The following is a 144,179-nucleotide window of genomic DNA, read 5'->3' as shown; positions in this document are numbered from 1 at the left end:
TTGAATTACAAGCATATTCTAGATCGGAACATAAATCCTAAAGCTTTACCCTTTTTGGATAAAACTAGTTTGATAAAGTATGGGATTATGGACCACTTAAAAACATATGTGTCATCTTTGCAAAATTTATTCCAATCAGTAGACTTGTTGCAATATATGATGGTTTTTCAGCCTTTCCATAGGAATCCCAATTTTAAACTAAATAATCAGTTGATTGATCTTAGTAAATTACCATTAATAGTTAATTTGACTCTGATTGATGTTTTTAATAAATTTTATTTATCGGCTTCGCAAGTTAGGCAGGAATTGAATCTTCCTAAGAGTTATATGGTTGTCATGAGACAAATCAGAGAACTTGCTCTGAGTCATTTTGAAAACTTTAAACCGGTAGTTGGAATTGTGGATAAATGCTCTGAATTGTGGCAGGCTCTCCAACAGGAGGTCAAATTTATAACAACAACAAATAAATTAATTAAAGATTTAAAATTCCAGGATAAAATTCTGTTGTCAGGGTATTGGGTAAACAAAATGACAGTAGCAGATAATCAGGCATTAAAAGCAATTGATTTAACAATAAAATCGGTCTCTTTTCAAAAGTTGATGTATACGCAGTTGATGATTTGGAATAATGGTTATTATACTCGTCTTAGGTTACATAAATTTAATCCTAGGAATTCTCCAACTTGTCCATATTGCACAAATCAAACGGGATCTTCTTCATATGTTCTGGAGCTGCAAGTGTATATATAAACTTTGGAACTCTCTTAGAACACAACTACAAAAGATGGGTTATCAAAGTTCAGCGTTATCATGGGAATTTATGATTCTACATGTTCCTCCAAGAGAGCTCTCTAGGTCACAAACTATAATATGTATGAATATTTTTTTGCTGATGAAGTTATATATAGCTACAAATTGGTTAGAACCAGATAAGACATCATGGGATAATTTCAAGCTTGTGGCTATAAAGCATATATTAGCACATAAATTACTCCTGAAGCAAAGTAACAAAAATATTAATAACCCGAAAATATGGGAAAATGTTTTTAACATTATATTAGCATAATACTGTTATTAGGAATATATTAAAGTTTGGATATTTATGTGGAGGAAACAATGTTTTGAAAATATGTATGATATGTATGGACGCAAAGTACTTCTACAAATGTTTTGGCTTTGTTTTTCTTCCCTGGTGTCTTCTTTTTTGGAATAATGATGATTTTTATATGGAAGCATTTCATGTAGATATTGTATATAGTTTTGATAGTAATAGTAATGAATTATGTGTGTGATTTTATTGTATTTTGAAAATATATATCAATAAAAATTTATTATGGAAAAAAAAAAAACAAATGAAGGGTTGACCCGCCAATAGCTGGTACACTTCTGGATTACCCTTTAAAATATTCTACTTCTCAATAAAAATATTTTTTACATCCTTTAAATGTAGGCCAATTTCTAATATTAAAGCTCTTTTGTAATTCTTAATGTCTTTTCTGTCATTATTTTGCTCGAGACCCAGGACCAACTACCTAACACCCCACTGTGATATAACATAATCTTTCACATCATCAGTTAACTGTGAGGTGTATCCCCTCTGTTTAAACATATTACCTATTAAATCAAGCTCATTTGAACACTGTCCATCTGGGATGTCATCCTTGCTGCCCTTATGTACTGCCCTTTAATTAATCTTCTTTTCTGATTAAAAGGATGACAGCTAGAGTATTTTAAGTAAGAATTACTTAACATTGGCTTCCTATATACATTACATTTGAAGCCATGTTCAGTATGGGAAATTGTTGTATCCAAGTAATGGATACTCACCCTACTATAATAATGTATAAACTTTAAAAAAGAAGATGTTTGATTTAAATAATTCATAAAATCATTAATTTGTTCTTCTGACCCTTTCCACAAAATAAATGTAATCTAAAAATTTGACATATAATTTAATGTTTTTTAAAAAAAATTGTCTCGAATATAAAAAATAGATTCCCATTCAAGCAGTACTAAATTTGCATGTATGGGGGCACTAAAGGCCCTCATAGCTACTCCCTTGATTTGTATATAATATTCAACTTCAAAAAAAATAAAATTGTTTTGTAGAACTAAGACCATTAGCTCATTTATTAAGTTCAACTTATCAACATCTAAAATAGAATATTTCATCATGCTACTATGAAAAACTCTAAACCTCTCTCTCTCTCTCAGTATAGAGGTGAGTAAATCAATGACATCAACAGTAAAAAAAAAAAAAAATCTTTTGACCATACCTCTTTCTTTAAACATCCTAAAAAAATCCCAAGACTCCACCACTAAATGCTCTACTTTAGAGTAGATAGGTGTTAACCTTCTATCAGCTATCATACCCAAGGGGTATGTCTTAGACCCACTTCTAGAGACAGTAGGATGAAATGCTGGCTTTTCAACACTCTTGTGGATCTTGGGAGATAATAGCTACTACTGGTTTCTTAACAACTATATAGTTGTAAACATAAGTTAATCTTTGATCTAATAAATACTGTTCTAAATAAGAATCATTTCTTTTATACGTTATATTAATTTAATTTAGTGAGACTGGAACAGAAGTCTCAGTGTCTCCTAATATGTCATACATTAATTTATAATATTCTAAGGAATCAAATAGTACTATCCCCTACCTTTATCATGTTTCATTTTTCAAGTAGAATTATCAGTCCTGAGCTTCTGGAATAAAGCCCATTATTCCTTAGTTAAATTATCCCAGTTCATACTTTTCTTATTCTATCTTGCTTGTAAATTATAAATATCATCTATTAGTGCATTCTCTAAAACTAATAAGGTGGGATGTAGAGGACAGTTAAAAGTACTTCTTTTCTTTAGATCAAATGAGTTAGTATTCTTTCCTTCATTTTTCTTTATCTTTAAAATATATAGCCAAATTCAGTGCCCTAACAAATTAGTTTCAATGAGAGTATCTACCAGATTAAATTTCTTTGCAGGTATACATTTTAACCCCTTCAAAAATAATGGAAAATGCTCTTTAACAATTTCCTGCTTTGTATAATTATAAATCTGAAAATCGTTGTAGGTATAAATATGGTCATTAGTTATTTGTATCAGTGGTAATGCCAATTCCCTTTCTGCTCTTCCCACTTGTGTGGGATTTGAAATTTCCTCTGACCTGAGTCAAAATGGTTCAGGTTGTCGTACCTGAATCCCTGCCTCTTGTGGGGGTAAAAATTTAAAGTGTCACCATTATACTTAATATCCATTCTTATTTTATTCTTAGAAGGTCCCTTTACTGACTCCTTTCTATCAAAATTAGTCCTGTAAATTTTATTCCAAGAATACGCCTGTCTATAACAATACTTATTCAGGTCCCTATCTGTCTTCTTATTTTTCTTGTCGTATATTCTAGAACATTTATTTTCCACAATAGTAAATTGTTTATTGTAAAATTCTTCCCATTGTTTAAAAATCAAGTTGTTTTAATATCACACTTTTTCAACTTCATTTAGCAAAGAACTTTATTTAGCATCATTATGCTTAATAGTAACTTCATAAATTCAAAACCAAAACTATCAAATAAGGTAGAAAATTCATCACACATCTCATCATTCAAATCAAATCCTAAAGGCACATTAAAAATGATTAAGCCCTGGGGTGCAATTTTTAATTCAGTACATTTAATTAGATAAGGGTTGTCCATTTGCAACTGTTTCACTTTAAATAATTTCCTCTCAGACAACAAAATACAGTTCTTCAAAGATTCACAAGAATTACGGTCTTTCTCTCCAGCTATCCAGTCCACATAACCACAATCCGTATTGAAATTTAAGTCATTACTAATAAAATGCTCATAGTTAGCCAGCCCCTTTACAGTTTGTATGTTAACAGCTGAAAATGTCTCTTTTTGCAAAATGCAGTCTTTCTCACTCATACCAGCTTTTGCAGCAACAGTCATAATTTTAATACCTTTATTAGGTTGAGAAGTCACCATGGCAACATATGTTTTTTTTAGCACTGTCTTCTTTGGTCTGGCACCGCATCACAAATATTCCTCACTTAATGAGCTTAATATCCCTTCTATGTTCGAGTTTAAGCCCTCCTGCAAGCCTAAACCACCATTATTTGTGCCAGAAACATTTTCGCAATCAGAGACATTACTGTGTTAGTGTTCTCCATTTGGGGCTAACACTGATGATGTAATCTGCTTCCACTTCTGGGGTAAGGTGCTTTCTGATTCAGATGTACTATCTGAATCTCCGAGTTCATCTTATTAAATTCCTCTCTGTGGCCAGAGAAAATTGTGATGGAATTTCATCCAAAGAAACCATACTGATGACTGCCCACCAAAAATACAACCAATACAATAAAAAAATGGGTAAAGCAACACTAACTCCACAGCCAGGAAGTAAAACATAAAAAACTGATAGTATAGCAGCAGTCAGTCCAGTCGGAACACAACAGACTTAAACATATATCACTTTATTACAATATGATTAAGCGTTTACGTCCAAAAGAAATATGGACTTCATCAAAATGACAGCACATCTAAAAGGGAGGAACTTACATATAAAAAAATAACCTTATTTAAGAACCATTCAAACAGTAAAAACACAGCACTTAATATTTAAAGAGACCATGCTCTAAAAAAATAAAACATGTACTTAAAAACATACTTCCCTTAAAAAACATAACTAACGTAGAAATATAAAAACATCTTTGCAATTCACATTACTTTAGACCTTGAATATAAAATAAGCTGAAGGGAAATATTTTCATTAATACCTGGGAAGTGTAAAGCATTCAGTTTAAGCTGCCATCTGATTTCCTTTTCTCCCAAAGGATCTTATCATCCCCACCTCTGGGGTTATGGTTAATTTGTTCCAAAATAGCAAACTTAAATGTACTACAATTAGTGCTACTCATAAGATATTTAGAGAGGGCATTATTACTATTCTGCTTAGCTGATCCAAGTGTTCATAACTTCTGTTTCTAAGGGCTTTGTCTGTCTTGCCCACATAAAATGTTGGGCACCCCAATAATTTTCCAAATATACCACTCTTTTAGACAAACGATTGCCCTTCTTAAAAATAACTTTGCCCTAATAATATTGTCCAAAGTAAGTTGCTCTGAATCAATTATATAAGGACATTTTTTGCAGAATCAAAAATTAATTAAAAAGAAGCAGTATATTTTCCTCCATTTTGGTTCAGCCGTAAGACTACTACCATTAGTAGAAGTTCATTTTGGATGGCCACAGGATTGCAGATGCGGTTTAAACAGAGGTATAGCCATCTTATTTTGTTCTTGGTGCAGTTCCCTAATCTGCCCTGAACTCTGAGTTGAGGAGGGGAAAAAAAACAAAATGTACTTCTTTGTAATCTATAAATACTACACACAGAAGACTGACATGCTTCAGTTCTGACCCCAAATGCATTATCAGTATTCATTTCTGAATACCAGTATTGCAATACCCCCTGACTGGATCTTCCAAATGCACCCCTGATACATTGTGCCCAGTGTATCCAAGCAAATGCCTCCTTCACACCACCCTGGCTACACCTGTGGTTTAGGCAATAACAAGGAGCCAGCAATTTTAAATTATGTTGTGCATCAGAGAAAGGAGAAGCATTGCTAAATTAATTTGTATGCCCTGCCTATGCAAATTAGGTCTCTTGAATACATGTTAAGGTTATGGTAACTATTTAGATGAGCACAATTTCCCTTATATCCCAAGTAAGATTGTTTACATATGTTGATTAGCCAGAGAAGTCCAAAACTCTTGAACATAGCAGGTGAAGTACTTTTCATAGACTACCTATATTTGCAAATTTGTATCTCAGCAACATGCCATGTTAGATTATGTGCATATTCTACCTGTGCAGGTGAGCCCATGGAGGTCATTTCAAACGTCCACCTGAAAACTGCAGACATTTCCCCAAATCTAGCCACTGTGGAGACTAATCTTTACAATAACTGCAATATGGGTGCTGCATGTTTATCACTGTATGATTTCATGGCATGCAGGTAATGCAGAAGGCAGTATTATGTACTCTGTATCCCTTAGAGCCCACCCCCACTGTGCTTAGGTGTAAAATAGGCAAATTTTGCTGTGGATCATCTAGCTAGCTGTTTTGCTGTGGTAGCATGTGATAACGTAAAAGGTGTAGAATGCAGGAGAAAGGACTATCAAGTTATGTGGTTTGTGATAGAGTGTACAATGCAAGTCTTTTGTGGTCATCAGCTGTAGTGGACACAGCCATTTCATACATGTATTTAATTTTCAGAAAATACTAATGGAGGGGTTTGAATAACTATTTAGGCATTCCAGTATAAATGTGCAGTTTGTGCCCCCCATGCAGAACTGGGTTTCCAATATAAGCCCCATAATGGGCATTAGAGTGGTTATTTGTTTTTGAGCCTGTCAGTTTATTGCTTCTACAGTGGCATGTCAGGGAGTGAGGCTGCAGATGGTCCCACTGCAGTGACATACAGTAGCCTATACTGCACCCATTGTTCCTATCTGAACAGGTATCATCTGACATTGCATGTACCTACCCCAAAAGCGTAGAGATGAAAGAATGTCCATGTGTCATTTTTTTTTTTTGTCAAAACATACTGCTGCATCAGTAATCAAAAATGCAATTTGTTTTACGTAGCTGAATGGTTTTATGGATTTCTGAAATAAACTTCTGATAATATTTTATCTATCTGTCTATATGGGTGTGTGTGTGTGTGTGTGTGTGTGTGTGTGTGTATGTATATATATATATATATATATATATATATATATATATATAGTGTGTGTGTGTATATTTATATATATATATATATATATATACACATACATATATATATATATATATATATATATATATATATATATATATATATATATATACATACATGCACACGTATGTATGTTTTGTTAAGGAATGAATACAGGTGTGTTCTGTCTGTGTGTGTAAGAGCTTGTTAGTTATTTCCTCCGTTTTCCTGTGTTCTTTGCACACAGTGAACTGTGTGGATGTACTATGCAAGCAAAATCAGGATTCACTACCTGCAAAACTTGCCTAAAACATCCTAGTTTTTAAATAAATAATCAGGAGATGCCCATATATATGACACAGCCTCTTGCTTATATCTCAGTTTATTCCAACTTTTAAGGTCAAAGCACCTTTAGTCTCCTGCTCTGAGCTGCTAATGAGCGTTACTGGGCAGTTCTAGCGGCTGATTCCCATTTATCTAACTACCAAGGAAGTTATATAATCAGCCACTTCTCCTGGGTTGCCTGTGAGAAAATGCACTTGTTCCAACTGGAGTTCCTGATTAACACTTTAATGTACAATAAACACATAGTACCTCAAGAAATGTTGTACTTAACTGCGAGTTAGTGTAGTTCCCCAGGGGAATTTGCAGTTCTGTTGGCAGTCTCTGCCATACACAACCTTTCATCATTAACGTTCTTAGACATGAAGGGCATTTGAAAAATGTGTTTTGGACTTCATATACTTCACTACCTTGACTTTATACAATCACAGATCAGAACAACATGGTGATTCAAACTGACTGCTTGTACTGTGCCCTCCTAATTCAGCTCTAACCTTTATTCTGCCATAATAATCTGTCAGACTTTCCTGCTTTCTTGTTGAAATTATTGGCCCAGAACATAAACCCAATCACTGGTGAGTGGCAGTGTTTCCCTACCACTCTGTGATAATCCTTTTATCTAAGACCATAAAGTATCTTGAATGACATGCAACATTCTGCTTTCTGAAACACTTAAATTGCAGAAGTTGCGGAGGACCCTTTTTAGTCCCATCTCTGGCTGATAAACTCTGCAGGAACCATCTGGCCTTAAGGCTAGTGCATGGAAGGTTGACATGCCACACTAGCAAGTTAACTGTAGGAAGAGAAGTTCAAGAGATAAAAAAAAGTTTGATTTGCATGTATATGGACACGCTCATGTAGTGGGATATGAACTTTAATGTTAGCTAAACTGAGTTATTCTTATTTGGAAATTCACTGACCCAGGGCTGTTTGCAGATTCCTATATACTGACAGTGTGCCATCTATTCATGTGTAATTTATGTATGTCCACACCAACTCTAACTGCTACAAGTTGTGCAGGATTGGACAGTGCAGTGGTGCAGCAGTTTGCGTTGTTGCCTTACAGCAAGAGGTTCTCCTGTTTGATTCTTGGATGGGGTGCCTTCTGTGAGGAGCCTGCCTGTCCTCCCTGCGGTCATGTGGGTTTCCTCTGGGTGCTCCAGTTTCCTCCCACATTCCAGAGGCATGCATCTGTAGCATTTCTTCCTGGGCCTCCGCTGAAAATTGGCTGTGTCCAAGTTGGACTTTCCCAGTAAACAGATGTTAAATAAATAAAAAAATAAAATCCATTATATCTGTTCTATACACTGTGGTCTGAGTGTTGCCTGAAAAAGGGGTCACTGTTAACTAGAGCACTTATACAGTTATCACAAATAAGTCAGTAAATATATTCTGTGCTGCTGGTTCTCAGGTCTCCTGTACAGCTGTTGTAGCTTGTTGCCTCATAGTTTACATGGAGGTCATGAGATCCCTTTTTAAACGTATAATGTGTCGACATACCTGAACCTTTTGTTGGCTAAATGTGAGGAACTGAAAGGAATATGGAATTTTATACCATTTCATGGACTTTTGTTATTTTAGAGCCTTTGGGGAGTCACCAATTTCTATAGTTATTTTATAACTGGTTCCTAGTTTTCTTTAGAGAAGCACTTTGATTTACAGAGTTCTGTAACAAATTGTTCAGAGTGCTTTTCAGGTACTAAAAGAGGTTCATAATATTGCATGGAAATTCTATACCTGGCATTTGTTTACCTAGAATTTTTTTCCTCAGGCAGCTTGTAAGACTTTTATACTTTTAAAAGTGTGGCTAGAATGCGGAAATACTTTGAAAGGTTTGTCAGATTGTGGGCAAACAGATACTAGCGTACATATTAAGGGCAGAATATGAGATCAGGAAAGCTTAAGCCACAAAATATTTGTCATTTTGAAATGAATAATGAGACAGTTCACTGTAGAAGTGATTCAAAAACTTAAAAGACAGCTGACTTGCTATTTCAGTAGCACTACTGTCTTGCTACGCAGTCTCTGTGATATTATGCCTCGTGTTCTGAATATGTGATATTTTTCCAAGGCAGGATTTCTGAATGTACATTAGACATGAGACTGCTTCTGTCTTACAGAAGGAACATTATCCATACATTTCATACCAAGGGTCTGCTGACATGAGGATGCTGCCACAAACAGAAAAGAGAGGTCGCTTGTGTCATCATGCACTTTGTCAAAGTATGTAATACTGATGTCCAGCATTCCCAAAGCACTGTATTTCGACAGCTGATAAGGAACCCATTCATGAAAGACATTTATCCATCAGATCAACTTGACCTGCCACGTTTACCATTTTCTTGTTCTCTTATGTCAGGCTTTTATTATGAAAAATACTTTTCAGAGTTTGAACTTCCACTTAAGATTCTGTTTCAGGTAAACTTTACAGTCTTTTGTTTAAGGATTAGAAGTATGTATGAGCGGAGAATGAAGGCCATCCCTAAGGTTCTGTTGTTGATTCTTAAGTCACAGCATGTATCACAACAAAGGTACAAAGCATACATAAATAAAAAGTACAGTATGGTATGGGATTAGCCAGTAGTTGGAGGGAATTTTGTTCCCATGTCTATATTTTGAGTTTGGGAACAAGCTTGTAATTCAGCCTTCAGGGTGGCTGCATATGGAAAACTGTTTGAGATACCAGAGGTAAGATCATTGAAAGATCTTGTGCAAATCCCCAAACTTCAAGTTCAAGCAGACATTAATTCAAAGGAGAGAGGCTTACTCACCAACAATGGAAAATGCTAATAATAATCTGATGATAAAATCACAAAACAATTTTGCAATAAAATTAAACTATTACTTTTGTTTTCCTGCATATACATCTGCATGCCTTAGCCATTCTGCATGAAAGATTTTAATGTCACAGGACTGGACAAAGCAATGATATGATCAGCTATTCCATCATGCGTACACAAAAATATGTAAAGAATATACTCACCTCACCTGACTGCAATATTCTGGTTAATGCTTTTCTTAAAATTTATGGTATGTATTTAAGTGTAACACACTGCACTCTTGCACAATACCTGAATTGTAGCATGAATCCTAGAGGTGCAGCAGTAACAATGGCACAATAATTGACTAAGTTGCAAACTTGAGTTTTTGTGTAACGTAACTGACAGCTGGTATGGTACTGCCTGCATAAAGTATGTGCAAGAACTTGCTGGCCATATATCCAAGCAAGCAAAAGAGAAGAGAAGTAGCTGGAGGCCCACCAAAGTATGTCACAAAAAGGGAGGAAGTCACCACATATGGAAAAAGAAATGTCAGGCATGCATAAGGACACCAGTCTTTGTAGCAGTTTTTTTAAATCTGTTTTTGTATAATTATATTTATTGAGAAGCACGGGCACCTGCAGACTGCAACGGGAAAAAAGGATTAAAGATGTATAATTGTTTTTTCATATATTGGTATCTTTAGTCTTTAAGTGGGGTGGCATTTTCAGTCCCTTTAAGAACATTTTGGAAGTGTTCTCTATGTTGCTAGGTAAAATGTAATTTAGTAATTCTGTAACAAATCTGGTGTGTCACAAGGTGACTGAAAATTTAGCAGAGCAGCAGAGAAGCCTAGATGAATAGAAGTAAACCACAGGCTGATACACAAATATGCTTATTTTGTGAGCATGGGTGAATTACTCTGGTCAGTGTACTTTTCCCTGAAGTCTTGTTAGTCAATAGACTATAAGCACAACTAAATAAACTGTAGCTACTTGGTTTTTGGATTGCTTACAAAGAGATCGGTGATTACAGCCTATAAAACAGGTATTCAATGTTGCAATGGCATTTCCTAATATACACCTTGATTCTTAGGTTCATAGGTAAGTACTAGGCTAGTTGCCCTTGCAGGCCATTTTAAGCCTAGCCAATTTCCCTTTTTGTGCTCAAAATAACCTATTCCAGTTGGTTAGAAATTGTCCTTACCCATCCAATAGTCAATAATTATGTATTACCCCTAATGCAAATAATTGGGATCATACCATAGATAATTTGAGGGGACTCATGCATGGGATAAAGTATTTAATTGCTGCCTCTATCCATTGTTAGTACAGGGTGCAGTCCTGGGGGGAGGGTACATTTTCTGTTTCTCATCCGTAGATGTAAGTTGCTGTTGAAAATGGACAGGGATGAACTTTGTTTTGTGTGGATGGGAAGTCTTTTCCATAGCAGCAGTATCCTTTACGAGATACACCTGTCCCTCCAAACCATTCTGTTGATATAGCAGATGAAGTTTAGATCTCTAGACCAAGTATTTCTGATGTCATTTGACTTACTGATGTGCAGTAAATCTATCAGTAATGGGTTGAAGGATGTCTTGTATGCCAGACACAGGTTACCTCTTAGCAGTCTGTAGGATACCGAGTATAGTGACGGGGCTTTGAGTTAGTCCATGTAGGACATGATTTTTTAGGACTTATATCATTTTAGTAAGGTATCTGTGTGTGCATTCCAGTTGTTGCATGTGTCTGAAAAGATAGGGGCATTATATTCAATGATTAGCCTAATGAGGGCTGATTAAAGGGGACAATGACATCCCTAAATCTAGACACAATCCCTTTGCTTATAAGCTGTGCAATATAGAATTCTGAACTTTCTTACAATAAACACTTTTTTTCCCTCCAAATATCTTTATTAAATTTTCACATATGACAAAGGCAGTCTTACACTTACATAAATGAAAAACATACAGAATAATACCACTTTATTTGCAAACGGTTTACATCACAGGCACCATTGAAACAACTGTAGTTACAAACATTATACATCACTTATAAACCATCCAGTCATTGTCAGTTAAGCATTATGTGGCTCATTCAAATCCTGCCAACAATAAACACATGTTGGTCAAAAGTTAGGTCACTGTCAATATAAGTTTCCAAATACTGAAAATTCTTTGGGGGCGTATTGTGAATGTGATAATTTTCTAGGGTAGATGACTTTCCAAAGGCTACAGTACTGCATTTTTGGCATTTAATTTCAGACCATGATTTTGACATCAGTTGTTTATTTGAGAAAAACCTTCCAGCAGAATGAGTAAGCCATTTGGGGATTCAAGAACAACTGCTTCTAGCTTTCAGTCATCTACAAACGTAGTCAACCAAAGCCCTTTGGTATTGAGTTTTACTTCAGAAAAGTAGATGCTAAACAGGAGAGGTCCCAGCATAGAACCATGGGGACATATACATAATAGGCTGTTCATGTAGGGACATTTGGTATGTAGGACAAACTAAAAGGATGATCATAACTAGGATCCTAGAACATCTTAAGGATATAAGAAACTTGAATGTCACAAGTCCTGTTGCTAAGCATTTTTTGGACGTTCATGATGGTTGCAGTAATAGTCTAAGATTTAGTGTACTGGGGAAACCTTTTATTCGCAAGGGAGATGATATAGTAGCTAAACTTTTAGAATTGGAAACAAGGATGATAATGAAATATAAAACTTTGAAACCATTTGGTCTCAATCAGGAGCTGGGTCTTTAATTATACTTTGGGAGAGCAATTTTGCACATATTATGCATATTGTTATTTAATTTTAGTAACTTTGGGAATAATAAACAGATATATTATGTTATTATTTCGTATTCATTTATATGGATACAATTTGTTATGATAGGAAATTTATATAGGACAATAACTATTGTATTTCGTATATAATTATGTTTTTGGTATCATTTTTGTACATTTATACCAATGAATTTACATGTGCTTGTTGATCTACTGAAAGTGAATTATTTGGTTGAAAATAGTTTATATTGACTATAATAATATGTTATTATTTATTTATTTATTCATTTTGATGTAAAAATTATTTAAGATTTGTATTTCATTGATTATAAAAGGAAGAAAAATTATAAAATTATAGAATAATATAGAAAGGTTTTTTGATAACAGTTTATATAAACTAATATAAGTATTTGTCATGATTTATTTAATTTTATTGCAAAGATCACTTTAAATTTTGATACTCAATTAAACTAATTGTTAATTTATCAATTAGTTATGATATATAAAGAGCTCATATTGAAAGTTGTAATGTGATCCTTTGAAGGCGAATGGCCGAGGTACCAGATCGTTGAATAAAGAGCGTTGGTGGAATTTGACTGTTGGTGTGTTGCTGAATAGAACTTCTTGGCTTTGTATGTTTCTGTTGTTAGAACCATGGGGACCTCCACTGGTGACTGATCTGTTTGTGGAGGTAACTTCCCGTTTTGATTATCTGCATCCTATCTGTGAGTCAGTTGGCAATCCAGCAAGTGACATAGGATTTGTTTCCCATTTATTTAGCTTTTCTAGTATGCCTGAGTGAGGAACTGCGTCAGAAGTATTGGCTAAGTCGAGGTATGTGACTTTTTTTTAATTTATGTATTTATTTATAGGCATTTGTTTACTGGGATAGTCCACTGGGCCAAGTAGAGACCATTTTCACTGGAGGCCTGGGGAGAAAAGCTCAGCAAATAAGACTGATACAGTATAATTACAGTATAACCACACAATATTTAAAATATTTAAATACAAGAAATAAAAATAAAATTTTAAGTAGTACAAAACAGATATATAGAGCAATAGATAAGTTTGAAAGTGGATATAACATGTAACATAATGGAAGAGGATGCATTATTGCATCTGTTTCACTTGTACTGTGTGGCTGAAGAGAGCAAATGAGCTGCAAGTATGGGTGTGCTACAGAGGAACTTCAGACAAACATTACTAGCTCTGTGTAGGAAGTGTATGTATGGTCTGTGTATCCTTCTGTCACAGCTTAGTTTTAGGTATCGTCTCATCAGAGTAAGAACATTTATTGCACTTCATCATCTCATAGGTCTTCTCTGTGTGTGTGTGTGTGTGTGTGTGTGTGTGTGTGTGTGTGTGTGTGAAGCAAAACCTTTATTTTTTTACATTTATTACAAATGTAGCATACCTCATTAATATCTTGAATTTCGTCATAAGGCATGACTCTCAACCTTCTCTCTCCAAAATATGAAACATAACCTATCATAATGTGGAACATGGGCAATATGTAGAACGCTTCTAAGAGATTACTAACAACTTCAGCTAGGAAACTTAACAGGATGGTTAATATGTGTTACTTTGCACTTACAAGATGTTCTTTTGAAGGATTAATACAATTTAGTATTCTTTGCCATGGATGTCAGTTAAAAAATTCTTAACACTAAATGTATGACAGACCCTTTCAATGTGGAACAGTGAGAAACAGGGACTTTTTAAGATTCAGAATGAGGAATGTTCCTTATAATGAGGTACATGAGAGGTATATCATAAAGTATTCCATTTTTAAGTGGTTTCTGTATTTGTCACCATATGGCAGTTTTAATTTCTCACACTACTTGACTTTTATTAGGGAATAACAATTTGACCTCCAGCAGTTATCTCTTTATCTAAACAGTTTGAAGAGCCATTTTGTACATTCATTTACGTGTGTTGTTAAGGAAATGTTTGTTTTTTCTAGCTCTTTTTTTTATTATTATTTCCCTCAACTCATAACCTTGAAGTGGGTCCTAATTCCTAATTCTAAAGGGCACCATGTAAAACTTCTGATATTAACACATTTCTCCCTGGACCACAATAGCCAGGAGGGTCTATATTATGTCCGCGAAAAATGAATTTGCTAAACTGCATCTACATCGAAAATGCAGTTCAGCGAATTGATAGTGAAATCACGGAACAGTGAGTATCGGAAAATTTGCCCTTCCTTGGAGTTGGTATATATAATTAGTGGGTGGCACAGCCCCCCACAAGAGTGAATTTGCTGAACTGCATTTTTGATGTAGATGCAGTTCAGCGAATTCATTTTTCGCGAACATAATATAGACCTTAGCTAGGATCATAGCACTATTTTGCTGACAGTATCCTTTTTCTGGCATCAGTCTTAGATGAACTTCCCTTGTGGATCATGTTACTGGCCAAAGAAGCTATGTGGAGGTGGATCACTGGGGTCTGTCATTCAGGGTCTAGACAGGGGCAAAAGGATTTTACCTTCCAGTGTTCACACTGTCTAAGCATAGATCTGCATTTATATTCACCCGGTTTTTACATGCTTCTTTGTGCAACATAATGACATCTGTGAATGCACAATCCTTCTTATATAATACCCTTGACTGAGTTCTCTTGTGTTTCTGCAGTTCTTTAGATCCATTTTCATGAAAAGGGGACTGTTAAAGATATGCCCTGATATCTCTCTCTCCAGCTGATTTTGAGGTTTTCCATGCTTGTTTTATGGTAAAGGATATTGCATGAACAGACAGGTGTTCCTAGTCAACATTTCTTGCATGGAGTTTATGCGATGTGATTGGCATCAAGGAATAAATCCTTGACTATGAACCTAGTGATTACAATTCAATTAGCTACTTGGGCAGTTGACAGTGCAGACTGGGAGAAAGAGTGCATCCATTCTGGGTAGGTGATTCCAGTCAGGCGTAAGCTGCATCTTCTGAGCTGATCTGTTCCAGAAGGTAGTAACAATATCAAAAGGACATGCCTGTTGCAGGGTTAATACAGACGTGACCACTCAAGCTGGAGATAGTCCTTGTTGGCCATATGCAGTAGCATGCATAAGTTGCTATAAGGGCAAAGCTCTTCTGAACTAAGTACTAGGCAGACTGTTGTAGCCCAGCACAATGCATTTCACACACCTGTGTGCCTGCAAAAAACATGTTAAATTAAAAATATATTCTTACATTCAAATTCCAAAGCACTGTTTTGTCAAGCGACTTGCTCAGTCACACACATCAGGTAAATGGAGGAAAGATTCAAACCCTGAACCCTTACCACAAGAAGTAGCTTATTAACAAGAAAGAGCTTTACGAGAGTAATAGTTTTTAACTAAATGAAGAAATCTTTTACAATATGACCTTACAGAGAAGACTGCATCACAGTAATATGCAATAATGACTACATAATGGATGCTTACCTCCACACCTGGAAATGTGTTGCATTCTTCTACAGTACAGGAGAGTATTCTCTGCAATAGTCTCCTGAGCTGAGAAAAAAATCAGATGTAATTAATAAATATTAACTAATGGTAAGATGGGGGAAATGTACAGTTTAAAGTCATACTTTAAATACATTTTGGATACTCTCACCCTGAAAGAAGATCTGGATGGCAGCTTTGCAGGTCACTGTAGTGGTGCTTGCCCTGCTCACCAAAGTGAGTTATGCCTGTGGCATCACTAACAGTCCTACTGAGACACTGACAGGCATCCATTTTATACTGGGGATATCAAATGAGTCCTCAAGCAGATGCTCCCAGTGGTCCCAATGTAACATGTACATGACGATCTTGCACTCCTTAGAGCACCACCAGGTCATCTTATCAGAAAGAATGCCATTGGAAGTCATAGCCATACTGTAAGTCTCATACAAGATAAAGATGGCTGGCATCTCAATGTCATGCCCATTTCATGTTGTGAGAATTGTAATGCAACATCAGGCAACTCAGTACTGTGAACTGTGATGTGGTGCGGCATGGCTTGTTTATTATGATTATGCTGTAAGATGAGTCATGGCAGAAAACATGCACTGTGTTAGCATGCTATTCAACATTTTGACCAGCTTTGTTCTTTAGTACTTCCATTGCTTGCATGATCTTGTTGTTCTCCTTGACCTACCTATGCATGTTCAATATCTACTACAGGTGCACATGTGGGGACATGGCACTATGTAAGCATGTGCATGAGGCTTTGCCTTCAGTTATGACACATTAATTGAGACATTCAGAAATATTCATGGGCTGCATCCTAATCTGTATACTCATTGCACTAAGAGGCCAAAATCTGCATGAAATAAACACTGTCAACTGCATAGATGTGCATTGTGCTACAGAAGAAAGCATATAATACTAAATGGAAACCTGCTACATCTTTGTGAATCAGATTGTGAAGGAGGAAAGCAGCAGTACTAACTGCGTAAGGTAGGTTCAGACTTCTAGTTATGATACCCTAGCTACACAAGTAACAGCAAACTTTGCTGTGCTTCCTAGTCTAGTAAGCTGAATGTTTTATAGTGGGGAGAGTGTTGTGGAGACAGAAGCAATCAGACAGCTGCATTTCCATAACTGAACATACCCTGCTTTTCAGGCCATGGTGCAAAATGGCAGACAGTTTACAGTTACTGCCTGCAGTGAGAGCTAGTTTGTGCCTGGATAGTTGTGATTCTGCACATGTGAAGTGCAGCAGGTACATGGTTGAGCATTACCTGCTTGATTGTTTTTGTTGCACTGTATAGTAGTTTTATGCCTATGACTGCCATGTAGTCAGGTAGTACAATCCGGCAGTCTGTTATGGGTATATATTAGAATGACAACAATGAAACTCCAAGTAGTCCAGTAGAAATAATTATCATTTGACAGGCACTCCTTAGTGTCAATTTCACACAGTGTATTCTTTCTCCACACAAAAGGAAGGCATAAAAATGAAAGTTCTCCCATACAAAGAATGCAATCTTGTTGCAGGTTTTCCATCTCCAGGGCCTATGGCTATTCAGCCAAGAGAATGTTGACCAGCCCTATTGTGACCATGCTTGGCAGGATGTTGTGTCAGATATTAATGCTGTCACTAGTCAGGACCAAGACTATGAGCATATCACACACAGGGCCACTTAAATAATTTGATTTGGGAAGTCATCTACCCCAGGGAGTAACCACATTGGCAATATGCCCTGAATAGTTGACCCAGTTGTTCAGAATTTGGGAACTTATGTGGAAAGTGACCCAACTTTTGACCAACATGTTTTCATTGTTGTAAGAAAGTCCTTTTTTATTGCACAGCTTATAAACAAAGGGATTGTGTCTAGCTCTAGGGATGTTTTTGCCCCATTACTCGGGCTTAATTAGGTCAGTCATTGAATATCATCCCTCTTTGACATGTATTTGTCCAGTCACATGCAACAACTGGAATGCCCTCAGAAATACCTTTATTAAAAGGCTACAAGGCTTAAACAACATGTTCTACATTGACTGACTCAAAGCCCTGTCACTATACTATGTATCCATTATGGATGGGTATATCTCGCAGAGGATACTGCTGCTCTGAAACAGATTCCCCATCCAGATTCAGCAAAGTTCAGCCATGTCTATATTGAAGTGCAGTTTGGATCTATGGACGGGAAACAAAACATTTACCCCAGGGCTGCACCCTCTTCTATTAATGGACAGAGGCAGCAACTAAATGCTTTGCCCATGCATGAGGTCCTTTAAATTATCTGTGGTATGATCCCGGTTATTCTCATTAGGGCTAATATATAATTATTGACCATGGGATGGGTAAGGCCAAACTCTAATCAAATGAGATAGCCTAATTCAAGCATAAAAATGAAAACTGGCTTAGGCTTAAAATGGCCCATAATGGCAGCTAGTCCAGTACTTAACCTGTGATCCTATGAGATGCACAAAATTGTGCTGTTTGCCTTGCATGGTAGGATGGGACAATGGGAAATGGGCCATCCGCTGGACAACTGTTGACCGAGATAGAGGAGTTTCTTGTTGTTCTATGTGGGGATGAGACTTATCACTTTCCCACTGTTGTGTGTTGGACCATAGAGCTGAATTGCAGAGTGTCATTAGAGTGTCCACTGAGGGTGCTCTAGGTGTGTTTTGATATTGTATTAGGATATTTATTTATTTTCATCTCTGTAGTGTTGTGCATTGCAGTGAATTTGTATTTTGCGTGTTTCATAGGTGCATTAGGGATGTAAGGAGTACTTCCAGTAGCTTCTGAATGAAGAAAACCACAAGGAAGCTTTAATACCCCAGACAAAGAAGAGGCGCTCACTGTAGAAGAAGTAAGAACAGCACTTAAGAAAATGAAGTCAGGGAAAGCAGCAGGCTCAGATAAGTTCACAGAAGATATGTAGGAAAATTGGCCCCAGAGGGTATTCATAGTAGTATGGAGAGAGAGCTGTATCCAAGATAACTGGAGAACAAATGTAGTAGTGCCAGTATACAAGAACAAAGGGGACTTTCAGAACTGAGGGAAGTATGGAGGTATCAAACGCCTGTCACTGCATGAAAGTTCTGGACTGGGTGATTAATGAATATAGAGAGCAGTAGAAAGTAAGATGAGAGATGAGCAAGTTGGATTCAGATCAAGATGCAGTACAACCAACCTGATGTTTTCAGTGAGAGAAATAGTTGAGAAGAAGCTAGAGATGGGGAAAGTTGTCAACCTGTCATTCCAAGACTTGGAAAAAGCATATGACAAGGTTCCAAGAAAGCTGATTTGGGCAGTCCTGTGATTACTCAAAGTCCCAGAAATATTGATAGAGTTAGTATAAGCTATGTACAAGAACTCAATAACACAAGTATGAACAGTGTTTGAATTTACGGTGGGGTTCTTAGTGGGAGTGGGTGTGCATCAAGGTTCAGCTTTGAGCCTACAGCTTTTCATACTGGTGATGGCCTACATTAGCAAAGAGGTTGGCAGGAACAGATCAACAAGGTTGCTCTGTGCATACAATATGGCATTACATGCAGGCTCTGAACAAGAACTTCAGAAGATGGTAGGGGAATGGAATGCAAAACTGAAGGCACACAGGATGAAACTGAGTATAGATACGATAATTGTAATGGCAGCAAATGGTTGAAATCAGAAGAAGCTCAAAATTAAGACAGAAGGGGAATAGTGGATCAGGTTAGCAGCTTCAAGTATCTTGCAGGGGTGGTTGAGGAGAAAAGAAGTCTGGAGGAGGTCAAAGCTAGAATCGGAAGGGTTGCAGCCAACTGGTATAGAGTGCCAGGGGTAATGCATGTCAGAGAAAATGCCAAAGAAGCTGAAAAGTAAGGAATATAAAACAGTGGTGCTACCAGTACTACTGTATGGTACAGAACCCAGGGCAGTAAAGGCAGAGCAGTTGAAGCTATAGGTGATGGAGATGGTGCCGGAGACAGACAGTAGGATGCACACTGGGACAGATGAAGAAATTATTACATCATAACAGAAGCCCAAGTAGCTCCTACTGCAGAGAAGGTCAAAGAAAACTGATCGCATTGGTCTGGGCACATACAGGAAAGCAAAAGACAATGTGGTGAAGAAGATTTGGTACAGACAGGAAGAAGGCAAGAGGAACTGATGGCATTCAGAAAAGGGATGGCTGGATGGATTATGTTGAGAGAAGATCTGTGACAGTCAGGGATGACTGTCAAAGAAGGTAGGAGAGAGGCACTGAATTGAGAATGACTGTGGCACTTTAACCTCATGTAGAACAAAAAAAATGGTGAAAAAAGGGGGTTGTTGATGATGATGATGATGATGATAATGATCAGGGATGCAAAGCATATGATCACCTGCACAAGGTAAGGTTGTATTTGTTAATAATGCCACTATTCAACATGTCTGTTATCTCTGCACTGGGAATAAACTAGAAGCGATGTGTGACACTTGTACTGGGTCTTGTGCTTTGCTGTTTTCACAGTTGATGTGCTGTCTGGCTCCACCACCATTGGTATTCTACTGCCTGATGTCAGAAATCAGTCTGACCCTGATTATGATGGCTGTGAACAGGTGACACAGACTGGGTACTCAGTGTCTCCGTGCTGGAAAGAAGGAGTGTGCAAGCAACATCCCCTAGCCAGGCTTTGGGCATGGCCTTTGTGCTTATGGAAATCATGCAAGATGTATAGAATCCAAATGGACAGGTTGGTGCTGACACACACAGGTGATAAGGTGTGTCTTCCATTGTGGCACAGGCCACAATGTCTGTTGCAAGCTCCATAGGATGTGGGGATGACCATCTGGATGTATCTATTGGTAGCTGTAGACACCGTGTGTACTTGGATACTTCCCCCTGGAGCTAGCTATATCAATACGTGCAACCCATTTGAGCTAGCTATATCAATACGTGCAACCCATTTGATGTGCAGGGCCATTGTCGAGGCTCAGGGTAGTAATACATTGGTGTTTATAGAGATGGTCCATGTATTACAGGGTATGCATGATGAGCTATATGAGTGCTACATTCTTGACATGCTCCATCTCCTACTAGTGTAACTTAGACATGAGACGTGCTGTACATGCATCACCTATCCAGTCCATTTCTAGTACTAATGCAGGTGGCCACTGTGGAAGTGAGAAGTCTATGTCATGGTTACACAGCACTGCCACTTCTGCAGAAACCTCTATTGTGGAGGTGTGTACTAACTAAGGAAGGGACATCCCTGAGAGCATAGTGCTTGCACCATTGCCAAGTCTAGTAGGCGGTAGCACTCATAGTCATGCAGCACACCTACCTCTAGCCTAAGGCCTTGTTACTATCTGTGAAATTCCAGGGAGAGGCAGCTCCCATGGATGGTGAAGTGCATGGGATAACTCCATATCTTCTATGGGTACTCTGGATCTGTCCATAACACCCAGCCATAGTGCCACACAACATCTGCTGAGGCTGTGCCAAGCCTACAAACCTCCTCAATCCTAAGTTGCATGGACACACACACACACACACACACACACACACACACACACACACACTCTAGCCCTTCTCAGTGCATTTTTTTCTACAATAATCATACATTTCCCTGTGGAAGATACTGTACACTCATGTTCCCTCCCACACATGTGCAAATGATAACTGTGCGCTGCCCTTTGTATACTGATACTTAAGTTGCTTATGTCTTATGCACAGTGAGATCAGTCTGTGCATGTGTAAGCACATTCTGGTTGTGGGCTTGTGTACATCCAGTTGCCTGAATTGTATATGCTTTATTATGGCCCCAAACTGTGTGTTAGTCACTGCTTCTTGACCAGTGTCATGGTGTACTGTGTCTGCCTACATCTGATATGATTATTCCCTGCTGCTTGGTCATCCAGTGACTCCTGATCTAGCTTACTTTCCCCTAGCTGGTGTGGTGGGGATGTTCCTCCTGTATATGGCCTTTCTGCTGCAACTGAGTCCTCAATATTATGTTGAATAACATTGCATATACTGAGAATACATTAACACATGTGCCAGAGAATTACTGCAGGGCACCACCTGGTACATAAATGCAGCAAAAGTATGCGTTTAGCAGTCTGAACACATGCTCCTCAGTGACCCAGGTTTGTGACAGTATAATTGTATCCATTGTCTGTCATGGTGTATGTACTTCTGATAAGTGTCCTTAAACAGGACTCCAGGTTATATCTGGTATCGCCAATACAGTACCTTTGGGGATAGTTACCCCACACAAACCATGGGAACAAGTTACACACATGCCATATATAAAATAAAGTATCAGCAGGGAAAGACCGCAACCACCAATAAATGACGACCAACAAGTTTATTAACGCAAGCAAACTGCCATAAAACGTTTTCATCAACACAAGCTTTTGACTTCATCAGATACATTAAAAACCACAGCTTTGCTAAATTTGTAGCACAATCAATCATTCAATTACTATTATAAATAGAATCTCTTAAAGAAACATCAAAATAAAACTTCACAAAAAGACATAGAATATAAAATTGTTTAAATACTGTTCTCTAACCATAAGTAAAAAACATAATAACAAGTTTATCATCAAATCCATATGTACATATGATTTAAAAATGTATTTTCAAAAAATGTATACCAATATATAAATATATAATATTCAAAAAGTATTTCATTGGACCACAAGTAAGTTGATAAATTATACCTTGCCAGCTTTTAGTTTAAGCAGAGGCACTATTGATATAAAATCATTGAGACCCGGAGCCCTGTTGGCTTCTAATAAGATCTATATTTTATTCCAGGTTTTTGGACGACATTTGTATCTTTTGGACGGGTTCTAATGATACAATTGTGGACTTTATGGAATATTTAAATTCCAGTACTGACTTCTTGAATTTCACTTATCAAGTACATTTAGGAACGGTACAATATTTAGATGTGTCCCTTAGTGTCCAGCAAGAAGGTTTCAGATTTAACATCTATAGGAAACCTACGTTTTCCAACAGTTATATCCACTAAAATAGTTCACATCCAGGATATCAAAAAAGAGGGATTGTCAAGGGTCAGTTCGTCAGGACATCTCGTATGACCTCTGAAGATTTGGACTATCATTTTGAATGTTCCAGACTTAGTGGGATGTTTCAGGAAAGGGGCTACCCTGTGGACTTCATTAATAAAATTTGTTTGGAAGTCCAAGAGGGTAGATATGATAAATATCGACCAGTCTTAGGTATTGGGCAATTGGAAAAAACTTCAGGGTCTGTTCATTCCCAGACAGAATTTAATCAGGCCTTCATCGCTGATTATAGTGCCAATTCAGGTACTATTCGAAGTATAATTTTGCATGAATGGAATATTTTTAGGGATATCACAGACCTTAGTAATTTACAAGGAAAGAACGTTAAAATGGTATATCGCAAAGGGAACAATATTAAAAATTTGTTGGAACATGAACCCAATATTAATGCCTTTAGTAATAGACGTAGGGGTACATTTATATGTGGCACATGTTCACAATGTAAATATATTTCCCATACAGATCAAATATTTCTTGTAGCTAGAAATAGGGTGATAAAGTCTACACAGTTTTTCAATTGCAATAGTCAGAGAGTCATATATTTTGCAACTTGTTTAGAATGTCCGGCATTTTATGTGGGCAAAACCGAAAGGCATCTTAAAAGGCGAATTTATGAACATCTTTATGAAATACAGAAAGAAAATGTTAAAAATGCCCTTTATAGACATCTTTCGGCATGCCCCACGGCCAGATATGAAATTTCTGTCCTTGAAACAATGACCAAAGACAATCGGGGTGGCCCTTGGGAGACTAAGTTGGAGCATAGGGAAACAAACTGGCAGATGTTATTAGAAGCCAACAGGGCTCCGGGTCTCAATGATTTTATATCTATAGTGCCTCTGCTTAAACTAAAAGCTGGCAAGGTATAATTTATCAACTTACTTGTGGTCCAATGAAATACTTTTTGAATATTATATATTTATATATTGGTATACATTTTTTGAAAATACATTTTTAAATCATATGTACATATGGATTTGATGATAAACTTTTTATTATGTTTTTTACTTATGGTTAGGGAACAGTATTTAAACATTTTTTTATATTCTATGTCTTTTTGTGAAGTTTTATTTTAATGTTTCTTTAAGAGATTCTATTTATAATAGTAATTGAATGATTGATTGTGCTACAAATTTAGCAAAGCTGTGGTTTTTAATGTATCTGATGAAGTCAAAAGCTTGTGTTGACGAAAACGTTTTATGGCAGTTTGCTTGTGTTAATAAACTTGTTGGTCGTCATTTATTGGTGGTTGTGGTCTTTCCCTGCTGATATTTTATTTTGTATCGTTGGTTCCTTATATCAGTTTAGTATCCGTTTTTGTTTTCTGGTTTCTGGTACACATGCCATATATGTTTGCCATGGTAGCTACCTGGGTGGCCTGAAGACACATTGTAGATAGCGCTCTGTGTATTACAGACCACTTGGCAGTTGATGAAGTGGTAACCTTTATGGTTCACATACCATCTCCACAGCTAACTTGGTGGGACATTCATTTCAATGTAGATGTAGTCTGTCTCCCAGAACCTCTGGGAAATGAACTATATGTTAAAAATCCCTCATGGTGTTGGCGGTCTCCTGTGTGGTACAAGGGAATGAGAAATGCAGTCCCCGCATGCTATAACACGACATTGAGGCGCTGGTAGAGTACTCTTGAAGCAGTTGCCTGGGATACTCCCACTGTGCCTCCTTGCTAGTCACTTAAAGGTCTCTGTACTTTTAAGGCCACACATAACTTAGTATTCATTAGGCATTGATGGTTCATTACTTCCACTAGCCTGTAGATGAGGGCATCACATGCTTGCCAGTCCTTGTATGGTGCCTCTATCCACATGGTAGCAGTCAGATAATATAGCACCTCTGAGGGCAACAACATGCACCACTGTGACTACTTGTGGCAATTATAACCTGTCGTTCATACACATTTGCTAAAGCTGTGGCTACCCCTAACATCTTTCTGCCCATCATGCACAATTGCCTATTGCAATGTGATACGTTTCTGAATCTCAAGGAGACTGTTTCACACACACACACACACACACACTCTCTCTTCTGTACTGTTTGCATTGAAATTAATCAAACAAAATAGAACACTTCATTATAAAACACAGTTGTGCCAGGGGTTAAAAAAATAGGATTTTTGCAGGACAGTCACTTTTCCCCATTCTAGGACAGAAACTAAAACAATTCCACTATTGTCGAAGGAAAAAAATGTGTCTATGGTGTGTTTTAATTGCTTGTACATACTTTATAGCTTCCTGTTTACTTACTAGTAAAATCCAAGAATAGCTAAAATAAAGTGCTGCTGTAACATTTGCAAATAATTCACACCAGCTGTATCCACAAAAGGAAAACATACTTAGAAGAGGAACTCCAGAAGTACTTGCCAAAGAGTACAGCAGTTAAACAACTAAAATTATTAGTCTGATGGAGTCTGTTAACCCTAGGTAGCCCTCAGAAAAGGCAAGCATTATTACAGGTAATACAAGATCTGCCTGCTTTTCTGAATAAGCTTGTTGAGTTTCTTTAACAAAACTGTTGAATGCAATGTATAGATTCCTACAAAGTTTGTATCACATCTCCATTTCAGTAAGCCTGCTTCAGCCAAAACCTACTTAAATGTCACAGTCCTCTTTTAATTTTGTTCTTATGTGTGTCTCAATACCTGATAACATATCCTTTTTACAAGTTACTGCAGCTTTACTCATATGACTGCGCATTCACACCATTATTACAGAATACCAGGTCCTACATCCTGTCAGAAATTTTATGGAGAGGATATTTGGAGTCTGTTTATTATTTCATGAGCTACTATACCCGTATTCTCCACTCCTGGCAAACCTGGATGATCAGAACTTAAAGACTGTATTATAGAAGAAAAAAGTGAACGTTTTGCAAACAGGTGCTCTTTAAATGTGTGTTGTCCCAAGTTTATGTTTTTGATGTCTGCTCCCAGCTGGTTGATCCATCTCACAGCCACTAACTGCCCCAAACAAGGACATGGCTTAGGTAAAAGATAAAATAACAATAATAAAATGTGAAGCCGAAAGATGCACTTTTCTTTGGGACTGAAAGTACTAAGCTTTGTTTTGATAAAGCCTTTTCAAAGTACTGGTGGTTTTTAGTTTCACGTCTTGTTTTGTATGTCTTGCAGAGTCCAGGCTTTTTTGGTGCAGTGATAGGTTTTGTGTATGTTGAGATATAAAGGAAAGCATACTTGTAGAAATAACATAACGGTATGACATACTTCTGGATTCAAGTCTAATTGAAATAAGCTCTCTTAATTTGTCCATCCAAAAAGAAAAAGAACACTACCTTGGATTACCAAGGGTTTACCATGAACTGCAGCTAGCATCTCTGAAGAGTATGCCAGTACTGATAGAAGAAAACAGAATTCTTTTGTTTCTGCGGGTTCTTTGTTAAATGAGACTGACAAACTTTTTATGGAACTAATTCAGTGAGCCTGAAGGGAATTGATGTTCTGTATCGTCTTTGCTTGCTGTTATATTCTCAGCTTGCCCCTCATTGTTCCTGAAACAAGAAGTAACATTCTGTACTCTGCCAGTTCTTGGGTAATGGACACCCCTTCAACACTAAAAAGTAAATCAGTCTATGATTAAATGCTGCAAACGTACTTGATTTCATTAGTTAAGCTGCTCTGGACTTGGCAATATTATTTTAGCTGTGATATCTCTCTACATAAATATATATATATATATATATATATATATATATATATATATATATATATATAATCTGCCTCTCCATGTGTGTATGTGTATATATATATATATATATATATATATATATATATATATATATATACTTTTTAAATTTGATAATGTTCATTACTGTTTGCTGTTATCAAGCATGAGTTTGTATATATTTTCTCTAGTACTTCTATGTCCTGTGGTCTTTCATTTATAATATTCACCAGTAATCTAAACAAGTATGTGTTCACCTATATGCTACAGGGCTAGTAGTAAAGTCTGAATATGCATTTTCCATTCTCCATCCCCGAGTTTTGCCTTTGAATGGTAACCATCTAAGGTAGGAATTCTTTATGTATTGTCAAACAGAATCTTAACTGCAGACAGCAAAGCCTTAGGCATAAACATGCTAGTTACAGAATAATACGGAGTGAGGCTAATGAGCTATCAGGTACGTGGCATCTGCATTTTCAGAGGAATGCAAGAGACCTGCACAATTTTGACCTACAATACAGGTAACTCCTTTGGACTCTTCTGTCTCTGTTTTGATACTCAGCAGTGTAGTATCCATGGTCTTGTTACTTATCTGTAAAGTCAAATCATGTGTTTATTGTTTTTGATATGGTACAGCTCTGTTTGAAACTTTCAGAGCAAAAAGCAGACAGAGCCCCTTGTCGTGTTGAGTAGGGTCTAACTTGATGTCTCCAGTGACACAGAGCAAATCTGTGGATAAAGTTGTGGGGGTATCACATTTGATAAAAGGACATAAGACATCCAAAAAAGGAGAACTAAAACAAGAGTTAGTTATTTCCAGCAGCAGAGCATTGTTCCACTGTACTACAAGCTACATTTTACAGATTTTTTTATACACAGTTCATAAAGGCGTGTTTAATTTACCATCAACACTTAATCAAAAAGACATGTTGAAGACTGGCATTTGGATCAGTCAGCTGTGCAAGAAACTTGAGGAAATGTAAAATGCACATAACAGTGTTTGCTGTTCTGGTGATTATGTATTTATTTGCATTTGTATATGCAAGGATTTAAACCTCTGTGATAAATTCACCTCCAGCTTTACTCCCCTTTCCCCCTCAACCTTCCCTCAGGAAATATCATCAAACATAACTCCCCCTGCTATCACTAGGGAACAGGTCCTTAATGCTATCTCTCTAAGGCCAAGAACAGTGCATCAATGGGCCCAGGCAATATCCCAGGATGCCTTCTAAATAGCATGAAACATGACCTATCAGGGCCACTGGAATTACTGTTTAACTGTAGCCTCCAAACAGGCTTCGTGCCTCATGAATGAAGAAAGGCAACAGTTATCCCTTTGCACAAGGGTGGGCCATCTACAGACCATGGAAACTACAGACCCGCAAGTCTCACTAGTCTTATATGTAAAGCCATCATGGAAAGAATTATCTTGGAGATGATCAGTAGAGATATAGTAAACCTCCAGACACTGGACCCAACCCAGTTTGGTTTCATAAAGGGCAGATCATGCCTACTCAAACTGACGGACTTCTTTGAGAAGGTCACTAAAGCAATGGATGAGGGAAAAATCGCTCACACCACTTACCTTGACCTGGCCAAGGCATTTGACACAATACCCCACTCGGGCATTGTTGACAAACTCAAGAGGTTAGGTATAAACTTGTATGTCACCTGGTGGATAGCCAACTGGCTCACAGACAGGACCCAGGAAGTTAGAATTGGGGAGTACAGCTCTACATAGAGGCCAGTCACAAGTGGAATCCCTCAGGGATCAGTTCTTGGACCGCTTCTTTTTGGCATTTACTTCTCAGAAGTCAAGGCCAATGTCAGTGGTCTCTGGCTGACTAAATTTGTAGATGACTGCAAATTAGGAACTGTCATTGAATCTCACACTGACACAAATGTTCTCCAGGAGGGGCTGACACAGACAAACAACTGGTGTCAGAGTCATGGACTAAAACTAAATGGCAAGAAATGCATAATGGTATCCTTTGGGAAGTCATCCATTCCTGGTAACCATCATATTGACAACATACCCCTTAGAGCTGACACAGTAGTCAGGGACTTAGGGACACACATAGATAGTAATCTAGCCTTTGATCATCACGTGTCTACAGTGGTGAGGAAATCATTCTATGTTGAGCAACTTATAAACAAAGGTATGGCACATAAGTCCAAGGAAGACATTGTTCCACTGTATTCAGCACTATCATTGAGTACAGTGCCCCTCTGGTCTGTACCTATCCAGGCATATCCAACAACTGGAGCTTCCACAGAGATTTCTCACTAAAAGAATACAGGACATAAGTAATATGTCCGCTGCAGACTGCCTCAAAGCCCTATCCCTGTATTCTGTCTCCTACAGGCTTTTGAGGGGAGAGCTATGCCTGGCATACATAGGTTCATAGGTTGGTACTAGGCTATCGGCCCTAGGGCCTATACAAGCCTAGCCATAACAATTCCCTGGCTATTTCTTCCCACACTATTTACTTCCCTGGACCCCTGTCTAGCAGGGCGACCGACGTGATCCCTGGGGTGAATTTCCTTTCTCCCATCCAATCATCAAGGTTCCTTTTGAAGAGGGCCAAAGAGGCGCTCTGCTTGACATGTATGGGCAGTCTATTCTAGGGTCTGGGGAGTCTCTTGGTCAGGAACCTATCCCTCCAGCATGTTTTGTTTATTGTGATGACAAGATTTAGATCCCTGGAGCGTGTGGCTCTGAGGGATTGGGAATTCTGTAAGTGCAGCATGTCCAAAAGCTCTGGGTTTGACATGGCCTTGTATGTTAAGCAGAGATCACCTCGGAGTAGACAATATGCGACAGAGTATAGCTGGATTTTTTAAGGGGGTCAGCATAGGGATCTGCATTAGGCCTGTGATTCTTTTAGCGAGGTATTTCTGCGGCCTTTCCAGTTGTTGCAGATGTCTTGAGAGGTACATACCAAATGGAGCGTTGTATTCTATAATGGGTCTAATGAGGGATGAGTACAATGGGACAATGACCTCCTTTTTTCTGGATGAAAAGCCCTTAGCGATGAGGTGTGCCACACGGAAGGATTTCTTGACTGTTGTGGTGATGTGGTTATTGAAGGTGAGACCACTGTCCTCCAGTGTCCCTAAGTCTCTTATCATACTTTCGGTGTTTAGTGTACTGCTACCTATGAGATAATTCATGGGTACATGTTTTTATCAAAGGGGATAACTCTACATTTCTTGGCATTGAGCTTGAGCCCATGGCTCTGGCACCAAGCATTGGTTTCTGTAAGGCCCTTTTGTAGAGTATCCACATCATTTGGGGATTCAATAATGGCTCCCAGTGTGCAGTCATCTGCGAACTTTGTTAGCCAGAGTCCCTTAGTGTTGGCCTGTACTTCAGAGAATTAGATGCCAAACAAGAGAGGTTCCAGGACTGAACCCTGAGGTACTCCACTTGTCACTTGTCTGGAGCTGGATTTGGAGTCAACTTATAAACAGGGCATTGTCAGACACCACTCTGATGGACCTCCTGCATATCCACAAAAAAAGCAGTAACAGAATTACCCAGGAAGGGTATCAGAATTCGTCAGAGATTTGGGATGCATGGCTAGGCTTAAAAAGGCCCTTGTGGTCGTTAGCCTAGTAAACACCTATGAGCCTATGTGTCTCCTTTGAGAATGGAAGATGGGTTGACTGAAACAACCTGGTTAGAAAATTGCAACTAAAATAAACAAAAATAATAAATCCAAATAATATTGCATCAGACAGTGAACATTTTTGTGCACTGAATTAAACAAAGATTCTGTGGGACAGACTGTTTTTTATTAAATTATCATTCATCCTTTTTCACTTAACAAGAAACTTACAGATATGATTCATTTTTATCAACTGCCCATTCCATCCCAAAAAAGGCCAGTTGCCAATAGCAGTTCATGTGGAGGAATGTGTTGCATGTCAGCAGTTTTAAGAACTACATCTGCATCCCTTTAGAAAAGGGCAGTATCTTTGAGTTGCTTATGTGCTTATTTTCATGTAAATGATTTTATGTATATATATATATATATATATATATATATATATATATATATATATATATATACCCCTTTTGAGAAGCTAGCCTGTACTTAAATATTGCTTATATTATATGAATGCATTCCCTGCTATCTGCTGTTAATGAAATCACTTGCCAGCCTTGCTGGAATATTAAATCAGATATACCCTTAAGTGGGGTTTCTGTTCTGCAGATAAACTGTTGCTTGAAGCTAGTATGACATATCAGTTGCTGAAGAAACACACACACACACACACACACACACACACACACACACACACACACACACACACACAAGGGTGCAGTTCAGCATCTGTCAGTTTTGTCTTGGTTCGCTTGTAATATTAAGAATCTATTTTTAGACATAGGCGAGTATGCATTTTTAACCTGAGGTGGCTGGAGAGTGCGTCATTCTGCTGTTACTTCACTCACTGTGCATTGTAATGTGTCTTGCCAGTGATACATTAATTACTGGCTGAGAATTTCTACATGCGCATGCTGTGTGTAAAGTTCCTTTATGATGTGTAAGAAAAATCATCATCTGCTGCTTTGTGTTTGTTTACTGCATCACTGCACCTTTATATCATGGCAGTTTTAAGTATGTTTGAAGGCTGACCAAAAGTCTGTGTAAATACCTGTTTTAATTTGACTGTACAGTAAAAATACTGCTTTGGCAGCCATCTCCTCAACTAGTGTGTATGCAGTGACAGGGATTCTGACAGGCAGACATGTCTCAAAGTTTGTTTCTCAGGAAATCCAGATGTGTTTGTGATAAATACAATGGTTTAGGATATTTGCCCATTCAGTATTCTGTTTCCTGCATTACAATTAAGACATGGTTTGCACTATGCCATGCAAAAAATATTTTTTATACAAAAGTTGATCAGGTGTGATTCTCATCCGTGATTAATACAAGTTTTTTGGAATATTTGGACTTTGGGCTGCAGTGAAGGTGATTGCTGTACCCGTCACAGATTTTCTTCAAACCCACAGCATAAGAGGGTATTTCATACACATGCTCAATCTGCCTGGCCGGTTTCCAGTCTTTGCACTATTTGGTAAGATTTAACTATTGTTTCAAAGAATATATTCTTTATCAATTGAGGTTGTGCATTTTCTATATTGGGAGGAGACATACTCTTACATGGACTCATTCTTGTTGTATACAGGCACTTCTCAGTTTCACCAAATGGCACAGGTCTAGCTTGTCTCTTTGTTTACTGTGAAGTCATATTCTTTGTTTACTTATATAACCTTGAAGGCAGACAGTCAATATCTTCAAAAGGGAATGTTTTTCAAAGTGTGAGAATAACCACATTGCATTTAACAAAGACAAATCACACAGTGACTGCATGCTAAAAATAGAAAATAAATATTAAAACTAATGATGTGTCCATCTTCAAAAATAACATGAGATATTTCAGAAATATGCTTAACTGATGAATACTACCAGTTGAAACATTGTTTCTAATATATATTTTGTGATGGCAATGTGCACTCTATTTTGTCTTGCTTTTAAGAAACAAGCTGAAGCAGCTCTTTGCTGTTTGTGGTTATATTTAATAAAGAACGAAGAACACCTTAATTACTTTTCTAGCAATGATAAGGACACATATTTCTTCAAAGAGTGATTTCTGTACTGCAAGTCCTAAAGGTTCTGGGGGTCTTGTTTTATTTATTTATTTATTTATTTTTTGGGGGGGGGGTGGCTGACCACTTGCCTTCAGCTTGCCAATCCATCAAAGTCAGAACCTTACAACATCTTAGTCCATTTTCACTTACTCCCCAGTTTACCCTCCCAAACTGCAGTTACTGTTTGATGCCCTAACTATTGTTAGTCCTTAATTTTAAAGGCATGGTAGCATACAGTTTGATTATTCCCACCAGAAGGCTTCATTTGTGTGACTGTTGGCATTTCTTGCTTTGTGCAAGGTCGAAGATACACCACTTGCCACTCTCTGTTCCCTGCAGCATGCTGTGAATCTTTAGACTTCACCCTGAGTCTCTAGCATGCTGATAGCTACTCCATTTGTCTCTTCTGGGAAGAAGCGTTGTTTTGGGGGGGACAGTCTTCCCCTTCAGAATCAATTCCACTACAACCAGAGTATTTTTCTGAATCTCACTGATAGTAACCTAAATATTCTTTAAGGTGTGTCTCAGCATTTCAGAGATGACTGTTAACATTACTTAGACATTACAGCTTACTCTGCAATAAAACTTGGATATGACTGAGTTCTATGGCTCAGAAAGACAACCTGGGATTTCAGGAGCAGACAGGGGTTATGGGGAATGAGCAAACAACACTTGGGGGAAGGGAGGCAGTTTGGTTCACTGAACTGCTGACATCTGCTGGGGGGATTTATAACATTGCAGGTAGCACAGAAGGGGCTAAGAGGAGCATACCCACCAAGCAGTTTTACTGTTCTCACAACATGGGAAAGTGCAGGGAAGCAAGCATGGTCCTTGGGCCCAACACTGTGACGGCATCTGCACTTACAATTAAAAAAAAAAACAAAAACGAACTGGGTCCAGCTCTTCTACTATGTGGTTCTCAGCAAGTCACTTACTGATTACTGGTTCTGTGCCATGCCTGAAAACTAAGTAGTTTAATGGGTTTACTATGGTTTGTGCGAACGACAGTCTGCTGGCAGCACTGCTGCCAAAAATCAGAATGTTGTGCACAAAACATAAATGGATGGGATAGTCGAACACATTTATGCGAATGCAGTAGTGCATTTGCATAAGTGTATTTGACTATCTACATGGAGATCGCAGTACAGTGGGGATTGGAAATGAAATTCATCCATATCCCCACTCTAGTGTGATCTCGGAGTTAGAATATATTATTAGGGTGGGTGTGGGGGGGCTTGCCCCCCTGCAAAAACGTGATACGTCATATAGGAGTCTGATTTACATCATCTCCTATACGGCTATCACGTGATGGTTTCGGCCATAATGTCGACTCAAATGTGTTGATCATTTGGGTCGACATTGTGGCTGGTTGGAATGTTTGTGTTCAGGTTTACTTTTCGTTGTTTCGAATGGCAAATCTTTTTGCACCAGTTTAATGTTCTAGGCTTTACCATATTATCAAAGATTATTCATTTATTTTCTTTGTTAACTCATATATCACTTTGAAAATCTGATCACATGTATGTATATTTCTTAACATATTAAGAAAGGTTATTGAATTTTAGTCACATAGGCCTGCTGAGTGTACCGGTCATGATCACACATACACACACACACACACACTGACTGCTAGTGAGATTCAGACTCTGGACTCTTTTGTAGTATAATATCTTAATCACTATTCAAAGCTACCTCTTCAGACAATAAAAATGCTGCTGATACAACACATTTCTTTAAAAGACTGGCTTACTGCCTAGTGATTGCCTTCTAATAACAGTGGCTTGTCTTTATCTGAAGGCCTGAGCAGTACCTTTGTTACATTTTTTTCATGAAAACATCTACTTTTGACCTGGTTAACAATCATTTTATAAGCTTGTTGGACAAGTTTTAGACATTCGGCCTGGCTATACTCATACTGCATCTGCAAACATAATTTGTAACACTGACTTCCTTTAGAAGTATTACATCATAGAAATGCATCTTTTATGTGCCATATCAAGGGAATGCACAGTGCTGCTTTCCTTGTTGTAATGTCTTTCATGAGATGCACTGTTTTAATTATTGGATATGCTTTAAAATCAAACAAAACTAAATTTAAAAAGTTGTTCAAAAACTTGACTTCTTGACCTCTATTGAGTAGTAAGGGTGGAGATCTCAGCCAAGAGTGTAAGATACATTAGAGCCAGCTTCAATGAGGTAATCTATGACAAAGCTTTTTGATTTTTTTAATATCTTTTCATCTGCTCGCCCACGTTACTTGTATACCTGTTTGATCTTTTCAGGTCTATGTTGGTAGTAATTAGTGCTGTGAGGCTTTCAGAAAACATATTGCACATTGGTTGCAACACAGTACAATGCACCCTCCCTAATTTCTAACTCCATCCTTTTGTTAAATCGTAATTCACAGCTACAAGTGCCAAGTTCATTTGTGTTTTGACTGCCCCAAATCACCTTATTGTTCCACATTATTAATTCTGACAGATATCTAAAAGCAGATTTATTTAAAAACTGGGAATCCAGAATAAGGGTGTAGCTAGGCATACTCTTTGTATTCTGCTGAGTACATTTCTTTTTAGAGCATCACAGCAACATGGCTTTTTTTCAGGTCATATTTTGTCTACAACTGTCTAAATGAATACCTTTAACAAGAGGTGCAATTTTGCTAATCTAAAAACGATATTTTTAATAGTTTTAGGTGAAACAGCTGAAAATGTTACTTATATTTATTAAGTGTAGGGGGGCAGCATTTTGAGATACGTGCCCATTTTTAAGTTTTAATTGTCCAAGGGGGGTAGCAGTATCTCGTACATGCAGTAACAGGCCAGTCTTTTTTTCTCTTATTTTTAATGTTAGAACACCTTCAATTCTGACAGAGTTAGTCACAAATCTTGCTTTTGCAAATATAAATGATTTTTCTCTTTTCACTGAACCTTCAAATCTTCAGTTGTAAATTTTTTGTTGTTTATGTCTCAAATTACCTACACTGAAACCAACAATATCTATAAAGCTACATGAATACTCAAAAGGCAAACAGGAAACTCTGATTTAAAGATTCAAGCTGTTTCTTACTACAAGTGGAAAAAACAGAGTGCATTGGTTCTTCATGTCACAGGTAAGAAAACAATTAAGGTATTTAACAGTTTTAACCTTAGAAAGCATAACACTTCTGTCTTGAAAGATGAATGTCAGGCTTACTGGAAAAGAAAGAATTTACCATATCTATGGTGTTTCTCTTTCACTAGAATTTAAAGGGGATGATAGTCGGTGCTTATGTGACTGAAATGAAACACAGAACAAAAGATGTAAGATCGATGACTTGCATTATTCATTGATTATCGATGGAGCTGTGTGTGCAATCAGAAATGATCAGATGACAGACTGGTGGGGAAAGCTGATCTGACACACGACAAAGAGCTTATGTAGGATGGAGATGCTGGATGAGCAAGTTTTAGTGACTAGGGAAATTAATTTTTTGAGCTATGATACAAACTCTGAATTGCCTAGACATAGTAAGGCCTTGCTGAGTCTAATTATGATGGCTGGCAAAAAAAGAAATTGCTAGAAAATGGAAATGAAAGTCTAAACCAACTTTTCTAGTAGTAATAAAGACAGTAACAGAGTCAAAACATCTGGAACTGCAGTGGCAGATTTAAGCCTTGGTGCAGGGGAGCACGCCACCCCCTTTTTTGACAACCTGCCATTCAGCCTATGGGGAAAAAGTTAACAGTTTCAGGTGAAATTGGAAAATATGTGCCTTTATTTTATTTGTTTGCATTTTTGTTACAAGTAACGAGTGACTATATCAACTGCGTCTTCCATCCTGACTAATAAAGCTCTTGAGATTTTCGTTTGCCATAGTTTTAAAGGTGGTAGCACTAGAGATGTCTGTCTTGCGGTTATTTACAAGTTTACTGGATTTGAAACTACTGCAAGCAGAAATCTCAAGAGCTTTATCAGTTTGGTCGCACCTATTGGTAAGTTAATTTACCGATAGAGTTCTTAACTTTTTCCCCAGCTGTTTTCCCTCTGAATAGACCTTCTTTATTACATGCGCAGCCCAGCCCATCAATCAACCACCTAGCCAAAGTGAAGAAGATGCATGAAGGCTAGGAGGATATTCTAGAAAGCACTGAAACTATTGTTAAAATCAGAAACATGGACAAAAGATCCTTAATCTGTTTGAAAAAGCTTGGAAGAAAATTTGCAGTAGTTAGCTGTTTAGAGCTGTGGTGGTTATTTTACACTGAGGAAGCTGACAGGGCTAAGTAAGTGTCCAGCTGGGGCGATAGCTGTTTGAGTACTATTACAAGTAGAATGAAAAGGCATATCAGTAGAAGTAATAAATGAAATGGTGTAAACTAATCGGGTACCACCGGACTTGGTATTTAGACATGTTTATAAATGATTATGAGGAAGGTTTAAAAAAAAAAGTTCAGCTTGTTGGTTGATGGCATACAATTATGTATGCAGCTCAGTATAAAGATGGTATAAAGTGGATTAAAATATATTTAATAAGAACAAAGGAATAGGCTGAAATACAGCAGTTTAAATTCAGTGCAAAAAATGCAAAATAATGTGTCTAGAAAGCAGAATTTCAGGGTATGTGTAACCCACTGGCAGAGGAGTGCTAGCAGGAGCCAGGAGCAAAACAAGAAAGCAGGGCATAGTTATCTGCTACCAGTTCCTGGACACAGTTACTTTAATAGCAAAGTGGAGCATAGACATGATGAGGAAACATTTTTATTATCTTGTTTCATACCTGTCAGCTGTACAGATTTTCGCAGAATATCCAGATTTTCGGTCATATTTTGTGGTCTGTGCCTCATAAAATTTGTGGTTTTATGGCAAATCACTGGGATGATCTGAGGATTGAAGTCGCTAAGTAATGACATACATTTGAGTTTCAGACTTCAAATCCTTCAGAAAATATATATTAAAACAAATCCTGTTACTCTAGCAACTTTCTAAGTTTATAACAGTAATATTCAAAATACGTCCCTATTTTTGGGCCTTTGTCCCCCCATTTTGTCAGTCTTGTTTAGAAACAGTTGATCCTGGAATTTCTCTGGATAGTAGCAGGTAAGTTTTTTTTTTTTTTAATTCTGGCAGGGTCAAACCAGATAATGTGTGGTCTAGGGTGTGTTTGTAGATGAAATGATTGTTACTACTGTGCTGTTTTACTGTTGGCTTTGTAGGACTAATGTGTAGTTCATTGAAGTAAGCTGTAATACAAGCTGTAACTACTGCTTCTATACAATGTAGCTATTATTTCTTTTTACCCTAGTAGGGTCCGTTCACTCCAGAAGCTTCAGGTAGGTAGAGGGTATGCGGGCTGTCTGTGGATGCAATTTGACCCAATTGTTTGCTCTTGTAATTCTGTCTTTATAGAAATAATATGTTATTTTGGATAAAATAAGATATAATGCAAGTGGTGATTACTGTTTGTGTGAAGAAATACATAAATGTAACCATTGTTTTATTTATTTATTGTTTAAATCTGGCATGGTTTGCCCAGATACCATAGGGAGAAATGTGTATGGGGGCTGTCTCTAGGTGGAATAACTAGCCCTGCTGCTTGCTGTTATAATTATTATTTTGTAGGACTAATATACATTTTTGTAAAGCAAAATGGAGTACATGTTGTTGATATATTTGTTGGGGGGGGGGTCAGAGTTGGTATAATACTGTAGGTAAAGTGTTTACCTCACAGACAGAAAGTGCAAGGTTTGATTATCACCTTTAAAAAAAAAACACTAAGCTCAAATAACCCATAAAAACAGTTAACCTAGCATTCAACTATGAGACAAAACACCTTAATCCTACCATTTTTGTTTTGTTTATTTATCCTGTCAGGTTGAAACCACATACTATTGGTAGGCAGTGGGTACAGAGCTGTCTGTGGATGAAAAGATTCATCACACAGCATACTATTCTAATTCTAACTTAATGTGTATTTGGGAGAAACAAGCTAGAATACAAGCTATTACTGCTCCTGTGATGCAAAAAAATACATGAATGTAATTATTTTTATCCTGGCAGGGTCAACATATAACTAAAAGTAAAGTCATTTTTTATCCTGGCAGGGCCAAACCAGATACTGTGGGTAGGCAATGGATATGGGGACTGACTGTGGATGAAATGATTGGCCTTGCTGATTGCTATTGTAATTCTGGCTTTTGCAAGATTCATATGGATTTGTTTGAAGCATTCAAGAGTACATGCTGCAGTTACTGTTCTGTGAAAGAAAAATGCATTAGCGTATTTTTTCTATCCTGTCAGAGTCAAACCAGATACTTTAGGTAGGTTGTGGTTATGAGGGCTGTTTGTGAATGGAGTTACTGGCCTTGCTGTTTTTGTTTTTGTAATTCTGGTTTTGCAGGAATAAGGTGTATTTTGGAGAAATAAAATGGAATACACGCTGTGACATCTGTGTGTATGAAAAAATACATTAATACAACCATTATTTTCTTTATCTTTTAACCTGACAGGGTCAGACCAGATTAGAAAAAAATAGGCAATGGGTATGGGGGCTGTTTGTGGATGAAATGACTGTCTCTGTTGCTGCTGCTGTAATCCTGACTTTGCAGGACTGTGTAATTGGGTGGAGCAAGAAGTACTACAAGCTGTGAATAGTGTTATCTATGAAACAGAACATACATTGATACAATGATTATTATTTTTTTTTACCACGGAAGGGTCACTCCAGATACTTCAGGTGGGCAGTGGGTATGGGGACTGTCTGTTGATGAAATGATTGGCCCTGAACTGTTAGAAGACATTTTTGTGTTCTGCTGAAGAAAATGTTTTATGTTATTTTTTGCATAAATTAAATGGAATCTTTAATAATTCACCCAAAAGCTTGTGCTTCTGGTTTATATTTGATATTACATAATGTCAAAGTAGATTTTGGGTTATATTTCTCTATGATATGCTACATTTGGAAATTAGTATTTGTTTTGCAGATTTTCTTTTTCATAACATGTATTTCCTTAAGTTGTTGAGTTTTCTTAAAATTATTTACAGTTTTCACAGAAAGCATTAAAAAATTGCTTACTTTTACTATGGTGGCAGTTGTGGTGATTTCGCCTTCATTGGGACTCTTTACTAGGTTATGGTAATGCATATGCAAATTATGCTACTAATGGAAGGGGACTGTGACTTTCCATGGGTAACCATATTTCACTCGTTATGCCTTCAAACAGCACCAGATGTTTGAAGGCATAATGATTTTGATGCACTCTCCAGTATGGAGAAAATCGATATATGTGCAGTAACGGAAACCTGGCTTAAGGCTCCATAGAGCACTCCAGCACTACCAGGCTACAACTCATACCATACATTTCGGCCACAGAACCCGGACCGAAATACAAATGGCGGGGGCGTATCCATATTCTTCAAGGATATCCACACCTCCAGGTTGGTGGCACAGCACGATGCTTCATAGATCATCCACGTGCAACTAACAATGGGCAAAACTGCAATTCAAATTGTAGCTTGCTACAGATCACCCACCATGCCCCAGGCCCCCCATTCCACGGTTCTTGAAACACTGGGAAACATAAAGGTCCTACCAAACACTCTAATATTGGGTGATTTCAATTACCCAAACATTAACTGGGAGGACTACTCAAGTATTAACTCCCTTGCCCAGCATTTCCTAGAATTCATAAACTCAAAACGCCCTGGATCAACTGGTCAACACCCCCACCAGAGGTGACAACATGTTGGACCTGGTCATCACCAACATGGGCGACCGGTGTTCCACACCGGAGGTCAACGCCTCTCTGGTTAGATCTGACTATAAACTATTCACTCTGGACATCCACATTCTGCCCCTACCCACGGTCAAGGAAACCACCGTGAAAAACTTTTCAAAAGCAAACTTCACATTACTTAAGACCAGGGTGGAAAGTTTCAAAGCCCCCATGCTAAAGGATAACGCTGTCCAAGCTGCAAAATCCTTTACTAATGCACTCTACGGGAACCTACAAGAATGCATGGATCGTGCTATCCCAAGCAAAACCAAGACTCACTCCAAGAAAAGGAAACCAGTCTGGTTGACCCCTGCCATAAACAAGCTATACAATAGAAGGAGGAATCTAGTACAGAAAAGAGTAAAATCCCAAGAAGGGAAGACATCCCTGATCAGTATCAGCAAGAAACTACGATCCCTCATAAAATCATCCAAGGCTAGCTTCGAAAGAAAAATTGCCAAGGACTCCAAAGATAACCACAAAGCATTCTTTAGCTATGTCAAGAATCTAAGTGGCAATTCTCAGATCTGCTCGGAGTTAGTGTAGAATGGCACAAAATACACTAAACCGACTGATATCTCCAACATCCTGGCAGACAGGTTCAGTGCAAACTTCACCCCCCCAAAAGGGCCCATAACCATACCAGAAGAATGTAGAGCCCCTGAAATCACAGACACTCAGGTTAAAACAGTCCTCTCCATAGCCAAAAACACAGCATCAGTGGGACACGGATGGTGTCCCAGGCTGCGTCCTACACGAGCTGAAAGATGAACTAACCCCTCACCTAAACACACTGTTCAAACTCAGCCTCTCCACAGGCTACATACCCATAGAGTGGCGCACAGCAACGGTTATTCCGCTCCACAAAGGTGGAGCCACAACAGACCCCAAGAACTATCATCCTATAAGCTTGACCAGCTTGGTCTGCAAGGCTATGGAGCGCATCATCATGGAACTTATTAACAGAGACATTGGGAACCTCCAAACACTGGACCCTACCCAGTTCGGCTTTGTTAAGGGCAGATTATGCCTCCTAAACCTGGTGGACTTCTTTGAGACAGTTACCAAGGCTATAGACGAGGGAAAGGTGGTCCACACAGCCTACCTAGACCTCGCAAAGGCCTTCGACACCATTCCCCATTCTGGTATTATAGACAAGCTCACCAGCCTGAACATAAACCGGTATGTCACGAGATGGGTTGCCAACTGGCTCACGGACAGAACCCACATGGTAAGAGTTGCAGGAGCTAGGTCCGACTCTAAACCAGTTACATGTGGCGTTCCCCAGGGCTCAGTCCTAGGACCCCTCCTGTTTGGCTTATACTTCTCAGGAGGACTATGGCTGACCAAGTTCGCAGACAACTGCAAACTAGGGGCTATAACTGACTCTCCGGCTGACACAGACATCCTCCAAAAGGGTCTCACTGAGACAGATACCTGGTGTCAAAATCATGGCCTCAAGCTTAATGCCAAAAAGTGCATAGTCATCACCTTTGGAAGAAACAAAGTAGCCACAAACTATCACATAGGTGGTAGTCCCCTAAATACAGAAGACGTAATAAGGGATCTGGGGACCCAAGTAGATAGTAATCTTTCCTTTGATAATCACATTGCCAGAGTGGTTAGAAAATCCTTCTATGTGGCCCACCTACTCACAAAAGGGTTCGCATCCAGATCAAGAGAGGTCATTGTGCCCCTCTACTCATCACTCATCAGACCCATCATAGAGTACAACGCCCCATTTGGGATGTACCTTACAAGACACCTGCAACAGCTGGAAAGACCTCAGAAGTACCTCACCAAAAGGATCAGTGGCCTCAAAAAGATGCCCTATGCAGCTCGACTGAAGAAACTCCAGCTGTACTCGGTTGCATACCGCCTACTCAGAGGTGATCTCTGCCTGACATACAAGGCCATGTCCAACCCAGAATTGACAGACATGCTCCACCTAAAGAAAACCATATCCCTTCGAGCCACACGCTCTAGGAACCTAAACCTCACCACAACAATAAGTAGGACGTGCTGGAGGGATAGATTCCTGTCCCATAGACTTCCCATGCTTTGGGAACAAGATTCCAATTTACATTAGGCAGAGCTCCTCGCTAACACTCTTCAAGAGAAATCTTGATGAGTGGATGGGAAACAGAAAGTTTACCCTGGGGATCACTTCAGTGGCTCTGCTGGACAGAGGCACAGGGAAATAATCTAAGGGGGCGGCGAAAGCCAACACATTTTGGCTAGGCTTGTAAATGCCTTCGGGCAGATAGCCTAGTACCTACCTATGAACCTATGAATGAAATTTGGTTACAGGCAAACAACATTCTCAGGGTAAGCAGTATGGGTACAGATATAATAAAACTCATTCCAAAGATATTACTTGAGTCTGTTAGTTATGTGGGAATTGCAGCTATTTTGTAGAGAAATGTTAAAGTCAATTTTGGATTGCAAAACATTTCTTGAATTATTCAAGTAAAGGATCAGAATAAGGGAGACATATCTGTGGGTATTGCTGAGTAACATACACAGGATATAATAGTACTATAAGCAGCAACAAATATAAGTTTTGGTCAGACAAGCTGTGGATTAAAGACATAAGGTTTACATTTAAACATAATACTAGTGCAGAATACATCTTGATAAAGGGCAGTTAGTGTGTGTTTCAAGAATGATCCCTGATGATAGGAAAGGTGTCGGGGGACCCAAAAAATGATTTTCATTACCATTATCACAGAAAATTAAATCACCCCCTGCCTTGGAGTCATTGTCATTATGATTCCCCAGTGGGTCCAAAGGGCAGAGTTCAACACGTTCACCATTTTCATTGTTGCTAATGTGTTGCTCCCTAAAATTACCTTGTCTCTTAGGGAGGGGTAAGCCCTTTTACTTTGATAAGACATTTTTTCATGCAGCAATTTCTTTTATTTCCATTTTAAATTATGCTCACATTCAACATCAACTTTTCTAAAAACATTATCATAATTTGTAGAATAAACATCAAGTAATAAATCCTTGACAATTTCATTTTGTATAATATTGAATGTTATTTTGTCCTATCTCACCTTCATTCTTGCTGGTTGGGTCCAGAACCGAGCATCAGTTCTGACTCGGACGCATATTAAAGCTCGAGGCTATACTATATACCATGATGCCTAGCGGCTTTTTCCCAGATCTCATTTGCTGCTTGCAGCTTCAGGATTGCTCTTTGGTGGCTCAGGCTAAGTGACTTTAATTTTTTGGTATTTCATTGTGGTTGTAGTACATTTTCTAACTGCTCTTTCCCTTTACATGACTTAATTCTCCTTCTTTCAGCAAGACTTCTTTCTGTTCCTGGTTATTGACTTAACTTGAACTTCTTCCTTCTTAAGGCCTACTTGGCGCTGTCCAGAGGAATCTGTTTTAGTTAGAGGATTTCCTCTCCCCTTTTCCTCATCCAGTTTTCACCATTTAAATTAGAGGCGTCTCCTCAGTTAGGGGAGTGCATCGTTTAAGTTAGAGACCCTCCTCTAACTTCTTCTTCTTCCCCCCTGTCTTTCTAAAAAATAAATAAATAAAGATATATATATATATATATATATATATATATATATATATATATATATATATATATATGGATTCACTTTATAATTTCGAAATACTGAAATACCGAATTTCAGTATTTCAAAATCATAAAGTTGAGCGTCCATAATCCCGACAGCACACAATCGCGAAACACACAATCACGAACACATACAAACCATACACCACACAACACATACATCGTCCAACCCACACTACAACAAAAAAAACACACACAAAAACACAAACAAACAAACCTACACTATATGTAAGCAGGTGGACAAGACCCCTACACCCCCCCTACTTATATATGCTAACTCCGAGACCACACAGACACAAAAAGGAAACACACACCCACACATTTCCCAGTCCTTCGCAAACACACAAACGTCACACATATACCTACATCCACACATTCAGACACACTCAAACTTCCACACAAAACCCTTACAAAACACTCACTTACCTTCAATTGTACTTACATCCATACATGATACACTCCTAACACCGCACGCCACGTACTGTAAACCATAACCGCAAATTTGAGATATTCGAATTTGCGATTATGCACATTTGCGACTTTCAGTTTTCGACTTTATGATTTCAAAATACTAAAATTCGGTATTTCAGTATTTCGAAATTATAAAGTGAACCTGTATATATATATATATATATATATATATATATATATATATAAATAGAGGCCTCACTATCCTTGCTTATTGTGAAGTGGTGTTTGTTACCAAAGCAGTTACTGCTATTTTTTTTTCTTGATTTAGTACCTTTGTGTCAGGATGTCTAAAGAAGTTAAGCAGTCAGGATTTAAGTGTGACTCGTGCACACAGAAAATGTCCCTTACTGACTGTCGCACCAACTGTGTGTACTGTCTGGATGCCGTTCACCTGCAAGATTCCTGTTCGATCTGTTATGGGTTCAGTTCCAGGGTCCTGCAGGAAAGGAAAAACAAACTTATTCTTAGGGGTTTATTGAAGGGACCCTTTGATACAGTTGGAGGCAGTCAGACTTCAAAAACCATAGACAAAACTCCAAAAACTTCTTCGGCTCCTGGCACGGAGTCATCAAAGAAACCTGATCAGCCTATTTCTTTGGAACCAATACCTAGCGGTTCCAGCAAACAAAAATCTACTTTGGCTCCACCTGTATCTTCGGAGCCGTCAAATAGTAAAAAGAGGAGCTGGTCACCGTCATTGGAACCGATTCGGTCGGTGCCTCAGTCTCCCTTACTTCAATCTGTGGCTGGTAGCCATAAGTCCTCCCGTTCCTCTCAGAGCGTTTCGGATGATGATGTAGACAGAGTGGTGAAAAAGTTGCTTTGTACACCAGCCTTGGCAAAAATTCTTTCCATTCCAGCCCAGAAGGTTGTGGAGCTGACTCCAATAGTGTCTTTACCCATGGTTCCTCCTCTGACTCAGTTGAGTTTAGAGCCAGAGTGCCTGGAAGTTCTTGCGGTGGAACCTTTGGTTCCGAAGTCCGCTCCGGAAGTTTTGGTGCCAGTGTCAGCTCCGACCACTTCGATACCCTCTTCTGTCAAAGGGTCCGGGGGTCGAAACTCCCTCATCGGCTCAGGGGGGGGGGAGTAGGACCAGACCCTTGTCAGATCCGACTCTTGCACTCGGAGCTTCGGCACAGGTCAGTTTGATGTCCACATCTGCCTCGGAGCCCTCGTCCTTGTTTCAGGGGAGATCTCCTGGCTCCTTGGACCGGGAGTCTGTCTCAGCCCTGGATCATGGAGCCTTCAAGGTGATGAAGAGTGTGCTTTCTTCTGAGACTGCTCTACCCTTGGCTACAGCTACTTGTCCCCCCAAGGGCCCAGTGTCATCCTCTACATCACTCCTCCAACTCATGCGTAGAGAACCAATGCCCTAGAATGCCCCAATGGGTGAAACCCTCTCCTCCATAACCTCTCGTGAACATCCCCTGGAAGAAGTCCCATAGAAGAGAATGTGTAAGAGGAAACACACAGACTTCCTTGAGTCTGTCACGTCTGATGCCGACATAGAGGAATCGGAAGGGTCCCCATGGTCACCTTCTGAGGATGTCTCATTTTTAGTCATCTTAGAGATCCTAAAACAGAGAGGTGGCTGGAAAGCCCTTTCCCCTTCTGAGGATGAGTCAATATAGCTGGAGGCTTTTGGTTCTCCACCCTTCATCTCTGCGTTTCGACCAGCTGCTGGGTGTGGTCAGTTGGCCTGGGGCTCTCCGGAGTCTGTGGAGCCATTTCCAAGGAGGCCAAACAAATTGATCACAGCCCCAGGGGACAAACAGTTTCTAACAAAAGGAGTCCCAGTAGATGCTATGGTGGTGTCGGCGGCTACTAAGAAGGAATTTGCTGAAATGTCTGCATCTGTCCACCAGCCGAATAAGGAATTTCATACGATGGAGAGATATGGGAACCGTGTGTTTTCTTCAGCAGCCTTTACCCTTAGGTCGCTGAACTACCTATCCCATTTTACTCGCTTACAGAGGGATCTCCTAAAGGAGTTGGGAGATATCCTACAAGGTGCTACAACTCAGGGGTTGTCTGACAAAATTAACTCTCAGTTTGCGACCTTGCCCTCTATTACTAACTCATCTATGCACCTCATTTCCTATGCAGCTGATGGAGCGGGTAGGGCAGCAGGTACAGGAATAGCTCTGAGGAGACATTCCTGGATGCTTCTTTGTGATTTTGCTGAACCCTTCAAGTCTTTCTTTATTGATGCCCCTTTTGCCAAAAGTGAAAGAGACTCTAACCAGGAGTGAACAGGATGGCAAGACTCTTTCTGCTGTAGGAGTACATTTTTCCACCCCAACAAGGCCCTATTCCAAGGGCCAGAAGAGCGGAAAAATGTTTTCCGGAAATCCAAGGGAGCCTCGCCTGGACACTCGTGGTGATTTTTTCCCCAGGGGCAAAGGGGAAATAACAAGGGAAGGTGCCTCCCATGTGGTAGAGGGGGTCCACAGAACCAGGGTGACAGAGATACATTCTCGGGTCGACCTTTCCAGCACTCCTAAAAGGAGGCCCACCTACCCACCTCTGGAGGCAGTCAGGGGGAGATTATCACTGTACCCAAAAGCCTGGCTAGACTTAACTCAAGACCAATGTGTACAGTCCATCATATCCAGAGGATACAAAATTCCCTTCTCTCGTTCACCTCTCCCATCAAAGTCCATCCCAGACATTCCACCCAGTCAAAGGGATCAAGCAACCCTAGAGATCCAAAGTTGCTAAAAAAAAAGAGCCATCCAAGAAGTCCCCGCAGACCAAGTTGGATCCGGAATTTACTCAAGGTTTTTTTTAGTTCTTAAAAAGACACGGGACTGGGGACAAGTTCTAGACCTCAGCAGACTAAACAAGTCGGTCAAAAAGATGAAGTTCAGGATGGTAACACTGCAGTCTATACTCCCTATTTTGGGACAAGACAATTGGATGTACTCGATAGAACTTCAGGATGCATACAACCATATAAAGATGAACAGGCGATCAAGTAGGTATCTGTGCTTTCGGCTGGGAGCCAGTCATTACCAGTTCAAATCTCTGCCCTTTGGTCTCACTACAGCCCCATAACGTGTTTACCAAGTGCATGGTAGTAGTAACGGCCCATTTGAGGTGTCAAGGATTCTGGGTGTTTCCATATTTAGACGATTGGCTCATGACCTCCACCACCGAAAATCTACTAACTAGAAGAAGAGACTCCACCCTTCATCTGTGCTCTCAGCTGGAAATTACGTTAAACTTAGAAAAAACCTGCCTTGTTGCTATCTCAGCATATTACCTTTATAGGGGCAGACTTAGACACAAGAAATATGGTGGCAAAGCTGCCTCATGAAAGAGTACAGACAGTTCACCACCAAGTCTCCACACTAATCAAGAAGAAAAAAGTACAAGCCAAATTTGTCCTCAAAGTCCTATGTTCAATGGCAGCGACAATTACATTAGTTCCATTGGCACGTGTACACATGAGAATATTACAGTGGCTTCTTTTTGTCCAGTGGTCTATGCAGGAGGTGCCTGTGTCCCACAAAATTCTCATCATAAACATCTGCAGGAAGGACCTACAATGATGGTTTCACTCCGACCAGGTAACTATAGGAAGACCATTTGTACTTCCCCATCCTGTAGCCACAGTGACCATGGACACTTCACAGATAGGGTGGGGGGAGGGTATTATCTGGGACAGATGGTCCAAAGGACTTGCCAGGAACACAAGTACCACTTGCACATAAATGTCCAAGAAATGAGGACGGTGCTTCTGACATTGCAAGCAGTCCAGAGCTCTCTACCAACAGGTACTATTGCAATTCAAACAGACAACATGTCAGTGGTATGGAACAATAACAAGCAAGGGGGAACCAAATCCTACACCCTATGTCGGGAGGCTCAAAGAGTTTGGCAATGGGAAATTTCTTCTCAACGTTTTCTGACTGCAATGCATATCCCAGGGAAATCCAGCGAAATAGCACACAGGTTGAGCAGAGCAGTCCTTATGCCTCACGAGTGGTTTCTGAATCAAAAGATTGCAAACAGAATTTTTTGCAAGTGGCGCCAGCCTTGCTGCGATCTATTTGCTACGTCCATCAACACTAAATGCAGCAGCTACTTTGCCCTCGTCTCCCCTCCAGGGGAGTCATCAAGGGATGCACTTGTGCACGATTGGCCCCCGGGACTTCTGTGTGCCTTTCCTCTGTTTCCATTAATACCCATGGTACTCCAGAAAGCCAATTCGTTGAGTCACAAGCTAATTCTCATTGCCCCTAACTGGCCTCGACAAATTTGGTTTCCCTTCCTATGGCCCCATCTTCTGGAGGAGCCCTGGATTCTGGACCTGGTGCCAGACCTCCTGACTCATCAGTCAGGAATGCTCCACCCCTCTCTTCAAAATCTGAAGCTGACAGCTTGGTTACTCCACTTCCAGTCTTAGCCAGGCTTACAGATTTATTTCCGGCAGTAAAGCATATTCTGGTTTCATCACACAAGAATACAACTAAGAAACTTTATGCAAATAAATGGAAGAGGTTCTCTTATTGGGCAGACAGAAAAACATAGATCCCTTTACAGCTCTTGCATTTGCGATTCTTGAATTCTTAACAGAAATTTTTGATCAAGGTGCAGCAGCTGCCACGTTAAGAGTGCAACTAGCTGCTATTCAAGATTACCATGTAGGAGACATGGGGTTGAACATCATGTCCCATAGATTATGCAAAGCCTTTCTCAGTGGTACTTTTATTCTAAGGCCTCCCTTAAGAGAACCTCCTCCTCCATGGGACCTCAATTTGGTATTATTGTCTTTGACCTCACCTCCCTTTGAATCAGCCTCATCGTGCTCACTAAAGTTCTTATCTTGGAAGACAATCTTTTTAACAGCAATTACCTCTGCTAGAAGAGTATCAGAATTGCTAGCTGTCTATTTATCCTCCCTATTTAATCTTTCATAAAGACAGAGTGTCACTCAGAACGAATCCTTCCTTTCTGTCAAAAGTATGTTCTGAGGCCAGTTTGAACCAGTCTGTTGAGTTACCTGTATTTTTCCCTAATTATGGCAACGAGGCAGAATACAAGCTTCATCAGTTGGATGTGCATAGACGTGTACGTTTTTACATACATAGGACCAAAGAATTTCGAAAATCTGACCAACTCTTTGTGTCTTTTTCAGACAATAGGAAAGGTGTTGCAGTTTCAAAGGTCACCTTATCAAAATGGCTCACAGATACCATTACTTATGTCTATAACCTGCATAACAAACAGCTGACAGGCAAAGTTAAAGGTCATTCTACTAGAGCCATGGCTACTTCTACTGCCTTCCAAGCTAAACTCACTTTGGACTAAATTTGTGCAGTTGCCACATGGGTCAACCCTCATACTTTTATGACTCATTACAAAGTAGATGTGGCCTCCCAGAACAGGGCTTCCTTTGGATCCACAGTTTTGAAGAGTTTATTCCCTTGAGCCACCCAAGATGAAGGTGCTGGGAACGCTGTCCCAACCAGCAAGGATGAAGGCGAGATAGGACAACATAACATAAAGAAGTTATGTACTCACCATAACATTCCATATTTGTTGTCCATGATCTTGCTTTCATTCTTGCGACCCACCCTCCTTTCCCCCTTCTGAGAGGATCGAGAGGAACTATATATTGGCTATAGGTGCCTGACTCACTTCACACCTGTTTCAGAGTAGGGGTAGCGCATCTATTCCATTTTATTCTCATGGGATGAGTTGGTATAGTCTAGTGTTAGTTCTCAAACAGTATCTGGGGAACAGCTGCTAGGCATCATGGGATATACTGTAGCCTCGAGCCAGTGAAAGCCCTTGAGCTTTAGTATGTGGCCGAGTTGGAACTGATGCTTGGTTCCGGACCTATTCAGCAAGAATGAAGGCGAGATCATGGACAACAAACATGGAACATTATGGTGAGTACATAACTTATTTTTTCATTAATTAAGTCAGACATTTTTTTGTTATTGTCTTTAATAAGCTTCATGTACTCTATCCCCATTCTATCAAAAAAATCTGCCAAATCAGCATGTAATACAGATCCCACCACAAGTCCATTAAGATACTTCCAAAATCTTATACCCTTAGGGACCTGACCCAAAGAAATGGATTCCTCAAAAAATAAATTATCCAACTGGAAATTTTTGTAATGCAACAGCAATCTTTCAGAGGCTTTGATTTTATCAGGTAAACAAAGTCTTACCTCAGGAACTGCATGACCAGAGCAATTACCATGTTTAAAAGGAGGTTTTTGCTGAAACCAGTTCAAAAATTTGTCACCGTACAGCTGGAACATTGTGACTTTACAAGCTGTTGTTGCTTAATGAATGCCCTTGATAAGCCATTTTGTCATTATTGCACATGTTATACTACTATTTATCTAATAGTTCTGTATTAATGTTTTTTTTTTATTTGGGTATTTTATTGAACAATTATTTTGGTTGGTTGATTAGATAATTGATGTATATATAAAAGTAATGGGAGTTGCAAGTTACATTTTCTGATGAAGTTCTGTAATAAAACGAATGAAAGCAGTAAAATAATGTATGTGTGAATATCCTTTTGTACTCTTGGTTGGGTTATTCATTGCATTCCTTTGACAAGGCTGTACAGTGTTTCTTATTTTTACAAAGTGGTGTTTATGCTAGTTGGAAAAGTTTTTTTGGTTTGTTTGATTAAAAGGATCTATGCTGTGCAGTTACAGAATCATTCGCTGGCTAATACAGATGGCCGCAAATATAAAGACGGTGGGCTGGAGGAAATCTGATAGGCCTAAAAAGGCATTGTGTCAAAATATGTGAAGTAGCCACCAAGACATCTTATCTAGCCATGCAGTATCTCTTTTCACAGCCAAGAGTACTGATATGGCCAACAGAATTATCAGTAGAGGTACCATTATGGTTGCTTTTATGTGAGTGAAAGATAAGACACATAATTCTCAAAGTTGTTGTTGGTGTTGTGTCTTTCAGCTTTTCCCAGTTAGGGGTCACTACACCGGAACTGGTCCACTAATGACTGGCAGTAGATTTTTACATGCCGAGTTGCTGGCCCTGACGCACAACCTTCAACGAAGATAAGCCCATTCACGCATGTGCCCACACAGAAGACGCTCTAGCTGAGAATCGAACAGGACAACGTCTTACTGTGAGGCGACAATGCTACCGCAGCACCACCACCACAGTCATACACATAATTCTCCAAGTACTGAACTGTATTTCAAGCTGCTGATGATTTATTCTGACTTATTTACTGGTTTAAGTTGTCTGCAAGGGTAGTCATATTAAGATTGTTCTTGGGAAACAGCAGCAAATTAATGGTCTAAGAATAATACCTGTTCCACTCAAAGCTAGAATTGAGCACAACATATAAGTTTGTGGAAGGAATTAAGTCTCAGCAAAATTCAGTCAATTATCAAAGCACATAATATCTCACCTTTAGACAAAGGGTCTCTGTTTCAGTATACCAGATCACTCAACAAACAAAAGTATTTTAGAGATTGGTGACTCCATAATGAGACACACATATTTCTCACTCAAGAGGCTAAACAAAGCAAGGATGACAGTGAGTTGTCTTTCAAGTGTCAGAATTGTATATGTCTCAATGGCATTCAGGACCCTTGCACTAGACAAATATAACTAAGACGTGGTAATTGTACATATGGAGGTGAATGACCTCGGACAAATAGCCATGAGGGAGATGGAGAGAGACATGTCTAAGCTCTATACATTTCACAAATGCTGGCAATACGCTGATACTAAGCAGAATCCTCCCTTCGCCACAAGTGATTCCTAGATACAAAGAAAAGGTGATTGGCTTCAACGGTTGGCTAAATAATTGGTGACATTCTAGGGGGAGTCCTGTATGTTTCAGCATTGAACCAGATGCTTGACAGTCCTAACTGCTTTGCACCTCTCATTCAAGACTTCCACATACTGGATAAAGCCTTTGCTTCCCCATAATGCCTTTTTGGGAGATGTTCAGTTAATGAACATTTTAGCTTAGCAAACATGTTAACATCAAAACAGAATCAAATTAAGGTGGCTGTGCTCAATGCCAGAAGTCTATAAACAACAAGCTGTCTGACCTTGAGTCAATCTTGCAGTTGGAAGGCATCCATGTATGTGTATTCACTGAAACTTGGTTTAAATGCCCAGAAAGCACTAACTCCATGTATGGATTTACTGCATGACATGCCTTCAGAACTAATGGCAACTACAGTGGCATATCCGTATTTGTCAGAGACCATGTGACATCTCAGTAGATTCCTAGGGGCCCACAAATTTAACTTATCAAAACACGAAATTACACTAAACAAAATTAACTATAAGTTTATTACCTGTTACAGGACCAAATCTCTGACCCCCCGAAGTTCATTTAAAATTCCTAAATGCCTTGGATTAACTCCTCATAGATAAGAATTCCATTGTTCTGGTAGACTTTAACTTCTCAATTTGCTGGAAGTTCTACACCAAAAACTAAGGATATGCTAAAAAGATTTTTGATCTAATAAATAAAAATTAAATGGACCAAATTTTGTATAAACCCAACTAGAGGGTAAAATATACTTGGCCTGGTACTTACAAATGGAGTGTCATCATGCACAACTCCTCTAGTAGCTCTCTGTCTGATTAAGTCAGACCATAAGTTAAGTAATCTTTTAGCTCAACCTATCTAAGCCCCATGAAACCGATATATCAGAATTCAAAGAGGTCAAGCACACAACAAATTCCCTCCCATACATTTTTACCCTGTCTGTTAAACCGTCTCTCTGACACACCTCGTCCAACTTACATCATCATGCTTTTCAACTCAATATCCCTGCAGCCATTTTCTGCCATTCTGATGCAATTTACAACTTACTGTTTTATCCTAACCCTACATCTATGTACCACCATTTTGCTGTACTTTACAAAGTCCTCATAGCATCCTTTACCCCACCTTAGCAGCTAAGTCACTCTTTATGAACAGTGTACATACGCCTAACCCTAGAAGCCAATGTTAATAATGTACCCTGTACTGTGGTAACTCTACTTATTTGCGATTGATTGCTCACACATATCTTACTGTCTTCTCCCTTGATGTTGAGTATTTAAGAACTTTAGTCATATCTGTGATATATACAATGCAAATAAGGAATTTCTGTACTGTAAATGCTCCACTTGGTTGTTGTTAATGTTCTGCACATCTTATTTCTTTTCTGTTTTGTTTTACTAGTTAAGACTAGGTACTCGTTTCATGGCAGCATAGTAGTACAGTGGATAGCGTTGTTACCTCACAGCAAGAGGTTGCCTGGTTGGATTCTTCATAGATTCATAGGTATGTACTAGACTAATGGCCCTGGAGCCTTTACAATCCTAGCCCATAGGATTACCCTGGCATCGTGCCACCTGACCTTAGTTCCCAGTGCCTCTGTCGAGTAGAGCCACTGGAGTGATCCCTGGGGTGAATTTTCTATTTCCCATCCACTCATCAAGATTTCTGTTGAAGAGGGCCAGTGAGGTGCTTGGCTTGACATGTATGGAAAGTCTATTCCATATCATGGGCAGTCTCTGGGTTATAAACCTGTCCCTCCAGCATGTTCTGTTGATTGTGGTAATGAGGTTGAGGTCTCTGAACCATGTGGTGTGGAGGACTGGAATGTCTTTAGATGTAGCATTTCTAACAGAGCTGGGTAAGACATGGCTTTATAAGTCAAGCAGAGATCGCCTCTAAGTAGGTGATATGAGACGGAGAATAGTTCAAGTTTTTTGAGTCTGTCCATATAGGACAAGTGTTTAAGGCCTACGTTCCTCTTTGTGAGGTACTTTTGTGGCCTCTCCAGTTGTTGCAGGTGTCTAGTGAGGTACATGCCAAATGGGGCATTGTACTTGATGAGTGGCGTAATGAGGGAAGAGTAGAGGGAGACAATTACCTCTCTTTTCCTGGATGCAAACCTCCTAGTAATGAGATGTGCCACATAGAAGGGCTTTCTGACCACAGTGGCAATGTGCTGGTTAAAAAAGAGGTTGCTGTCAACCTGTGTTCCCAGATCTCTTATAACGCCTTCTGTGTTCAGCAGACTACCATCTATGGGGTAATTCATGGGAACCGGGTTTTCCCCAAAGGGGATGACGACACATTTTTTGGCATTGAGTTTAAGGCCATGGTTCTGACACCAGTCATTGGTCTCAGTGAGGCCTTTCTGTAGGATGTCAGCATCACTTGGGGAGTTAATAATAGCTCCCAACATGCAATCATCTGTGAATTTTGTCAGCCAGAGTCACTTTATGTTGGCCTGGACTTCAGAAAAGTAGATATCAAACAGGAGAGGACCCAGGAAGGAACCCTGTGGACTCCACTCGTGACTGGTCAGCAGTCTGACTTGGAGTCAGCTACTTTCACACTGTGGGTTCTATCTGTGAGCCAGTTTGCAACCCACCTAGTGATATATGTGTTGAGGCCATGGCCAGATCAAGGTAAGGCTGTATGAACCACCTTGCCTTCATCCACAACTCTGGTGACTGACTCAAAGACGTCGACCAGGTTGAGCAGGCATGATCTACCCTTCACAAAACCAAACTGTGTGGGATCAGAGTTTGGAAATTCCCTATATCCTTGTTTATTAGGTCCATGATGATGCTTTCAATAGCTTTACATATTAGACTCGTCAGGCTAATGGGGCGATAGTTCTCAGGGTCTGTAGTCTCTCCCCCTTTGTGGAGAGGGATAACTGTAGCAGTGCACCATTCGGTAGGGACAAAGCCTGAGGTGAGACTGTGATTGAACAGGGCACACAGTTGAGGTTCCAGTTCACTCTGTAGTTAATGTAAAACACAGTCAGGGATATTGTAAGGTCCCATAGAAGCTGTATTCTTGGCCTTGGACAGTGTTGTTTTAACCTGTGCAGCAGTAGTACTGGTTGCCTGGCAATCTGCTGGTATTGTGATTGGTCCTTTTTTGGGGGGGGTAAAGTTGGCACTGAATCTGTCAGCCAGTATATTGGCAATATCTGTTGGCTCGGTATAGGAGGTACCATTGTGCAGTAGCTCAGAGCAAATCTGGGTATTGCCGTGGAAATTCTTTACATAACTATAGAAGGTCTTGTGGTTGTCTTTACTATCTGCTGCAATTCTGTTTTCATAGCTAGCTTTAGAGGATTTGATGAGGGATCAAAACTTTTTGTTGAGGTTGATAAGGGATTTTTTCCAGTCTTGGGACTTCACCTTATTCTGCATTAGTTTCCTCCTTCTGTTGTAGAGTTTGTTTATGGCAGGGGACCACCAGATTGGCTTGCTTTTTTTGGAGGAGAGTGTCTTGGTTCTATTGGGTATGGCGAGATCCATGCATTTGTGTACGTGTTTGTACAGTGCATTGGTGTATGATTCGGCGGTCATGCAACTATTCTTCATTTGTATGGGTGCCACAAAGTTAGCCACCTCTGTTATTAGGAGCCCAGAGTTAGCTTTGGAGAAGTTTTTCATGGTGGTTACCTTTACGGGGGGGGGGATTTCCAAGGTGATTAGTTTGTGGTCGGATCTAACCAGGGAGGAGTTGATTATTGGTGTAGAGCAACGGTCGCCCATGTTAGTAATGACCAGGTCAAGGATGTTGCTACCTTTGGTGGGGGTAAGAGTGAGCTGGTCTAGGGCATTGGAATTAATGAACTCCTGGAAACATTGGGCAAGTGTATTGGTGCATGAGTAGTTTGTCATTTATTTGTTGGTTCCACTGTTTGTGAAGATGTCTTTGGTAGCTGAAACTGCTGGTACTGGTTCCCAACCAGTGAGCAACATGAAAGACCTAACTACTAGTGTTGGGCTACTTACCCAACTTGTTCAGCAACTTACCCAGAAAGTCTCTGTTCTAGCAGCAAAGGTTGGACTTTGCCTTGAAACAGAATCCCAGGCTGCAACTATCCCTCCAGGACAGAGAACTGGCGGTGTTACTACTTTTGTGTCTGACAATGATTTTAGACTTACACCAAGGATTCTTGTAAATAGGCCAGATGAAAGGAATGCTAATAATTTTAATTTTGATGTTTGGTTGAAACAAGGCTGGACTTGTGGCTGATTCCCCCTGCATCGTGAACTGCTTGAACTTTTTGATCAGCAGGGGTGTGAGTTGTTAGAAATATTAATGAAACATAATCACGCCCAGATTGAGGAACTTATGGTAGAAGCTAATACCCTTGCGGGGGTTATTACCAGTGATTTATTGTTTGAACAGTACCAGGGTAAATTCTACAATATATTTTCTTCCATAGACAAATCGATTTCTAGCATTTTGGCTAAGAAAGAAAAGAAATTAGAAAGAAATCCAGTTGATTATTTGACAGGGGTTGCTTACCCAAAACCTAGCAACCAAAATAGTTCCCCCTCTGATACTCACAATGGAAACATTGAGGAAGCAGGAAGTGACGGTGTGTATGAAAGTCCCGCCCCTGCTGTTCAGAATTTTCTGAGACGTTCAGGGAGGATAAGGAATCAATGGAAACAGCGTTTTCAAACCTACTCAACAGAAGAATTGAATTCAACACATCGCAAACAGAATTGGAGGAATTCGAGGCAGTACAGTAACTAGAAAGTGATAATATCAATGGCGACATGCTTTCCAGGGATTGTATGCCAGGTTTAACGATAACCAAAAATACACAAGGTGACTTTTCTTTATTTAACTTCACTACAAATACGTTTGACAGTTCTTTAGTGAATGTGTTGAGCAGAGGGTTTACTTTTGTTCCCTCTTCTAAATCGAAAATGAACAATTTGTTGATTGATTTTAAATTGTTTTTAAGAAAGCTCAATTTTAGAATACTTTTCAAGAATAGGGAAATGAACAATATAGTTTCTACTTTCAGTAGAAAAAGCACTTTTACTCCCCTCCCCCCCTTGCAGCACCATTGCTAATCTTCGAGAAACTGTGAATTTGAATTCAGATTGTTATTACAGAAAAAAACACAATGTGGATTGTGTAGACAATGTCCTTTTATAAAGGTACAGGACATAATTATTGTGAACAAGATGCAAATTCACACCAAGTTTTTTTGTAACTAATTTTGTGGGAATCATTTATTTGGCTCAATATTGCCAGTGTCCCTGTTTTCATGTTGGGAAGACCCAAAGAAAATTTAGAGAGAGAATATATGAACATGTCTTGGACATTAAGAAAGGGAATCTTAGGAATGCCCTGGCCAAGCATGTGTTAGACCACCCTGAGCATAGTTTTGGTTTTCTTGGGTTGGATATAGTTAGAAAAAATATAAGAGGGGGCCCTTGGAATGACCTCATTGTATTAAGGGAACTTAAGTGGCAGATTAGGATAAATGCCTACAACTACCCTGGCCTTAATGAGAATGCATTAATTTCCAGTGTTTCAAAATTGCATTCTTATTCTACATACCATATATGGTTTTTATTGTGTGACTATTTGAATATGTTTTTTAATTTGGTATAGTATGTATTACTTATATAATTAAGTTTTGTCCAGCTTTGATTGGTTATATTGGTCATGTGTTCATGTTTGAAGGGATATTTAAACAGTGTTACTTTACTTGTTAAGTGTTTCTGAAGAAGTCTGTGATACATTCGGATGAAAGCACTTAAACAATAAACTTTTGAGTCTCTTCGCTGCTTCTGTGGTTATCTGTATCCAGCTTGTCGCTTATTTGTTGGTTCCACTGTTTGTGAGCATGAGTAGTTTTCCCAGTTAATGGAGGGGTAGTTGAAGTCACCCAGTATGAAAGTGTTAGGTTGGACCCTAATATTCTCCAGGGTGCTTAGGAACATGGAGTGTGAGTCTTGGGACATGGTTGGGGACCTATAGCAGGCTATGACCTGAACTGCTGTCTTAGCCAATGTTAGCTGCACCTGAAGTATCTCTGATGTGTTATGTTGGGCTACCAGTCTGGAGGTGTGTGCATCCTTTATGAATATGGAAACACCACCGCCTTTCCAAGTTCTGGGGCTGAAAGGTGTGGAATGAGTTATAGCCTGGTAGTGTAGGGGTGCTTTCTGCTGCTTTGAACCATGTCTCTGTTACAGCACAAATGTCGATGTTCTCCATTTTAAGGAGTGCTTCAAGCGAGTGCATTTTGAGATTTAGACTTCTAGTGTTGAGCAGCATGACCCTCAGATTAAATTTGTTTGTAGCTGTTACGGTAGTAATTTACTCTTTGGAACACATCCAAAAAAGGCACTGTAGGGATGGCAAGAGCCGTGGCAAGTATCTGGAAGCCCAGGGGTGACAGATGCAGGCCATCTCTGGCAAAGCATTAAGGTCTGTCAGTCATGTCATCCCAGGCAGACAGATGCTGGATCCCCTTAGAATTACTTGGCTGGGGTGGCTTCTCTTCAGAGTCTGCATGTGTGTTCCCATGGGTTTTCTCCAGGTGCTCCAGTTTCCTCCCACATTCCAAAGACATGCAGCAGGTGGATTGGGCACTCTAAATTGGCCATAGGTGTGTGTGTGTGGTGTGGAAGAACTACAGCGGCAAGGCTAGCCACCCAGTGTTGTATACCTTGGCTCTAGATGATTGTCACTGTTTAAGTGACTCCCTGACCCCAATGGGAAAAAGAGGTTGTGGGTAATGGATGGACTGCATACTCATTTATGTAATATGCAATTTTTGTCTTTTAACCATTAACTGATAATTATTTTTTTTTAGACTTATAAACCTCTATTTTACTGTAACTTTTTGTAAACTCAATATATGTATTTTGTCTGGAGCTTTTCTCCCTGAGCCTCTGATGAAAAGGGACTTAATGCCTAGTCAGACTTTCGTGGTAAACAAATGCTAATAAATAAAATAATAAATAAATCAGTTATATGATGAAGTCTCAAAACTCACTTTTAACAACATTACCCCAGACATTGTCTCAGCAAATAACTATGCCAAGGAGTTTTATGCCCACATAAGTAAATGTATAAAATCAGCAATCTTGTCCACATGCAAACATAATGGGAAATTTTAAAGCGAGTCACTCAAGTGTCCCACCAACATAAATACAATCTATAATAAAAGGGAAAAAAACTCATTAGAGTTACAGCAGATCTAAAGACCCCCAAGACAAGGTAAGTATTAGGAATTTGACAAAGAATTAAAAAAAAGGCTATGAAATCTACTAATGCAACCCATGAACTCGGGTTGGCATCTGAAGCCAATGGCAATTACAAATTCTTTAGTTATGTTAGAAACCTAAGAAACAGCATTCAGCAATGTTCAGAGCTCTTACTAAATGACAAAATCTTCACAGACTTGTTGGACATTGCCAATACCCTAACAAACAGACTTAGTTCAAATTTCACTCCTGAGATAATTATGCAGACCATTATGATCCTTGTAACTGTCATAATAGCCACTCTGGTGTTATAAGTAAGCTCACAATACTAGGCATAAATCCCCACATCACCAGATGGATAGCCAGTTGGCTAACTGACATGACACGTGGTTAAAGTGGATGAATTCAGATCCGGAAAAGGTCATTTACTAGTGGTGAGCAACAGAGCTCAGTGCTGGGACCACTCCTGTTCAGAATATACTTCTCTGAAGTCTAAACTAATGTGGAAGGCATCTGGATGACAAAGTTTGCCAATGACTGCAAGCTGGGGGCAATCAATGAATCCCCCAATGGTGTAGATATCCTTTAGGAGAGTCTAAATCAGGCAGATGATTGGTGCCAGAACCATAGCCTAAAACTAAATGCAAAAAAAAAAAAAAGCATTATCATACCCTTTTGGAAATCAAATACCCATGCAAACTACAACATCAGTAGTACACCCATAAGAGTGGACTCAGAGGTGAGAGTTCTAGGTCCACGGACAAGTAGTATCCTGAACTTGATCACCATGTGTCTACAGTGGTGAGAAAGGCCTTCTATTTGGCACAACGTATAAGTAAAGGTATGGCATCCAGCTCCAAAGAAATTACAGTCCTGCTGTACTTGGCCCTCGTTAGACATTAGACCAATAATCGAGTACAATCCGTCATGTGGCATGTAGTTGACTAGGCACTTACAACAGCTGGAGTGATCTCAGAGGTTCCTTACGAGTGATCTCAGAGGTTCCTTACAAAGAAAATACAGGGCATAAACGTGTCCTGTGTGGATAGACTAAAAGTCCTATCCCTTTACTCTGTCTCCTACTGACTATTAAGGGATGACCTATGCCTGACCTTCAAGGCAGTCACAAATGCAGCCCTGATGGAGCTTCTACACATCCACAAGTCAGACAGTGTGAGGGTCACCCAATCTAGGATTTTAAAGTTAGTCAATTACTCAAACAAAACATGCTGGAGAGACAGATATGTGTCTTGGAGATTGCCCCTTCTTTGGAACAGGCTGCCTATTCACATTAAGCAGTGACCCTCCCAGGCCATCTTTAAACAAATTGCAAATTCACACCTGGGATAGCACCTGTGTCCTTTATGGAAAGGGGCAGTCTGTAAGATATTCAAGGCATAGGCACAAATCTATTTCATTCTTTTTCCCCCAGGGACCATATATTGGGTAAAATCAGGTTGTACTGGCTAGGCTTGTAAGAGTTCATAAGCCTTTAGCCTAGTAATCTCTTTACTAAAAAACACGTGCCAATGTGCTGTTGAAGACTAAGAACACTTCCTCCATAGGTCCAGATAACATACCTGTCTGTTTAATAAATAGTGCCAAGCACACTTTAGTAAAAGCTGTACATACTCATTAACCCGAGCTTGTCTACAGGCTCACTCCCAAAAATGTGGCATACAGCATTGGTGATGCCCTTCTGTAAAGATGGCCCTACTACTGACCCTGGAAACAGTAGGCCCATCAGTTTGATGAGCCCCAATTGTAAGGCCATGGAATACATTGTAACAAACTTGATTAACATCGACATTAAAAATCTCATCAGAGTAGATGTACAGAAGTTTGGTTATGTAAAAGGTGGATCTTGTCTAACGATCTTAGTTAACTTCTTTGAGAAGGTAACACAAGCTGTTAACAGCAGTCACACTGCATCCAGCCAAGACATGTGGCACAATCACCCATGCTAGCATAATTAATAAGTTTATTATATATAGATCCCTGTGTGAAAAGATGGATAGAAAATTGACTAAAAGACAGAACCCACAAGCTGCAGGTGATGGGCAGCATCAGAGAACATTTAGGTGACCAGTGGTGTCTTGCAGGGTTCAGTGCTAGGTCAGCAGATTAAAAATTAAGACCTATAGCTAACCATGTTGTGGATGACTGCAAACTGGGAGTCATTGTCAAATCCCTCTGACGCAGAAGCTCTCCACCAGGAACTTAGACTGCTGGTGTATCGAAAATGGTGCTAAATTAAATGTTAAAAATGCAACATGAGCACATCTGGCAGACAAACCATTGCCCCAGTCTGTAGCATTAGCAATACTCCACTTCAAAAAGAAAATGTAGTCAGAAACCTGGGAACCTGTGTGGATAATTCCTCCCCTTTGACAACCATGTATCAACAGTTGTCAGGAAATCCTTTAACTTCCCACATCTGATTACCAAGAGGATATAACTGATATCTAAATATGTTATTGTTCCCTTGTATTCAGCACTGATATGATCAGTTATAGAATTCCATGCTACTTATGGGATGTACCTCACCAGACATATCAAACAGTTGGAAAGACTCCAGTAGTTCCTTACAAAGAGGATCACAGGCTACAAATCCCTAAGCTACCTTTAAAGAATAGAAGCACTGTCTCCCCCCCTTTTTTTTGGTGTCAGACTCCTTAGAGGAGACCTAGGGCCAAGTAGCACAGTATCTCTTGTACATTCAAAAATCATAAAAATCCCACAAATACCAGAACAAGGTTCTAAACCTGCTTAAGAAGATCAGTAAACAAAATGGAGAGACATATGTGTACTCATCACCTCCATTACAGTGGAATAGACCCTCCAAAGGTAAAGCAGAGTAACCAGTGCCAGATGCTAAGTGTAGCACACAGTTCAAGCCTCAAGAAGGAAAGGCAGTTGTAACAAAGTCCATTTCACAGGACAGCCTCCATTAAAGTCGCAGGCCCTAAGATAAAGATCCTTCGTAACCTCATATAGGCTGCAGTTCATTTCTGGTTGGACAGCAGCATTTCCTTTGCCTTGTCTAACAGCGATCATCTGTCCCTCCACCTGTCAGTTTGGAAGTTCATCACCAAGGACAAGTAGATAAGGACATTCATGTCTAAAGGATACAAGATCTTTGTTCCTACTCACCCAGGACTGCCCTTCCTACACTTACCTGACACCTTACCCTATCACGAAAATCTGCAAGCCAGGAGGTATTTGATCTCCTATCAAAAACAGCCATTCAAGATGTCTCACCAGGGAAAGAGAGAAAGACAGTATTAATCCAGATCCTATCTGGTGCCCAAACGTACACCTCAACCCATCATTTTTTCCACTTAATCATTTTGTTATTATCTCTTTTTTCACTGTTGTTTGAAATGCATTTACAAAGTAGATTTACACTGAAATCTTGATCTGTATTTTGTAAATATATTTTGTATATACTGAGTGATTTGCTGTTGTGACCCTGGTCGTGGCTGAATAGGGTCCTACATGGTTAACAAATAGAAAAATAAAAAAAAAAAAATTAAGTAGCCTAAACACATTAATTCCCAAAATAAGCCTTTCACATGGTCATGGTTCAGTCAAGTATTTCTTTGCCTGTCAGAAGGAGGCTAGGTGTGTTGCGTGGATCTCCAGAATACCAATTTGCGCATCAAAATCACCAACAGGTCAAGGAGGTTGCTTTACTTTATGATAGGAACAAGTGTGTACCAGTAGACTCAGCTGTTCTCCCATGGTGTATTCCAGATGTTCTCCACAGTTGCAGCCTATCAGAAGCTGCAGAGAACCAAGAGCTTCTCATACCTGGATGACTGGCTGTTAACTGCTCCATAGGTTTAAGTTATGACTGCTTCCAGGAAATAACTAGTCATAAGTTTCTACTCTCTGGGTATCAGAGTGACTGTTGTAAAGTCACACTTAGCTCCATCTCAGGTGCTGACCTTAATTTCTTGCCATCTGGACACCATATGTTGCCAAGCACATCTACCTCAAGAAGGAATAATTTCTGTGCAATCCAGATAATAATCTATCACCAGTGGAAATAGTTTCTCTGTATTCCAATGGAATAAAGAGTTTGTTTGTGTCTTTCGGCTTTTCCCGGTTAGGGGTCGCCACACCGGAACTCTGATCCGCTAATGATTGGCAGTGGATTTTTACATGCGGAGTTGCCAGCCCTGACGCACAACCTTCAACGAAGGTACGCCCATTTACACATGTCTCCACGCAGAAGACGCTCTAGCTGAGAATCAAACCGGACAGCGTCTTACTGTGAGGTGACAATGCTACCACAGCACCACCACTGCAGTATCCAATGGAATAAAGAGTATATGTTCAAAAAGAGTCTTCAGCTGTGTCTGAAGGCCCTAGAGTTAATATCAGCCACCATTCCCATGGTACTGTATGCCAGGATTTACATAGATTCATAGACTGTTATTAGGCTAATGACACAGGGGGCCTTTCTAAGCCTAGATGAGTTTTCCTGAAAGAATATTGATGTCCTGCATCCAAATTAGACATTGAGGGCCAGGCATTTATAAGCTACCTCTATCCATAAGGGACATGGGTGTCAGGCCAGGTGTAAATTTCCTATTCCCCATCCACTTGTCTAGGTTGTGCTTAAATTGGGTAATAGACAAACTCTGCTTCACATGGATGGGAATCCTGTTCCATAAGAGGGGCAGTCTCTGGGACACATATCTGTCTTCAGCAAGTTCTGTTTAAGTCACAGACAAAATTCAGGTCCTTAAACCTTGTATTTCTGGTACTGTTTGACTTACAAATATGTAGGATATTCATACGTGTGGGGCTTGTGGATCTCTTGTAAGCCAGGCATAGATCAACCCTCAGCAGTCTATAAGAGACTGAGTAGAAGGAAAGGGCTTTAAGGCACTATTCTTAAGGCAGGTTTGTTATACCTTGTATTCTTATTTTATTTATTTTACATTTGTTAACTGGGCTACTCCAACTGGATATATTTCCATTTTCAGCAGAGGCCCGGGGAGAAAAGCTCTAAACATAACATAAATAAATTCACATTACAATTATGAAAGAAAATTATGTTAAAAATAACAGAGTATTTGCTAGTTAAAAAGAATTAATTCTTATTTGAGCAACACAACATAAAGGATTTTCTACATTAATATAAATGAAATTATGTTAAAATAATCAGAGAGCATTAACTAAAGAGATACTATTTATGAAACTAATACCTAAAAGGATAAGACACACATTCATAAAGATATGTGAGGTAGCTTACTACATACACAATTTCATTCATCTCAGTTCCTAGTTGTAAGAATAAATTAAGACAGTTATCACTTCCCAAGGAGGGGCAGCCGCGGTGGTGCAGCGGTTAGCGTTGCCGCCTCACAGCAAGAGGTTCTCCGGTTCGATCCTCGGCTGGGGTGCCTTCTGTGCAGAGTCTGCATGTTCTCCCTGTGGTCGCCTGGGTTTCCTCCGGGTGCTCCGGTTTCCTCCCACATCCCAAAGACATACTGTAGATGGATTGGACACTCTAAATTGGCCCTATGTGTGAGTGTGTGTGTGCGTGTGTGTGCCTTCTGTGGAAGGTTGGGCACCGGGCTGGCAATTCGACACCGTAAAACTCCACTGCCAATCATGAGCGGACAGGTGATCCGCTGTGGCGACCCCTGACCGGGAAAAGCTGAAAGAAGAAGAAGATCATTTCCCAAGGAGAAAAAAGTGTTAATTGGTGGAGGGAGGCAGTAAAGAGATAGGGCAATAGCTAAAGCAGAGAATTAGTCAGGGTAGCAGCAAGGGCATAACCATTTTGTTTTAAGATGTTTCTTGAGACTTTGTTTAAAGAGTGGAAAGGAGGGAAGTAAAGTTAGATCTGATGGTAACAGGTTCCAATATTTTCCACCGGTATTAGAAAACAAGGAGTCACCTGCCAAGTTATTGGACTTGCTTATGGCAGCCAGTAGTTTGGTGGAAGAGCGTAAGGAATTGCGGTTTGTGTAGGGGGTAATAAGGTTAGAAAGTATAGGTGTGTTGTTAGGTTGGTAGAAAGTCCTATGGACAATGGTAAGTTGGGAAAGTATCAAGATGTTTTTTAATTCGAACTAGTCTAGCTGCTGTAGATTCAGACAGTGGTGTGTTCTAAATGGGTTCCCAGTGGCAAATCTGGCAATATTATTATAGGAATTGGCTAGTTTAGCAAGATTATTTTTCTTTAGGTTAGTATAAATGGGGGAAGCATAGAGTAGAGTTGAGAATAGATGGGAGTGGGCAATTGTAGTTCTGGCTGTTGGTGTTAAGAAGGGTTTTATTCTGTATAGGGAGCCCAATTTTCTATTTACAGTTTTAATAGTGTTATTTATGTGGTTATCAAAAGGTAAGGTTACTGTCAATTATGATTCCTAGCTGTGTGGTGGTAGAATCGGGGGTTATAAGTGTGCTATTATTCGATTTGATAGAGAAATTTATAGGGCGGGGACTTACTGTTAGGTGTGAAGAGTAAGAGTTTGTTTTTTTTAGTATTCAAAAGAAGGCAGCATTTCAAGAGCCAAGTCTCGACTGTGTTAAATACTGTCTGGGTTAGAGATTGTAGTTTGGATGTGGAGTTGGCCGAACATATGAGCGTGGAATCATCTGCATATTGTATGCAGGTAGCTTGAGGGATTGCTAAGTGTAGGTCGTTGATGAATAAAGAGAGTAAAAGTGGGAGTTGATGATAAGCCCCAGCTTGCAGTCATCTGCAGACTTAGCCATAAACCTTCAGCATTTGCTTCCATTTCAGAGAAACAGGTGCCAAAAAGGAGCGGGCTCAGTACTGAGCCCTGGGAGACTGTTCTAGTGACTGGCCTCTTCGTGGAGGTGACCTCACCTATTTTGACCACCTGGGTCCTATCAGTGAGCCATTTGGCTATCCAATGGGTGATAAAAGGGTATATAGCTGAATTAGTGAGCTTGTCTATAATGCCTTAGTGGGATATTATATCAAAGCCTTGGCTAGGCCAAGATAAGCTGTGTGCACAGTCTTGCCTTCATCCAATGCTTTGGTAACCCTCTCAAAAAAGTCCACTAGATGTAATAGGCATGACATTCCTTTAACAAAGCCTAACTGTGATGGGTCCAGAGTTTGCAGGTTACCTATGTCTTAATTTATCATGTCCATGATGAGTCTTTCCATGGTCTTGCATATAGGGATGGTAAAACCTATGGGCCTGTAGTTAGCTGGATCAGTGGTTGGACCTCCTTTCTGCTCTGGAATAACTGTTGCCATCTTCTATTTCTTGGGCACAAGTGGACCAGAGAGATCATGTTTCATGCTATTTATTTAATATCCCAGGATGTTATCGGGGCCCTTCAATGCACTGTTGTTGGCCTTGGAAATTGCATTAATGACCTGGTCTCTAGTAATGGTTGGGGGGTTTGTGTTATGTGACATTTCCTTTGGGCTATCAGTAGGGGATTGGGGAAGAAATTTGAGCTAAACTGTCATCCAAAATGATGGCAATGCCTTCAGTTCAGTGTGGGTGATGCCATTTACAGTAAGTTCTGGACATTGTTGTGTCTTTCTCTGAGGTTACAGATATAGCTGTAGAAAGCTTTGTGGTTGTCCTTTGCCTGAGAAGATACTTTTTTTCTTCAAATTTAGCCTTTGAAGTATTAATTAACCCTCTTAGCTGCCTGTTTAGATTGGTCAGGAGGCTTTTAGCATGTATGGCTTTGTTCCTCCTACACTTGGCCAAGATTTTTTTTTCTTTTGTTGTATTACTGATTGATATTGTGATTCCACCAGAGTGGCTTGTCTTTTGAGTTTGTCTTATTCTTAATACGAGTGGGCACAGCTTACTCTATATGGCTGTACAGAGATTTTGTAAATAGCTGAGTGTATTCTATAGTGTTTACTAGGTGTGGGGATGCTTGGAATTTAGCCAAGGTTTTGCTTAGTAGAGAGAGATTAGCCTTGGAATAGTTCTTAAAGGTTTTTGGTTTCGCTGGATCCAATATGACAAGTGAAGATATTACATTAGGTTTGTGAGTACAAGATAATGGGTGTTTGTACCCCTGGTAGGAGAATGGACCAGGTGTTCCAGGATGTTGGTATTAACAAAGTTTAGGAATCACTGGGCTTGTGCATTAGAAGTAGTGTTGGCTTCCTAATCTACAGAGGGGTAGTTGAGATCCCGCATTAATATTGTGTTGGGTTTAATGGTGAGGGAATGTAGTACATTGAGATAGGCAATATGGGATTCCTGGGACATGGAGGGAACCTATGTATTTCTTGTTAGGACTTCTAGCATTGAGCAGTACCACCTTCAGATATTCTTTCATAGGTTCAGTTAAGTCGGTAAGTTTATCAGTTTGGCATCGCCTAAAAAAGGCACTGTGGGGGTGGAAAAGGTCTTTGCCAGTATTTGAAAGCCTACAGGGGATAAGTGCAGACCATCCCTGACAAAGCAGTGTGGTCTGTCAGCCATGTCCTTCCAGGCCTTCAAATATTGCATCCCCATGGACTGATGCCAGAAGCTAAGTCAGTTGTTAAAATCTGTAATTTTCTTTGGTGACATGGCATCGTCCTTGGAGAAGGTAGTATGTTGCTCAGTGCTAGACCCCATACATTCCTGAGACACATAATCAGTGAGCTCAATCATGTCTCACTTCATATACTCATGGGAGGTATGTCTCAGGTTATTTACACCTACATGGACTATGACAAAGTCATACTGGTACCTGTGGTTCAGTGGTCTGAGTGCCTGTGTGGCTTGACGGGTCCTAGCCTCAGAAAGGCAGCTAACCGTGACGGTCTCCTTACTCAGTCTGGTGAGGGGGGCATAGGTGTGCTTCAGTGGATATTCATGGTAATTTTGCTCCAGACTATGGATATAGTGTCTCATCAAATCAAAGTCTTCAGATTCTGCAAACAGCACCTGCAATTATGGCTATTGTACTCCATAAATGGTCCCTCAGCTATTCACTGACTCTCAAGTTGTTTCCCTTGTACAGCAGCCAGTTTTGCTTTTCTCTGATTCATCTATCAGGAGTAATTCCTAGATATGCTGTGAAACGCGCACACGCACACACACACACACACACACACACACACACCAGTTCCACACTTTTATCCATCTCCTTTGATTGTGAAGTTCAACCAGAAGTCAGATTTCACAAAGCAGAAGTCCTCATAGACCTTATTAGCCTTTGCAAAGATTCACTTCCCTGCTTCTGCCCTATCTGTTGGAGAAATCTCTTAAGATTTTATTCCAGCAAAACTCTGCTAACTCATCATTTGGGCAAACCTCATCTCAGCTTTCACTTCCTCAGGCTCACATAGCTTAACATTTCCAGTTCCATTACTAGCTAATAATTTTCCATTCTGTGCATGTGCCCAGAAATAAAATGTGTGAAAAACATGCAAAGATAATTGGAATTGCTTTTCCATAAGGACCACCACTAAAAGACTAGACCCCTTTTCAACTCCTGTTTAGCTTTTAACAGTTTCTCCAAAATCTTTGATTTAGGACTGAGCTACTTTTCTTTCAAAGTGTATCTAGCAGCAGTTTCCCTTTTGTCATGAATGGCTATATACTGTTGCTCCTGGCGTCTAGAGCTTAGCCACTCAGTGGTGAAAATATTGGCTCTAGGTGATTTCTTCACATTGACTAATGATGTGACACCCCGACTTCATGTCAAGATGAGAAAAAGAGGTTAATGATGACATGCTGTTCCTTCAGGGCACTGCACTTTCCTTGTCAGACCTCCCCTTAGGGATCCTTTACCCTGTGGGACTTGTACATTTTTCTGTAATCCCCTCTTTACTCTTCTCTTGAGCCTGCAACTTCAGATGACTTCAAGTAAACTAACTTGGAAAACGTTCATAGTATCCGTCATGTCTGCCAGGAGGATTTCTGATATTCATGCCCTCTTGGTTCGTCTTCCATACTTGCATTCAATAAAGATACTGTCACCGTACAAACCAGTTCCTCTGTCACGCCAGAAGTGGCTGCTGATCCATTCACTTGTTTGTCTTCTTCCCAGAATGTTCTTTTTAAGGAGAATGTTTGTCTCATTGAATGGACATGCACTGGCAACTCAGATTTTGCATTGAGAAGAAGAATGTTGACAGAGACAGTTATGCACATTATTTTCAAGGAAAATGCTTAGACTGAAAATGTCTAAGCTTATCCTAGCTAAACGGTTGTCTGATTGCATTTAATTTTGTTGCAATAAATATGATAAACCTTTTTCTTCTGTACCTAATGCTCATTCCACAATTACTTCATGAAAAGCTTTCTTCAGGAATACAGCCTTGGATGATATTTGTGCAGCAACATCTTGGTCAACCATAAATGTTTTTGTGAGACACTGTAGTCTGTGTGAGATATCCAGGTCCAGGTCTTCTTGTGGGGCCAGTGTTACATGGGAAATATTCACAAAGAAATGTGCACCCAAGAGAACCTTGCTTGCAACTCTGTCTGGCAAGAAGTCCCTACTGCTTACATCAAAACCCTTCATCTGACGTTGTAAATCTTTATTCATTCCTTACTGATAAGACTTTGGTTCAGTCCTGGGAACCGACATGGCCATTAACAAGCTCGTGCCAGCCAAAAACTCTCAGCTAAGACCTACCCACAATGCCCCTTTCATAGTCTCTTCAGATCTCATTTGCGGCGCTCCTCGTCAGACATGCCAGGCGTTCTCTCTCAAACCTAAGTGTAGAGTTTTTATGTAAATTCATATCAGTACCTTACCTTTTAGTCAGTTTTTCACTAATTTTTTTCTTTTGTCTATAGACTCCTCTACTTCTTCTTTTCCCTACCCTCTACCTTTGGTAGTTCCTTTTATATCATCGTTGGTACTGTCCCTGTCTCCTACCTTAGGTAGGCCCTCTTTCCTACCACTTGTGATATTTCTAAGTACCATTGTTGGTACTCTTCTTTCTTTCTATCTGGATATAAAAAAAAAACACTTTTCTCTAACTTTGCTGTTGTTGTTTTTTGATTGTTTTTACCTTGTTGCTGGACTAGTGTGGTGTTTGTCATCATGTCTGAAAAAGCCAAACTGGGTTTTGAGCAGTGTGATAAATGCGGGCATAAGATGCCCAACTCAGATGGTCACTCTTGGTGCGTTTATTGTTTGGACGTTGACCATGTTAATGCTTCGTGTGATATCTGTTCCAGCTTCAGCAACCTCACTTTGGCTGAGCGTAAAAATAAGTTGATATTGAAGGGCATGCTCTCTGGGACGGAGGTCTTACCACCTGCTAAGACTAAAAAACACAAAGAGAAACAGAGTCACTCGGTTTCTACATCTCTGTCCGTTTCGAAACCGAGTCGACACTGAGCTTCTCCAGCGCCTTCAGCGCAGACAACCTCGGCACCAGGATCTATGTCTCCCCCCTTGGTGTCGCCTCTAATTTTGACTTCTATTACTGTACCAGCTTCAGCACCGTCCTCCTCGGTGCCATCCTTGGTCTTGACACCGGCTTTGATCACCGTACCTGCACCGGTACCATCCCCGGCCATGGTGAAGATAGCATATACGGCTCCACAGACTATGACCCCCTTGGTTCCAAAGGTTGAACACCTTCCCAGAACCAAGTATTCCCCAACTTATGACCCTTTTTCGGGGCACCTATTTAGCCCCTTTCTTGAAAGACCTGACTCTCCTTCATCAGCCTCCTACAGATCCACCAGGAGCCTTTCAGAACAAGATGTAGTGAGGGTTGTAGACCAGCTTCTGATAGCTAAAGGATTGCCCACCCCTGCTAGGTCTTCCGTCCCCTTTGGAATGGAAGCTTTCACGGCATACTCACCAGTATATCCTCCGGCTTCTTCCCAGGCCCCAGAGACTTAAGTACTGATGACCACCCTGGTGCATGCTGTCTCGGCTCCAACTGAGGAGGTTCCTTTGTCGGCACCGATTACTCTTGGTGCAATGGCTCTGTTGGAACCGGTGCACTCTCAGAGCAGTGACTGGACTATCGGCACCGTGGTTCCTAGTTCGGCTCCTATTTTTTCACTGGCACCATCTATGGCCATGGCTCCACGGACAGCTACCAGTCCTCTCGGAGCTCCTCACCTGGAGGCAGGCTCCTCAGGGCGGGGTGTGACCCCAGTTCCGACGGTGTCCTTCTCAGTTCTCGGCTCCCATCCCTCCTTGCGCGGGCCTGCTTTCCAGGTGATGGAGAGGATCCTTGCCTCAACAGGCTTGCAGTCAGCACCAATGACTTCGATACCAGAACCCCCCTCTAGCATGCAGCTGTCCCAACCCCCTACTCTGGGATCCCGAGCACGGGAGCCGCAAGACCTTCCCTTGAAGGAAACCCTTTCAACGGAGTCCTCCTCAGAAGATACCACTGGGGAGCCACCCCGGAAGAAACGATGCAAGAGAAAGCACCTTGATTCCCCTGAGGAATCTATCACTGAGGACACCGATTGCGATGAGGGAGAAGGATCCCTATGGTCTCCCCTAGAAAACATCTCATTTGGAGACATTCTCAAGATCCTCAAGCAGAAGGGAGACCGGAAGTCTTCTAACCCTTCGGAGGAATCAGTGTTTTTGCAGGCCTTCCATGCTCAGCCATCTACTTCTTGGGTGACGCCACCTGCAGATGAACTTGTAAAACCGATTGTGCAGCGTGCATGGAAGGCTCCGGACAACATAGAACCAGTCCCCCGGACAAAATTTTATCCACCCCCGAAAACCAGCCCAATTGGACCAAGCAGTTGGTAGTTGATTCAATGGTTGTGGCAGTGGCCATCAAGAGGGAAATGGCAGAAGATAGTTCCACTGTTCATCCCCCGAACAGGGAGTCTCGGGCAATGGACAGATTGGGGAAGCAGACCTATGCTTCAGCGACCTTTGACATTCAATCACTGAACTGTCTGGTACACTTCACTCGCCTCCAAAGAGACCTAATTTAAGAAATGTCTACCTCTTTGGCGGGGGTATTGCCTGATGAGGTGCATGACACTGTCGCCACACAGCTGACAACCCCGGAGTCTATCTCAAAATCCTTGATGCACTTGATATCTCACACTACCAAGGGGGCAGCTCGAGCAGCCACATCAGGCATCGTCATGAGACGGCATGCTTGGATGCATTTGTATGATTTTGCAGACCCCTTAAAACTTCCTTCGTCAACGCACCTGTTGACGAATCTTCCCGTTTTGGTCCCAAAGTAAGAGACACACTATCACGAAGTGAGAAAGATGGATAGACCTTTGTCTGCTGTGGGCATACGTTTTTCCACCCCTCAGAGATCCTATTCCAAAACCAGAGGGGAGGAAAATTGTGGTTCAAGAAATCACAAGGATCTTTTCATGACACTCATGGTGAACAGTCCCCCCGGGGCAGAGGGAGCAACTCATCCGGAAGATGCCCATTTCAGGGCAGAGGGGGTCCGCGCAACCAGGTCACTCGAGATTCCTTCTCTGGCTGACCCTACCAGCGCTCCTGAGCCACGGCCCGATTGCTTTCCTCTGGAAGCAGTCGGGGGTCGTTTTTTTCCTGCACCTACAAGCCTTGGCAACTTATCACTACCGATGCATGGGTGCAGAGAATAATATCCAGAGGCTACCATATCCCATTCGATCTTACTCCTAGACCCATCAAATGAATCCCCGATGTCCCACCCAGTCAGAGGAAGGTAGCAGCATTAGAAATCGAAAAGCTGCTAAGAAAAAGAGTCATCCAGCCAGTCCCACCAGACCAGAGAGGATCCGATTTTTACTCGAGATTCTTTTTAGTGCCAAAAAAAGACAGGGGACTGGAGACCGATCCTGGATCTCAGCTTACTAAACAAATTCATAAAACCTCAAACATTCTGGATGGTCCATGGTACAGTCCATCCTCCCCTTTCTTGGGAAGGACAACTGGATGTGTTCTATACATCTCCAGAACGCATATTACCACATAAAGATGGACAAGCGCTCCTGGAGGTTTCTCCACTTCCAGCTGGGAGCCAATCACTACCAGTTCCGGGTATTGCCATTCGGTCTCTCGACAGCCCCCAGAGTGTTCACCAAATGTATGGCAGTTGTGGTATCTCATCTTCGACTACAAGGATTCCAGGTGTTCCTGTATCTATACGATTGTCTCCTTACTGCCACAAACAGGGATCTTCTCATCCACAGCCTGTCTTACACTCAAGGCCTAGCTCTTTGTTTAGGGATTACAATCCACAAGGAAATATCTCAAATGTCCCCAACAAAAACACTGGAATTTATTGGAGCAATCTTCGACACAACAACCTGTCAAGCTTCCCTTCCTCCTCACAGGCTCTCAAAAATAAGAAACCAGATTCAGGTCCTCCTCCAACAGACTTTTGTACCAGCACGCCTTGTACTACAACTACCGGTATCTATGGCAGCAACCATTACCTTAGTTCTCCTGGCAAGGTTGCACATGAGACTAGTACAGTGACTCCTTTCTTCACAATGGTTGATCTTAACCCATCCTCTCGACCACTTGATCTGCCTTACAAATCTTTGCAAGAAAGAAATGCTTTGGTGGATGAAGCCAGAATCAAATCTTTGGTGTTGACCATTCTGCCTTCCCCAGCCCAGGGCCACGGTGACCACAGATGCTTCCCTGCTAGGGTGGGGGTGGGGCATTTCCAGGGAAAGACAGTCCAATGCACCTGGTCCCCTATGGAGGCCAATTTGTACATAAATGTCCTGGAATTGAGGGCAGTTCTCTTAGCGTTGCAAGTGTTCCATACATCCCTCACTTCTGGGACCATTGCGATTCAATCAGACAACATGTCAGTCATCTGGTATATAAACAAACAAAGTGGAACCAAGTTTTACCCCCTGTGTCGGGAAGCCATGAGAATTTAGCACTGGGCGATAGCTTCCAACTGCTTTCTTGTAGCAATGCATATTTCTGGGAGTTCCAACCTTATCGCAGACAATCTGAGCAGGAACATCTTGATGCCTCATGAGTGGTCCCTCAGTCCTATAATAGCAGATCAGATCTTTCGCCATTGAGGCAGGCCTTGCTGCGACCTGTTTGTTTTCCCTCTAAACAACAAATGCAGAAGCTACTTTGCCCTGATCCTCCCTCGTGGGGAGTCACCGAGGGATGCTGTGATGTACTATTGGCCCCCGGGTCTGCTGTATGCCTTTCCCCCATTTCCCCTCATCCCAAAATTCCTCCAGAAAGCTCAAAGGTTGAGAAGCAAAGTGATCCTTATTGCCCCTATCAAGTCTGGTTCCCTTTCCTATGGCCTCATGTGATTCACAGCCCATGGATCCTGGATCAATCCCAAAGTCTCCTATCTCACCCTAAGGGACTGATTCACCCCAATCTCCACAGCCTCATGCTTACAGCTTGGTTTCTCCACTTCTGATGATTTCCAAGCTACCTGATATTTCATCTCCTGTCCGTGAGATTCTTCTGGCTTCACACAAACCCTCCACCAGGAAAATTTTTTCTAGTAAGTGGGCCAGGTTTTCTACATGGGCCAAAGATCATGACATTGACCCTTTCTCTATGCCTATTCAGCAGATCCTACAGTGTCTTGACTACCCTTCTACATGCAGGAGCTTCAGCATCGACAATTACTGTACATTTAGCAGCTATCCCAAATTTTCACAATGGATTTGATAATTCTTCTGTTATGTCACACCATCTGTGCAAAACTTTTTTGAAAGGAGTATTACATGTTAAACCTCCTGTCAAGCCCCCCAGAGAGCCCTGGGACTTGACTTTGGTGCTTCAGGCATTAACAAGCCCTACTTTCGAACCTTCTAATTCATGTGATATAACATTTTTGTCTTGGAAGACTCTACTTCTAGTAGCCCTTACCTCAGCGAGAAGAGTATCTGAGTTGCAGGCCTTGAGTGTCAAGAGACTTCACTTGATTTTCCACAGGGAAAGAGTGTTCCTACATACTGACCCATCCTTCTTGCCCAAGGTCATTTATGGGTTTTCAGTTAACCAGTCTATTAACCTGCTGGTTTTCTTCCCTCAGCATTCAAACAGAGGGTAATATCTTTTGCATACCCTTGATGTTCATACGCAACTTTGCTTTTACTTGGACAGAACTAAATCTTTCAGAAAAATGGACCAATTGTTTGTAGCCTTTGCGGGACCCAGATTGGGTAGACCTGTCTCCAACGTGACTCTATCTTCCTGGCTTAGAAATGCCATTACTTTTGTCTGCCATCAGAATAAAATGTCTTTACCTTCCAGAGTAAAGGCTCATTCGACTAGATTGATGGCTACTTCTGTGGCTTTTCATTCCAGAGCCTCTGTGGATGATATCTGCACAGCAGCCACTTGGGCAAGACCTCATACCTTTATCACTCATTACAAATTGGATTTGGCCTCCAGGGAACAAGCATCTTTTGGTTCTGTGGTGCTCAGGAATATCCTTCCTTAGGGCCACCCAGGACTCAAGTAGCTGGGGACTCGGTCCTATCAGTAAGGAATGAATAAAGATTTACAACATCAGATAAAGAAGTTATGTCTTACCATAATGTTCCATCTATGTTGTAGATCTTTATTCATTTATTACTTCTCGCCCTCCTTCCCCCTGCCTGGACTCCTGGTGGACTTTAGGATCTCCTAGTTAAGGTATTTGCTCAAACAGAGCCTCCTACTGTCTCTTTTATTACCTCTACAATATAAGGGCGGGCAAACTCGATCTGAAGAGACTATGAGAGGAGCATTATGGGTAGGTCTTAGCTGAGAGTTTTTGGCTGGCGTGAGCTTGGTAACGGCCGTGTCGGTTCCGAGGATGGAACCGAAGTCCTATCAGTAATGAATGAATGAATAAAGATCTACAACACAGATGGAATATTATGGTAAGACATAACTTCTTTTTTTCCAAACTAAAACCATGCTCTGTTTCTGTTGACAGTATCCCATCTTACTTGCTTCAGATAGCTGCTCCCTCTATTGCTTTGCCAGTATCTATTTTAATCAAACGTTACATCTCTGAAGCTAAAGTACCTGCTATCTGGAAATAATTCTACACCATACCTATTCACAAAGGTGGCAATTCCACAGAACTCTCAAACTTCAGACCAATAGCTATCCTCTCCCCTCTGTCTAGAGTCTTAGAAAAATGTATACATAGACAAGTAATGCAATATCTTATACAGAGCACACTCCTCACTCCCACTCACCATGGTTTCCGACCCAAACATAGTATCACTACAGCTCTACTTTCCTTTCTCAACACCATTTCTATAGCTAGAGATAATCATAAACTTATCTCATGCTTATTCCATGACCTCACAAAAGCCTTCGACACTGTCTCACATCCTATGCTACTGAATAAACTCACTTATCTCAACTTCTGTACTACGACAATAGCATGGTTTTCCAGCTATCTCACTGACCAACAGCAATCAGTAAGATGGCACTCCTCACTGTCATCTCCCCTTCCAGTGAAAATGGGTGTTTCCCGAGGATCCATCCTTGGCCCACTGCTTTTCAATATCTTCACCAACTCTCTCTACTCCTCTTGTCCATAATCCTCATTAGTCCAATATACAGACAGCTCCACAGTTATCACCATTGTTAACTCACCATACTGCTCCCAAATACTCACAAATCTTAACTCCACCGTGCCTAGCAAACTGGAATCAACCTATCACAAAATAGACAGATTTGCTGTACAACAAACCTACAAATCTCACCACTGTATCTCCCTCAAAAATCTAAACTGGCTTGAGCTTCCACACCTCCTACTCCTCTCTCAGCTCCAAATTGTACACTACATTATTTATTCACCATCCTTACTGTCCAGCACTAGGCACTATAATCTCCCACTGTGTCCCATCCAGACTACTCAGGAGCTCCACCCAAGACCTTTTACAAATCTATAAGCCCAAGTCCAAAATACGAGCCATTATATACAGCTACTATCCCTCTATTGCTTGGAACAAACTCCCACAAGAAGTTAGATCACTTTCACATCCTAAAAGTATTCAAACTAGCCACTAAAGAGTACTTAAAAAGTCACTGGATTTGTACCTGTTCACAGCTTCCTTGAATATACCTTCACTAAATAATAAACCTAACTTGCTTTGTCTTACCATCATTCCTTCTCTATACCAAAACATTTACAACTTAAACTAGTCTACTTCAACTTTTTTTACTTATCTCCTTTCCTTCTGCTGCAGTATTCTTCATAACATTTTTGTAGATAATTGTAACTGCATGTATATGATAACTGTTCTACAAGTTTTATTATGAATGATTATAATGTTAACTGTGTTTGTAACGGTTATATTTTTTGTAACTATGTTTTGGAGCTTTTCTCCCCGGGCCTCTGCTGAAAAAGGGCTTTTGCTCAGTCAGACAATCCCGGTTAGCAAATGTAAAAGAAAAGAAAACAAATCAGCCACCTTTTATTAGATACAATATTATTTACTGAACCATAACCTATGTAAGATTAGGTCCATTTTTGTGCAACATATCCACTGTATTTTCCCCCAACCTCGGGCATAGCTGGTCTAGTGTTTGTTCCCTCCCTCATTCTGATTCTTTGTCATCTTTCAGCATATCATACTGAGGATCCTGGAAGATATGGCAACATGATGCATAGTGGGATAGAGGAGGGTGCTGAAATCTGGAAAAGTTTTATCTGCTGATTGGTCCTAACACTTGTGACATTAGTGCTGCTGTTAGAAAAGGAAAGACCCACTTTTTCAGATCGGTCATTATGGTAGGTGCATACATTTTGTTTCTTAAACTGAACTTTCAGCTTCCTTTGCTTTTCCTTCTCCAGATTCAGAACTGTTTTCATCTTGGTGCCTGCACTGTGCATGAGTTGATTTGATTTCCATTGTGGACCACACTTTGGTAAAGGAGATGATGTAGCTTTTATAGACCTGTACATTATATTGATGACCAGTTTTAGAGGACTTGATCTTTGAAATTGTGTATGAACTGAACCAAGAATCTGTGGTTTAAAAGCCTGTGACACTGCCACTCTTAAGTTTGAATGTACAATAATTCAGTAATTGACTTTACATGTGCTTTAGTGATTAATCCTTATGGTCAGTTCTCTTGCAGTCCAGGGACTTCCTGGTACTTGATGTTTTTGACAGATGATTTCTATGGGCTGCAAAGCAGAAAGTAAACCTGATAACTTGTCACTCAGTGGACATACATGCCTCAGCCTAGGAACTTGATAGGACTTCAGGAGTGTAGTGTTCTCAGCACTGAGGAAATAAGCTAGTAGCACCTCCTGCGCTCTTGATTTTATGGTGGTTTACAAATTAATATTGTTTGTTATAACATTATTCTGAAAGCTGAATGCAAAATCTTTCTTTTGATTGTTAGCGAGTTGCATCCTTTTTAACATTTTGACACTCACCATTACATGTACAAGCTTGGTGAAAGAGATCGAGAGAGTCAAACTCCATCCTATTTTATCACCATAAGTACTAAAAAAAAACTTTTATTTTTTTTACCTTACTGATCAGGTAGTCCTATTTAGCTTGGCAAAGGTGTCTATTTTCAAAGTAAATCCTGGAGCACAACAAAGTTAAATGGCTTGTTCAAGGTCAGCACTGGGGTGTAGAGGGACAAAGCCCTGACTACAACCCAGGTGACCGGGGTTTGATTAGTGGCTGAGGTATGTGAGGTGATGACAGAGAGAGATGGATGTGGCCATCTTGGGGGAAGGGCAAACGTGGGTTTTCTCTGGGATGATCCCTGGTGGAGAATGAGATATCACTGTGGGTGGGGGGGGGGGTATAGACCAATGCTGGGGGAATAGGGTGGTGGTCCTGTCTGAGCTGCTGTGGAAGAGGGGTCGTACACAGCATGTGTGCATTGCCCATCCACCCCTTGGACATAATCACGTTGATCCCTATCACAAGCCTGCCTCTTGGACATAATCAGGTCGATGCATGGGAAGGGAGGAGAAATGGGTAGTTCATAAAGAAAAAATCTCCCCCAACCAATGTTTGATGGTAAGACCCTCAGAGAATGCTCTTAAGATCCCCTCCAGTACCAACCTATATCAGAATAGGTCCAGGGATGAAAGAGTGGCTTAGAACCATTGATGGGTGTGGGGCACTGGAGTAGAAACCAACATAGTGAAGTAGGGGAGAAAAAGGTTGCAAAAAAAGTAGGTGTGTACAGAAAGGATTCATATCCCATTGTCTAACTTCACAGTGTACCACCAGTACTGCTGTATTATATAGTCTTGCTCTGAAGTATTTTGTATGATACTTATTAGATGTGAGTTCACTTAATATAGTCTTACTAGAACTGTATTTATCTTCATGTGCTTTTGTGTAGACAAATTATCTTATTTTCCCAAAGGGTAAAATGTGAGTGCTCTACTTAGTGAAGGAATCATAGTAGCCCCATGAACAAGACTGCAGCAAACCACAAAATAAAGAAAAACTCAGAAGTGGACAGCATTGACTTCAATAACAGTTAAAAAAAAAGGGGATTCCAAGGGAAAAGCCCACCTCATCCTCCTACATCTGTAAATATACTAATTCTGAAGATTTAAGGCCGTGGAAGTAAGGGGGAACTTTATTACCTCATGTTCAGAAGTAAGGAAAAACTTTTTGCAACTAAAATGTAACTTATCTCTACTGTTGGAGGTAGGGTTTCATGTGCTATACTCCCGTATGAAGGGGGTAGAGTAACAGTTCCCTGTGTGAAAAATTATAATTTTTCTGATGTTATTGCTTTCTGACAAGATGAGTGTTGGATGAGAATGAGTTAGCTGATGTTCTGTTTTTCTGTGTGTGTAGATTCTCCTGTGTCTTTTTTATTCAGTTTTTCTACAGGAAAGTGAAGAATTCCATTTCTCTGTCATTGAAGGAGAAAGGTTGTGTCTTCTCCCCAGACCTTGTGATAGGCAGATTGCACCTAAGGTTTACTATAGCCACCACACCCAGGGCTTGTTTTTAAACGGCTTTAGTATGGAAAGTAGAAGATTGTCAAGCTTGATAAAAAAAAAAAAACGTAGGCCAGGAATCAGAGACAGGTAGAGCGGTAGCAAAAAAGGGCCTATTGGAATGATTGCAGAAACCATAGATTCACAAAGACCTCATTATAAGTGAAATTGGATTTCTCTGAGTCACTCTATGACTACAGCAAGCACTGACAGGCCCTTTTTCTGCTACCCTTGTGGTGATCACTGCTGGCAGCCAAAGCTTTTTGTTAGCACAAACACCTCCTCATTCTTTCCCCCACATAGGTTCATAGGTGTTTACTAAGCTAATGACCACTAGGGCATTTTTAAGCCTAGGCATGCATCCCAAATCTCTTACAACTTCTGGTATGCTTGATAAGTGTAAGCAGGGGCTTGGGCGATGAAACATTTACAAGCAAGGGCCTGGGAGATGAACCATGTACAGGCTGCCTGCGGCATTAGAGACAGAGGGGCAAAATCAGGGATGAATTTCCTTTACCCATCCAGTTGTCCAAGTTACACATGAATTGGTTAAGGAGCCTGTTCCAGAGAAGGGGTAGTCTCTGGGATACATATCCATCTCTCCAGCAGGTCATATTTACTGTATATCACAGGCAAGGCTTAAATCTTTAGAATGTGTAATTCTGGTGCTGTTTGTTTTGTGGATATGTGTGAGGTCCATCAGGTTGGAATCTGTCAATGCCTTGTATGCCAGGCATAGATCTCCCCTCAATAGCCTGTAGGAAACAAAATTCAGGGATAGGGCTTTGAGGCAGTCTGCATAGGCCAGTTACTTAACCCTGTATTATTTTAGTGAAGAACCCGTGTAGACTTTCCAGTTGTTGGATTTGCCCAGTTAGGCACATACCAAAGGAGGCATTGTACTCAATGACAGGTCTGATGAATGATGAGTACAGCGGAACATAAACTTCCTTGGACCTGGATGCCATACCTTTGTTTGAGTTGCACAACATAGAATGATTTCCTCACTTCTGTAGGTGCATGATGGTCAAAGGCTAGATTACTGTCCCTGTCCCCAGGGAGTCATCCTGGAATATCCCCCTTTGTATTTTTATCCCTGCAGTAATAATATGTCCTTTATCATGGCTTAATTGCAGAGTGGTCTGCCACTGTTTCATGGTCACTGTAATGTAATCGATCAGTGAATCTTATACATTTTTAAGCACTCTTTTATCCATGAATGCGGGATACTGTCAAATGCTTTTTTGTGGTCAGTCTATGCCATACTTAGATTCTTCCCCTTTTTATGGTTGTCCATCATGACTTTATTTAGCAACAAATGGTCTTATGTTCCATATGGCTTTCTTTTATTACCCTTTTATTCTGTTGCCATGATTGAATTTTCTTCTGCATGACTATAAACTCTGTCGGCATCAATTACAGTGTATAGTTAATATGTCGTTGAAAGGCAAGTTATTGGTCTATAATTTTTTTTTATAATTCTTTCTGTGGCTTTGCATATGAGACTAGTGAGACTTATGGGTCTGTAGTTTCCAGGTCTGTAAATGGCCCACCTTTGTGCAGAGGGATGACTGTTGCTGCTCTCCATTTGTGAGACACGAATCCTGTTTGGAGGCTAAAGTTAAATAGTGATTCCAGGGGGCCTGATAGGTCATGTTGCATGCTATTTAGAAGGAATCTTGGGATGTTATCTGGGCCCATCGATGCAGTGTTCTTGTCCTTAGAAAGAGCATTGTGGACCTGTTTCCTAGTGATAGTAGGGGGGAGTTATAATTGATGGTATTTTCTGAGGGGAGTTTGAGTGGGAGAGAGGTGTAAAGTTAGAACTGAATGTCTGCTAGTAGGTTTGCTATATCTTCTGGCCCAGTGTATGTGGCTCCATTAACAAAGAGCTCTGCACAGAATTGTGTACTGCCTTTAAGGTTATGGATATAGCTGAAGAATGCCTTGTGGTTGTCTTTGGCGTAGGAGGCCAAATGTGCATCAAGTTTGGCTTGGGTAGACTATTTGGTCTCTGAATTGTTTGTTTAGTTTGATGAGAGTGCTTTTATACATTTGGGTGCTGCACCTCCTAAATTTTGCCATGATTTTCTACCTTCTGTTATACCGCCTATTATTGTTGTGATTCCACCATGGTGTTTTTTTTGTTTTTTTTTTTGAGTTAGTTTTATACTTATTCCTGGTGGGTACAGCTGCCTCTATACAGCTATTAACATGCTTCTGTAGAGTTTCTGTGAACAGTTCAGTTTAGATAGCAGTGTTCTCAGGATTTAGTTAACCTTAAAGTAGTTCCTGAACATTTCAGGGTTAGTTGGCATTCCAGGTTTTATTTTTACTTCAAAGAAGAACATTTTGTTGTCCGACCTTATTAGAGAAGGCATTACACTAGGAGGGTGTCCAATGGTATCCCATATTAGTGAGGAGCAGTTCTAGTATGTTTATGCCCCTGGTTGGCATGTTAACAATTCTATGTCCAGGGAGTTTGTATTTAAAAAATCCAGGAATTTCTGAGCATGCACATTTGGTGTCATATATGATTCCCAGTTAAAAAAGTGGTAATTATAGTCGCCCTTGAATATGGCATGGGCTGGATGGTGAGTGTTTCCAGTAAGCTTAAATACATGTTATGGGTTTTCTAGGTATAGAAGGGAACCAGTAGCTTGCATGGAAGTGGTATTGGATTTTGCCTATGGTGGTTTGAATGTGGAGAAGGACAAGTGCATCACCCTGTTTGACTGGCCTTGCTGTATATTTGTTTTTGATGTAAATTGAGACATCTCCACCTTTAGTCTTTGTTTAGTAGCTGGTCTAGATGTGTGGAAGGTATTATAGCCTTGCACTCCTGGTGTGCTGTCTGTGGCTTTAAACCATGTCTCAGTGACTACACAGAAGTCATCATTATCTAGGGTGAGGAGAGCTTGTAGAGAGTGGAGTTTCTTGTATAGACTCCTAGCTTTGATCAATAACACCTTTAGAATTTCTTGGTTTTGATTTGCTATGTTGGAAGTACTTTCAGTTTGGAATTGCCTAAAAAAATGTACTGTAGGGAAGTGTTTTAGCTAATGTTCAGAGGCCTAGAGGAGAGAGGTGCAGACCATCCCTGGCAAAGCAGCATGGTCTGTTGACTGTCTTCCTGTATGCTGACAGATATTGCACACTCTTAGAATGGCACCAGAAACTAAGCCAGTTATTAAAGTCAGTCATCTTCTGTTCCTATTGTGGCATCATCCTTGGAGAAGGTAAAATGCTCCTCAGTGCTAGGCTCATACCAACGTGGGACACACATTCCGAGATCTCCATGATGTCTCTCTTAATACAGTCTAGGGAGGGACATCTCAGGTCATTTAAACCCACATGGACTATGACTGAGTCATACTGGTACTCATGTTCCAGTGACCTGAGTGCACATGTAATGTGGCAGATCTTGGCCCCTGATAAGCAAATGACTGTGACTTTCTACTTACTCAGCCTGGTGAGAGGGATATCAATGTGTCATATACATGCACACATCCAAATACACATACACACACATGGATATATCACCATATCTCGTAATTACAGAACATCCCTAATTGTTCCTCCTATTTTTCACTGTCCCTTGTAATGTATGTATGATTACAGTCAGTCAGTAATGCCGGTCATTATAGTTTCATTCTTTTTGTTCTTATTGTTCAGAAAATACATGGGAATGCAAGACCTGTTGTTGTATTAAATATTTAACTGGATTAGTGTTATAGTGTTATATTTATAAAGACTCTCAGCTGTCTTCTAGTCCTCCCTCAACTTTGTCCAGAAGTCCCTGTACGTCAGGACCCTTACAGTCAATCATTATTGCCAGACATTAGAGTTCCATACTTCATATTGTTCAGTAAATGCATCTGGATTCAAGACCTGTTTCTGTATTAACTTTTTAAGTGTCTCAGAGTAACATTTAGAAATGATATCTGGTGTGGTCTTTTGTGCTGCATAGCTTGTTTTATCACCTTTCCATTGATTAAAATGAATAGTTTTCCTTTTTGTGTAGTGTTCCTCATTGCATCCGCTGCTCATTAGTCCAGGGAGAGTTAAGAGGTATGACACAGCCCCCAGCTCATACACATACACACACACACACACACACACACACACACACACTGTTCTTTAAACATCCCTCACCCGATTGCACTCATATGCACTATTACCCATTCACCCACTTATGTACGCATGCATGAACGAGAGAACACACACACGTACCTATCATTCCAGTCCCCTAAATAACCCTTCTGTTTTGATCACACAGGCGCGCGCACACACACATACACACACACACACACACACACACACACACCTGACACCACTAATACCTCTGCCAACACTCACTCATGTAGCCATACACATATATGCAGACACTTTCACGTCCTTCATTGCTACCTACCTGCTAAACCTGTGGCCCTTAACTATAATACAGTGTCACCCACTGAAAGTAATGAGTGAGTGTGAGCTTTTGGCTGAGTTAAATACCACTGTAAGCTGTAAGAATTTACACAGCCATATGGTACTATGAATTACTTGGCTGTGTAAAACCCTTAATATAAGCATTTCTGTGGGAGGAGCACATGGCTAATTACCATATGCCACTCCCCTGGAATGCCTCATTAGTGGTAGGCCAGAGAGACAGCCCACTGTGGTACTGTACCTCTTCAAGATAAACACTATGATAAGGCTCTCTGTGAGTCAGAAAAGAACTTACTGCTGGTGATAACCTTTCTGAATCCCAGCTATAGACTGAAAAGACTGAATCATAGTCTTTGTACTTTACAGAGAAATATTTAAACTTATTAGACAAAAAAAAATAATCTGAGAAAAAAATAACATTTAAAAATTTAAAAAGTTAGAAAATTCATTGGATTGGAGGGTGGTGAAAAATGGATGGGGAAGAAGAAGAAATAGAAGTGACAAAGGACATTATTATTCTAGTTGTTGTTGTTTGTCTTTTGGCTTTTCCCGGTAAGGGGTCGCCACAGCGGAACTCAGGCCCGCTAATGATTGGCAGTAGATTTTTATGAAATGCCGAGATGCCAGCTCGACACCCAAACTTCAACGAAGGCAAGCCCTACCCAACCGCGGGGAGGACATGCAGATTCCACACAGAAGACACTCCCAAGCCAAGCCGAGAATCGAACGGGAGAACCTCTTGCTGTGAGGTAACAACGCTACCTCTGTACCACTGCGGCACAATGACATAATTATTCTAGTAAAAAGTGAAAGTCCTCATCTAGCTTTCTTGAAGTAGGTACTTCTTAGCAGTTGACATATTCCAGAAAAGGGAACCAAATACATGTAAAGAATATCAATCAGCCCCAGAATTTTAAATTGTTCAAATAGAAATCTTCATGGGTATCAGTGTCAGAGCCATCCAGAATTATACTGGGAGTCAAAAAGATGGCTGTCACTGACTGTATTGCAGTGTACATAATTTCAAATTCTCAGGCTAAAGTCATCAAAGTGACCATCTGCTGACCTGTCCCAATCCCTTCATCATTACTCCTGCTAGGAAACTTTCAAAAACATCTAAGCTGCTGGTAAGTAATAACTACAAACCTGTGGGGTTTTTACCAACACTATCAAAACCATACATTGTAGATTTTCTTTAGAAACCTCAATGATCTCTCCATGCACCATAATATCAGATTACTCAGGCTTTTCAGCTGATGGATAAGTCCTTGTTAAAGATTGTAAGTGCAGAGTATGTAACAACAGAAACAGGATAATGTTTCTCCTTTGTATCAAAAAAGGACAACACATTGAGGCCGGTATTAGATTTGTCAGACTGAGCACTTGCTTAAGTAAAGAAATTATGTACACTAATACAGAAGTCACTGGTGCCATTTACACATGAGGGTCCAATATGACAATACAGGACGATGCACATCTCTATATTATATTAAGGACAGCCCACAGGAAATACTTAAGGTTTCAGGTTAATACTATTTTCATTGTCATTTGTATTAATTGGGCAATCCACAGCCCCCAAAGGACTTACCTGATGTGTGGCTGCACTGCTTGTACATTTCAGAAAAAAAAATATTTATATTTTAAAATGTCTTCATAAAATATATTTTGAAATAAATATATAAGTATCTTTCCTTATTTGGATGGCTGTCTGCTGGTAGCTTGAAGACTGGAACTGTTGCTTCAGCACATCAACCCAAGTCCTTATGCATTGTGATAAAGTACAAGAAGGCATCCCTGCCACCTTCAACATTAATGACCTTTCTAGGTGCAATCACAGAGTCTGTCCAAATGAAATAATTCTTCCCTCAAGATAAGCTAAGAGAATTTCAAATTGTGATGTCTGAGTTTTTAAAGCAGCAACAGCAGCAAATCAGTACTTAGGTAGCTTTATACAGATTTGATCCAGTATTCTTTTAATCCTTCTTGCATGACTGATCGATGTTCTTTGCACAGTATTTGGTTCCCTTTTCTGGAATATGTCAACTGTTAAGAAGTACCTACTTTTGAATTCCACAACGGATCCCCAGAAATCTTTGGAACCAGGCTTTTGATCCTCTGAAGACTGTAAGTCAACTCTGTTTCCAGTCAAAAAGTAACATCTTTGGTGAACAGATCCTTAGAATCTATCAAAAAGAATGGCCCTGAATCCTCTCCTCCAGTAAGGCAACAGATGGCCACACACTGCTTAGATTTTGTGACAGGAGTCTACTTTCAAAATTTTCAGTCAGTGCAACCAGGTAGCTGGCTAGCCTAACCAGGAAATAACTAGATACATTTGAGGCACAATTTTTCTTATAATCAGTAACTAAAACAAGTCAGTGTTATGGAATAGCCATAAAAATACACAAAATGCAATCTTGAGAGAGCAAGAAAGGAAATAACAGTAATACATTTTTTATAAAACTGGCTTATGAAATAGTATTTTGTTGAAGTAATTTATTATAAAACTTTGCGCCTGACAAGAAGCTCATCTTTTGTTAACCTCAAGAACTTGCACTGCAGTCATCGGTACTGTTCAGCAGTTAAAACTTTCCAAGGCTACCACCCTCCCTTTCCTGTTACACAGTGCACAGTCATCTGTCTCCAGTCCTTTCTTGCTGTTCAGACGCAATAACAGATGAAAAGAATGATCCCAGACTACTACCAAAGTTTCTGAATGGTTTCTTTTTAGTATTTCTATGTCAGTAGTAAGTGTGGCAATCCTTGTTCTAATCTCTTTATCCATTCTATCAAGAGTGCCCAGGGATTAGATCCCTCTTCTGTGAGAAATCAAACCTTATTTCCCCTTAGTGTTGGTCCTAGCCCCACTGTCACACTAGTCCCACCATCACCTTCACTTGTGGCATCTTTACTTCACTTTTCTAAGTATGCCTGTAGCAGGGTTATCCTACTTGCCATTTGTAATATCTTGATACCCAGTATGACCCCCAACCAGTGTGTCAGCTGCCTTGATTTTAACAATGCCACTAAGAGAAGGTGCAGAAAAGTGTTATAGAACTAACCAGTGTCTCAAAAGACTTCTACTCTGAAAAACAGAATACCCTTCACCTACTCTTTCTTCCTCAGTTTCTGTTTCCTTATCATTCAGACAAATTGTCCTATAAATAAGAACTGAAAAAAAATCTGAGCTTCTTCTCAGGTTCTGGTTAGAAGTGGGAGCATTGCCACTGTACTTCTAGTGTCTGCCATTTTAGGATACACTGCAACACTTTGACTGCTGCTACCAATGCCATCTCATTCTACTTGTAGTGGTCCAGTCCAGGTGTGACTGACCTTCCCTGATCTTTTTCCTGCAGGGTTGTCAGCCGTTCCACATCTTCAGCTAACACTTCACCCCAGGATTGTGGCAACTCAGGTACATTATTTTGCATTTTTGCATTGAACCCTAGCTTCATGATTTCTGCTCATTTTTTCAGCCTTTTCATATCCTTTCATAGGCTTATTCCATCCACTATTGCTACATTAATCTTTGTGCCAATAATGCAGAAGCTAATCCTGGTCTGTATTCCCTCAGATATGTCTGAGACAAACATATTGAAGGTTATTGGTCACAAGACTACACCCCCCCCCCCGTACTCCACTGGTCACTTTCCTTAGTTCTGGTGTTGTTTTTGTCATCACAACCTTGTTTCATCCATGTGGCAGTCCATTCCCAGTTTTGTTCCTTTTCCCAATTCCTCTAGTTTTCTGTCAGCTGCCCTACTCTTCTATGATCTTGTAAAAAAACTGGTTCAGGTTTGAATAATAGTGTCTTCTGGCCATGAATACATGGTTGAAACCCTAGAGACTGTTGTATTTCCTGTTAGGATTCTCTTCATGATTTTCCTCTTCCACTACTGTTAGGCTAATGGGACTGTATCTCCTTGGATTTTTCCTGCCTCCCCTTGTAAAAAAAAAATGTTCCAGCTTTAATGTTTTTGAATCTTCAGGTACTTCTGTAATGATTATTGATCTGCTGAAAAACCTCCGACAGCACCCTAGTTAAATATCTCTCAGGACTCTGTCTTAGCACAACTTGTAGTATTATTAATCTGTGCTGTCACTATTTTTTGTTTCCTAATCCACATTATAAATTTTTGTAGGCTGGCCATTTTTTTAATATTAATATTTTCTTAATACTTAATTACAGTATTAATACAAGCCAGTGTGATTCAGTAACAGTAAATATTCATTAATATGCTGTTTTTATTTTTCTCAAACATATTTCTCAGTTGCCCAGATTTTTATTGATTTTCTGTTTTTATCTCCCCAAATCTCTACAACTTGTAAACATTTGATGCATCAGAATGGCAAACTGAAGAAATGGGTACCATTTGCATGTGGCCAGCTTCAGCAACATTTAGTTCAGGCTGTGTCATAATTATAGGATACCAGACCATTTGATGTACATTCTGAACTGATAAATATAACTACAGATATTGTATAGCAAACTATTCTTATACTTATATACTGGCTATTTTTTTTTTTCATAAATTAAAGAATGTGAGCGTCATGATTTCCCATACAAACCAGAACACGTTAATAGTATAACAGCAGCATACTTATCAGAAAAAAGTTTATTAATAATTTTTCAATCATTGTTACTGTTTGTAGAGTATCTTGTTAGCTTACTTAATAAGCTTTCATATTTGTAGTATCTGAAAGAGTTTCCAGTGTGCACCTCTGATGCTAATAACATTCTAGGAACTGCTACAGATAAGATATATTCAAACGGTCTTTCAGTATGTTCTGGGGACAAATTAATTCATTTCTGCTCGTTCAGTGCTGGAAGTATCTCTGGATGCCTTCTTGCATATTTCTGTGAAAACTTCTTTGACTATTTTTGACTGTAGCCATCTTGAGCACAGTCTGAATTTTCCAAAATTTCTTTGGGGCATATATGTCTTTATTTATTCTTTGTGTGTACCACCCTCAGTACACACAACAAAAGCTCTAGATTGTTTCACTATTCGACTACTCCTTCTAGAGTCCTTGTGGAATTCACTGTTCTTTGTTTCTACCCCATTGTTTTAAAGAAGGCATGTTTAATTTCTTATCAATGTAGTATACTTGTCTGGACCAATTTCCTTTTAACTGAAATCTGTTTTTAATAAAACTTAATCCATCATGATACTTTAGGAAAATAGGTATAGGATAAAAAAACACTCAGACCACCAGAAATAATTTTTAGCACTTTCGTTCCATTGACTTGTAGAACTTCTTCAGAAATGAATCTTATTACATCGCATCAACTTTAAATAATATGTGGAAATGACCTCATGTCACCAATTAACAAATCACAAGCTTTCTTGTCAGATGAAACCTAAAGTGAACAATTCAGATTACAGTTACATTTGAGTTAGACTATCGTGTAAAAAAAAAAGTAATAAGCTAAGATGAATAAAAATAAACAGCAACAATACAAAAATTGAATAAAAATAATGTACTTTAATAAACTCTTCACTAAAATGGTCTCATTAAGTCCCAGAGCCACATCAGCACGTAAAAACATTTGCCATTTGAGTTCCAGAAACTGTAAATAGTTGATAAATTGATCAGTGAAAGGCAATTGATTAACATTTTCAACAACAAAAAAGGTAAATTTGTGAAAGTCAGAACAATTCATATGATGCCTTGCTAGTGGATTGTTAACATCTTTATTTTTAATGGCACATGCATGCTCACCTATTCTACAACCCAGTTTCCTAGTTGTCTTCCCTGGATAAAAACAGTTGCAGTTGCAGCAGCTAGCCAAATAAACGATACCTTTGTTCTTGCAACTAAATCTGTCTTTTGCTTTTAAAGTATAATTAATGTGAGTAAACAAAATATTGACTAGTGGGATGAATGAATCTACAGAATTTGCACTTCTGGCAATGAAAAGTTCCAAAGGGCCCACAACTGGAATCAGGTTTATCATCCTTCAGATGTTTTAACAAGAACTTAAGGTTCCTGTTCTTTTTTTAAAGGAGTATTACTGAAGTTTACAGTGTAACTGGGTTGACCACAACACTCACCTTTGTTTTTTTCTGCAAAAGTCTTTTACTTCTACAAAGGATATGTCAATTGAAAACTATCCTGATTTTAACCTAAATACACACTCCATTCCTGATGAGTTACGTATGCTTAATCAAGCTCTTGAGGAAGTTGTGAGAAGAGCTAACAATGTCATTCGTAAGGCACATTCTTAGTTTAATGGACTTGGTAGTGCCAAATTCATCCATGATATTGAGTCAGTGTCCGACTAAGGTACACTAGCTGGGGAGAATGAGTATGTGGACTCCAACGGAACAATAACTGTTTTTTAGTGAGTGATGGATTAAATAATTTCTCTGATTTTAAGTGTACTAACTTTTCCGGAGAACAAAGTAACCACAAACTACCACATAGGTGGTAGCCCCCTAAATATGGAAGACTTAATAAGGGATCTGGGGACCCATGTAGATAGTAACCTCTCCTTTGATAATCGCATTGCCAAAGTGGTTAGAAAATCCTTCCCACCTAATCACAAAAGGGTTTGCATCCAGATCAAAAGAGGTCATTGGGCCCCTCTATAAATCACTCATCAGACCCATCATAGAGTACAATGCCCCATTTGGGATGTACCTTACAAGACACCTGCAACAACTGGAAAGACCACAGAAGTACCTCACCAAGAGGATCACTGGCCTCAAGCAGATGCCCTATGCAGCTCGACTGAAGAAACTCCAGCTGTACTCGGTTGCATACTGCCTACTCAGAGGTGATCTCTGCCTGACATACAAAGCAATGTCCAACCCAGAATTGATGGACATGCTCCACTTAAAGAAAACCATATCCCCTCGAGCCACACGCTCCAGGGATCTAAACCTCACCAAAACAATAAATAGGATGTGCTGGAGGGATAGATTCCTGTCCCAGAGACTTCCCATGCTCTGGAGTAAGATTCCAATCTACATTAGGCAGAGCTCCTCGCTAACCCTCTTCAAGAGAAACCTTGACGAGTGGATGGGAAACAGAAGATTTACCCCAGGGATCACTTCAATGGCTCTGCTGGACAGAGGCACAGGGAACTAATCTAAGAGGGCGGCGAAAGCCAACACATTCTGGCTAGGCTTATAAATGCCTTCGGGCAGATAGCCTAGTACCTACCTATGAACTAGTAACAGTAATCAAGTTATTTCCTGCTTACCAGATTGTAAGGGGATTATTTTTCAACTGGAGAAGAAGGTACTGAAGTTTAAGTTAGTGGAGCTTGAAAATTTTTACTTGAAAAGCTGTCACAAACTTAATATAGTTCCATTGGTCTTAGAATCTACACTTTCCCTAATGAAATTAGATAGAATTACCCAGTGTTTTCAGACATTTGTCAGGTATACACCAAAGCTGGGCTTGAAGTTCTTCAGCTCCTAATTAGTTGGAACAAAAGAAAAATTGATATCTCAAGAGAAGAGATCAAAGTGCTTGACTGGCAAATTGTGTTTCATCCATGGCATTTCAGCGAAAGTGTAAAGGCATGCAGTTACCTATTAACAGGAAAAAGAAGAAACTCAACAGAGATTCGCTTGTATATAATCATAAACAAACCTTTGTGATTAATGGCAGTTCTGAGTCTCTGTTTTCCAAAACTGAAGTTTCAACAGATCCCGGTTTTCACAGCAAATGGCTAGGGCAATTAGAATCGTTTTCTCACACTGAGCCTGTCAGTAGTTTTAGAGCTACTGTTCCCACCCCTCAAAGCAAAATGTGTATAGTTTCTGGAACCCAAAGGAAAGGTGTACAGAATTCAATTTCTACTGCTTGTCCATTTGTTAATAGTGACTTGCATGATGCTTCTTTGGGTAGTCCTTTTCCCCCACAACTGATAACTGAAGTTTTTGCAGTGGTGAGAGTAGCCAAAGTACTTTGGAGCAAGAATCGGGGAAAGGAAAGATGTTGTTGACTTTTGAATGGTGTATTTTCAATCTAAGTGAAAGGAATTTTAATGAAACTGAACTTAAGGAACTGCCAAAGGTTTTTACTTTTCATTCCCAATAATAGAGCATCTGTTACTGATGTTATTAATGATTTTAAACAGCTTGATAGAAAGCCCAGCCTTTTTTGACAATATGAATTTCAATAAATCTAAATCTATATTTTAAAAAAAGAGTGCTATTAACCCTCCATTAACAGGTGCATTAAATGTTTTTTTACAAATGTGTGAAAATGAGTTATACGATTTATTTAGAAATAAGGGATCTACTTACACTAAAATTAAACCCTTTTATAATTTAAATTCTAGTGAATTTGTAACCCTTAAAAGCCTATGTCAGTATTCAGATTTTAGATGCATGAAAGTTGACAAGGATGACAGTTTATTGGTTATGAATAAAGTGACATTTATATCATTGATGGACTTATTGTCTGATTCAAAAAGCTATAAAAAGGTATCCAAAGATGTTGTTCGGAAGAGTTATACATTAATTGACACAGTGTTATTAGATTTATTGTATCAAGGGATAATTCCCTTGACGTCTTTGAATTTTGTTCAGTGGAACAACCTCAGTTAGATATTATTTTTGGTATACCCAAGATTCACAAAAAAAAAAAAAAAAAAAAAAAAAGAGTAAACCTCCTTTTAGACCTATTGTTGCCTCATCTAGAAATAAGACTGTCACCATTGCTTCCTATCTTAACAGTGTTTTGAATCCGATTGTTCAAGATAGTAAATATTTTTTTAAAGATTCATGGAGTTTAAAGACTACCAGTTTACTGGTCAAGAAAAACTTATTTGTGCAGTCAATATTAACTCATTGTACACTGCTATCGACCAGGAATTGGATATTGAATTTGTTGACCTATATCTAAACAAATTTTGCAAGTCTTACAACCTCAGTTCCAAAAGTACATGTCTTTTACTTGACTTGGTTCTCAGTAACAACTTTTTTCATTTTGAAGGTATTTATCAACACATTTCAGGAGTAGTGATGGGGGCAAAACTTGTCCTTGCCTTTGCTAACCTGGTAATGTGTTGGTGAGAGGATAAATATTTAGTATTTTTGCCCTTGTTCAAACATGTTACCTGTTACCACAGGTACATTGATGTGTTTTTTTTTATTTGGACAGACAGTTGTGAGATATTTTAGGAGTTTGTCAAGCAAATGAATGATAGTATTAGTTGGTTAAGTTTTGTAATTAGTGCTTTAGGGACTACAGTTAATTTTTTTGACATACTGTTTACAGTTGATTTTGAGCATAACAAATTCCAAAGTAATATATATAGGAAAAATATGTTTTAGCAAGAATTGTTTACATTTTGACAGTTGTCACCCTCCATTTTTGAAATTCAGCATATTTCGGGGGCAGGTTGTTTGTATAAGCCGTATTATTAGTAATGAATGTAAATTTCTTAAGGAGGTTGAGATAACATATTCAAATGTTTTGTGAAAGAGGTTACTACAAGGATAAACTGGTTTCAGTTTCAGAAGAGATAGGGTTAGAAATACAAAATTTCCCCCTATTCTGGTGTCAAGGTTTACATCAAATATTGAAAGTAATGAAAATGCTGAAAGAACTTTTGCCTTCCCAGTTTCTATGAGTGTTGAGGGATGTAGAGTTAAGAATATTATTAAAGAAAATTGGAGGGTGATTTTTGGCAATCAGGATTTAACCACGATTGTTGGACAGGAACCAAAGTTTATTTAGAAAAACACAGGAACCTTAAGTTCTTGTTAGAACATTTGAAAGATGGTAAACTTGGTTCCAGTTGTAGGCCCTTTGGCACTTTTCCTTGCCAGAAGTGCAAATTCTGTAGATTCACTAATCCCACTTATCAATATTTTTTTACACTTATTAATTATACTGTAACAGCAAAAGATAGATTTAGTTGTAAGAGTGAAGCTATTGTTTATTTGGCTAGCTACTGCAACTGTTTTTATATAGGGAAGACAACTATGAAACTGAGTTGCAAAATAGGTGAGCACATATGTGCCATTAAAATATAGATGCTAACAATGAGCTAGCAAGGCATAGTATGAATTGTTCTGACTTTCGCAAATTTACCTTTTTTGTTGTTGAAAAAGTTAATCATTTGCCTTCCATTGATCAATTTAACAAGTATTTAGAGTTTCTGGAGCTCAAATGGCAAGTGTTTTTTATTTGCTGATGTGGCTCCAGGACTTAATGAGACTATTTCAGTAAAGAGTGGATTAAAGTACAAAATTATTTAACTGTTTTTATTCATTATTTTTTGTATTGTTTATTTTTATTCATCTTACCTTATTACTTTTTTTACAAGATGATCTGTTTTAACTTAAGTGTAATTGTATTGAATTGTTCACTTAAGGTTTCATCTGACAAGAAAGCTTGTGATTTAATTGGTGACATGATGTCATTTCCATGTATTATTTAAATTGGATGCAATGTAATAAGATTCATTTTTGAAGAAGTTCTACAAGTAAAAGGAATTAAAGTGCTAAAAGTTATTTCTGGTGGTCTGAGTGTTTTTTTACCAGGTACCTGTTGTCCTAAAGTTTTGTAAGGGATTAAGTTTTATTAAGTGTTTTTATTCCCTTGGTTCCATGGACTGCTTTCTGAAATCTGTTTTTAGCCTAAAAATAGGGAAAGTGTACTTGTTAATTAAAAGCCTTACCTAGTCCCATAGTAACTGATTGGCTTCCACTCAATCAACGCTAACACCAGGTTCTTCCTGCTCTGTTCGCCTTCTCTACCCTACCCCAATTCCCACCCACCCCACTACATCTACACTTATTTTCATCTAGTCTCTCTCACCTCATACTACCGACCTATCAACAGAGGATATCTAGTAAATAAATCAAGTCACATTAATCACTTGACTACCCTCTAATCCCTACCAGCATTTGTTAACCTCATCTTGCAACCTTACTTATCCTTTTTCTTACTTTTTCTTTCTACTACTGACAGTTACTTCATTAATCTCTTTAGGAACCAACTAAAAATCTTACATTAAAAATACCAACAATAATATATACTCACCAAGACCATATACAATAGTACTTCTCAACAAAATAAAATGATACAGTACTTATAGTCCTTTCTCTAGCTACTCCTTTAACTGCTTACTCGCATTTAAAAATATCTCCACCCAGTCATAAATTTGCAAGCTCTTTCCCATTCAGTAAACTGAAATATCCCCATCAATTTTCAATATTACTTTCTTAGATCAATTCACCTATAAAATACCTCCACTCAATGCTTCATTACATATCTCCCTTAAGTTCCATAAAGGTGTTATTTCATTTCTTAACACTATAGTAAATACAGCATCTCAACTTACAATAAGAGGTGATATCCACTCATACCCCATCCCCACAACCAACTCACAGTCACTTAGTTATACCTCCTCTCAGCCTCAGATCGTATTAAATGCACCTTGGAGAGGATCCGATCTTTTATTTGTATACTTAAACATCAGAAGTCTAGTTAATAAGATTCAGGAGTTCCATGTCACACTCTCTCTATACTCACCTGATATAGTTCTAACAGAAACTTGGTTAAAGCCACAGATAGAAGACAATGAGATATCCACCCGTTACAATATTCTCAGGTTAGACAGGAAAGGAAAAAAAGTGGGGGGTACCCATTGTATTCAGAAATAACCCTAAACCTAAATATCTCAGCTTTTAATAATACTGAGATTTTATTCACCAAATTAAAAATGAACTGTAATAAGCACTTAATCATAGCAGTAACTTGTATTCCACCTGGTAACAACCTTGCTACCTTAGAAGACATTCTCCATTGGACCTCAAAAACTATTTCTCAAGAAACAATTTTAATGGGAGATCTTAACATAGACTGGATTACTTGTAACTCACAGAACACTATCAATCATATTAACCTCTAGGGCTTTACACAACTCATCCAAAACCCTACTAGCACAGATAAAAAAATCAAATAGACAGTCTATCCTTGACTGGACCCTTACCAACAAACCCTCCCACTATCAACACTCTGGTTGCCTTCCTGATAGCCTACATGATCACTCACCAACCTTTTTACTTAGACAAAAGACTAATATGCTAATACTATTTACCACCAAATCTGGAACAAGAAAAATTTCAATTCCCCAGACTCTGATAACCACACTTAATCAATGCAACTGGATTCCTCTAAAAGTTCTGCTGCTAAACTCAGCCATTGAATATTTCAACAGCACATTCCTGAATATTCTTAATAAATTGGCACCTCCAAGAATAGTTAGAACTAAAGCAAACTATACCCCTTGGCTAACTAAGGAAACTAGAACTTTTCTCAAACTAAGAAATAAGGTCTGGGAACAATGGAACATAAAGAAATCTCTACCAAATCGCTTAGCATACCAACATCTCAGAAATAAAGCCAAAACTCAAATTAAACGAGATAAATAAATTATTATACCAATATAGAAATGGTTCATCAAAGAAACCCACAAAAACTTTGGTCAGCTGTCAAATCAATCCTACACCCTGGGCAAGCAGCTACCCCCACCTCCATCGATCTCACAAAACTCAGGTACAACTGCTGAACAATTTAATGAATATTTCACTGACAGCATTTTAGTGCTAACCAAAAATAGCTGTCCTGCAACACCTACTATACCCTTATTAGAAAATATGAACAACAGCGCATTTTCCTTTCACCCCATCTCCACAAATACCATAAAAATTGCTTAAAAAACTAGACAACAACAATAGCAGCAGACAGTCTTCCAGCAAAATATCTCAAGGTAGCAGCTGATGCTCTCACCTGTCTTGTATCTATACTAGTCAATTGATCTATCACTGAACATCATGTTCCATAAATCTGGAAATTTGCTCACATAATCCCACTCCACAAAGGAGATAATTCAATTGAACTATCAAATTACAGACTCATTGACGTACTATCCTCGCTTTCCAAAATTTTAGAAAAGCTCATTCACTGTCAAGTCCTGCATTACCTCACAACCAACTGCCTTTTAGCCAGTTCTCAACATGGACTTAGACCTAATCATAGTACAACTGCTGTCCTGAGTTTCACCAACACCATATAGCTACATAGGAGTGAAGGTAAAACAGTGTCATCAGTATTTCTTGATATGTCCAAAGCCTTTGACACAGTCTCCCACCATAAACTTCTATCTGTACTACCTAACCTAAATCTTGGTCCTTCTGATCTCAGTTGGTTCTAAAGCTACCTAATAGGCCATCAACAAGCGGTTAAATGGTTATAAGACATCTCTCCATCACTCCCGGTGAGACTAGGAGTCCCTCAAGGCTCCATTCTCGGTCCCCTTCTTTTCAATATCTTCACAAATAATTTCGACACAGCTACTTCAGTAGCTACTGTGATCCAAATATGCAGACAATTTCACACTTATATGTGCAGCCCATACCATTCAAGAACTTAAAGATACAACACAAAGTCCTTCACAGCAATAGAAACATAGCTCACCAACTCACAACTTATACTCAATCCTAATAAAACCAAGCTCATAATCTTCCAACCCACTATAGTCACAGTCCCCCCACCCAGCTTTTCCATAACTTCTTCAGGTAATACAAGTATTGCATCAGTAACAAAACAAAACTCCTAGGTGTCACTATTGATAATAACATGAGATTTGACTTATAAACAACTCTTGTTTGGCATCTACTTCTTTGAAGTACAGGCCAACACTAAGGGACTCTAGCTAACAAAGTTCGCAGATGACTGCAAACTGGGAGCCATTATTGAATCCCCAAATGATGTGGATATTCTACAAAAGGGCCTTACAGAAACAGATGCCTGGTGCCAGAGCCATGGGCTCAAAATTAATGCCAAGAAATATATAGTTATCCCCTTTGGAAAAAAAACATGTACCCATGAATTACCACATAGGTGGCAGTACACTAAACATCGAAAGTGTGATGAGAGACTTAGGGACACAGGTGGACAGTGGTCTCACTTTCGATAACCACATCGCCACAACATTCAGGAAATCCTTCTATGTGGCACACCTCATCACTAAGGGCTTTTCATCCAGAAAAAAGGAGGTCATTGTCCCACTGTACTCATCCCTCATTAGACCCATTATATAGAGTATAATGCCCCGTTTGGTATGTACCTCACAAGACATCTGCAACAGCTGGAAAGGCCACAGAAATACCTCACTAAAAGAAACACAGGCCTAAAGCAGATGCCATATGCTGACCGTCTAAAAAAACTCCAGCTATACTCTGTGGCATATCGTCTACTCAGAGGCGATCTCTGCTTAACATACAAGACCATGTCAAACCCTGAGCTGTTGGACATGCTCCACTTAAAGAAATCCCAATCCCTCAGAGCCACACGCTCCAGGGATCTAAACCTTGTCATCACAATGAACAAAACATGCTGGAGAGAGAGGTTCCTGACCCAGAGACTCCCCATACTCTGGAATAGACTGCCCATACATGTCAAGCAGAGTGCCTCATTGGCCCTCTTCAAAAGGAACCTTAATGATTGGATGGGAGATATGAAATTCACCCCGGGGATCATGTCAGTCACCCTGCTAGACAGGGGTCCAGAGAAGTAAATATTGTGGGAGGAAATATCCAGGGAATTGTTATGGCTAGGCTTGTATAGACCCTAGGGCTGATAGCCTAGTACCAACCTATGAACAAATATTACAAACAGTAAAGAAGGTACACATGAAACTAGGAAGCCTGTAGAGATATAAACATTTTCTAACTAATACTAACAAAATAGCCATCGCAAGAACTCATCTTCTTTCAACACTTCTCCATGCCTCACCATTGCTCACTAATCTTAGGAAACATTGAATCATGTTATAATAAAATATCAAAATTTGCCACAGACTCCACGCATAGATTACACCATTGTCAAGTTCTAAAAAAAACTCTCATGTTTAGAATTTCCACATCTCTCAAACTATAATCAGCTGACAGTAGTTCACAAATTACTTAACCAGACAGATAAAACACCTGTCCTACAAAACCTATTCAAACCCTATTCTAGTCACTGTGCATTACACTCCACCAACAAATCTTTACTAAACATAACTAAATCTTTAAATACCCAGGAGATTATCTTTACTCTAGTTATGTAGCCAAAATCTGGAACACTCTCCTTCTAAACTTAAGATCTACAGCCAATATCACTCACTTTAAAAAAACTGCTCAAAGAATTTGTATAACAATTGCTCATGTAACAGTCCTGGATAAAATTTCAGATCTCATAACCAATCTCTGTTCATCACAATTAATCTGTAACCCACCTTGGCTACATATTGCCTTACTGTTTCCTATATCCTCTAACTACCTTCCTAATTACTTCCTTACTACAGCCTGTCTTTCATAATTCTCCAAATCTTATAAATTTATTATATATATATATATATATATATATATATATATATATATATATATATATATATATATACTACATTGCATCTTTTAAGAGTTATATTAATTAGCTTTGCCAGGCAAAACTTGTTTCTGGGATCTCTTTGATCTACTTCGGGATATGTGTCTAACTGTACACAGAACTTTATACTTGTTAAAAAGATGTAATTTCTATATGTATTTATTATTGTATAAATTGTATCTGTTATAACATGTTAATTTTTTATGTGGAGCTTTTCTCCCTGGGCCTTCACTGAAAATGGGTTCATGTCTATACGGACTTTCCTCGATAAAAAAATGTAAAATAAATAAATAAATTGGTAGATGAGTTGGAAATAAAGTCATACCTTGTAATCGAGCAAGAATTTTTATGTTTAAGGAAACCTGTTAATGCAGTTACTGTCTTTATAGTTTTATTAAGAACTTCTGGAACTATTCAAATACTAATTTTATCTGGCTTCCCAACAATAACCATGCTGTTGGCCTGCTCAGTAGGATCTGTTTGCTTCTTTATTATACCTGTTTTCTTAATGTGTTTTAAGAGCCCTTTTAATTATGCTAAGGAAAGCTACTGGAACTGTCTTTAGAGCATGCATTATTGGCCATACTTCAAAATCTGTTTGAGTATGATATACTTCTGCCAAGCAGCCCAGACTAATAAGTAAAATGAACATTTTTTTGGGCAACACTTTTTAATTGCCCATTCTTACTGCAAATTCTTTTTTTTTTTCTAAATGTTTTTATTCATTTTATAACACAATAACATAATAGTATAGTAACAAGAAATACCATATAAACTATATACAATATCCATAACAATTAAAAAAGTAATATACATAGGAGAACACTTAATATTTATCTAAAAGATTAAATGATGAGTTATGTTGTTAGTCCTTGCTTTTATAGTAGCAATCTCATTCTTACAAATGTATTTCACAAGATGAATAAAGTCGACTTTAAAGACTGGAGTAGATTGGGATTTCCAATTTTTAGTAACAGTTTCCCTTGCTATAGATAGGATAGACCATAGTAAAAATGTTTGTTTTTTTAGGAATGACTTTAGGAACAGGAACATTGAAAAGGATAAGGGAGTCAGTATATACAGTTGTCATTCCATAGAGCTTTACAAAGATATTTAAAGTCTAACCAAAATGAGGAAATTATTTTGTAATTGACAACCATATGTATCCAGTCAGCATCAGGGTGTCCACATCTCCAGCATTTCATTTCATGTTGTACATTATTGCTAGTCTATGTGGGGTGAAAAAACATTTATGTAAAAATTTCCAAATGTATACACGCCAGAACAGGGAAGATGTGGATTTCTTCACTGACTGTAAACAAAGTTTTTTTTTTTTTAATCTTTTTCTGAGAATACTTGTTTATTAACTTCACTTGAATAATTCCAAAAAGAAACATCTGTTTTGCTAAAATAATTTCTGAGAATTTCATAAATAACAGATATGTATGAAATGTTCTTGGGTGAGCTATTAATAATTTTTGAGGTAAAATCCAAGAGTTGTAAGTTACTCTTATTGTATGCTCTAATGAGGGTACGAGCTTAGTATGTATAAAATCCTTAAAAGTTTGGATGTCCAGCCAATTGCAATTTTGCAGACTATATTTGCTGATCAAATAGTTTGCAGAACTTATTTTATTAGCTGAGAGAAATTGATTCCAATATAACAGGTCACCCTTCTTAAATTGTAACATTTTCTGAGTATCAAAAGATATCAAACATTCATTTGTGTAGGCAATAGGAAACTTAATTATTAATAAATTCTTAATTGATTAGAAAACATAAGCTTTTTAAACAACAGCAATATTTGATTGGTAAGAGGTATAAGAACAGGTTTTGACCTTTCACTTTAAATGTATATTTTAAAATCCATATAAAGATCTTTGTATGTATTTGCGTATATGGTTCAAGCAGTGTCCTATTACTATTAAGAAGTAAGGTTTCATGTATTGATTTCCAATAGGATGTATAAGAAATATTATTCCAAAGCAACACTATGTTAATAAATGCAGAGTTTAAATAAAAATCAATATGTGGAAACCCTATACCTCCTTCATCCCAGCTTGTGGTGTACCAGCGAAGAGAAATGCTTGTTTTTTTGTTTTTTGGGATACCAAAGGAAGTTGAGTAATAAGTTATTAATTTTCTGTTTAATTTTGACAGGCAGGGGAACTATTAGAGCTTGGCCAATGAATAAGATTTTATGTAACATATCATTTTGATTAAAGTTAGTCTGTCTTCATATGTGATGACAAGGCTGTTCCAACTGTTAGTTCGACTTGTAACTGAGTTTATAAGTTGTTGATAATTAGATGTGAGTGATTTTTTTTTTATAATTAGATCCAATAATGATACCCGGATATTTAATATGCATGCCCTCCCAATTTGTCTCTTTTTGATCCATGTTTCATAGTAATATTTTTATTCACTAGAAGTGTCAGAGTTTTGTTGTGATTGAATTTTAGACCAGAGATGTTTGCAAAGCAGTCTAGATTATGTAATAGGTGATCTATTGAATTTTCAGTATCATTATAAGTTATTAGTAGGTCATCAGCAAACGGTTGTATCTTGGGGGAATAATTTGTCTGACACTTTATATCCTTTAATGCTGTCATTACTTCTACCATAATTTGCAAGAGACTCAATATCCAGGGGAGAGGGGGCACCCCTGTTTAGTACCTCTTAGTTTTGAATGGGCTAGATAGATAAGATCCAATCTTTACATAGGCTATGGACTTTTCATATAGTTTTTTAATTAATCCTATAACGTTTGGGTAGAAATTGTATTTTTGCAGAGCTTTAAACAGATATGGCCAACTTAGGGAGTCAAAAGCTTTATCTGTATCAAGGCTTAAAATAGAAAGCTCATGATTTTTCCTGTTTGCTAAGTTTCTTATGGACAGTAGTCTAATGACATTTTCTTGTACCTTTCTGTTTTTGATTAACCCAGTTTGGTCTTCATTAATTAATATTGAAAGAATATTATTTAATCTGTCTGCTAAGGTAGACATGAATATCTTGTAATCAGTGTTAAGCAAAGAAATTGGCCTGTATGATGTGCAAAGGTTGGGCTTTTTATTTGATTTTAAGATGGGAGAGATGACAGAATATTTCCATGAGGAAGGGATGTTTGCTGTAGTTTTAACTTTTTGGAATGCATCGACTAAGATTTTCAAGACGTTATCAGGTACGAGTTTGTAAAATTCCAGAACTAAACCATCCAGCCGTGGTGCCTTTTTTGTCTTAAGATTTTTTATTTGTTCCTTTAATTCTTTAAAGGAAAAGGGTTTATCTATGTTATTAATATTGTGTTTGGATAGCTTCTTTTGAATATTATTAGCAAGAAACTTGTCTATACTTTTATCACTTGTAGATGAGTTATTATTATTAATATTTCTTGTAATGGTTTTTAAAACATAAGATATTTTTAGATCTGTAACTTCGATAGTCTGAGTATTTCTAGTGTATATTGTTTCTTTTATATGACTTTTTTCATTTAAATGTTTAGATCTATCACATTCCTGTGCATACTATTGGGATTAATTGTGTAAGATTGTAATCTGATTTTTTTCCAGATTTATTGATATTTTATGCTGCATGATGTCCTGATATTCCTTGTTCAGTTTATATATGTCAGCTAATGCTGATTTGTCATTTGCTGTACATTTTAGTTTTAGTTTATCAATTTCTTTTTGTATGTCTGCTAGTTTTTTATCCTATTCTTTCCTTTTATTTGTATATGAACTTTTGACTTTACCATGTAAGACCACCTTTAAAGTGTCCCATAGGATAGTATCTGAAACCTCTCCATTATTATTGATGTCTAGGTAAAGTTTTATTTCATCTAGGAACCATTCTTTAAATCCTTGTACTATTACTAGATAAGCAGATAGTGTTTGGCAGAAGTTTAAGGGGTCAGTATTAACTGTTACATTTAAGATGATAGCATTGTGGTCAAACATAGGGAATGATGTCAGCAGTACATTATCAATTTTGGCCAGTAAAGAACTGGTTACAAAGACTTTATCTGTGTTGGTCTGCGTGCCAAATCTGTAAGAGTAGTGAGAATGTTTCAGAGAGGATGATATTTTTATACTCTCAATGTCAATTAGGTTTCTGTCTTTTATATAGTTGTTCAAATGCTTGGCAATGGGGGACATCTTGAAGGGCTTAGAGCTTCTAGTATCAGTGCAGGACAAGATAAAATTAAAATCACCTGCTAATAGTAACTTACTTTTAGACATTAATGTTATGGTGTCTAAATGTTTTTTTTTTCACAGTTTTAGCCCCAATACCCAGTATTCAGTAGGTGTTTGCAAGTGTACATCTTTTTATCTAGTTTTAGTATGACTAAAGCAATCATGCTATCATTGCTTGAGTATGAGTCAACTATTTCTGGAATTCTCATTGATTTTCTGTGTAAAATTAGGACACCTCTTTTCTTGTGGCTGTAGTTTGAACTTACCAAAATCTTATAATCCGTAAAGGTTAATTTGTTTAGATCTTCTACTAAGTAAGATTCCTAAATTAATGCAAAATCTGCTTTATGTAGCATTAAATATTTGTTGACACTGCTCCTTTTCATGGGGTTGTTCAACCCATTGATATTAATAGATATAATGTTAAATATTTATCATTTGATGGAGACTGCTGTTATAAGTAAAACTTAAAAGTGAAAACTTTTATTGAAAACGATAACACTGTATATTTAACAACCTTATGCGTGGATAAACTAAATCCAGGCTTACTATATCTCTCATAGAAGCCACAAACTAGCCGTCTCATGACATCTTGTGGGAATTCGAAACTATTGCAGATTAATAGCAGATTAATATCAAGCAGAAGGGAAACTGCATGTACATTACAAACATACAAAAGGAAAAAAAATCAATTTAATATACTATGTATGCATGAACTAAGAACATGAAGCTGTATACAGTTTCTTAAACCTTTTTTATCTAAACAAACTAAGATAAATTTATTAATCCTAATAATTATTTGTTATTATGAGTAAATACAGGACAATAATGTCATTAAAGCAGACAGGAAAAAAGATTCATTTAAAACTCCCACTGTCAGAAACATTTGTAATTCTTATTTAAATATAATGTAATTCAGATTAAATAAATCACTATTTGCAGTAAAACATATGCTTATAAGACTGACTTTTTAGATAAAAATAATTGCTAAATGAATGAAAACAGTTCAAACTATCATTCTTGAACCTGATTGGCTGTTAGAGTTCAGTGAAGAGAAACAGGTTCAAAGGTCATGCCTACTTCTTGAAAGACAGCACAGATTGATTCTCATGAGCCTGGGAGCTAACTGAAGCCTTTAGAATGTTGAGCTTGTCACAAAAGTTGTCAGAATTCCACCAAAAAAGTAAATAGGCAGGAATTTTCTCGTGAAGTGAAGCTTTTTAGTATAACTTGTAAAATGATGAATGTTTAAAATAAAGGCTCCAAATTACCAACTATATACAGCTGCAAGATATATTAGCTAAATGGAGCATATTACAGAAGTTAAGTTGAGGAGTAAATGTATATATAATAATAAAATGTCACCACTTTCTTTTGAATACTTAAAAGTAACAAAGTAAGCATTTCTGTCTCCTGCAGTAATTAAATACTATGACACTAGGACTAAAACAGAAAGGGAAGGCACATACATGAAGAAAAGTCTAGGATATAAAAGAAATGTATATAAATATATGAAATGAGTGAGTGAGTTTATACCATTTCACTAGTGCTATGCCATTTATATAAAGAGATAAAAGTGTAAAATAGTAGTTTGCAGTTAGATAAGATTTTGATTTACTTGAATTTTGAGTATGATATATTATCTATAAAGTTAGCATTGTTGTGGAAAAGGTAATAGGAGAGAAAAAAGTTACATTACCTTCTGTGTATGATTCTACATTATTTAGAAGGGAGAAAACAAAAACTTGCATGAAATGTGAAGTTATGTATAATCATTTGTCTCTGGGTTTCTTTTTTAATAGTCCACTCATTTTTGAAGCATGTCTTTTTAAGTTCATTGAAGAATCCATGGATTCAAGTTGCCTTAAAAGGTTCTTTTTTGGACAAATGTGGATGCTTCGAGAGAGAGTCAAAAGTTTTCTTTCTGTTTGGCAGGGATAGTATTATTCTTGCTGGGAATATGAGTTGGGCTTTGATTCCTTCCTTTTTAAATAATTTTATTAGAGGGGCACATGCTCTTCTTTTGGGCATTACAAGGGGTGAAAAGTCATTGTTAAACCTGATAGTTTGGTCACCAATTTTTAATGGAGCAAGGAACTAGACAGTTCTTAAAACAAGGTCTTTGTCTTGAGTGGAGATACATTTTACAATAATGTATCTTGGATGGCTTTTTTACTGGATACAGAAGTTGTAGTTAAAGACCTGTGTGCCCTTTCTGTCCCAAAGGATAGTGCTTCTGGTAAGTTTAGGATTTTAGAAATCTAAGAAGTCAGGAAATTAATCATATTGCCCCCCTCAATCTGCTCCGGGATGCCATAGACTCTTATATTGTTTCTCCTGGGTCTATTCTCAGTGTTGTCTATCTTTTCAATGAGTCTGGTATATTCTTAAAGAAGAAAGTCTATTTTTTTCTCTTTCTGTTAACCTATAGTCTGTATCTGTTACATAATCTTCCAAAGCAGCAATCTGGGCAGTTTGTTGTTTAAGGACTTCATTTAATAAGGTTATTTGTTTGGTGGTATCTTCTTTTATATTGTCCGGTTTTAAGTTTAATTTGTCTATTTTATGCACTAAGTCTTGAACTGTAGTAAGGCTTGCCTGTATTTCTTTCTTCATTGGAGTTTCTTGCTGAGAAAACTTGGAGCTGCTCATCTTCCTTTGTGAATGTGGTTTCAATGTCCCTTCTGTTTGAATGCTTGACAGGAAAATATGAACATTTTAGCTTAAAAATTACACCAGCTTATAGCTTACAACTTCCAGAATCTAATTTTAGTAATTTCAGGTCTTTGTTGGTGAAATTAAATAAAAAATCCTGTCAGGAAAAATGAAGACTGCAGAGCTCAAGAACTCTGCTGCTTTCAGCTTGCCATCCAAGCACGCCCCCTTCTTACTGGGAATTAATTTCATTGTGACAAGCATCTGCCAGTTCAAATGACCCGATATAAAATTACCATGTGTATCAACTATGTGTAATTGAATCTTATGTTTCTCATTGTTACATTCATATATTCAGACTGCACAGTAGTTAAAACATATCAGGATACCTGGGCGCATATGACATTGCTTATTGACTCAGATGCTTGCTAGAGGTTTCATAATCCCTAAAGTCATCCAGGTATCTTACACCACTGACTTATGTTCTCCCAACAGTTCTACTACATCTTATCTGTAATACTTTAGTCCGTATCTTAAAAGACCATAATCAGCAAGTATGTATTTTTCATCATCTTCTCCATTTTCTCATTTAAACATGGATATACTAGTAACATTAATATAGCATTAATAATAATATTAAATAATACCATTATTATTAATATAGCATTAATAATAGTAGTAAATATCATTATTATTAATATAGCATTAATAATAATAGTAAATAATACCATTATTACTACTAGCAGTTCATCTTCATTTTCAGGATTATTAAACACACTCATTTCCTTTTTATCTGTGGCTGAATAATATATTTAATTTGTTTGAAATGCGTTTGGTTTTACTTATTCTATGATTTTTTTTTATCTTACCAAGACTTTTTTTAATAACTTGAATTAAAATTTCCATTGTGGTTATCTTTTCTAATATTCCTGCATTTTCTTCCAATGAGTCTTTAATTATTATATAGTCATATTTTTATTTATTTTTGCATGTTCTATTACTTAATGTATACAATATGTTGTTTTATTCTATTTTTATCTGCCCATTAGTCTATTACTTTTGAGTTTGTTTATTTTTTACATATTTTATATAGACTTTATTCATACTTCCTCCTGCAACTGAATATCTAATCTGTAATTTTATTGTCAAAAATCTAGAGGATTATGATCAGCTCTCTGAACGTAACCTTTATTATGTGTTCTAGACATGAGTGCCAAGAAATTCACTTCGAGAGTGAAGCATTTTTCCTGCATTTCTCAGAGTATTTGGAACTTTATTCTTCTAAAGGCATATGATGTGGCATTAGTGTATTTTTCATCAAAATTCATTTAGGTCTAAGAATTAAAAACACGGGTTTAAATCTCAAACCATAAGGTTGTTCATTATTTTCAGCCCAGAGGGTTCTAATTTCAAAGAAAAGTTGAACAGCTCACCTTCTCAGAAGCATTTTAATTAATGATGCATGCAGAGCTGAATAGGGCATGGTCAAAACAACTGATGTCTAAAGCCCTTTAATCTTTATTATAGTTGCTGCCTGGTTAACAGAGTAAATTCGTGTTCTTATGGGACAAGTTATTAGGGGAGTCCCTCTAAGGAGGGAGAAGAAGAATTGGACTGTGTGTGTATTGCACCGCATGTATCACAATCATACTTGATACCCGAATATAAGACTTTCAGGGGGAAACTTTTAGGCAGGCACTAACACCTTATAATTTTTATAATTTCCTCCATTCTCAAGTGCATAGCTAAGATGCAATGACCTTTAAAGTGCCACCATAATCCATATAGTGGTCTCTGTCACAAAAGGAGGTACTGCCAGCCCAGCTAGCTGAAATTTTGTAAATAATTGTATGTCATTTGTGACTATTAATATGATTTATATAGAAGTGCAACAGAAGGGGTTACTGCCACCACAGCTAGCTGGAATTTTGTAAATAATCATACGTCATTTGTGAATATCAACATGATTCATATGCTTGTGTTACAAATATATTAGAACTGTATGTTGTTTGTATATCAAACTGCTGATACAGAAGTGTGCGTTGAAAGGGGTTGTAAAGTACTGAGCTTAAAGATGTATCCACAGTGTGGAAAAGAACAGAAATGTATATACACTATTGTAACAGTGTAAATGTATATATTTTAACTGTGGAAACTGGAACGTAGAAGGCTAACTTGTAAAACTTCAGAAAAATAGTTGAAATTAAATTATTTTATAACTGCGCCATAAAAGATGGTTTCAGTTCAGCAAGGAAACAGGATATCTAAAACCAGGGCACCTACTACATTGTCTTGTAATTGTTTTATTGTTTTATGTCTTCCAGCAGCAGCAAAGATCTGAGGGCTATGTATTTTTCACAGGTATATGCTAAAGCCTGGCAGTTTCTAGCAATGGGGGTTTAGCTTGGGAACTAAAGTCAGATGGCAAGAAGTGATGTCATCCTGCAAGTAAACCCAGCAGTAATATTTTGAGATATTAATTTAAGAACTCTCTGAGAGAGACAGAGCATTCTGTATTTTGTCTTTGACCTGACAAGAAGACCATTCACCACACTTGCCTTGCTCTGTAAGTTAACTAGGGTACAGTAATTTATTTTATATATCGTTAGGAATATAGCTGAGATTAATTTAGATGTTTTTCTTTATTTATTTGAAACTGTCCTGCAATGTTGTTTTAAATATTTCCTGTGATTTTGAACTCTGATGTAACTGTGATTGTTTACTGAGTATTTTCTTGTTTTTTATTATTTATTATTAAATATATTTAAACCTATCATTCTGGCTGATATTTATGAGACATATTTAAGTTCTGAGAGTACTTGCATATTTATTTGGTGACACTCTGGGCCACTCATAATAGCCTTGCTCTTGGTCAAACTACCATTTGTATTGATAATAACATTACACAGTAAGATGGGCAACCCTTTGTTAAGGGCCTTAAAGTAGCTGATAAGGAGTGACTGGTGGCAGTAATGACTACCTTATAGTCTGGACAGAAGGGCATAGCTAATAAACCTCTGCCAGCCTTTCCCATGTGTGTTTGTGTATGTATGTATGTGTGTATAAATCAAACCTCAAAGAGTATATGTTTGTGTGTGTGTGTGTGTGTGTGTGTGTGTGTGTCAGCTACTTGGACAGGGACACGAAACACTGGTTGTATAGAGAGGGTGCTGGAGGCCTTGGCTTGGTCACTCAATTGAGATCTCAACTCTGTAGGTGTGCCAGTGGTGCATCTTACTCGGGATCTGGAAGACGAGAGAGAAACCAGCCCCAGACTGACTGTGGTCTCTGTGTGCTCTTAAGGGAAATTGCACTTGATGTTGCTGTTGGTGACAATTGAGGCTCTTTGATTACTGGGCCAGTGGTGGGACGTCACACTCTCAAGAAACTATTCAGCTTGTCACAGGCTTATCTCATTGAGATACATCTCATCAAGATTGAGCACCTTTCACCAACGTAAGGGCAACCTTCCATAGTCATAAGTAGGGGACATTGGGGGTTAGGAAGGTGATGCTCCCCTCAGTGTAATCTGAATGAGTTGTGATGAGACAGACCGAACTGGCAGTGAGTCATAATGAATCCATGGTCTTGTTCACACTTGCCTCAGGTTCTGGGCATCTGTCTAACAAATCGTACAAAAATTGTGAGAACATCATTTAATTCTGAGTGGATTACTTTAGTCGGCTTCAGGATCCCATACATGGTTTCTCATAGGAATAAAGCCATTTCCATAGCCCCCCAGCAATAGCCTCTAAATGAATTACTGCTTGTTGGAAGTAGCCTAATATTTTTCTTCATTTTCTTCTTCTTTGACATCTTATGTCAGTGGATTTGTTGTGTTAAGGATACTTAAGATACTGAACAGAAATATTTATAGATGAGCAGTGGAACTGGCAGACAGAATAAACAGGAAACAGACCACGTTCTAGTTAAATATTGATGTGGGATGACTTCATGTCTCCATAGCCTTAGTATAGAATGCATATTGCCGAGATGGATATGTGTTCAAACATGCAGGCTCAGGTATATTTAATCTCTTCAGAATATGTAAAATGAATATTGACAAGCTGCTTTCCATTATGTAGTTTATCCGTCTTCAACTCCTTCTTTTCTTTCTTTCATTCTGTTTTCTCTGTTTTAGATGTTCATTCCTAATATTGATATGTAGGTAATGTCTACTGGGTACATTCTTATAATTCTTCCTTTTATTTAGTCAAAATGATTTTTTTATTGTATGCATGTACATTTTTCATGTATGTCTATGTATTACTTGTAACTTTCATTATTGTACAACACAGCTTTCATTATAGTATAACAGCCAGATCATGGTCAATTGGGGCCCTAGGCAGGGTAATGGATCACTTCCCCCTACCCCGTAGCCCTTCCAGTGTCCCATTACCTGGCTATTTCTCCCCAGTTACCATAAACACTTCAAACCTCTAAGTGTGCATACTGTTTGATGCTTTACTTTTACAATGATTACAGATATTTGGATTTAATTTAAAACTTTTGTTTCAAATTTTGTAGCACAAACACTGATAGACATTTGCTAAACAAAGCAATACAGTCTCGCAATGAAAATAGACTTAGCATTAAAACTTCTCTGCCCTTGAAACTACATTCATTGAAATGGCATTGAAATCCATATTCAAAGAAAACACATCTGGGCAGTAGTGGATTGTTTACCTTTGGGATGTTTTCAAATGATAGGCCCCCTGGACACATTTTTAGGACCATGCAAGACTTCTTTGAGTCACCTTCCTGATTGTATTAAATTATATATCCCTTGTATAATACAGCACCGCTTGTTAGAACATTTTTTAAATTTACAGTTTTGAACATTTTTCCAGCAATGAAACAAAACATATAAACCAATAATGACAAAACTGCCAGTTTAGAACATTTCAACCATTAAAGGCCATTCAAACTTCTGTCATTACAATTCACCAATATCAGTCAATACGCACAATTTCTGCAGAAGTAAAAATCATCTGCATAATTCCACATTAAAGAGATCTGTAACTAATGAAGAGGTTGCTGTCAGAAAAAAAACTTTATATTTCAGTATTTCTGATACAAATTCAGTACCTGTTTTCCCTGAAGAATAAATTGCCTATGTTACATTAAAAAATGGTAAGCTGGTAATATTGCAATAGGGAACAGATGGTAAACTGATAACAGGTTCATAGTTACTAGGTATCTCATCCAAAGGAGGACATACTTGGGACTGTAGCACCCCACCTCCCTTTATAGGACCATACAGTATTAGCAATCCATCTGCATGCTGTGGGAGTAGAACCCACAGCCTTCTGTATCAAAAGCAAGTATGCTACCTATTGTGCTACTAACAGTGCTTTTCAGGTCTATAGCACAATAGTGATAACATTTTCCAAACAAAATAGTTGCACATAGTAAACAGAGTTTAGTATGAGCAGCAGTACACTTCTTTTCTTGAAGCTCACAGTTCCCCAGTGGGGCCCCATCCCATCCAGTGGGCCCTATGCAACTGCCATGGTCACATAGTGCTGAATCCAGCTGTGGTATATCAGACATTTTAGAGCTATGTGTTTTTCAGTGCATGAATGCATGATTATCCCCAGTGCAGTGCCTATAAAAGATGTGTAAACTAACCTCTGAATAATTTCCATATTCATACATTCATTAATGCAGATTCAAAGAGTATTAAGCAGTGCAGTTTAACATGCATGGTATCCTTACATACTGCAATAAAAGATATATATATATATATATATATATATATATATATATATATATAGTCTCCAAATCCTCCTTTGTGGATCTCACAAATAAATCTATAAAAGCCATCAAATTGTTCCACCTAGAAGATTCTGTATACATTAAACACACAATGGAGTCCATGAAAATGTCTATAATACTCTGCCTTCTAGTCTGACATATTTGCTGTCAAATGTTTGCAGTTATGTTAAGTTCATATAATCCAGAATTCCATTTAATTTTCATTCACTTTAAGTATTGTGATTCTGTCTTGTTAAGTTTATATCTTTCTGTACTCACTCATATTTTAAAGTCTTTACTTTTATTTTACAGTAATCACTCTGAGTACCCTTTTTCCTCTGGTTACCTCAGAATGATATTGTAATGTATGATATCTCAGCTACTAAACACAGAGGCTGAGATTCAGAAGTATTTGTTGGGATGGAGTTGGCAATTGTGCATAATGAATAGCCACTTGCAGAATGTGCACGAATCAGAGACACAATAAGCACAAACAAGGGAGGGTGAGCAACAGTGTTGCTCATAGTGTATACTAATGGCAGTATAATGACATGGTAATGAGTAGCATTATTAAAATGAGTGGCTCCATTATATGCAAATAAGGAAAAACAATATGGCAGAGTGATTTAGAAATGTATGATTTACCACCACCAGTGAGTCTGTTGACCATAAAATCCTGGTGTTACAGCATGGGAATAGCAGAACTATGTTAGGGATAGCCACAGCTTTAGCGACTTTGTATATGAAGCAGGCTGTAATTGCTGCTAGTAGACATGGCGTTACATGTTGGCACCCAGCCATGCTTAACATTTCATGACCTTCACAGCACTGACATTATAGACCAGTACCATATGAATAGGGTCACCATACAGTAGCAGGTTGATTCTGTGTTGTCCTCTTTATCTGTCATGATTAATGGCTTATCTGTCCTCATGATGGAGCCAAGTCGCCACCTTTCCACATAGATGTTTCTCCAGCACCCAAGCTCCTCCCCTTTCCCATTATGCAGCGTAGTGCATCTTTACTGCTCCTTATATTTTGTTTGCTGCTATTCACATCAGATGTGATCTTTTAATACTCATCTGTGTGGTTCAGATAAGTGTTAAATGCTCTTCTAGCTGAACAGACATTAGATTTCTACAGGAGACTACCAACACTGGACGCTAAGAAACAGATTGAATCTCAGTTCCTTACCATGTTGTATGCTACTAATCTGTCCATGAGGCTGCTTAACAATACTGCAGATGGAGCAGAGCAGCAGGCACTAGCATTGCTATGCACCACCATTCCTGGTTGTGCTTATCTTATTTTGAAAACAACTTTAAAGCATTCTTTATCAGTGCCTCCTATGATGGATTATCACTGTTTGGTCCAAAATTAGAAAAGAAAAATTGCTGAATAGTGAACAGGAAGGAATCGTGTTGTCTGTAATGGATATACACTTTGAAATCCTCTCAAAGATGCTTTTCTGGGAACCAGAAGGGTAGCAAAGGTCTCTGATTCAGAAAATCTCAATGTTTATCCTTTGACTCGTCTTGAGATAAGGCACCATGTGGTAGAGAGGGACCCTTTAACAAATGCCACCCCAAAGTAAGAAGGCATTTGCAAAATCACGGGTCCAGGGGTGACTTTTCATGTAAGCCTTCACCAATATTCCTAAAGGGCTGCCTGACCACTCTCTTCTTCTAGATGCTTGGTCTGCAATCACAAAAGACAAATACGTGAATAACAGTAAATCCAGAGACTGCATTATACCTTTCATGTCTATCCTCAGGCAAACTTCTTTGTACCTTCCAGATGTACGCCCCACCAAAAAGGCAGCAACTCAGGAGATTACTCAGCTTCTGCAAAAAAGACCAATCCAAGAGGTTCCAAACAGATCAGAAATTATCCTGAGTCTTCTCAAGCTTTTTTTAGTTCCAAAGAAAACACAGGGTATATGGCCCATTCATGATCTCAGACAGCTAAATTGCTATGTGAGAATTATGAAATTCCACATGGTTACAGTCCAATCCAACCTTTTATACCTGCAGGAAAGGGAATGTATGTGCTTGATTCACCTTCAGGATTCTTATCTCCACATCAAAATTATGAAGCAGCCCAGAAGGTTCCATCATTTATGGCCGAGAATCCATCATTACCAGTTTCAGTCCTGATATTTTGGACTCATCACAGCCTCCCGGGTGTTCACCAAGTGCATGTGAATAGTCACAGTTCATCTTAGACTGAAAGGGTTCTGGGTGTTCCTATATCACAATGATTGGCTCTTTGCTGCAGAAGAGGGTTGCCACCGTTTAAGTGGGCCAGAATGGGACATGGAGGTATGACCAATATGAATATGACACAGGCCACACCCTCCACTATGTCATCACCACAGAAGTGATGAAGGAGATGCAGTTATGGATGCAACAGCTAGCTAGCGGGCTGGCTGGTTGGCTGCTGGAGTGGCTAGCTGGCTGGCTGCTGGAGTGGATGGCTGGCTGCTGGAGTGGCTAGCTGGAGGGATGAATGGCTGCCTGGATGGATGAATGACTAGGTGGTTGGCTGTTGGAATGGCTACCTGGCCTTCTGGCTGCTGGAGTGGCTAGCTGGCTGGCTGATTGGCCACTGGAGTGGCTATTTGGATGGATAAATGGCTGAAGTGGCTAGCTGGATGAATGAATGGCTGGAGTGGCTGGCTGGATGGCTGCTGGAGTGGCTAACTGGCAGGCTGGCTGCTGAAGTGGCTAGCTGACTGGCTGCTAGAGTGGCTAGCTGGATGGATGAAGGGCTGGCTGGATGTATGGCTGGCCGCTGGAGTGGCTAGCTGGCAGGCTGCTGGAGTGGCTAGCTGGCTGGATGAATGGCTGGATGGATGGGTGAATGGCTGGCTGGATGACTGGATGGATGGCGGGATGAATGGATGGCTGGCTAACTTGCTTGCTGCCTGGTTTGCTCGCTGACTGGCTTAGCTTGCTTGCTGGCTGGATTGCTGGATGAATGGCTGGCTGGCTCTGTAGCTGTCTGGCTAGCTTGCTTGCTTGCTGGCTGGCTGGCTTGGCTGTTAGGAAAAAAAAAAAAGACAAATCTCAGTTTTACTCTTGTGCGGTTCTGGAAGCACGAAAAACAAACCACCCTACAGTCACGATCCTTGTAGGGCTCTTCCTACCCCAGTCCTCACTCCCTTTGTGAATTGCAGCCAGTTGTTGCACAATTTAAAACACCCCGACCTAACACAGAATAGCTCTGCCTGCAAGTCCAGGTTGGTGACGTAACTGAGTTAAGTGGAAAAGCCATAAGTAATTGCCGCTTTTCCATGGCAATTCAGTGAGATCAAAAAGTGGGACTTTTCAAGTCCCACTGTTTTGCACAGCAGGCAATGGGATAAGGTAGCTCAACCCATGAGTGTCCCACTGATAACGGGATGGGTGGCAACCCTACTGCAGATACAGAATACCTTATTTTAGCAAGTAATTACTTGACCTATTTATGTGGTCCTTGAGTATCTCAGTAAATATTGAAAAACTGAAACTTGGAACCAACCCAATCAGTAGATTACAACAGAAATTGCAAAACTTCCTCCACAAAGGCTGCTGTCCTTCAGACTTCAGATCATAGACCTTCTTCAGCAGGACTCCCCATCAGCATCCCTGGTACCATTAGGCATGATGGTGGCAGCCATTACACTGGTTTCTCATGCCAGGTATCACATGAGAGTAATTCAGTGGACACTCAACATGCAGGGGTCTCATTCTACTCATTCCCTTCATTTTCCTAACTGGATAGCCAGAATTTACACAACTCTCATAAAGTGCTGGATTCATTCCTCCCTAGTACAGGCAGGCTGCCCCTTTGTTCCTCCCCTTCATTCATGGTTACCATGGATATCTCCTCTCTGGGGTGGGGGATAATTAAGAAGGAAGGATGGTCCAGGAAAGATGGTCATACCAAAAGGCTGACCTTCACATCAGTATATTGGAGATGAGGGCAATCCTCCTAGTATTGCAGACACTGCAGCACTTTTTCCCTATGGTGCAGTCTCGGTACACAGAGACAACACATCAGCTGTGTTGTAAATCAGCAAGCAAGATGGAACCCGATCATACCCCTTGTGCCACAAAACCATGAAAGCATGTATCAGTGGGTTATGTTTTCACAGCATTTTCTGATAGCAATGTACATTCCAGGTTGGGCCAACCATCTGGTGGCTGCATCTTGGTAGTTCACAAGTGGTCCCTTAACTCCACAGTAGCAGGGAAAATCTGTAACTACTGGGACAAGCCTTGCTGTGAACTATTTGGCTTCCCAACAACACAAAATGCAGCAGCTACTTTGGAGTCATCCCATCTCAGGGACAAACAACTAAGGGCACTCCGGCCCATCCTTGAACACCTGATCTATTGTATGATTTTCCCCGCTTCCATTCTTGACAAAGTTTCTACAAAAAACTTCTCTGTGCAAGAAAAAAGTTATTCTCAGCACCTTTCTGTCCCAGTCAAGTTTGGTTTCCTGTTTTCTGGCCTCACATAATATACCTTCATGGTTGCTGGATCCTCAACAGAATCTCCTGTCTCACCCATCCGGTCAGCCTCACTCTGGACATCAACTGCCTCAGACTAACTAGATGGTTTCTTCAGTTCCAGTGATAGTCAATAATCCTAACCTTTCCAGCAAGGTAGCTCATATTCTGTCTACATCTCAGAAACTTTCCACAAGAAAACTATGCAAGGGTAAATGGAAGAGGTTTTCCATATGGACATTACACCAAGATCTTGACCCCCTTTCAGCTCTCTTTCCCTCTGTATTGCAGTTCTTAACTTCTTTATTTAATTTCAGTGCCAGCTACTCAACTGTTAAGGTTCAACTAGCAGATATTTTAAATGTCATCAAGGTTTCATTTCAAATTCTTTGGCTTCACAAACAAACTGTATAGCTTTTTTTAAAGGCACATTCCTCCTTTGACCTGCAGTAAAGGATTCCACTCCCCCATAGGACCTAAAGTTTATAATGCAGGCTATTACTCAACCTCCATTCGAGTCTGCTTCTACTTTGATAGTAGTGCATCTCTATTGGAAGATTTTACTTCTAGTAGCAATCACCTCGGGAAGGTAAATATCTGAGTTTCACAAGTTATCTTGCAAACCACTATATCTAGGTTTTCATAAGGACAGCATCTCTCTAAGACCAAAGTCTTCATGTGCTTGGAGGCACATACATCCCTGCATCTGGCACTTCTGCTTCTTGCATTACACGGATTATGTTGCGTCTTTCGCTCCGTCTTCACTGGTCCTGCTCTGGGCACAGATGGAACTACTAATTATCTGCTTTTTGAGCTTTTGAGTTTTCATATTGTTAATTGATAATGAGCTCTGAGCCTCATCACACCCATACAATAAACAGTAGATAGCTCACCGCATCACAGTGAACCTGGTTGAGTCCCAGGCATAATCTGTCACATACAGCATAGTTCATGCTAAAATATAATCAGTAATTATCAGTAAATTATTCTTGCAATACAGACTCCACTTATTTCTCTTTCCTGCTCACATATGTCCTTTGTGCTACCTTTTAAAAGTTTAACATTACTATAAAATTCTCCATTTTATTTCCCAGTTACACCTAAAGCCCCTCACTGAATTTTACAAATGCCAAAAGACACTCCCCCTTTACAGTCATAACTAGGGATGCACATTTTGAAAAATACCCCCCCCCCCAATATTCGTCAAACAAGAGGGAGATATGTTGTCAGATTCAGAATACTCTCCTCACCCCAATTCAACACAGAGAAACAGTTTGAAAATAACTTATGCCCACAAAATAATCAGGAAAACAACTGGTAGCAGTGTTAAACTCCCCAATCCTCCAGCCAGCTTAGAAGGCCTGTGTGTCTTGCCTGCTGCAAACAGCTTTATGTTGTCAAAAGTAAAGTGTTGTGGCAGTAAACTTCATAGCCTAACAAATATCCCTTCTTTGGCCACCTCCTTCAGTCAGCAGTCAGTTGCTGACTACCAACTCTTTGCCCCTGCAAAACGAACAATGTCAGTAGAACTGCAGCCATTTCTTCAGAACATTTCCCCAACATGTGCAAGCAGTAAACCCTGAACAATTATTGTAACTATATTGATTGTGAGCATTCTAAAGAATCCTCTTCTGCATTCCACTGCCTTTGCTTAGTGTTGGCAACTTCCATATGATGAACACTGCAGTCGCTGGAGTTACATTTATCACTCAAATTTGAAGCTGATAGGTTGACAATTATGTTAGTGTGTCAGTTAAGTGTAACCACATTTGAATTACTATTATGAGACTCATACATAATAGTGTACTTCAGTGAGTGGCCGTGAAGCATTCTGCATGTGAGTGGGAGGGTCACTGAACCCAGTGGGCACATGGATATATTAAACTGTTTTTGCACATCTAGAGCTTCTAGAGAGCAGTAATCAAACAAGGTGTAGGATCTATGGCCTACGCATAAGCATATCATCATACCATTTAAATCCAAACAGCACCCTGCCACCCCTTGTAGTTATACACAATTTTGTAGTGGCATCTCATCCAGTTGCACTGCCTTGGTGCCTGTTTTTGAGCATCACATGATGAGCAGAAATGTGCACTGATGCAAATATGCTACCAGATTCCTCTAAAGTGTGACCTGTAAAGTGTCTGTGGCTTCTAAGGTCTTTGACTGTGGTAGGGGTCCCAGGTGGTGCTGTAAGGAGTCAAGGATATTTCTGTACCTGATGTACAGAGATCACTGGGAGCTCCTGCTGGGGTCCGCTTATGAAGGTCTCCAGTATAAGGTAAATGTCTAGCACTACCTTGTCAGGGCAGTAACTGCTGCCATAGGCATCACTTGTTCAGGTCAGCAGTGCAAGCACCACTACAGTCCCATGAAGAGGCATTACCTTTACATTCTTCACCTATGAGGTTATGGGAGTGCTTCTGAGATCTATATTAAGTACACATGATAGGCACACTTTAATGTAATATAATTCATAACTTCCAGAGCAATTGCAGGATATATGCCTCACATTTTTTTCAGCTCTTGAGCAGATTGAAGAAACAGGCTCCTCTTTCAGAGGAATTTAGGCTATCTCTCCAGATGCAGGGGGAAGATGCAATGGTAGTCAGCATATAGATGTCATAGAAATATATTTCTTTAAATACTAGTATGTTGTGGTTGCTAATGATATCCATTGTCCACAGGGATACACACCTCTCAATACATCTGATCTACCCACATAGATAAAGGTGCTGTCTTACCCACCTGACCTGTGTGAGGTGCCCACACCATCAGGGTAAGGGTCATATGCCCAGTATTGCTTGACGTTCCAGCATGCCAAATGTCATAATGTAGTGAACACTAATGGATTTAGTCCCCTACCTTGTTATATGCACTGCCACAGCCTTTCCAGACCTACAGGGGGCTCCACTCGCATGTCTTGGCATTTTGCATGCACTGCTTCAACCAAGTCCTTTGGCAGTGCCACTTATACATGGGACAGCCATGGGGTTTAGCAGGGCCACATATGCATGACATACCCAGAGCATGACAGATGTTCAGCAAACACACTGCCTTATTGGCATTCTGGTAGCAGTGCCCTGCTTTCCTCTTCTGGTAAGCTATCAAAGCTCAGAGTCCCTCCCACTGCCTGTCTGTGGGTGTGATGGGCCAATCACATGGCAGTACGGAGACTGCTTTACAAACTCACAAACAGGACCCTTTCAGATGGAAACACAAGCTTTCAAATACCTCCTGTTCCAGTACTAAAAAACACACACACAAAAAACAGTCAAGGCCATGGAGCAGTGCACCATGCTAACCCAAACACTAAACTATGTACATTCAAAAAGAGGGATGGTGGGCAGATACTGACAGAAAGGCACTGTGTTCTACTGTTACAGGACTTATGCAGCTGTACAATTTTCAGCAAACACACACTGCCTTACTGGCATTCATATAGATTCACAAAGCTTACCCAATCTGAGAGGAGGAAGTACAAGGGTCCAGGAGTTGGTTCTAGCGAAGCACTGGTCTACAGCTGTTTTGTGTGTGTGTGTGTGTGTGTGTGTGTGTGTGTGTGTGTGTGTGTGTGTGTGTGTGTGTGTGTGTGTGTGTGTGTGTGTGTGTGTGTGTGAGTGAGGTTTTTGGTATTGGAGCAGGAGGTGTTTGCAAAGATTGTGCTTCCATCTTCTCTTCTTGCTGGACCCTAGAAAACTGAAAGGGTCCTGTCTGTGGGTTTGTATGGCATTTCCTGTACTTCTAGGTGATTGGTCTGTCACACCCACAGACAAGCAGTGGGAGGAACTTTGAGCTTTAGTAAACTGCCAGAGGAGGATAGGAGGGCAATGCTACCCAAATGCTAGCAAGGCAGTGTGTTCTATGAAGATATATAATGGCATTTATGTTACTTTTGTGCCAAATGTTGACTACTGCCCTTGTGTAAACCACTGATCTGATGTTGTTAATCTTCGTTCATTCCTTACTGATGGGTTATCGGTTCCGTCCTCGGAACAGAGCAGGTCAATATCAAGCTCGCGTAAGCCAAAAACTCTCGAGCCAAGGTCCTACCCAGGATGCTTTGCTCTCTGTTACCTCAGATCAAGTTTGCCGTGTTGCTGAACAGCCGTGTCAAGCCACTCTCTCAGCTAAGTGTCTAATTTTTGACAGTTTATATTTTCAAATATCCAGAACTTCAAGGGCACAACACGAGAGTATAAAGTGTGCAATAGGGTAGGAAAATATTAGAATAAACTTTTGAGAAAATTTTAGAGTAATAACAATATATAAACTGTGAGAAAATATGAACACTGCTCAGGATAAAGCACAAAAGTACAAAATCCAAATATCCAGAACTTCAAGGGCACAACACGGCAATCGGAGCCGACTTCTTTTATTAAAACAGCTTTATTCCAAAAGTTATGTGACAATCATAAAAAGTATAAACGGCCAGTAAGCGCTTTCACTTTGTAATAAATGCTTCTTCAGACTTTCAACTGCCAGCTTTACAAAGTCAGAATTTATAAAGTCAATGAGCCAATCAACTGCTGCTACCTCATTCAATTAATTAAATAAATGCATAAATTAATTAAAGCTGTATAGCTAAAACTTTTAAAATGTAAAAATACATATTATACGATGCCTATATTTTGCAATGCATATGTTTACACATCTAAACATATAAAGAAAGTTCATCTATGTATATGTATATATATATATATATATATATATATATATATATATATATATATAAATACTAAAACATATAAATATAAAAATATAAAAATCCTATGAACTAAATCACCTGCATAGCATAAATAAATAATGCAAAAGTGTTTCTATGGCTTTATGTCATTTAAAAACAAGATCAAACATATTAACGCATCTAGTTAAATATAACAATAGTAATATGTGTGATGTTTAATGTCACAGTTAGACCTACATAAAAACTGTACTAATAACTATCCTAAAAAGGTTTATATTAAAAACTTCAAAAACTCAATGAATGTGTGAGCGGTCTCTTTTTCAGGAAGGGCTTCAGCGACATGCTATCATTTAGCCCATGTAATCAATCTATCAGCTTGTAGTCTCAAAATCCATCTGGCCTCTTGTTTTTCTGTATGATTCATGTTGTCACCTAGCCTAACGGTTTTGTGTATTAATTCTATGACTGTAAAACAAAATGTATGAGTGGTATCATTCTGTATAACATGCCTAGCAAAGGCATTAGTCTCATCTTCTCTATTTATTGCATATGTATGTTCTCTAATGCGTTCTCTTAGTGTCCTATTGCTTTTACCAACATAGAAGGAACTACATTTTTGGCATACTGCTAAATATACTAAGTCTGTTGTCTTACAGTCAGCGTACAGTCTAAAAGTATATTTATGTTTAGTGTCAGGGTGTATGAATACATTAGAACCTGGTGCATATTGACAATGATTACAAGACCTACAAGGAAATGTCCCCTCTCTGGTTGATCTAACTCTCTCTATTCTATTGTTTTCAAAGCAAAGTAGCCTTTTTAGGGACTGAGTCTTCTTATATGTGAATTGTGGTTTGTCTCCTACTCTTGCCCTAACTTTCTGGTCTAGAGTTAGGATATGCCAGTTATTGCAAATAACTTCTTTAATCTTCTTATTGTTGCTAGTATATGGTAGCACAAGATTCCTAACTTTCCCATTAGGTTTACTAGACACTTCTTCATTTTGATTAGTCATTCTTCTAACGAAAGGTTTGCTTACACTGTCTCTTCTAATCACATCTGTGTCATGGGCAATTGAAACTTCATGGTCCTTATAACCTCTCTCTTTAAATTCATTCTGCAGTTCATCCAGCTTCAACTTAAATGCTTCATCACTAGTAAGTCTGGAGATTCTTAGAGTTTGACCTTTCACTATATTCTGATAAATGTAGGGGGATGCATGCTTGTTCGATGTAATATAGCATTTTTCCTACATTCTTTCCTGAAAAGTTCTGTATGTATCGTTCCACCAGACGTAGACACTCTCACATCCAGAGACTTGGACCAACTGCCTGTGAATTTCAGAAAGGTAGTGGTCCCATTTAGGTATTCAATGAATTCTCTTAAGTTATCCTCATCGTCTCCCCAAATTAGAAAGACATCATCGACAAAATGCTTATAATATTTAATTATTGTGCTATAGTGCGTATTCTGCATTATATATGTGTCTTTCCAATATGCCATGACCAAATTGACATACGAGTTGGCACATGGAGTCCCCATCGCTAAACCTTTTTGTTGTAAAAAATAGGTTTTGTCAAATAGGGACATATTATTTTTTAAAATCATATCTACTAACATCGCACATCTAATTATCAAATCTTAGGCATGTCATGTTTAATCAGAAACAATCTCATATACTCAATTCCTATATCACTGGGTATACTCGTGAATAAGGAGGTGACATCTAAAGTCACCAAGAAATCAGAAGATATTTCATGCTCACATAATGTATATTCTCTTAAAGTCTCAAGGAAGTGTTGGGTATAGGTTCATAGGTTCATACTAGGCTATCTGCCCTAGGGCATTTATAAACCTAGCCAGAGTGTGTTTGGCTTTCACCACCCAGTTTAAATGAATTTTGCTATGCTCTTTTTCAAGGTTAGTATACTGTGCCTCTGTCTAACAGTGACACAGTGATACCCGGGGTAAACCTACTATCTCCCATCCACTCATCAAGATTCCTCTTGAAGAGAGTCAATGAGGGACTCTGCCTAACCTGGACTGGGATTTTATTCCAGAGTCATGGGAGCCTCTGGGTTATGAATCTGTCCCTCCAGCATGTCCTATTTATTTCAGTGCTGAGGTTCAAGTCTCTTGAGCGTGTAGCTCGATGGGATTTGGATTTTCTGAGGTGCAGCATGTCCATTAATTCCAGGTTGGACAGGGCTTTATACGTCAGGCACAGATCGCCTCTGAGCAGGCGGTATGCCACTGAGTAGAGCTGGAGTTTCTTTAACCGGGCAGCATATGGCATCTGTTTGAGCCCTTTGATCCTCTTGGTGAGGTACTTTTGGGGTCTTTCCAGTTGCTGCAGGTGTCTGGTAAGGGGCATTGTACTCAATTATTGGCCTGATGAGGGATGAGTAAAGAGGCACGATGACCTCCCCTGATCTAGATGTGAATCCCTTCATGATTAGGTGGGCTATATAAAATGTTTTTCTAACCACTTTGGCCACGTGGTTGTCAAATGAGAGATTGCTATCAACTTGGATCCCCAGGTCCCTAATTACTTCTTACATACTTAATGGATTACCACCTATGTGGTAATTTGTGGGCACTTTGTTTTTGCCAAAGGGGATGACTATACACTTTTTGGCGTTTAGCTTGAGGCCATGGCTCTGGCACCAGTTGTCTGTTTCTATGAGGCCCTTTTGTAGGATGCTTGTGTCGGCTGGAGAGTCGATTATGGCGCCCAGTTTGCAGTCATCTGCGAACTTGGTCAGTCACAGTCCTTCCGTGTTAGCCTGTACCTCCGAGAAATATATACCGAACAAGAGAGGCCCCAGGACTGAGCCTTGTGGGATGCCATTTGTAACTGGTTTGGAGTTTGACATGGCTCCAGCAATTCTAACCATGTGGGTTCTGTCCTTGAGCCAGTTTGCAACCCATCTAGTGACATAGGGGTTTATATTTAAGCTGGTGATCTTATCTATAATGCCCGAGTGGGGTATTGTATCGAAGGCTTTTGCATGGTCCAGGTAGGCTGTGTGGACCACCTTCCCCTCGTCAATGGCCTTGGTGACTGTTTCAAAGAAATCAACCAGGTTTAAGAGGCAGGATCTGCCCTTAACAAAGCCGAACTGGGTAGGATCCAGTGTCTGTAGGTCCCCAATATCTTTATTTATGAGGTCCATGATGATCCTTTCCATAGCTTTGCAGACCAAGCTAGTCAGGCTTATGGGGCGATAGTTTCCAGGATCCGTTGAGGCACCACCTTTGTGGAGAGGGACCACTGTTGCTGTACGCCACTCTTTGGGTACATATCCTGTAGTAAGGCTGAGATTGAACAGTAGTTTTATGTTTGGGTTTAGTTCTTCTTGGAGTTCATGTAGGACGAGCCGGGACACCGTCTGGTCCCATTGATGCTGTGTTTTTGCTTTGGAGGGCGGCTCTTACCTGAGCATCTGAGATGTCAGGGAGGCAGCACTCTGCTGGGATAGATATTTACCCTTTTGGTGGGGAAGGGGAGGAGAAGTTTGCGCTGAACCTGTCAGCTAGGATGTTGGCAATGTCTGTGGGTTCGGTGTATTTTTTGTCATTTTGGACTAATTCTGAGCATATCTGGGAATTTCCACACAGGTTCCTAACATAACTAAAGAAAGCCTTGTGATTATCCTTAGTGTCCTGTGCAATTTTTCTCTCGAAGCTGGCCTTAGACGATTTTATGAGTGCTCGTAGTTTTTTGCTAATACTGATCAGAGATGCCTTCTTTTTTTGGGATTTTGCTCTATCATGTAGTAGCTTCCTCCTTCTATTGTATAGTTTGTTTATGGCTGGGGTCCGCCAGACAGGACACCTAACTTTGGAGGATTGGGTCTTGGTTTTATTTGGGATTGCATGATCCATGCATTCCTGAAGGTGGTCATAGAATGCGTTTATAAAGGATTCTGCGGTCTGGGCCGTATTTTCCACAGGCCCGGGGGCTTTGAACGATTCCACCTCAGTTTTGAGGAGTGTGAAATTTGCTTTAGAGAAGTTTTTCACTGTGGTTTTCTGGGCAGGGGCTGGGGTCGGGATGTGAATAACTAGTGAGATTAGTTTATGGTCTGATCTTACCAGTGAGGGATACACTTCTGGTCTGGAGCATAGAGTCCCCATGTTGGTGATGATCAGGTCCAGTATGTTTTCCCCTCTTGTGGGAGTGGCAATAAGTTGTTCCATAGCATTTGAGTTTATAAATTCTAGGAACCTTCGGTCTAGGGTGTTGGAGCTAGAGTAATGCTCCCAGTCTATGTTAGGGTAGTTGAAGTCACCCAATATAATGGTGTTTGGAGAGACCTTTATATTTTCCAGTGTTCTCAGGAAGGCCGAGTAGGGTTCCTGGGTTTGGGAGGGTGGTCTGTAGCAGGCTATAAACTAGAAGGCAGTTTTATCCACTGTTAGTTGCACATGGATAGTCTCTGATGCTTTGTGCTGTGCCACCAACCTGGAGGTGTGGGCATCTTTGACGAATATTGATACTCCCCCTCCTTTTGTGGTTTGGTCCAAGTTTTGGGGCTGAAAAACATGGTATGAGGTATAACCTGGTAGTGTTGGGGTGCTCTCGGGAGCCTTGAATCAGGTTTCTCTTACTGCACAGATATCGATGTTCTCCATGCTAAGGAGAGTTTCGAGTGTGTGCATCTTGAGGTTTAGACTTCTGGCGTTGAGTAGCATTACTCTTAGTTTCCTATCCCTTGTGATACCTATGGAGGTGGGTTTGTCTTTTGAGCCTTGCCTAAAAAAGGCACTATGGGGGTGGCAAGAGCCTTTGCCAATATCCGAAAGCCCAGGGGTGACAGGTGCAAGCCATCCCTAGCGCAGCATCATGGCTTGTCGAGCATGTCATCCCAGGCAGACAGGCATTGGATCCCCTTTGAATGACACCAGTACTTAAGCCAATTGTTGAAATTGATCATCTTGTCTTCATATTGTGGCATCATTTTTGGTGAGGATAAGATGCTACTCAAGGTCAGGGTTATACCGGCCTGGGCTACATGCTCAGAGAGCTCCTCTATGTCTCTTTTCATGTAGTCCAGGGAGGTACGTCTCAGGTCATTCACACCAGCATGGACAATGACTGAGTCATATTTGTACTTGCCTTGGAGTGACCTGAGTGCTTGTGTTATGTCACCATGACCTTCTCCTTGTTCAGCCTGGTGTGCGGGACGTCAGTGTGCCTGATGATAGAGTCACCTATTACAAGTGTATCAGGTGTGTTGTTTAGCCTTAAGGGCTGTGACTGTTCAGCACACTGGCTTTGTGAGCTATGTGTTGCACGTGTTTTGTTTTGGGGTAGCGGTTGCTTGGGTGTCTGCTTTGGAGGTCTCTGCTGCTTAGGCAGATTTTTATTTAGAGCCTCCGAGTATGTTTTTGTATGTTTATGTGTTTGGTTTGCTGTCGTGGTAGGTCTATCTGAGACTGGAATTGTAGTGAGTGTGGTTTCCTTCTCCTCCTGACTGGTTACGCCAGTACTGAGTTGAGAGAGCTTAGCCTCCAGTTTGGCTATATGGTTGCGTCTCTCACATGTGTTGGAATTTGTTGGGAGGAGGAGAGGTTTGTCTGTGTACATGAGGCAGTTGTAACATTGCCTCAAGATTCCCAGATTCACCAGCTGGACCGGAGAGGAGATTGACAACTGACCTTTGGACATGCTAGAATAGTATTGGGAATTCCTTTATAATTGAAAAAAAGGGCCAATCTTTTATAACTGTATCAGTTCTTTCAACTATCTGTCTAAGATGTTTCTCAACATAAATAGATGCTGATTCTGTCAGCCAGCCTTTGCTGGCTACAGTTAGTCTCATGTCTGGATTTGACAAATTCTTGTGTACCTTAGGTAAACCTCTTATTGCAGGAACTAACGGTTTCTTAATCAATATATATTTGTATAGTTCAAAATCCAGTACATTGCACAAAAACGTCATAAAATCACTCTGCACATCTCTTATAATTTTGTCTAAACATGTGATATTAAGGGGTAGGTATGTGTCTAAGTCTCAACATCTCATTCATTTTATTCATATAGAAGTGTGTGTCCATTATTACGATGGCACCACCTTTATCAGCTGGTCTAATCATCATCTCATCATTATTCTGCAAACTCTTAAGGGTTTCACAGTCTTATGTGCTAAAATTATAAAAGTCTTTTTTATCAGCCTTTTTTATTAACTCTAATAAATCTCTCCCACAGGCTCTTTCAAATGTTTCTAATAACTGATGTGATGGGGGTACATACGTAGAGGGTTTCCTCAAACATCCCTCAGTACTAACGGTATTCTCACCAAACAACATATGTAGGCTTACCTTTCTTGTAAACATTTTAATGTCCAATAGGAGATCTACATAGTCAGCATTTTTGCGGGTATAAATGATAATCCCTTGTTAAGAAGTTTAGTTTCCACTTCATTCAAGTGGTAGTTAGATAAGTTAATTATTAAGCTCGGTTCACTATTTGCAAAATCTTCTTCTGACGACTTTCCCTTCTTGACCCTCAATTGTGGGCTCCATCCTGGTTTTTAGAATTCCTTGAATGGTAGTAGAAAAGGAAGAAACAATATTTCTTCATTAGAAGTTGCAGTTGTCTCGCATGAAATAGATTTCTTTCTCCACACATCTTGTATCTTATTCCCTGTCATCTGTACAGCTTGTACATCTGCTGGTTCGCTATGATGTGTCACTGATACCTCTATCACGTCTCTTTCAACATCATCCATTCTATTATTCACTGGCGTGTGATGTTCATCTGTTGCTAATGCATCATTGCTACTAGTGGGTTGAGCCGAATCTCTGACTCTAATTGGCTCTTGTGGCCACGAGAAGACATTCCCCTTCTGAAAATCTAAATAGTCTCTCTCAAGCTTCTTCTTTTTAATTTGCATTAGCTTGTTGTCAAGCAAGCTCAAGCGTGTACTTAGTTCTGCTAAAAAGTCATTCATTTCAGCTACTGAGACCAAATTTGTTAATTCATGCTGTATTGTAACCGCTTCCTCCGATAGCATTTTTTCAATGTCAATGTATTGCTCTATGAGCAACCGCATATACAAGAAACTAGTTTCAATATTAAGTTGTTGCCACTTCGTAAGCAGATTAGGATATGTATTTCCAAACATTGGCATCTTCAATATTCTAAGCCCTCTTGGCACAATTTTAAAACATAGACACTCCTCCATATGCCTTCTCTGCCATTGCGTGTGCTTCAGTTTATCTAAGTTATTCTCCATCTTCCTAGGGAGCTTTATAATGCTAAAGTTATGTGTACTGTTCGCATTTTGACTAGCGTTTACTGTTAAATCAGTTTTTGTTAGCCTTAATAGAGGATTAGGTTCTGCTCTTAATAATCTCGCAAACAGAACGTCCTCCATCACATTAGGACGTCTACATAATACTGCATCTGCGGTGTTCAGTTCTATACCTGAAGTCTCTCCTGTCATGTTCCTTCGCTTTGTTCCAAAACCGAAAACTATGAGAAAATACGAACACTGCTCAGGATAAAGCACCCTTGTGAAGCAAAGTACAAAATCCAAATATCCAGAACTTCAAGGGCACAACATGGCGATCAGAGCCAACTTCTTTTCTTAAAACAGCTTTATTCCAAAAGTTATGTGACAATCATAAAAAGTATAAACGGCCAGTAAGCGCTTTCACGTTGTAATAAATGCTTCCACAGACTTTCAACTACCAGCTTTACAAAGTCAGAATTTATAAAGTCAATGAGCCAATCAACTGCTGCTACCTCATTCAGTTAATTAAATAAATGCATAAATTAATTAAAGCTGTATAGCTACAACTTTTAAAATGTTAAAATACATATTATACGATGCCTATATTTTGCAGTGTATATGTTTATACATCTAAACATAAAAAGAAAGTTCATCTATGTATATATATATATATATATATATATATATATATATAAAAATACAGAAACATAAATATAAAAATCCTATGAACTAAATCACCTGCATAGCATAAATAAATAATGCAAAAGTGTTTGTATGGCTTTTTTGTCATTTAAAAACAAGATCAAACATATTAACGCATCTAGTTAAATGTAACAATAGTAATATATGTGATGTTTAATGTCACAGATAGACCTACATAAAAACTGTACTATTAACTATCCTAAAAAACTTTATGTTAAAAACTTCATGAACTCAATCAATGTGTGAGTGGTCTCTCTTTCAGGCAGGGCTTCAGCGACATCCTATCATTTAGCCCATGTAATCTATCCGCTTGTAGTCTCAAAATCCATCTGGCCTCTTGTTTTTCTGTATGATTCTTGTTATCACCTAGGCCTAGCCTAACGGTTTTGTGTATTAATTCTATGACTGTAAAACAAAATGTATGAGTGGTATCATTCTGTATAACATGCCTAGCAAAGGCATTAGTCTCATCTTCTCTATTTATTGCATATGTATGTTCCCTAATGCGTTCTCTTAGTGTCCTATTGGTTTTACCAACATAGAAGGAACTACATTTTCGGCATACTGCTAAATATACTAAGTCTGTTGTCTTACAGTCAGCGTACAGTCTAAAAGTATATTTATGTTTAGTGTCAGGGTGTATGAATACATTAGAACCTAGTGCATATTGACAATGATTACAAGACCTACAAGGAAATGTCCCCTCTCTGGTTGATCTAACTCTCTCTATTCTATTGTTTTCAAAGCAAAGTAGCCTTTTTAGGGACTGAGTCTTATATGTGAATTGTGGTTTGTCTCCTACTGTTGCCCTAACATTCTGGTCTAGAGTTAGGATATGCCAGTTATTGCAAATTACTTCTTTAATCTTCTTATTGTTGCTAGTATATGGTAGCACAAGATTCCTAACTTTCCCATTAGGTTTACTAGACACTTCTTCATTTCGATTAGTCATTCTTCTAACGAAAGGTTTGCCTACACTGTCTCTTCCAATCACATCTGTGTCATGGGCAATTGAAACTTCACGATTCTTATAACCTCTCTCTTTAAATTCATTCTGCAGTTCATCCAGCTTCAACTTAAATGCTTCATCATCACTAGTAAGTCTGGAGATACAGTTTTTATGTAGGTCTATCTGTGGCATTTAACATCACACATATTACTATTGTTATATTTAACTAGATGCGTTAATATGTTTGATCTTGTTTTTAATTGACATAAAGCCATAGAAACACTTTTGCATTATTTATTTATGCTATGCAGGTGATTTAGTTCATAGGATTTTTATATTTTTATATTTATATGTTTTTGTGTGTGTATATATATATATATATATATATATGTGTGTGTGTGTGTGTATACATAGATGAACTTTATATGTTTAGTTGTGTAAACATATGCATTGCAAAATATAGGCATCGTATAATATATATTTTTACATTTTAAAAGTTTTAGCTATACAGCTTTAATTAATTTATGCATTTATTTAAATTAATTGAATGAGGTAGCAGCAGTTGATTGGCTCATTGACTTTATAAATTCTGACTTTGTAAAGCTGGCAGTTGAAAGTCTGAAGAAGCGTTTATTACAACGTGAAAGCGCTTACTGACCGTTTATACTTTTTATGATTGTCACATAACTTTTGGAATAAAGCTGTTTTAATAAAAGAAGTTGGCTCCGATTGCCGTGTTGTGCCGTTGAAGTTCTGGATATTTGGATTTTGTACTTTTTTGCTTTATCCTGAGCAGTGTTCATATTTTCTCACAGTTTATATATTGTTATTACTCTAAAATTTTCTCAAAAGTTTATTCTAATATTTTCCTACCCTATTGCACACTTTATTCTCTCTCCCTTTAGTCCTTTCCTTTTATTACCCTCTTTTCTTACCTTGTGGTAATTCTCCATTACCATCATTGGTAATCTTTCCTTTTCTCCTTTACCCTTTTCTTGGGTAGCCATTATTCTTCCTTGTGTTACTGTGCTTCTTCTCCACAACAGCTATGTCGGATAAAAAAAGTTCCATTGGTTTCAAGCAGTGCAAGGATTGTGGCCGTAAGTTACCACTTTCCGATGGCCATAACTTACGTGTCTACTGTCTTAATGTCTCTCACTTGACTGTAGATCCTCCGTATGGGATCTGTAAAAACTTCTCTACCAGGACTCTCAATGAGCGGAAGATTAAGTTAATTTTGAAAGGTCTCCTCAAGTCTCCTTTCTCTGAGGCTATTTCTGGGTCGGAGGGCTCATCCCCTCCTGTTAAACCCTGCAAGAGGCATTCTTCCTTTTCTTCATCGAAGTCACTCCCTTCTTCTCCTTCTGGAGATCGTAAGGAGTTGACTCACAAGAAGGTGAAATTGATTACTACTTCAGTCCCTTCTGAACCGTTGGTACAGTCACCTTTGGCTCCAAGTATGACTCTTCTGTACTCCACGGCGCAGACTTATTCGGCACCAACATGTACTTTGGTGCAGTCCTTCTCGGCACTGTCCTTATTGCCGGTGCAGCCACTTTCCACTATGTCACCTTACCCTTCGGGGCAGACCTTTGTCTTTATGGGGCAGACACCTTCAACTACCATGGCACTGACATCTTTGGCGCAGACTTTTTCCTCACCGTTTTCGGTGCAGACTGCCTCGGCTCTGAGCTCTGCACCTATTGAATTAGCAAGGGCCAAATATTCCCCTTCATTGGATCTTTTTGCAAGCAGTCAGTATAGTCCTTTCCTGGAAAAGCCAGAATTGCCGTCAGCCTTCTCCATGAGGTCAACCAAGAGTCTTTCTGAGCAGGATGTGTTGCGGCTTGTTGACCAGTTGCTTGTGGCCAGAGGTCTCTCTCAACCGTCGAAGTTCACATTCCCTCATTCAGGTGAGTGTATTTTGCCTCAAACCCCAATGTGTACTTGTCTTTCGACTTCCACTCAAGTCTCGAAGCCTATTACTCCGACAACAGCTTCCCTCCCTCCGACTCCAACAGTGGATCTCACTTTGGAACCAGAGTCGTCCTTGTGGCCTTCGGTGCACTGGGCATTGGGCTCTTCTCAGGCCTGTAGCTGTGCCATTGGGGAGGGCATTCCTGGCTCCATGCCGATTTTTTTCTATGGCACCTTCCAGGGATGCGCTCTCTCTCTCTCTTACGGTTCACGGTCCTCTTGAGACTCCTGGTCTGGGGGCGGGCTCATCGGGGTATGGTGTGACCCCGGTTCCGAGGTTGTCATGCTCAGTTCCGGGCTCCCATCCCTCCTTGGGCAGGCCAGTCTTCCAGACCATGGAGAGGGTGCTTGCGTCCGCTGGCAAAGCTCATTTGTTAGAGTCATCTCCCCTTGTGTGCCGCAACTGCCACAAGCTTCAACTCCCGGACACCAAGCACAAGAGCCTCAGGTCTCTCCTCCTCAGGAGACCCCCTCTTTGCAGTCTTCCCCAGAACCTCCCACTGAGGAAAGCACCTCACAAGGCATCATGTATGAGGAAACATATGGACTCCACTGTGGAGTCATTGACTGAAAATACGGATTTTGATGACGGGGAAGGGGTCCCCATGGTCACCCTCTGATGAGGTGTCCTTTGGTGACATCCTCGAGATCCTTAGACATAGGGGTGACTGGAGGCCCTCTAATCCTTCCTCTGAGGAATCCGTATTCCTACAGGCTTTTTATGCCCGGCCCCCTACCTCCTGGGTCACCCCGCCTGCCAATGAGCTTGTCCAGCTCATCGTGCAGCACACATGAAAGGCTCCTGATACCATGCAAGCGATACCTAAGAGGCCAGATAAAATATTAACACCCCCCGCCGAGCACCCCCACTGGTCATGTGGTCTCCCAGTAGATGCTATGGTGGTGGCAGCTGCTACTAAAAAGGATTTGGCAGAAGGGAGCCTAAATGTCCATCCACCCATCAAGGAGTCCCGGGCGATTAACAGGTTAGGGAAGCGTGTATTTGCTTCATCGATCTTTGCCGTAAGGTCTTTGAATTATTTGGCACATTTTACCAGGCTTCAGCGAGATCTTATCAACCAGCTCTCTGAAACCTTGGCAGGAGCTGTTTCTGATGAAAGTCCGTGATAATTTGGCTTCTCAGATAGCCACCCTAGAGTTCATTTCCAACTCTTCCATGCATCTTATTTCTCACGCAATGGAAGGGGCGTAACAGACAACATGCTTGGATGCACCTTTGTGACTTTGCGGACTCCTTTAAGGCTTCCATTCATGAATGCCCCTATAGATGGTGCTTCTTTGTTTGGCCCTAAAATCAAGGATGCGCTGGCATGGTGCGAACAAGATGGCAAGACCTTGTCTGCCATTGGTGTCAGACACTCCACTTCTCAGCGATTCTACTCTAGAAATCAGAGGAGTGGAAAGATCTGGCACAAAAAATTACATGGTTCTTTCCCAGATGCACGTGCCAAATTTTCTCCTAGAGGTAGAGGGGGAAACTCCAATGGAAGACACCCCTTTCAGGGCAGAGGAGGTCCGCGAAACCGGTGTTCCAGATATTCTTTCTCTGGCCATCCCTATCAACGCTCCTGAAGCATTGCCCGACTGTTCACCTCTGGAAGTAGTCGGGGGTCGTTTCTCCTTGTACCCTGCTGCCTGGCAAAACATAACCGACTCTTGGGTACAACGGATTATATCCAGAGCCTGTCACATCCCCTTCCACATTTGCCCAGTCTCATCAAGAGCGTTACCAGATGTCCCACCCAGTCAAAGGGAAACAGCAGCTCACGAAATCAGAAAGCTGCTACAAAAAAGAGTCATCCACATGGTCCCCCCAGACCAGATAGGAAACGGATTTTACTCAAGGTTCTTTTTAGTGCCAAAAAATACAGGGGACTGGAGACCAATTCTGGATCTTAGTACACTAAACAAATTTGTAAAAACAGAGAAATTCCGGATGGTCATGGTTCAGTCTATCCTTCCTCATCTGGAAGAAGACGATTGGATGTGCTCTGTAGATCTTCAAGATGCGTATTACCACATAAAAATGGACAAATGCTCAAGAAAATACCTCCGCTTCTGTATAGGAGCCAGTCACTACCTGTTTCTAGCCCTGTCCTTCGGTCTCTCTACATCCCCCAGAGTGTTCACAAAATGCATGGCAGTGGTTATCGCTCACTTGCAACTTCAAGGATTCCAGGCATTTCCATATCTAGACAACTGGCTCCTTACTGCCCCCACCAAGAGTCTAGTGGAAGAAGCCCTGCAGTATACTCTCCTAGCAGCTCAAAGCCTGGGAATCACTGTAAACTGGGAGAAATCCAACACAACCCCAACTCAGTCTTTGGAATTCTTAGGGGTACTGTTGGACACGAGAAATTGCACAGCATCCCTTCCAGAGCACAGACTTCAGAGAATAAGAGAACAAGTTCAACTGCTGCTCTGTCACTACAAATCCCCAGCTCGATCTGTACTTCAGCTATTGGGGTCAATGGCAGCTTCGATTACCATTGTTTCCCTAGCCAGATTCCACATGAGACTTCTTCAGTGGCTACTTCTCACTCAGTGGTACCCTCTATAACACCGCTTGTCTTTTCAAATGTGTGACTCAGAGATGCAAGCAAGATTTACTCTGGTGGACATCTTGAAACCCCCAGCAATGGTCTCGCCCTTTCATCCCCCCATCAACCGATAGCCACGGTGACCACGGATGCCTCCCTGATGGGGTGGGGGGAGGCTATGTCAGGGAAAATGGGTCCAAGGCACCTATTCAGAGACAGAGGCCCTTTTCCATATCATTGTCCTGGAACTGAGGGCGGTGCTTCCAGTGTTGCAGGCATTTCACTCTATCCTTCCTTCAGGGACTATTGCGATCCAATCAGGCAACATGTCAGTGGTTTGGTACGTCAGCAAACAAGGGGGCACCAGATCTTACCCGTTATGCTGAGAGGCCTTGAGAATATGGCAATGGGCGATAGCTTACAACCACTTTCTGATTGCAATGCACATTCCCAGGAGCTCCAACATGATAGTGGATAAATTGAGCAGGTGCGTTCTACAGCCTAATGAGTAGTCCCTCAATCCTCTGATAGCAGCAAAAATCTTCCACCGCTGGGGCCAGCCTTGCTGCGACCTATCTGCCTCCCCAACCAACTACAAGTGCAGCAACTACTTTGCCCTGATCCCCCCTCGGGGACAGTCACCAAGGGACGCTCTAGTCCACGCTTGGCCCTTGGGTCTTCTTTATGCCTATCCTTCTCTGCCCCTCATCTCCCAATTTCTAAAGAAAGCCCAACAGTTGAAGAGCAAAGTGATCCTCATTGCTCCATATTGGCCTCGACAAGTCTGGTTTCCTTTCCTCTGGCCTCACTTGCTAGATCAACCGTGGATCCTCAATCCATCCCCAACATTGATCTCTCATCCGCAGGGTCTGATTCACCCCAATCTAACAACCCTGAAACTGACAGCTTGATTTCTCCACTTCCTATGATTGCCAGGCATGAAAACCTTTTGTCCACTGTGCGCAGTATTCTTATTGCATCTCATAAATCATCCACCAGAATAATCTATCTTAACAAATGGAAGAGGTTTTCTATATGGGCAGCAGATAAGCAAATAGACCCCTTGTCAGCCCCAGTCTCGGTGGTATTGGATTACTTATCACATCTTTTCAATCTGGGGTGTCTGCCTCTACTATCCATGTACATTTGGCTGCCATCTCAAATTTTCATATTGGTTTTCAAGATTCTTCACTTATGTCACACAGACTCTGTAAGACTTTTTTGAAAGGGGTTATCCACTTAAAACCTCCCTTTAGAGAACCCGTACAACCTTGGGATTTGGCTTTGGTTTTGCAAGCTTTAACAACTCCACCCATTGAACCTGTGTCTTCTTGTGATGTAAGATATCTCTTTTGGAAATCTTTGTTTCTGATTGCAATCACTTCGGCCAGACGATTGTCAGAACTTCAGGCCTTATGCATCAAACCTCCCTATCTTATCTTCCATAAGGACAGGGTATCACTGAGAACCAGCTCTACTTTTTTACCAAGAATGGTGTCAGAGCGATCTATCAATCAGTCTATTTATCTCCCAGTGTTCTTTCCTAACCATTCTAACAAGGGTGAGTATTGCCTGCACTCCTTGGATGTTCATAGGCAGTTACGTTTTTATTTGGACAGAACAAAATCTACCCTTAAATCAGACCAGCTCTTTCTGGACCTAGACGGAGTCATCCTGTATCAAAAGTTACATTGGCTTTATGGTTGAGAAATGGTATCACCTTTATCTACAACAAAAACAATCTCACCTTGCCTCATAGAGTCAAAGCACATTCTACAAGATCTATGGCAACTTCAGCAGCTTTCCATGCTAAGGCTTCCCTCAGTGATATTTGCTCAGCTGCAACTTGGGCCAAACATCATACCTTTATTCTTCATTACAAATTGGACTTGGCCTCCAGAGGTAGAGCTTCCTTTGGTTCCATGGTGCTCAGGAATGTCCTTCCATGATGGCCACCCAGGAATACAGGCACCTGGGGACTCTGTCCCATTAGTAAGGAATGAACGAAGATTAACAACATCAGATAAAGAAGTTATTTCTTACCATAACATTTCATCTGTGTTGTTGATCTTCATTCATTCATTACTTCCCATCCTCCATCCCCCATCCGGAGGTTCTTGGTTGATCTTATGTACTCCTTTCTGGTAGGTCTGTTATGACCAGAGGTAGCCTCTACTTTTATCTATCAACTTGCAAACTCGATCTGAAGTAAGAGGGAGCAGAGCATTATGGGTAGGACCTTGGCTCGAGAGTTTTTGGCTGTTGCAAGCTTGATATTGGCCGGCTCGGTTCCGAGGATAGAACCAATAACCCATCAGTAATGAATGAACGAAGATCAACAACACAGATAGAATGTTATGGTAAGACATAACTTTTTTTTTTTCCTGGTATTGCTGTGTCCCACTCCCATGGTCAATATTTTACTCTACAGCATCTGTACAGTTGGCCATATTTGCCATGCTGTTCCTTGATCCTTTGTCATACCACATAGCAGAAGGGGCATCCTTCAACAGCTTCCATGGCCCTTGCTGTCCATCATTGCACCACCAGTGTTATACTCCCACATGCACACAGAAGGCCTGGGTAAGTAAGATCCATGTCTTAGTGCCTCTTGTCACCTACCACCTGCATTTCCACCTTACCCTATAGTCTGCCTCATTAGAAATATTATCCAGATTGCCACTGCATACCTAACAATAGTTTTTTTATTTGTGTAGGTAATTTTATGCCTTATAATCATGCACAGAGCAACTAATTATTTTGCTGTGTTGTGTTTGTCCTTTTCTTGCTAGCTTACTTGTTATATTTATTTGATGTTTGTTTAGGTCTCATATGTGTTACTGTTTTATGCAGTGTCATCCCCAGCGGTATGGCAGCAGTCACTACACCACTGACCTGTTTTGCCATCTTCTTCTGGGTCTACAGATACCTCCAAGCCTTCCTGTCAGTGGGCTGGGGAATGTTATCCAGTGGGGGGACACCTGAATGGTTCTGTGGTGGACTCCGGTGGTTTACACTAAGGAACTGTTGTTGTAACAGGTTACGATATATTACCTGGCAGGAATTGGAGGAGGTGGTGACAGCAGTGGTGGGCTGGTGACTTGATATTTGTATTGACCACCTGGAGAATGTCCCTGTGCAATTGGCACAGTTGCACCACTACTTAAACATGCCCTACCATGCCAATGAAGGCAAGGTCCAGCAGAAAGGGCAATCACAAGGGGAATTAACTGTAGGTGGGTGCTGCTCTGGACCATGTTAAAGGGAGCTATCACCCCACCCTGTTCCCCATAATATTACACTCCTACCTATTGTTTCACTTCCCTCCTCAGTTTGTTGTCAAGTCCCGTCCATCACCATTTCCTTCTGTTCTCTGAGAGTATATCTATATTGTGTTTTTTTTTCCCTTTGGGCTCAGCACCTTCCCTTTTGTTTTTTGTGTGCGTTCTGTGTTTGTTTGTCTGCCCCCACTACCATCCCTATACTCTCTTTCCTACCCACAACTTCCCCTTACTTCTTCCCATCTGCACCTCCTAAAGAAATGGACACCTGTCCCACAAAAAATGCCCTTCTTTTCCTATCCCAGTCCCAGTATTTCCTTACCCTTGTCATTTTGTGGTTTCTTCTGCTTGTTCTTCCCTTTTTTCTGGCTGTCCCTCACACCCCTTTCCCACCATTTATACAAAATAAATTGGTAGGAACTTTGCTGAGAAGTTCTTATTATGGTTCTCAGAAGTTTTGGTCTCAGCATGACAGTGTGGGTGTGGACACACCTAGGAGTAAGTATGCTCCATGTCTTTTACTGCAGTTTGTCTGTCACAAGACCATTGTTGCAGTATGGTCTTGTAGTTGTGCTGTGTGCATTTTTTGCTGGCAGATTTCTTAACTGGTTATTCATTGTCATGGTAATTTTCTCCTGTTACAGTGTTCATTATCTTTGTCCACATCACTCAAATTTGACTGTTTTTCTGTGATTGTTAGTCATTGTATGGCTCAGTAAGCAAAGTTTTTCAATCCAGGGGTTGCTTTTTTTTTTCTTTTTCTTCAGTGGAACATAGAAATTTATTAGTCTGTTCTGTTCTGTATCTCTTATGAAGTAAACATTTACATCTTTCCTTTTTTCAGTTATTCTTTTATTTCTTTGTTTATATACTAGCTAAAACCTAAGATTAACTCAAAGCATTTGCAGTTTCAGTTGGAATACAGTAATCTCCCCTCTCACATTCGGGTTCCTATCATGTAGTCTAACTTTTACAAGTTCGAACCTCATATGGTTGAGACCATAAGTTCGAATATGTAAAAGTTCGAGGGTTTGAATGGAAATCTCCATAAGCGGAAGTTTCCATTTTGTTCAATGGGGTGCGATCTCGGAGTTGGTATATTTAAGTAGCAGGGGTGTGGGGAGTGTGGGGGGCTTGCCCCCCTGCTTAAAACAGTTTATTTTGTTTTCCGTGGTTTTATTTATTTATTTATTTATTTATTTTTTATGCATAGTCAAAGTTTTGTAACTTCGAACATAATGGTTCGAACATTAATTGTTCAAAGTTATAAGACTTCGACTATGTGATATAGACCTCTCACATTCTGTTCTTTTAACCTGTTAACCTTACAGCTTGCACACTGAGACCATGTATGATTTTTTCCTTAAGAAGTGTAACACTGTCTACCTTTTAAGCTCTTTGACCTCAGGGGCTGCTTAGGTTTAATGTGACAACTCTCTTACTTTTCTTTTTCCTGTTTTCATCTATTTTAATGACTTTCAGTTATCTTTATTTTTGTCCTCACATTCCACAGTTTTAGATATTCCATTGTCAGAAGCATCCAATAACACCTTTCCTTTATTTTCTTGTAAAATTTCAAGTATTTTTCCATATTAGTAATTTATGTTAGTAGATTATTATAATTTGTTTTCTTCCTCACTGTTATAATTCTAACCAACAGACATTCTGTTTCATTTTTGTTTGTAGCCATTCTGTATCACTTCTTGAGTTAAAAGCCGACTGTCAGCTAATTGGGTTTTAAACTTCTCAGATATCTTCATTCCTTTCTTAAGAATGTCGCCTGTATTAGGCTGTCTGTGGGAGTGTGCATCACATAACTTATCTTCCATGTTTTCCTAATATTTTTGTTATTCAGAAAAATTTGCAATAGTAACCTGCTTCTCCCTAAAAAATACAGAATAGTTTTTAATCGAGAGAGAGAGATCCCCGCAATTGCAGCTAAAACAAATGCAAAGAAAACTGCCAAGCAAGTAGCATGTACATGGCTACATGTGTGCACTCGAGCTGCTTAGCAGCACTACAGTAAATGCATGCAAACTTTATTAAAGGGCCTGCAGCAATGTTTATATCTACCTTAGAAAAGGGGTGCAGCAAACAAAGGGAGTGGGGAAGTGCACAGCTTTAGAACTTTTTTCAAGGGACAGACACACAGTTTCTTTTTTTTTCTTTTTTGTAGTAAGAGGGTGAGGTTCAGAAGCATGAGCATACAAAGTAACCTAAAACAGAGATAACGACTGACAGGGGATGTGATGACACACACTGGAATTATAGATATACTGGCAGAAGTAAGATATTGGTAATAGGGATAACTGGACAACAAACGGGATGAGGTGACATGCAAGGAAGGGGAACATAAGAATGGAGAATAGGATGGGTAACAACACTGCTTTATCTGCAGTACCTGAGACAGACAGAAGGAGAGGCCAGTCAACACCCTGACCACCCTCTCCACTGGACCCTGCCTGAGGTGGTGAAGGCAGAGCCATGGAATGAAGAGTAACTCTGTAAGCCACAAGAGGACCCCCTCCAGGTAGCTGGTCAACCAACTGTCCAAAACAAAAATACAGCACCACTATGCAGAATCAGTCCAAAACCATTTATTATGATGAGTACAGAGCAAAAGGCACAACAAAGGAGCCAGAAAAGACCAAACACAAGCAACAAGACCAATTTCAACAGGTATGCCTGTCTTCTTCAGTTAATCTGACCAAGTGCTTGGTGGCCTGTATTTATAAACTAGTGAAACAAGAGTACTACCTCTTTATTTTAAAGGGGCAGGCATTGCAGATTTGACATGAAATAGTTAATATATAGGTGCATAGGTAAGTACAAGGCTGGCTGCCCTTGTGGGTCATTTTAAGCCTAGCCAATTTCCCTTTTTGTGCTTGAAGTAACCTATCCCATTTGGTTATAGATTGGACTTACCCATCCCATGGTCAATAATTATATAGTACCCCTAATGATAATAACTGGGATCATACTGTAGATAATTTGAGGAGACCCATGCATGGAATAAGGCGTTTAGGAGTTGCCTCTGTCCAATAGTAGTTCACGGGACAGTCCTGTGCTAAATATTCTGTTTCCCATCCATAGATCTAAGTTGTGCTTGAATAAGGACAGTGATTAACTTTGTTTTATATGGATAGGGAGTCTGTTTTATGAGGATGGGGAGTCTGTTCCACAGCAAAGGTATGCTCTGTGAGATATACCTATTCCTCCAAACCATAATGTTGATGTTGCAGAAGAGGTTTAGATCCTTAGACCCTGTATTTTTTATGCCATTTGGCATGCTGATGTGCAGTAATTGTAATTCCATCAGTAATGGGTTGGAGGATATCCTGTATGACAGACACTGGTCTATATAGATATATATGTGCATGTGTAATATATATATATATATATATATATATATATATATATATATATATATATATATATATATATATATATATATCTGTGTGTGTGTGTGTGTGTGTGTGTGTGTGTAAAAACTGTAGACCGTATATATGCATCCTTGTCTCCGTGTTTACCATAAGAAATGGTTTTGGACTGATTCTGTGTGGTGGTGCTGTTTTTTTTCATTTGGGATATTTAGATTTACCGAGCACACCTGCCTTTCAGTGGAGGATTTGATGAGATTTTTTTAAGCACATTTATAAAATTACCACTTAAGACATAGGCAAACATGCATTAACAGAAAAGAAAACAAACCATATTAACATTTGTTTTCCATTCAAATACATTATATTTTACATATCTTTTCTTTCTTTGTAACTGTCATCAGTCCAAAATTACATACATAGCTAAGTTCCTGCCTTCCCTTAAACCTCACTCCTTCTTCTCCTGAACATTATTCTGTATGTATTGTTCCCACAATTTCCATTTATTTTTATGTAATTTGCTCCTTCCCTTTTCTAAAGATCCTTCTTCCAGTTCTTTTATCGCTTTCACAATATTTAATACTCAGATCTAGTTGGTTTAAACTTTGATTACAATTTTCTAGTAATTACTTTTTTGGCAGCCAACAGAATTAAATGTAATAAGGCTTTATTATGTCTAGGCAGTTCAGATCCTGTGTTTGAGTTCTAAAATAATCTTTTCCTAAGTTACAGCTATTTGCTCACCAATATTTCTGATAGAGTACTCTGCAGGGAATTTTGTAAAATCTGCCAACTCATTACAGTCCTAAAACATACATTCTCGGTTACCTGTTTCTTGCCATCACATCTCCAATATTTACATTTACCTGAGTAAAAATTCTTTGAAATCTGCTTCAGGTATAAAAATGCTTATGCAAACACCTGCAAGCAAAGAACCTAAACATTCCAGACTTTGTTGCGTACTTGGGAGCCATTCATATGTCCTTCATTTGCTCTCTTGTAAATTGCTTTTCTGGTCTCTTTTCCCTATCTTTTCTAACCTGCTTTGCTTGATTCTTGTAGTTATCATACAATAGGTTCATAGGTATGTACTAGGCTAATGACCACTAGGACCTTTATAAGCCTAGCCATGCAACCCAACCCAGTTGTGTCTGGGGAGATGTTAGGAAGTTTCTAGAGGTTATGTGTTGGGGGGAGGTATGTTAGTTTGGGCATTACTGTCTGCCTTTGGTTATGTAAGAAATGGGGGCTAGACTTGGGGTGAATTTCCAATTTCCAATTATCCATTGGTCAAGATTACGCTTAAATAGAGTTAGGTATGAGCTCTGCTTCACATGGATGGGGAGGCTGTTCCAGAGCATGGGGATTCTCTGAAACATATATCTGTCTCACCAACATATCTTAGTTATGTCACAAGCAAAATTTAAATCCTTGGATTTAGTGGCTCATTCTGCAGATGTGCAAAAGGCCCATCAAAGCTGGATCCCATGATGCCTTGTATGCCAGACATAGATTGCCTCTCGGTAATCTGTAGAAGACTGAGTACAGAGATCGAGCTTTATGGTGATACATACAGGACAGTGTATTTATACCCTGGATTTTCTGATAAGGAACTTTTATGGACATTCCAACTGTGGTCAGGTACATGCCAAAGGGGGCATTATACTCACTGATGGATATGGTAAGGGCCAAATAAAGTGGGACTAAGACTTCTTTGTACCTGGATGCCATACCCTTACTTATAAGATGGGCAACATAGATTGATTTTCTTACACATTGCCATATGTTGATCAAAGCTAGATTACTGTCTGCATAAGTTTACAGATCTCTGACTACCAGGTCAACTCTTAGTGGTGTCTTATTGAAAGAGTAATTAGGCTGGGTAGCAGTTTGCCCAAAAAACACTATAATGCATTTCTTGGCATTGAGCTTTAATTACTTTGGCCCCAGTCATTTGTTTGTGTTAGACCCTCTTGTAAGATGCTTGTGTCATGGGGGAGTCTATGATAGCTCCTAATTTGCAGTTAGCTGTGAACTTGGTAAGCCAGAGACCTTTGACAATAGCCTTTACCTCTGAAAAGTAGATGCCAAATAGGAGCCATCCCAGCAAGAAGCCCTGAGGTACCCAGATGGCGATTGGTCTGTTCCAGGTTCTGTCTGTGAGCCAGCTGGCAATCCAATGCGTTATGTAGGGGTTTATGTCCATTGCGGTGAGTTTGTCAACTGTACTCGAGTGTTATATTCTATCAAACA

This window comes from Protopterus annectens, chromosome 4.part0 (genome assembly GCF_019279795.1).
Source record: "Protopterus annectens isolate FY-2018-M chromosome 4.part0, PAN1.0, whole genome shotgun sequence".
Lineage (NCBI taxonomy): Eukaryota > Metazoa > Chordata > Ceratodontiformes > Protopteridae > Protopterus > Protopterus annectens.
This window is presented reverse-complemented; position numbering follows the sequence as displayed.